The sequence below is a fragment of the Electrophorus electricus genome, chromosome 2 (assembly GCF_041902795.1).
Source record: "Electrophorus electricus isolate QZ-2024a chromosome 2, ASM4190279v1, whole genome shotgun sequence".
NCBI lineage: Eukaryota > Metazoa > Chordata > Actinopteri > Gymnotiformes > Gymnotidae > Electrophorus > Electrophorus electricus.
Genome location: NC_137498.1, coordinates 26,162,651 through 26,306,829, shown reverse-complemented (window position 1 = coordinate 26,306,829; position 144,179 = coordinate 26,162,651). Strand labels below are relative to the sequence as shown.

General features: G+C 39.0%; 5 protein-coding genes and 1 pseudogene across 20 annotated transcripts in view; 1 reads left to right on the top strand and 5 right to left on the bottom strand.

Moving 5' to 3' along the window:
• The window catches only part of eno2 (enolase 2), a 9,821-nt gene extending 429 nt beyond the window's left edge, over positions 1-9,392 (top strand). Inside the window, exons 2-13 of one of the 5 annotated variants that reach the window (XM_081696959.1) lie at positions 1,610-1,698; positions 2,200-2,295; positions 2,432-2,490; positions 3,283-3,352; positions 3,664-3,797; positions 4,207-4,429; positions 4,608-4,805; positions 4,998-5,199; positions 5,595-5,703; positions 6,297-6,355; positions 6,618-6,668; positions 7,847-9,392. In XM_081696959.1, coding sequence (XP_081553085.1) covers positions 1,614-1,698; positions 2,200-2,295; positions 2,432-2,490; positions 3,283-3,352; positions 3,664-3,797; positions 4,207-4,429; positions 4,608-4,805; positions 4,998-5,199; positions 5,595-5,703; positions 6,297-6,355; positions 6,618-6,642 — 1,260 coding nt within the window. In that variant the 5' untranslated portion in view covers positions 1,610-1,613 and the 3' untranslated portion in view covers positions 6,643-6,668; positions 7,847-9,392. Of the gene's footprint in view, positions 1-1,427; positions 1,446-1,609; positions 1,699-2,199; positions 2,296-2,431; positions 2,491-3,282; positions 3,353-3,663; positions 3,798-4,206; positions 4,430-4,607; positions 4,806-4,997; positions 5,200-5,594; positions 5,704-6,296; positions 6,356-6,617; positions 6,669-6,766; positions 6,779-7,846 lie in introns of those variants that run through there. The other 4 variants (XM_081696962.1, XM_081696955.1, XM_027002277.3 and 1 more) reach the window with 4 other exon arrangements.
• Positions 9,393-10,721: 1,329 nt separating this feature from the next.
• On the bottom strand, positions 10,722-14,521 carry LOC113572574 (triosephosphate isomerase A-like; annotated as a pseudogene).
• Positions 14,522-16,800: 2,279 nt separating this feature from the next.
• On the bottom strand, positions 16,801-27,186 carry gnb3b (guanine nucleotide binding protein (G protein), beta polypeptide 3b). 5 transcript variants are annotated; one of them, XM_027002321.3, is made up of 9 exons: positions 25,011-27,186; positions 22,304-22,416; positions 21,933-22,078; positions 20,954-21,017; positions 19,391-19,547; positions 19,068-19,134; positions 18,412-18,613; positions 17,408-17,624; positions 16,801-17,268 (listed from the first exon to the last, which is right to left on the bottom strand). In XM_027002321.3, exons 2-9 carry the CDS (start codon positions 22,358-22,360, stop codon positions 17,162-17,164), a joined length of 1,017 nt encoding a protein of 338 aa, XP_026858122.2. In that variant the 5' UTR covers positions 22,361-22,416; positions 25,011-27,186; the 3' UTR covers positions 16,801-17,161. The 5 variants fall into 5 exon arrangements, with proteins under 5 accessions (XP_026858122.2, XP_081553046.1, XP_081553053.1 ...); XM_081696920.1 differs by lacking the exon at positions 25,011-27,186 and adding an exon at positions 23,632-24,109 and having other exon boundaries at positions 22,304-23,216; XM_081696927.1 differs by lacking the exon at positions 25,011-27,186 and adding an exon at positions 23,632-24,109.
• A 140-nt stretch (positions 27,187-27,326) lies between these two features.
• Positions 27,327-35,524, bottom strand: zgc:174904 (uncharacterized). The gene is made up of 6 exons (XM_027002323.3): positions 35,288-35,524; positions 31,648-31,773; positions 30,729-30,908; positions 29,932-30,095; positions 28,825-28,940; positions 27,327-27,884 (listed from the first exon to the last, which is right to left on the bottom strand). The coding sequence occupies exons 1-6, from the start codon at positions 35,400-35,402 to the stop codon at positions 27,719-27,721; spliced, it is 867 nt and encodes a 288-aa protein (XP_026858124.2). The 5' UTR covers positions 35,403-35,524; the 3' UTR covers positions 27,327-27,718.
• Positions 35,525-53,243: 17,719 nt separating this feature from the next.
• On the bottom strand, positions 53,244-69,153 carry si:ch211-264f5.6 (cell adhesion molecule CEACAM5). 5 transcript variants are annotated; one of them, XR_014117066.1, is made up of 10 exons: positions 68,974-69,153; positions 68,306-68,644; positions 67,014-67,292; positions 65,220-65,486; positions 62,407-62,685; positions 61,701-61,955; positions 61,286-61,406; positions 58,112-58,155; positions 56,048-56,079; positions 53,244-55,954 (listed from the first exon to the last, which is right to left on the bottom strand). XR_014117066.1 is itself a non-coding variant. In XM_027016276.3 (9 exons), exons 1-8 carry the CDS (start codon positions 69,020-69,022, stop codon positions 58,137-58,139), a joined length of 1,608 nt encoding a protein of 535 aa, XP_026872077.2. In that variant the 5' UTR covers positions 69,023-69,153; the 3' UTR covers positions 53,244-56,079; positions 58,112-58,136. The 5 variants fall into 5 exon arrangements, 4 of the variants coding, with proteins under 4 accessions (XP_026872077.2, XP_081553024.1, XP_026872076.2 ...); XM_027016276.3 differs by having other exon boundaries at positions 53,244-56,079; XM_081696898.1 differs by lacking the exon at positions 53,244-55,954 and having other exon boundaries at positions 56,069-57,445.
• A 7,895-nt stretch (positions 69,154-77,048) lies between these two features.
• Positions 77,049-142,567, bottom strand: LOC113581251 (glutamate receptor ionotropic, kainate 5). 4 transcript variants are annotated; one of them, XM_081696881.1, is made up of 22 exons: positions 142,262-142,566; positions 141,753-141,813; positions 136,207-137,979; positions 110,765-110,929; positions 107,305-107,469; positions 106,444-106,541; positions 106,015-106,180; positions 102,373-102,551; positions 101,563-101,616; positions 100,760-100,921; positions 99,629-99,781; positions 96,623-96,727; positions 96,034-96,141; positions 95,220-95,423; positions 92,138-92,251; positions 88,104-88,213; positions 87,271-87,444; positions 86,575-86,740; positions 85,770-85,995; positions 81,584-81,712; positions 78,616-78,782; positions 77,049-78,227 (listed from the first exon to the last, which is right to left on the bottom strand). In XM_081696881.1, the coding sequence occupies exons 4-22, from the start codon at positions 110,877-110,879 to the stop codon at positions 77,625-77,627; spliced, it is 3,198 nt and encodes a 1,065-aa protein (XP_081553007.1). In that variant the 5' UTR covers positions 110,880-110,929; positions 136,207-137,979; positions 141,753-141,813; positions 142,262-142,566; the 3' UTR covers positions 77,049-77,624. The 4 variants fall into 4 exon arrangements, with proteins under 4 accessions (XP_081553007.1, XP_026872062.2, XP_081553011.1 ...); XM_027016261.3 differs by having other exon boundaries at positions 141,753-141,808; XM_081696885.1 differs by lacking the exons at positions 77,049-78,227; positions 78,616-78,782; positions 81,584-81,712; positions 85,770-85,995; positions 86,575-86,740 and adding an exon at positions 86,897-87,020 and having other exon boundaries at positions 141,753-141,808; positions 142,262-142,567.
• Between the last annotated feature and the right edge of the window lie 1,612 nt (positions 142,568-144,179).

Genomic DNA, 144,179 nt, shown 5'->3' with positions numbered 1-144,179 from the left:
GTGTCAGCTATTTTTAATGCAATGCAATGCAATGTAATGTCCGCAGTGTGTGTGCGAGTGTGCGCTGTGAGTGCGTGAATATAGGCAAACGGGTATTTGTGATAGTCAGGGTGGGCTTAAGTTGAAGTAATTTTGCATTTTGCATGGATTCATAAGTATGCGTGTGGTGGTGTGTGAATATTTGTATGCAGGATGCTAGAATGCAACAGAATGTGTACGTATTTGCGTTGTCGGGAAGAGGGGCAGATAGTTCTTGTCCTGCGTGCGTGTGTGCACGCGCATACTGAAAAACAGCCTGTGCGTCTGCCATCATGTGTACAGTTTGTGCTCACTTCCTGTGAAAATTAGTCTTCTTTATTCTTTTTGTGAAAGCTTACGATCATCTTGCTCTGTTCTTCTCCAGCCTACATTCATTCTTCCACTACTTCTGATTCCCTCATTACTTAGTTCAAAGGGAAGCTAAATCGTTTATCTTTCTCTCTCCCCAATTGCTCCACTTTCCGCACTCCCCACCCCACCCGTTATCCAATACACCTCCCCCTCCCCCGCGCTCCGTCAATATTTTTGCTGACAGTGTGGTGCTGCAGTATCGCATAGGTAACCTACAGAGGAAACGTGCATCATTACGATTACGTAACCCACGACTACGCTACGTTCCTAGGCATAGTGTATTTTAAATAAAATTATATGTACGTAACTAGCAGTGTCATTACAACACTCTCACTGTGGAAACGCGACTTTGACTAAATTGAAACAGGGTGGAAACACAACGCCACTTGCTATGATTGAAGCACGTTTCTTGCAATATAAATCAGGATCTCAAGGTCAGACATTTTGGTCGTGACATTAGAACCCTGTATCCTCACATATGTCAGGCTGTTAAATTTTACGAGTATTGGCTTAGTAAGCCGTGAGCTGATTATATTATAGTGCTTCCTTGCCCGGTGGCAGTGCTTTTCCTTTGCTTCCAGAGCAGAAGGAAAGGCATGTTTTTCGCAAACAGCCAACGTCTTAAAAGCCATAGAGATGCCAGAACCTTTGGTGCTGGCATAGGTGTGCAGAATTGTGTACATATCTGTCACGAGTGCATTAGATATTAAATGTCAGGCATTACCATGAAAATATACTCGTGATAAGTCCCTACAGTCACATCAAAGATTCCTCATTTGACTGCTCAGTGACATTCCATACTGATCTGAGACAAATTATTTCATCTTAAATTCTATCGAGGCCTATTGCAAGGGATTTTTAAAATTTCCCTCTAAAGACACTTGGAACCCAAAAGATGAATCTTACATGCAGTGATAGCTACAGGTACTTACAGGTTAAGGTACTTGACTTGTAATCAGAAGGTTGCTGGTTCTGCCCCACCACTGCCAAGCTGTCACTGTTGGGCCCCTAAGCAAGACCCTTAACCCTCCATTGCTCAAGTTGTACTCATAATTGTAAGTTGCTTTGAATGAAAGTGTAAGCTAAATGCCATTACATTTAAATTAGCAAGTCCTGCTATGCATTTATAGCTATATTTTTGGTGGTGTGAATGTTTATTAGCATAGAAACTTGAAAGAGGCACTTTCCATTTGAATGACAATGTTGCATTTCTTCCTAGTAGTATGTCCATTGTGAGCATCATTGCCAGGGAAATCCTGGACTCCCGGGGAAATCCTACAGTGGAAGTCGACCTGAGGACTGAAAAGGGTGACTGAGAGGCAGACACACAGACATACAGCTTTAACACTAAATCAGCTTTTATCTATCTATCTATCTATCTATCTATCTATCTATCTATCTATCTATCTATCTATCTATCTATCTATCTATCTATCTATCTATCTATCTATCTATCTGTCTATCTGTCTGTCTGTCTGTCTGTCTGTCTGTCTGTCTGTCTGTCTGTCTGTCTGTCTGTCTGTCTGTCTGTCTGTCTATCTATCTTTATATATAGATACATATACATATATGTGTGTGTGTGTGTGTCATTAGGATGTACTGAAGGAATAACTGCTTTCAACATGTAGTCACTGCAATGTTGTATGTAATTCTTAACAAAAACATCTAAATGTAAGTTTTACGTATTTCTTTTAACATTAAAACTAGATTTTTATTTAAGTATTATTTTCTAAAACAATGGTGCCAATGAATAGTAATTACTCTCTTCTCGTTGATATCTCTTTCTTTTGCTTATATTGCTCCCTTCAGGACTCTTCAGGGCAGCCGTACCTAGTGGAGCATCCACCGGCATTTATGAAGCTCTGGAACTCCGAGATGGAGACAAGAATCGCTTTAAGGGCAAAGGTGAGAATTTAGACCAGTTACAACGTTACTTTGGAGATCATTATATAGGAAAACATAGCCAACAGAAATTAGGACTGCTTTCCCCCCAGTCTTTTGTCATTTTCTTTATCTTTGTTCTCTGATTTAATTTTTTTAGGTGTACTAAAAGCTGTCAGCCACATCAATGACACTCTTGGACCTGCACTCATTGCATATGTAAGTACATATCCCATATAGACCAAGCAAACAGATGACCTTGAACTAGCATGACCAAGCGCAGTGAAACATATGAAACGTGTAAGACTGTGTGTGCTGCATCCTCATAGAAATACTAAAACTACAGTAGTGTTTACGAGCATTATTCAGTGCATCTGATGCATCAGAATTCCAGCATCATTGAGCATCAGCATATAGTTCAGATAAGAAAATTGCGTAACATAATACAGATGATGGAACAGGTTAAACCCAGTTGAATAACATTCTTATCAGGGATTCTGTTTCAAATCCTTTTCAGTTATGGACTGAATTTTTATTTGTTGCTTGGAAACCAGTGGAGTACATTTTGGGCACAAGATTGTTTTTCTTACTATTTCTTACTATTACTATAAAATCTTGGCACACATCTTTTCCACAATCTGTTGGCATTCTCTATCTAAATAAATTAGCTAATGTGATGAAATGGAATATTTCACAGGTTATTGTGAGTCACATGATGTTGTGCTGTCTTAAAACTGCACAACATAGTTTGTCTCTATTGATCATGTGCTGGAGTGCCTGGAATGTTCATGACATGGACAATGTATTTTACTCACTGTTTGCTTGCTTTTAATTTCATATAATGAACCAGATTACAACATAAAAATGTACAGGCCTTTGGTTTGCATTTATTGCTTTGAATAAATTGATTTCATAGTAACAGGACATTGATTGGTTATACTGTTCACCATGCACAAACCTATGACCTTGCTATGCTAATGCTAATGGAGGATGGTGTTGGTTCATCTGCAGGAGATCAGTGTGGTGGAGCAGGAGAAACTCGACAACATGATGATTGAGATGGATGGTACAGAGAACAAATGTGAGTCAATACAGCTATCACCTAGAGAGCCATCATTTTATTCATTTAATTTGAATTTTAGTGTCTGCCAGTTTATACATTTTCCACAGAAATGTATCAAAATCTATACACTGTTAACCAAGATCAGAACTAATGAATATTATTCCAGTTAGAATAAATTGTTGAAACCACACAAAAATACCAACCATTTTTACATATTTTTTATCACTTTTAAAAAGTAGGGATAATTTTTGGCACAAAATTGCAGTTGCATTAGGTATATTTCTCAGTGTAATGAACAGAATAAGAATTTCAGTTTCCTATCTTTGCAGCCACGTTTGGTGCCAATGCCATTTTGGGAGTTTCCCTGGCCATCTGCAAGGCTGGTGCAGCAGAAAAGGATATCCCTCTGTATCGTCACATTGCTGACTTGGCTGGAAACACAGAATTAGTGTTGCCAGTTCCTGTAAGAAATATAAATTCACTTCATTTATTCGACTCAACCCACATAATTATACTAAATAATAACTTTAGATGAACATTTTCATTAATTCACCTAATTTTGGTTGTTTTAGTGTCAGTATTCATATTTTCCATATTTTTTATTTGCAGCATTTGGCAGGATGTTTTATGAAAAGCTAGACACAGTTTACAACCTAAATCATAACTAATACATACCTATTCCAATTCATTGTGGAAAACATACAAAAAACCTACTTTTTGATATATTTTGTATAACTTTTAAACAGTAGGGATTTCAAGGGACTGTTTGAGGACTAGGACAGTAGGTCACTCATCAGTCATGAGTGAATTAACACCCTTGATTTGTAAGCTCTTTCTCTCATCTCTCTTTATGATCTTTCTTTCTTCACCAGGCCTTTAATGTGATAAATGGTGGATCCCATGCTGGTAACAAGCTGGCCATGCAGGAGTTTATGGTGCTGCCTGTAGGTGCAGAATCATTTCGCGATGCTCTGCGTGTGGGGGCAGAGCTCTATCATACGCTGAGGGGTGTGATCAAGGAGAAATATGGTCAGGATGCCACTAACGTGGGAGATGAGGGAGGATTTGCACCAAACATCGTAGAAAACAGTGAAGGTGTGTTTATTTGTGATTCTGAGACTGTAGATTTGAAGTTATGGTGGGGGCCACAAGCAAACATGTAACATGCATATTATTATTTTTTTTTTTTGCAGAAAAATGGTATAAATACCTATTGACCCCAATGTTAATCTTACTGGAGCTTCTCATGCTTTCCTTTTTACCTATCTCTCAGCCCTTGAGTTGATAAAGACTGCCATAGACCAGGCTGGTTTCACTGATAAGGTTGTGATTGGAATGGACGTGGCCGCCTCCGAGTTCTACCGAGATGGAAAGTATGACCTGGACTTCAAATCACCGTCAGACCCTGACAGACATATCACTAGTGAGGAGCTCTTAGAGATCTACCAGAGTTTTGTCAACAACTATCCAGGTAATAGATAATCAAGCAAAGGAAGCTGTGGTGTCACACTATGTCACATGACTTCTTTCCTACATAATGTCTATGGTTTTCTAAAAGAGTAATGGGAATTAATAGTGCAAGACAGGAAAGACCAGTTAACATCATGAAAATTAAAATTCTATCAACACTTCTTTAATACCAAGAAGCCGGCTTTTTCCACAGTGGTGTCCATTGAGGATCCCTTTGATCAGGATGATTGGGCAGCCTGGACCCACATGACTGCTTCTGTGGGGATCCAGATAGTGGGTGATGACCTTACGGTGACGAATCCAAAGAGGATAGAGAAGGCAGCAGAGGAGCGTGCATGCAACTGCCTACTCCTCAAGGTCAATCAGATCGGCACGGTCACAGAGGCCATCCAAGCGTGAGTAACGGCTGCCAGTCACATAGCCGTCTAGTTTCCTGGTGTAGATATTGACTGTGCTTCACTTTGGAGCTTTCATCATTTGCCCTTTGTAACAGTTGACTAGCTACAAGTTTTATTTATTTTCTTTTGTAATGTTTCCTGTAGTATTATTTTTATAATTCCTCAGTTCATGTTTCATAGACCCTCTTTTTTTCTAATTTTGTAAGCAAATTTTGTCTTAGGGCTATGAGATGCTGTACTTAAGTGCTAAGCATGGTGTAGTGGTAAAGGACTGTGAAAAGCTATTATATTCTAGCAAGATCCAGAACTTGCCACATGACATAGTGCCTCTCAATTTTTATGTGTGTCCCAGCCTTTCTGTCCCTATTTTTGACCACTTGCCTGTCTCTCAGGTGTAAGCTGGCCCAGGCAAATGGCTGGGGTGTGATGGTGAGCCACCGCTCTGGGGAGACAGAGGACACATTTATCGCAGACCTTGTAGTGGGGCTGTGCACTGGCCAGGTAAGACATTGTTCCAGCTTCTTTTAGGAAGTATGCATCAAGACACCTGAAACAGGTACAACCTTTCTGGTAAGCTTGTCTCTGCCAGTTGAGCCATCAATGCGCTTTCTTTAGGGCACTTCCAGCAAAAATGGGATTTGCTACACTTTTATTTGTAAGGCACACCGAGTTGTCTTGTATATGAAAAGTGCTATATAAGAAAACTTACCTCACCTTGCCAGTTAGTGTAGTTATGGTAATAGTTTATTATTCAGCATTACTGAAAGCTATTACGATAGTAATAAAACAACAGACTTGTTCATGCAAATTTAAACTCACAAATATACCCTGTTAAACAGAGATTTAAAGATAGATGCACAGATAAGAAAAAAACAAAGTTATTTAGAGACAGACATACATTATATATATATATATATATATATATATATATATATATATATATATATATATATATATATATATATATATATATAGTCTGTGTATGTATCAGAGACTTTCTCTTCACTTGTAATTCTTATTCTTCAATGTGGTATATGTTGATAGAGTTTTTGGTGTGATACTTTATTTTTTAATTATGATCTTTTTATCTATAGATAAAGACTGGCGCTCCTTGTAGATCTGAGCGCCTGGCCAAATACAACCAACTGATGAGGTAAGAGATTAGTTATATTCCTGCAAGCAATTAGTATATTTACTATAAAAGTACTAATTTAAACCCATGAACATAAAAGGGACCATTACTGTTATGATCAGAATGCCATAATTGTCTTCAAATTCAAATTTGATAGAGCCATTATGAAAGATTTGATTGCTTACAATGGCAAATATGGCTCGGGCAATAAAATCAACAGGCATATTATGAGGGAGAAATCCAAACAATAATCAAAAATCTATATGTTGATTAACAAACAAAGGCAAGGAATGGTGACAGTGGAATAAGGATGTCAAGGCTTCCCAAACAAATGGTTAGTTGGAATTCAGCTGCACCACACACCAAGGGTTAAAGGTTAAAAATATTGATGAACCATACCAGTTTCATCCAGTTGTGACTTTATATGTACAGTCCCTACAGAAGTCTTAGGTAAGCGAAGAGAATTGTGGTTAAAGCTTTTTAAGTGTGCATTTGCTTAAAAAAGGAAAATAGTCCTATGGCAAATTCCTTCCTTCTTCTTTTTAGTTTGGCTGCTTCTTCATACACATATACACATTATCTGCATTATCATATCATCAAATTGGTGTTTGTTATGTATTGTTTTACATACAGTTAAACATCTAAATAGCTTAACTTCTTTGCACACACACACACACACAGGTTTAATTGTAAAAAAAATTATTACTCAGGTGGGATGGTCAGTTTCACCTGAGGGAGGGAAGAGTTGGGGTGTGCGTAAGGAGCAATTAAATAACATTTTGCCCCAATCATAAACTTATTTGAAGAACTTGATTGATCAAGTTCAGGATGACAAACAGGATGTTTCGGACAGAGTTCCTTCATCAGTCATGCAAGTAAAGTGCATAACAAACATACCCCTCCAGTTGTTGGGCATGTTTTGTCCTCACACTTGGGCCTACTAGAGGCCTGGGAGTTCGAGGGTGCAGTGCAGTATTTTTTACTTTTCCTAGGATTGCACTTTTCTGGTCTAAGAGTGACATTCCTGGGATCCTCCTCAAGGGGCTGGCTCACAGCCCCAAGTGTCCATATCACCACTAAGACAAACTGGAGACATTTTCTATTTCTTCTGTCAGTGCATGGTATTTATCCAGCTTTTCATACATCCTTTTGGAAGTTTCCATCATTTGGGACTGCATAGCCATTTTCACTGATGTACATTTTGTCTATTATTATGATGTCTGGTTGACTTGCCACTGTTTATCTGTCTGGACCTGGAGGTCCCAGAGGATCTTGACCATGTTCTCCACCACTCCCTGTGGTTCCTCCAATTTGGACTTGGAGGTGTCCAGCTCAAATGCCTTGCATATGTTCGTGTATGTACAGAAAATTTCTGAAGGAGGACCTCTGTCTACAATGTCCAAAAAACCTCCACCCAGCTTGTTTCCTCAAACTTAAATTTCCACATTTCCTAAATACACTATTGCCTAGATTTTTAATCTAACTCACTGTCTTGCTCCTTCTGCCCCATAGGATTGAGGAAGAGCTTGGTGATCAAGCGCGATTTGCTGGCCATAACTTCCGGAACCCCAGTGCCCTGTAAAAGCACTGCCAGCTGCGCAAAGTCCACACAATACCTGACACAACATGCACCGACCAAGTATGACTGTACTGAAAAACAGTTAAAAAAAGAAAAAAAAAGAAAAAAAAAAGACAATGCACTATAGCAACTGACAATAACTGTTTGCTACACCTACTGATTCAAGAGATGTAATACAAATCAAGACAGATGGAACAGATGATGCCCATGTGCAGGACAGACACACAAAAACAATATGCACTCGACTGGACTGACTACAAAGCAACAGAGCCAATAATTTGCATGGCAGAAATCCAGACAGTGAATTTATGCAAACAGAATGGCTTGAAAAGGCAGGTTAGGTGAGGTTTGGTGACATACACTTGCACACAATGACCTGAGACAATGAGTGAGAAAGTATAACAGAACATGGTAGGGCTACTTCTGATTAAATACAGAACAAAATCTTACTTTATTTGAACAGAATTTAGTGGATGTTGTTTATATTAGAGAAAATCTTAATAAGTTATAAGATAATAAGTTATCTTTAAGGGATGGCGTTCTACAAAAATGCATTTTTAACCTAATTTTCCTCCAACCTCAGGTGTTACAGATAATACATTGCTCCAGCCTATTCAGTGTTACTGATTTACCTATTTTGAAGTGTGATCTACTGCAGAGAGACTCAAATGAAATGGTGGGTGGAGGGTGGGTTGATGGGCCAAACTAACTCAATGTATAAGGAAAAGTTATCAATGCTTCCATTGTGTTTAAATTGTCCAAGAGGAATTGTGCTGATGTTGACTGAACTGCTCATCCCCAGAACAAATGTACTTAAAGCCAAAAACCAATTCTGTCAGGACTTTTACTTTGAGGACTCAAGTGTGTTCGTGAAAATGATTGCAAACCTGATTGTGAACCAGCCTGCAACTCCATGTGCCCTGGTTCATTAGCTGAAGTTGTGTGCAGGCCTACCATAGCAGGAAGAGAGACCTGAGGTCCAGCCATGTCAGAGATGGACAGCCATCGATGGTACATGGTGGGGCAGAAGACAAAAGATTCTGAAGCACAAAGTCAAAGCAACAGAGATGGACACCCACAGACAGGACTTGCCTGCCAGAGAGATGGACAGTCAGGCATGCTTACACTGACAATTGCACCTGTGTACGTGAACGAGTGCGTGCGTGCGCGCACACACACACACACACACACACACACACACACACGTGTGGCAGTCTTTCACCCCTTCACTCTAGCATGAGTGCACTTTTAACCCCTTCTTCCCACCCACCCATCCATCCCACTCCACAACCATGCCCTTTCTGGTCATTATGTTGTCAAGTCTATAATCATGACTGGGGTAGGGATTTATTCCTCCATTCTTGAGTTCCCCCACATATTTGTCTGTGGAGTCACCATGGACAGAAGAGAAAATAAAAAACAAAAACAACTTGCTTGCCATAAATTAATGCCATGAAATAAAATAGTAATTTACTTCCACCATGGGTTGTCTGTTGCTGGAAAATATAAAAGGGGAAGTTTGATGAGTTTGATGTAGGTGTAAGCATGCGCATGTGTCTGCACCAGATGTTTTTAAACAATATGGAGTGAAGGGGTCAGATTGTTTTCTGTTGGACTGTCATTTCACGTTATGTAACTTAAATCATATGTCCATCTAAAAGCCTAATTTTGCTTGAGAATGTGAGAGGTTGAGATCTATGAAGCAACCCTATGGTTACAGCCTGACAGCAGGGCCTGCAACACCGAGAACAGCTTCCCGTGTGATCTTAAGAAGGAATACAACTCTACTAAACCTCAGAACATTCATATAGCAGAGACTCAGAATAAAGAATGCTTACATTTAGCAATAATTTATTTCTCCAATGAGCCATTTAAACATGCATTATTTATTGCTGTTTCAGTGGAAGGCTATTCATATAGAGTTCAGCAGATAGAACAAAATACCAGCATATTTAATAAAAACCCAGAGTGTGATTGAAATGATGTAGGACAAAATGATTAATTGCAAAGACAACAGGGGTGGGAGCAAAGGCTCAATGGGGGGGTGGGGGGGTGGATTAGAATGGTCAAGCATTGCCTGGTTACACACACACAAAAAAAGCATCATGGTTCAGGTCCAATTATCTAAAATGTGAAGTTATTGTCCTTGTAATCACCACATATCCCAACAGACCAAAAAAGGTGAGAAGGCTCCATGCTGCATTCAAGTCATGGCAGGATTACTGTAATTGAGGTTCTTGAGTGGGGAAAACGTGTTCAAGTGTTGGCTGCAATTATCAGTTAAACTCAGGAGGGAAAATGGAACTTAAACTGGGTCTCATCTGTTTGGATTAACAGGACTCAAAATCCAATGTGCTTCTCTGCTCCTGTCACTTCCAGTTCAGAATGGTGATAGAGTTACATGTACCAGAAAAAAGTCCATATGCACTAGAGGGTTAAAAAAAGGCTTTGGAACGGGACTGTGGGAAACTTATGCACACAGCCTAGATCTATTGCCATTACTATTTCACACCTACATATGCACACGATGCTATTTTTGTGCAGGTCTACTCAGCAGATTGGCAGAACACTACAAGTGAACAGGCTAACAGATTTCAGGTGCTGCAGCTAGCAGGGAACTTCATCCAAGGACAACATCAAGCACATTTAGTGGAGGTAGTGGAGGCATTGAAGCCAGTGGTCCAGTACTGAAAACCCAACTGTTTCCCCTAGACATATGCTGCAAAGTGTTAGTGGGTAAACCCTTCAAAGTGTAAAGGCAGTTTATGACTCAACCAGTAAGCTGTATAGTTACCGTTATTCTTACATGAACGCATTTCTCTATGGTCTGCCTCTGAACATGCTGGGTTTGAACCCTGTGATTGTTCCCCAATTGCTCTATGCATTTGCATTGATTATGTCAACAAACTCAGACTTAAGTGAGGCTCCACCTACCAAGAAGCCATCAACATCAACTTTGGCTGCAAGTTCTTTGCAGTTAGCCCCAGTCACAGAACCTGACAGAAAAAGGGAAGACATGTTAGTTTGATTACACAATACGACATTAAGGTGGAACTAATACATTAAAATGGGTCCACACTTTCTTCTGTCATCAATGCCTTCAAATCTTTTCATCCTTTTTGGTTATACTGAAGTCCTGAAATAACTGAATGTAAAATACTGAAGCCTTCTTGGGTGGTCAGTTAATTTACTCTAGCAAAAATATAAGCAACATTTTCCCCTCCTTTCCATTGTTACATCCTTTACAATTTAATGATTTTTTAAAATTGAAAATTAAAAAAAAAACATATTCAGATTTACATTTAGCTCCACTCATTCCAAGTTCACAAATTGCTTTGCTAAGCAGCCATGTGGACAGGTATATGACTGGCTTTGATTCCAAAGCAGTGCTCATACATTGCATTAACATGGTTCCTGGGTGATGGTTTTGCCAATTTCAGATTCTAAGTACAGATGTTAAGTCACTCAACCACTTTCAGAGGTGGTCTGGAACCCATTTCATCTGTAGCACGAATGCATCAGGTTGCATGACCATTCTCAACAGCAATGAAGTACCAGTCATTGCCTTAGCCAGAAAATATGAACCAATTGCAAACACTGATTTGGAAAAAAATCTTTAAAAAAAAAAACAAAACAAAAAACTGCATGTAGTTAAGCAAACTAAGCTAATGGATAAAAGTGATACTCATGGCTGGTGTGCCAGTGAAAAGATGCCCCATTACCATTTGGACTGAGGACTCAGTCTGAAAAATGCAGCAGAAGAGCAATTTAGTAAATGTACGCAGCACTTCCTTCAGCAGATACAAGAAGTCCGATCACAAGTGGTCTCTGCATTAATATGCATCCTGGGTGATCTAATTAAAAAGCAAGTGCTAGGTGTGAACAGAGCTTATAAGAGTGGAATGATACCTTAACACTCCCCCATACTGACCTCCATAGATGATCCTCACAGACTCCGCATTTCCCTCAGAGACATTCTCTCTCAACCAAGCTCTCAGCTTCTCATGTACTTCCTGAGCCTGAGAGACAGAGCAGAGATCTCCAACATGAAACCTTTAGATCTTTTCACTGAGCTGTGTGCCCCAAGTGAATACATAGACAACCAACATCCCAATAGATTATACATGTCAACTGTATGAAAAATTAATAGACTATTTCTGTAATATTGAATTAGGCCTTTGGCAGAATATCAAGTCAGGCACAAAGTCAAGAAGAATACCAATGACTTCCATAGAAAATCCAAGCATGTGTCTGCCTTATGGTGGTGGTAGTAGGTACTTCCCTTTCCTATACAGTTGTGACCTCCATCTTGCCACTTTTTCTCAGTATTCTTGCAAGGTACATTTAGCTGTCAATTATTGATTTACATGTTAGAACACCTTCAATACCCCATGCTTCTGTTGCTTTACAGCCATCCATTCGAATTCAAACCCTTCAAGATGCTTTACAAAAGGTTTGAAGGAAAACAAAAACCCCACAAACACCAACCCAATATTCTCCCATGTTTAACTTGACAATAGATTTTACTTTTAAAATAGATACTTCCCTCTCCATATAAATAAATAAAACAAATGGCAAAATGAACAAGAATATGGAATGAAAGCTTGCCTCAGAAAATGCATGCCTACCTGCTCTGGTGTGGCAGTTTTACCAGTGCCAATTGCCCAGACTGGCTCGTATGCCCACACCACTTTACCCAGTCACTTACATTGTCTGTAAAACAAAACTACACTGAAATTCCCCATAGTTTACAGGATATCTAAAATGTCACATGCAACTGGTACAAGTACTTTCTGAATGACAAGGATAGTCTGAAAACTACTGACCAACTTGAATCTTTATGCCCACGTGTATATGCCAAGTGGCCAGTATACTATTAGTAGGTGAAATGTTCATGCCTTACATAATTGGGAGAAGCAGTTCAGCCAAATTCTAACAGACTACATAAACATGGCTTTAATTATAATGAGTCACTCCATAAAGCACTTAACATCCTTATTGCTATGAAAATTTAAATTACCCCATCTTTTAAAGAAACAAAACCTAAATACAAAACATGAAGCACCATTTTAAATATTCCACGGCCACATACAGAAATATGGCACTTCATGTTTACTGTGTCAGTCAACATGAAAAAGACTAGTTACTGTGAAAAAGCACTTGAATCCCAGGAAAAGGAAAAAAAATGTTCCAAGGTTTATTGCTCTATATGTCATCTGCTAAACTAAATAGTACCACTTTGAACCAATATCCATTTTTAATTCACACCAACTACAGAAAAAAACCTGTTTAAATGAACTGATCCTGTGATCAGCACTGCTATTCATAGACTGCATTTGTACACACTTTACAGACTGTTCTCACTCATTCCCAAAAGAAATAAAAGGGTAATGGAATCAAGGCATTTGATATAGTGACTAAACTCCATTTTGCAGATGGTGAAAAGGCAGCTGCAAGTCTCGTAATTGGCATGTCATCACTTTGTATTTAAGTTCATCCTTTTGTTATAGCACTACTGAACTGAGGCTTTATGTCGATGTTTATACTCCAGTTACCTGCAATGACTTTGGTCTGTGCAAACACCACCTCCTCTGTGATTCCTGCCTCTCTTTCCTCCAGCTTCTCACCAATACACGCAATTACTCCTAAACCACTCTCCAGAGCATGGGCAACTTTCTGACCAATCAGCTGCAAGAGAACCCATATCACAGGAATTTAGAAGAATGATTGCCTTTCAAGAAAGAGGGTGTCTGAGCAGTCATTTTTCTTTAGTAAGATGACAGCCACATAGGGCATGCTTTAAAGAGGCAGGATTTCTAACAGGGACCCGTGTTTGGTAAATGGCTCCAAAGTGCACAAATATTTGGTAGCAACAGCCAGCATGAGCCCACCCAATGCACAATTAGTAAAAGCAAGTACACCTTGTCTGGAATTCAGCAATGTTAAAAGGTATGGAATCCTCTTGTTCTGTTTATTTCACAAATCTGACATGCCTCAGGAAGAACCGATTTAATAGCCATCCAAGAATATATTTAAGAGTGATTAGAATTTGCTGTTACTGTTAAATGCTTAGCTAGCCAGTTTAAAGAGTTTGTTTAAAAGGGCTTATATGAGGAGATCTGTCTAGGTAGTTGTAATTTAGACCAGGGTGCACATCCTCCCCCCAAACTCTGGAATGGAGTCTAGCAGTTTAATGATTTTTTTTTCTCTCCTGCTAACAGACCTACTAGATCATTGCCAACTGTAAAAGCAGGTAGAGAGCAGAGGTGTTAACTCTAGAATCCAAATCCAAATCTAGTTCTGGATTTTATAACTGCTGTTACCCAAATCTTTACTGTACCAGGTTGGATACTCACATGATTCCTAGGTAAAGTGAGGTTGAACCTTGATGCAAATATACACCTTTTGCTAAACAAGGCAGCGACTGGAATAAAACATAATGCAGATACTTACTTGTTTAAGTGTGTTACTTTGCATGTTCAAAAAGTGCACCGGGACAGACACCAGATGTAGCCAATTAATCATCTTACCTGATCACCTTCACCAAAGATGTGCCTCCTTTCAGAATGACCTAGAATCACCCAGTCCACCCCACTGTCTTTGATCATTGCTGGGCTGTACCATAGGGGTGAGAGGAACAAAGGTTGGGCTTTCATTACATATTACAAAGGCGAAGCATGAAGTGTTTACTATATTTCATATTTATGAGCCAACTGTACCTGATCTCACCAGTAAAAGCACCCTTAGCTACCTTATAGCAGTTCTGGGCAGCTACACTAATTTTGGGGTCTAGGTTGGATCTGACATAGTCCAGGTAAATAGATGGCGCTCCACACACCACCTCTAGAGAGGTGAGAGAAACAAGGATGAAAGATTGAGTCTACATCGTTTGCGACTGCATCGATCATTACAATTCTGGTGGCATATCCATTACATTCTGAAACATTCGTCAATCCTCTGGAAGAGCGTAATCCAAACCTAATTCATTTTCCAGTTACCGCCCACGAAAACTTTTCTGGATGACATGACTGTTATAGAAACTGAGCAAATAACACAAATACTAAGGCCTAGACGGACCAAATAGGTCCAAACTGGTATCTTATACTGTGTCCTGTGATTGGTTACGCCTCTCTTAGACTTTAAGCAAATAATAATTGCTTTACATGTGATTCTCATTGTATAGGTGGGCTTAACCAATCCATAAAATATATTGTGCCAGTTTCTGCTGTCTAATGGCCATCATTTTTGGCATATATGAAACAATATAGGCTAACTCATTCATGTTATAATGAGTATAGGACACACTCTTAAAAAGCAATAACCAAGCAGAATTAGGCCACCGTTTTAAAGTAAACAAAAACCATTAGAAGATAAACATAGAAGGTTGAGTAAATATATCTAACTGAAAAATCTTCAGTTAAAGAGCATAGCTAAAATTACAGTGCCCATTACAAAATAGACTAATGCACGTAATGCTATATTATGCTTTAATTGCAACACTATGTTAGAGCGTTAGAAGACTGCTGCCCTATTAACTTTTCAGTTTCAGTGTAGAACAATGTAATTTTATGGTAATGTTTAACTCTGTAGCATTACTATAGATTAATATTGCTTAAATTATTTAAAGATTACTTAAATTAATTTGTATCTTGTCTTTAAATCCATATAACTAGGTAATGATTTTTATAGGGATCCCAAAATAGTCTAAATAACTAATCCTTATACTAACCTAATAAATGGCCAATTGATGCTAATAATTATATTAATTATATTATTTAAAACAAATGGAGTTGTAAAAACCATGTAAAACTGAAACCAAGTCATCTTTTCACTGTTTAGATTATATAAAACAAATGTTTTTGTTAATCACCATTAATTATGAACAGATTATTCACCCTGGCACAGTAACCCTGTAAATCATTTTAACCCAGTGAGAAAACAGCACAAGATATACACAGTCTAAATAAAAATGTGATGCAAAAGAAACAAATATTTTAATTCATGTGGCCTGCACACATGACTATGACTACAGACAAAAAAAGTTGACAGGGAGATGAAAATCAGAATACCTTTTAATCTAGAGTCATAGCATAAGACTGTTATTATAACTAAGGAACAAAGGATGGGTAGTAAACATTGTAATGTATACTCAATATTTTTGAATAATTTTTTAAATAATATTTTTGTCAAAAGTGAGCAGCCCTTAGGCATTTTGGTCTAATCTGACCCACTCTGCAAAACGTTTGGATACCCATGTATTAATTAGGCTAAAATCTCTTTGTTAGAGAGATACAAATAATGTTGTTTAATTCAGAATTTTATAAATGCTTTCAGTGGTCGTTTCATTGCATTATTATTAATTTGTTCATTTTTAGGAGACACGTGTGAAAGTATGACAAAATTGTGTAGTGAATGTATGTGTTACAGAAACAGCAAATATGTGGTATTTAGGGGGTACAGGAATGTATATGAAAAGTCTAAAATGGACTAAATAATCAGGGATCACCTGATGAATAGTGATGATGGCCATTTTAGAATAAAGTCAGATGGCCCAGGCAAGCTGCCGACTCCTCCAATGTTTAAAAATCTTTGAAATGGTAGCCATTATTGCTAAAGACAGACATAAAATCAGTGGGGACTTGGTAAAGGTCAGTGTAAAATAACTGCACCCTCTCAAAGTATCTAAAATATATAAATTTACACTTTTTAGCCTTCAGTGGACAAATTAAACAAAAAGAAGAAATGAAACAAACAAAAAACTTAAAATATCTATATTTGTAAGTCAAATATTGTTTTATTACCTGAGAGATTTAACTTATTTGTTGCATTATTTGACAAATATCTAACAGTATTGTCTTCCCAAGAACAACAACAACAAAAACATTTATTTAATATATTTAGCATTTATTTATTTTTAAATATGACATCTGATATATGCTATTTTTATCATGATATGATTCATTCTGACATTTCAACTCCCATGGTAACATGCTGCATCTTCTGTAGCTTGAGAGGACATTTTTTTTATTTTTATTAAGTTGTGTTCTCCAGACATTATACGAGGAACAAAATGAGAGAAAAAAGCTTTTGTGTGAAAATCACCCCCATGCCACCATTTTTTAAAAACCTGAACCTTGACTGTTTTTTCTTTATGTCTCTCTACTTTTCTACTCCAACTTTAGTTCCAGTCTTTCTTTTTCTCTTGTTCTCTTTTGCTTGTCCTCAACTTTTTCTTCTGCTGGAGCAGCTCAGTTCCAGATCTTCAGAAAGCTATCCCATGAACCGGTGCATACACACACGCCATCCAATGGCACACCGGTGCAGCTCACCCTGTTGTCGTGGCCAGCCAGCACTCCTGAGAAAGAACACACCAATAAGGAGAAGAGATGAAGATTGAGGCCTCACATGTGAACCATTTTCTGCCTTTGCATTAGGTAACTCTCATTTTTGATCCTCCCACCCTCTCTTCCCTCTTGTCCCGCCTTGTCACTCACCGACTTTCTCGCCCTTCAACGAGTCCCATATGTTGCAGTTGAAGTTGTCATAGCCAGCAAGAATGAGGCGGCCAGACACGGACAGGGACACAGAGGTCACGCCGCTGTTCATCTGAATGTCCTCATAACTCAGCACTTCCTGGTCAGAGCGGATGTCAAAGGTCTTGCAGGTGCAGTCATCTGAGCCTGTCACAAAAGCATGTCCACTGGGGAAGTACTAAGAGGAAGATGAGGCAAGCTCAAGGTATAATTCAAAGTAGGCCAGAATCCCACACAAAATGAAATACATTCCAGTTTTTGTCATTATGGGAAAATAAGTGTTTAGGGACACTGCAAGAAGTTTTTTTTATATTGGTCATGAGTTCCAGCCATTGGTAATGCACAGTAAGGGCATATCCACAAAAATGAATTGTATAGGCTTCTCAAAGCACTTCTGAAGTGCACTCTTGCATATTTTTGGTACAAACCTAAGCCACATGTGATTGACACTGCATGACAAGTGCATCCATGAGCAGCTACTTTCTTCTGCATAGTGAGATATCACTGCTTTATGGAATAATTTTTCAGACACAAAATCTAGTGTAGAAGATTTTGTGTTTTAGTGTAGAAGTAGGCTTAATCAGTAATCAGAAAACCACCTCTAAGTGGTGTGTAAATGCAGGCTGTAATCTGCATTGTGGTATTCCTTTTGTTTGCACATGTATTTCTTCTGATGTACATCTAAATCAATTCATATTCATAATCCTTTTTAAGTATTAATGAAGAATATATGCATAAGCTATTTGTATTGCAAAACAGGCAGCAGTAACAGTGAGCTGCTCTGTGTATATTGCAGAAAGTGCCCCATAGGTGTGTGTGTTTCCTTTGATCTCTGCTACCTTCTTGCTTAGTTTGCAATTCCCCATAATGCAGAGCCAGGCCTAATCATTTACTGTCATCGTATGAACAAGACTGGACAGGATGTAATATTCTATCAGATGCAAATGCCTCGCTTGCTCACTCACAGCAATGGCATTGATGTCACTGGTATGGCCCTGAAAAGTCTGCTTGCATTTGCCATCCCTGATGTCCCACAGCTTGGCCGACGAATCACAGGCCCCAGAGATGAACGTGCTCATGTCAGAGGACAGAGCTAGACACATGCAGTCACCTACGTGATTCAGGAATACTGTCTTCTGCTTGCCAGATTCTATGTCCCACAGAATGCTGGGAGGTGATGGAGATTGGGATGGGAAAAATACAGATCATGAGGTTAAAGAGTTATTCAGTATGGTGTACTCAGCCAGGGGTGGCATGTTTTAATTGGATAAAGCAGTAAGTAGGTTTGTGAAAGTTTAGTAATATAAATTGAATTTCCATGTAGGTATATTTACTGTAGACAAATGTAAATACAGAATAATTCTAATGCAGGCTTGCAACTGACTTACTGCTAATCTTTGCAATGCACTTCAATGGGTTAATTGTACCTGAAGTAGAATAATGGGGAGATTTTTTATATATAGGTCCAATACTTTAAAAAAGTATTACAGAAAATATGTAGCCTGTTGTATATTTAGTTGACTGGGTCTATTAGTTCACTTTAAAGTGTAATTATGACATACTTTAAGAGTAAATACAACCATGGTGCATGGTAAATGTAGTACATAGCTCAATAGCTCACCAGGTGGTATCACCAGAGGAAGTAAGGACCTCACTGTCACTAAGGAACCGGACGCAGGACAGGTAACCTGCATAAATCAAAAAGAGTTGCTATCATTTTACACTAACCACTAAGTGATGTCTAGTCCATGGTAACTGTAAAATCTTTGTTAAATAGACCATGGTGATCATTTCTTCCTTTCTGAATCCACATATATCCCATCTGAACACACTATAATGGTAGGAGAGAATAACAAGCCTTTTAAATATATAGAGAGATGGGGAAAAAGGGATGATAAAAGCTATTTTGTCAAGAATAAGAAAAAATATAATTCTCCACCAGACCTGTATGTGCATCCAGTTCTTTCACAGTCTTGATAACGGGTGTCCTCATGTTGTAGATAGTGCAGATGTTGTCAAGACCACCACTGGCGACAAGGTTTCCAGATAGGGAATATCCACAGGTCATTACCCATGAGCATTTGAGGGGAACAGCATTTATCTGGATAAGCAGGACAGATATTAGTCTCACTTTGGTTTGGATTTATGTAGGAAAAGGGAGACAGAGCTTGACAGAATTTTTTATATATTTTTCACATATATATATTTTTCACACACACACACACACACACACACACACACACACACACACACACACACACACACACACACACACACACATATATATATATATATATATATATATATATATATATATATAGTATATGGGCAATTCTTCACCATATGCATAGGAATATCTTTTCACAGCAGTTATTTTCAAGCATTCAAGCACATAATTACACAATGCCACTGATTTCCACTATAATTCATAATTCATAATTTTATTCCTGCACTGAAGGGCTTTTTTCACATTTCCACACATCCTCACGTCAAGGTTCCCTGCCCTATCCACTGCTCTCATACTTAGAGTTACCTGTCCTATACAATGCTTTTATATTCACTTACCTACCCTATTAAACCCTCTCTTATTCTTTAATTCACCTGATTTGTCTACAGGTTTATTCAACAACAGACTTCTTGTAGAGCTTGTTGACTGTCTGGAGGGTTGGGCTAGTTACTTACAAATACATTCCATTATAGAGCAATGATTACTTATTTTAAAATGTATCTGTAACATAATCCAAAGGATTACTATATGAAAGTAACATAATCCAATTACTTTACATTACTTTTTGACTTGTAAATTAACATCTGTTTTGTCACATATTACAAGGCAACAAAAGACCCCCAACACCCCCAGTGTAGGAACACAGCACATGGTACATATTTGGACCCTTTAAAGAAATGCAGGCTACATTGGGAGCTGATGCTTTTGCAGTGTGACAAAAGTTCAACAGAACCATTCACTCCATTAGACCATAAAATAAAGGAAAAAAAGAAGAAAGAAAAATAGAAGTTGTAATGTAACCCTGCTAGTAACCACCATATTTTTAAACTGAACAAGTAATCTAATTACTTTTTTTTCCTGTAACTGTAACTAAATACATTTTTGTATCCTGAATATTTAGCAGGTATTCTTTTAGTACCCAGCCCTAGATGAACCAATGTTGCACATGGTGCTTTGCTCTCTAACATCATAAAAGTCAGTCAGATTTTTATCTTAATACAATCACAGACTAATAAACAGACATAGAATATAAAAGATAATTTATTATATTCAACACAGATAGTGTAATATATTGGAATCTTTGGAATGGAATCATTATTCCACAGATATGCTATGAATGTTTTACAATTAACTATTAGATTTTATGTGGAGGAAGCATCATTTAATGTATCTTTTAGTGACCTGAAAAAGTTCTAACACAGTAACGCAGTGCTCTACAAAACTAACTACAGAATAAATACAGAGCTCTCAGAAACCTGAGGGTATAATCTTGGACTCACCTTGTTTCCAGAGTGGGTATCCCATATAAGGAGTTTGCCATCCTGTGAAGCACTGACCATTAGCCTGACAACAATGGGGGGCGAGGTAGAGGAGGCTAAATAAGTGCACTAACATTGTTCCTTTTTATTGTAGTAGTTTGTGTTGGTGTTTTAATACATGAAGCAAAGTGCATACAGAGCTTTTTAATGAACATTATAGACTATATGGAAATTATTTTATATCATACCAAGTTCACACATTATAGTCCACAGTGCAGTGAGACATAATAACCGTAATTTGGCCCGTGATCAACCAGACTCAAACAATTAAGTCTTCACAACAACAGAGCATTCCTCTTGTTCTCTATGAATTTCTGTCTGTGGCTGTTTCAACCCATTAATCCCAATAATAGATCCAAAAGAACCAAGCAGTAAAGGGGATTCAAGATGGCTGCAGAGTGGTGTAGATTGCTAAAAATGAAAAAAACTGGCTTAGTACATTACAGCTTAGCTGTGGGAGATAGTTACTTGGTACATTACAGGTAGCTAGTTACAGCTCTATATGGTGGACAAGATTTCTATATTTATGTTTGTCTTTACAATAAGTTAAATAACAGCATAATAACATGCATGCATGATACATTAGGGACAAATGTGAGGAGATCCCCATACTTGAAAGATTAAAAACCTTTTTGCCTTTCACAATTTCAACCTTATGTACAATTGTTCTGACATCCCCCAGTAAGATAAGAGCATTTCTTGAAAGCTGAAGTCCATAAGAGGACACATAATTTCTAAAAAGCAACACTGATTGGTCAAGGCATTTCTCATTGTCCAGTCCTTGGTCATTGTTCCAAAAATTTATATGCATTAATTATCCATTATGCACATGATATGCACATTAATTGCCTTAGGACATGTGACACAGATTATCATCATGCTATTAATTACAGCACTATTTGTGACAGAAAATACCTCAATGACTAAATAATACTCTCACCTACTGTCTGTAGCCCAGTGCAGAGCATAGATTTTAGCCAGGTGGCCTTTCAGTGTCCTCCGGGTCTTAGGCTGTATGGTGGGTGTTGGGGACACCCCAGCAGCAGCAGTGGCCAAGTCTGTATCATGGGCTGTTTTGCGAGCCACCTGGAAGATGAGGTATGAATTACAATTGATGCACAAATGGCACTGGAGATGTAATGGTAGCTGAACATAAATATATGTTCTGTCTTCTGCTGGATCTCTTTTCTATGTAACCTCTAGTTTGGAGATTTTACTTCTGTAATTTCCAGATTACACAACACACAAGCAAAGAGGGTGCACATGAAGTAAATGTCTGTAGTAAATGTTTGCATCTTTCATTTGTCTGACTTCAATCTGTGTCTTCAGGGCCTCAGCCTCCTTTTTTATCTTGTCCATTTCAGCCATGGCAGTAGATATGGGTTGTTACCGTTGAAAACAGATGGAGACAAGGAGCAGGTGACCTGGCCATTGGGACAACAACAACAGACAGAAACAAATTTAAAAATATTGAATTATGGCAGAGACCATTAGGAAGGATGCCAAGGTTCTGCGGTTTAAAAGAAAATTTGAAAACAGTAAAACAGTAAAAACAGTAAAAACATGCTGGTCTCTTAGGTGTTTTCTAAACAAAACGATGAAGCATCAGTGAATCACTGTGAAAGCTCTATTTTTAATGCTAATGATTAGTTTTGGATTAGGGATGATGGTTAAGGATGATCAAAATGTTCAACATTCATCTTGAGCCAATTTTGATAAAAACAGCATAATAAATAATATATAAGAACAGTAATCTGATTCTTTTTCTTATATGTGTAACGTGTGCCTGAGTGCCAAAGGGCGTGGAGCAGGACGCACAGACTCTCTCGATCTGTGAGACATTTAATAACACAAAACACCAATCACAACGGGGCACTGACATGTAACAAACACTGTGCACAGTCACGCAGACTATATGAACATCGACGATGGCTAGCATTAACAATTACTGACATTAACATTAACACGAGTTAGACTAACATTTACGAATGCTACGTTTAAATACTACTACACAAACAACACACTGCACACATTGACAAGGATTTATATATATATATAGACAAGACCACGTGCAGGTGTGTGCAGGCGTGGCTACAAACACAGATTCTCCCACTGCACGTGGCGGGCCAAACCCCGTGGCTCGCAGGAGGCGAGCGTTCCGTGACAATATCCTAGAACATTACAGAAGATGTCTCCCCAAAAGAAAGTGGCCATTTTGTAGGATCTGAACAAGAAATGATTTTAAAAGTTTGGTTTTCACAGTTCACAATTCGTTAACAAAGAATTTCTAATTCAATTTGTATGATCTGTTTTTCACAGCTATACAGCATCTCAGTGACTAGAGTCTTGCTCTAAATGTCTTTAATTAATATTCACATATTTATGTGCTGAAACTGTATTCATAATATATACCCTTTTGCAGCAATAGTCAAGCATTCAGAGCATTTTTCTTAGTTTCTTTTTTTTCACAGCCTGAATTACAACAACTTCATTGTTCTTTACTATTATATATTACGTATTCACCAATACATATAATAGACAAAAACAACCTTATACCCAGACCTCCTAAACAAAAAATAAGTATAAAATTGTTACACTTACACCATTTGAAAGACACTTAGCAGCGAACAGACACTTACCTGGGGAACAAATTTAATAGTATACATATGCTCCGTTACCTCATGACATTGATGTTGTTAGTACAGTGCTCTAGCCATTCTAATATGTAAGCTATGGGAACACTATGAAATTCAGTATTTAAAGACATACTCTCTTTATTTTAAGAGCAGGAAGTGGGATGAAAAGAGAAGTGGCCAGGAAGGTGGTCTCAGTCCCAGCAGAAGCTTTCAAATCCAATCTCCTTTCATCCAATTACAGACTGCTCTTTGCTGCTGAATGGAGAGTAGGGGTGTGTGAGGTCACAGGAAAATTTGGAGAAACTGATAGTGAGGTATTGACCAGATGTAGAAGTATGTAGGAAACTCCAAATACTCTTGAAATCTTAGATAAAACCATAAGGATGTTCTTATAATGAGAACACAATGGTGAGCATCATGCTTGGGAGATAGAGATGTAGACAGAGTTGTTCACAGGTAAATTCGATAGTTTTATTATTGAAAGGACAGTCCAAGACCCCCCCCCCCACCCACCCACCACCACCACCTAAAAAAAAGGCAAAGGTTGCTAACAAAATAACAGTTGATCCAGGCAGAAATACCAAATAAAGGGCAAGCAGTAAGGCCAAAACCAGGGAGGCAGGCATAAGTCATAACAGAGCACAAAACAAATAAAAATACAAAGTGAATGGCTCAGAAACATAAGGGTAGGCAAAATGAGACTTTGCAAAGACAAAGAAGTAGGACATTACATATATAGGGAGAGACAAGTGGAATAACAAGACACAGTTGCAACTGAGAATCAAGGTACAGGGAATAAACAGGAGGATTATGGGGAATGTAATTCACAGGAGGCTGGGCTGAGGCTGAAGGTGAGGCAGTAAGGGTTGAGCTTGCAATGGTTACCTCAGGAAGCTCTAAGTATATCAAAGAGGTAAGTTAATTAATAGTTTAAATGAAATGGAGATGTTACATGGATGCCAACCTCATAATAATTCACAAAAGACAAGCCATGAAAATTTATAAAAGGTTATGGGTAAAGGTTGATTCAGTTGTTGTAGCTTTCTGACAACTTTAGTTATATGAAATCCACCAAAACTGATTTGTTATTTTTTGTGAGTTTAGGTTGCTGCAATAAGGTTAAATGAAATCACTAAAACATTCCTTTTCTACTGCAATTCATAGTCACATTGCAAGCCTGCCCCTGCTGAAGCCAGGCTAGCATAAACCAGGCCAATGACATACAATGAAATACCAAATTATGATGGGAGCCTTTTTGCTTAGTTTCTTACTAAACCAACTTCACCAGCTGAAGGTCACCAATGAGACCTTCTACCTACTACCATGATAAACTTTCACTAAATGCCAAAGGAGGATTTTCCAAAAGCTCATAAGTCACTCACCTTAACTATTTTTTGCTTTTCCCCCCACAAGTCCTCTATGCCCCACTTTGCATTTGAAGCTTCTCTTCTCTCCTTTGCTGTCTTCGTCTCATGCGTTCTCACAAGAGACTTGTCACAACATACCAATGAAAAACTCTCCTTCTTTTTCCCTTTCTCCAGAGACAAACAGATGAGGATTGGGAGGGATGAAGGAGATCAAGGATGAACGGATAAGACTAAAGATGGAAACAGAGAGAGAGAGTCACACACACAGTAGGAGAACAAGAGGGAGAGAGAGAGGAGGAGAGTGGAAGAGGGCAGAGAGAGCAGGTAAACTGATTGCTGTAAGAAATCAGTCTATGGGGTCAACTTTAAGGAGTCTAGGACAGCAAAGCAATGGCCCATGAAGCCTCTGGTGAGGAAAGGAGGCATAGACCATCCTGAGGAAAAGATTCCCAGGCAAGAAACTCCTAATGAGAAATTCTTAGTTATTTCAGAAACTCAATGAGGCCACAGTCTTGGCACTGCATGTTTTATATTAGAGTACCACCACTAATGGGTAATGTGGAAATTAGCTTTTAATACCACATTTTAGGCAAAAGTCCATTCATTACTCCTCACTGTAACAAGCAAGCTCATTTTGTGAGACAAGCAATGTGGCAAAACAGAAATGAGATGAGGCGTAGGGATGATAATCAGTGAAACCAGATAAATTATATGATTAGGAGAACTACGTGTGTGGTGTGGTTGGTAATAAGGTAGGATGGTATGGGATGGATTGGAGGGGCATTGTAATTTAACATCAAGGTTGAGGCCTCTGCATTAGTTTGTCAGATCTAATGTGTTGATCTCACTTAAGCAGGATCTATTTGGATTTCCAGAGAATCAGCAATCCCTTTAAGGAATTAAAGCAGGTGAATCTATGTGTGCGTCACTAATGAAAAGGAGTCAAAGAGAGGTTGGAAGGAGAAAACTGTTAACGCAAAGTTGTTGATATGCCTACCACATAACACCACACACACCTCATTTAAATGTTGTTCTTCAAAAGACAACAAAAAACAGGATCATCAAGGGAATTTCTTGATGTGCAAACTCTGGCAGTTATTTGAGACATATATTTTGAGTGATTTTACAGAGCTATAACCCAGGGCAGTGTTAAATACAAAAAGACTAGACCTAGAATGTGCCTTGGTGGCTAGAGACTAATGTTGGCAAAATTACCACTTTAGCACAAATATTTCTTAGTGGTTTCATGGTGATAGTTAGACAGCTGTATTAATTTACATACACAGCATTCAACACACATAATTGCCTACTCCTTAAACAAATCCTGTAGTATGCTTTGAATAACTATCTAAATGAGTCTAGTTTCCCATTTTGACAGTTTTCATTAGGAATAACAAGGCAAAATGAACTATCACTGATAATGTGATTTGACTTTGCAGTTCCAGCTTTTTATAAAGGACTATGATATTTGCATGACAATTTCCATGGTTAAGAAGAATTGTGGATGCAATGTAATGTTTTGATGTTTTCTAACACTTCACATGTTTATTTTGTTAAGGATTATTTCAGTGATTTTTAACTCAAAAACATCTGTCATCTGCAGTTTATTGTCTAGCATAGTCTACCACCTGCAGTGAATGTATATTAAACACAGACAATAAATGTAACTAACTTAGAAAAAACATAAAAAACCTGTTGACTGGAAACATTCTTATAATGAAACTTAAGTATACACTAAGATTACAGTGGAAGAAATGCTGGAGTAAGCAATGAGGCAAAGCCAATGCTTGTAATGCATAAATGCTTTTTCAATCCTCATTACTCTGTCATGTCCTCTTAATAAAGATTCTCTTTGATCTGCAGTGTAAACAAGCCAAGTTTGAGTAATCTTCTCACCAACACTCCTGCCAGGGCACGGCATTATCTAAGAATGTAAAATCCCTACTAACTAATATCTACTAATATAGCTGGGCATACAGTCTCAAAGCTAATGCAGTGAACAAAAGTTTCAGCAGAACTACTAGTATCTCTAAGTAACACCATCAGATATTCAGAAATAACTTCACAATGAGCCATGGTGGTGTAGTACCCTCTTCCTATAATCCAGTCCAACAGTGGCAGGGCAGTGTTCTTACTGGTGACTTCTGCTGTGACATCAGGGAGGTGGGAAATGAGAGCACTCTCATAAGAGGACACAGCTTGCAAAAATCAACTGAATGATTTAGGAAGCTGATTCAGCAACTAATACTGGAATATCCTTTAACCTTGTGTGATAGTATGCAAGTCTCATGCAAGGACATTTTGGAATTGGGCTTCACTGTGTCCTGTGTCTCAGGAGCATGTTAACTGTTGTTTATTAGTAGCCAATGACAAAACATTTTTACAGAAGCATAAACACTACCAAGGACCCAGGTTAGTGAAGTCTATTTAGTGTTGAAGTAAAGTCCTGAAACAGAGTTTTGAGAAATTTTGGCCTTAAGCCTAAAAGATAATGTATCTAAAGTGTTTATACCAATGTACATAAGGAGCACAGCATATCAGGATATGGTAAAATGAAAAATATCTTCAACGCTGCCCTCTACTGACATAAATTTGCATTATAATGCCATATGCTTAGAGGACATAAAACTTGGACTTGCCCCCCAAGAGGGAGTAAGAACTCAACACTACACATTTTCTTTTTAAACTTGGAAAAATAAAAAAGCAGCGTCCTCCACTGCTGGCTATCTGGAAGTTGACTCCGTCTTCTTCTCGCAGATCCATGGCAAGGACATGTAGCATGGTGCGTCGTACCAGCTCTTGGTTGCCACACGGGTCAGAACTTCAGTCTTCACTATGTAACCACAATCTTCATTAATATGGTTGTTTGGTTCCCCCTCCTCCCAGAAACTATAGTAGCAAATGACAAGAAAGCATGTGTTATTAAATGGGAGTTGTGATCTCTTACAAGGCTTAGCCAAGGCTAAGTGTTATGGCAAAGATATTTGCATTAAAGCACAGCAGCAGTTGAGTACTAGACTGCAAAGTTAGTAGGAATGGTAACAGAGGGTTGGACTACACGTTTGTCAGTTACACGCAATCGCTGTTCGAAGAATATTTCAGTGCCAGATTGAATGCTAAATGCCAGATAGTTATTAAATGACTGTTTTGTGAATAAAAGCCTTAAATTACTTGATATTCATTACTGCCAAGAATAAACAGCTGGAAGTGTGCTAAGTCAAAGTGGTGGACTAATGTGGAGAAAAATACTGTAATTTTGGCTCACTCGTTGAGGATGCTGAGGATGATATATTAATGCAATTTTGTACTGATAGAGATTCATGAAAAACACTATAGATGAATACATAGTTACCCCTCTCTACAATACCTACCACAAAAACATTCAACATTTGCCTGCATTTTACAACTGCCAAAATGTGTCATTAGAAAGTCCTGCATAGGAAAGGACACTTTGAGTATAATGTTATAAATCAACAAAACGAAAACAGGAGTGGTGGAACAGCACTGCACAGTTTAGTGTTTCCTGACCTCTAGCACTCCTAATTCAACTCATTGGTTATCAATCCCTTTCAGTGCAGTCCTAAGTGGACATAGCCTGAGTGGACATAGCCTAAGCCTTGATAACCCTTCCCCAACCCCCCTCCAAGACAAGCATTGTCCACCACAGAGTTTTTCTTAAAGTATAACTTTAAATCATAAATGAAATGAAGCAAAATAAAAAGGTGACCAGGATATAAATAGTATTAAATTGTTGGATTGGACACACTGAAGAAATATTTTTGACCTTCAAAGATCCATAAACAGACTGGATTTGTATAGTCTTGCTCACCCTCCAACCAGTTTGGTTCCATCTACCCAGTACCAGTCCCCCTCCAACTTTTCATCACTTATCCCAAACCAATAAGAATTCCAGTGACCGCGTGGTAGCAGGTTCCATAGAAAGGTCTGGGATCAGACATGGGAGAAAAACAAGTAAAACTGCATGTCATTGCAACAGTTAATGAAATATTTAGTGACACACACAAAGCATGTGATAAGCACCGTTGAGCAAAAGCAGAACCTTACTGAAACATTACTGCAGAGGGTCTGTCTTTCAACATCTGCAGATTATGAACTATTTTGAGCACAGCATTTGGTTGAAAACAACATTGTGAAATTGCTTGGTCACTAGACCAGTGCTGACAGCAAATTTGGTCTTGCAGAACAAATATTTATTCTGTTGAAACTGTGCCCTTGTTCCCTTGTATAAGGTTGTAAATACATGAATATTAAAAGTCAGTTCAAGACAAAAGAGGGGAAAAAATGTAATCATATTATAGTATGATGTCACAATTATCAACGTTCCTTAGCTACTCAATGAAAATAATTGTGAAAATAATAAAAATAAAATTTCTTTTTTAGTATATTATATGAAGTGTAGCCTTTAGAGTAGGAGAATACATTGTAAAGGTATCAGGATAAAATGATTGCATTGTGTCCTGAGCTTTATGTATGAATGTCTTTGATGAGTTTTTAATACCCATGCTCACATTATTGCACATTCCCCAAAAAAAAAAAAAGAATGTTACATGTCTCCAAAGGCAAATGCAGCAAAGGAATGTGCTGAGCTGTGTTTGCACCGGAGGCCGTTTTTTTTTTTTTTTTTAAAGGTGTAGCTGAAAACACATGAAAGTCTGATAATTAAGCATAGTGCAAGTTAAACATAATGACTTTTAATTAAGAAAGCTCATGACTAGCAGAGCTTGTCCTGCAGCTGACTGCATGTCTAAACAGGTCACTAGTTCTCTTGCTCTAGTTCTCGTGGCTGGGGTCTTTGAAAAAGGCTGCTGCTGATCAGGTGACAGCTTCTTTCCTTCCCTGCTTTTTCTTCACCTAGTGCTCTCGCTGGTGTTTGAAGCTGTATCTGCCCTTCTGCTATTCTTGTCATTCTTCTCACCTGCTCCTCAGCTGTGTGGATGATGGCGAGGTGGCCTCCTTTATTCTTGCAGTACTTCTGACTCTCTCTCCAGCTCATACTGAAGACGGAGATGAAGTAGCAACTCCCATTGAAATAGAGCCAATTTTCAGCGCACCGCACTGGTTCTGGAGTTAGGGTGGCCTCTGAACAGGGAGAGAGGGGGAAAGATGCAGAGAGGGAGAGAGAAAGAGAATGAAGTTTTACGAAAGGATTTCCTTGATTTCTTAATAATTCTGTGTGTCACTGCATTGTATAATGGTTCTCAAACAAGCTCAGTTGACAAAATTCAAACCACAAGTGACATATTCTGATACTGTAACCATTTGCCATCAGGTGACACTGAGCTATTAGAGTGATGGTAAATGTAATTTATCAGAGTAATAATATCAAAGTAATGATATCTTTATATTATAAATGTAATTCGTCCAATTTCTGAGCCTATTACAAAGCAGGAGTACAATATTTCAAATTATATTTGAACAAATTTTCATATCAGTCTAAAATTGATTAAAGCGCTGCAATAAGTGCAATGAAGGCATTTTATTACTCTTCAGTATTAGAAATTCATTGTATAATTTTGATATCTGAAGATATATCAGTGAAGTGTTTTGGCAATTAGATTGCATAATGGGTTTGTTCACATAATTTGTGAACTAAACTCCACAGTGTTTTTCATACTAATAACTGTAAATGTAACCATCAAATCCAGTACAAACTGACAGAGGATGTACACACATCTACACACACTCAAACACACCCATACACACAGCACTAACCCAGCTGCTGAATCTTGGACTTTAGTTCATCAATTTCTTGTATCAGTTCCTTATTTTCTTTCTTCAGTGTTTTTTTCTCTTCAGTTAGGGCAGTCACATTAGGGCAGGCCTTCTGCATCATTGAGGATAAGGAGGAATTCTGGGAAACTTGGTCTTTACTTTCAGCTCTACTGCTATTCTCTATAAATGACAGGAAAAAAACAACAATGCAACAAAGCATGCAGATCTTAAAAATGACTCATTAGGAAAACACAAAGTTTGCAATATGTTTGCTCAGATAGATTATAACAAGAAGTCATAATAATATCTTAATTATATAACAGCACTGATGCAATCATCTTTGCTATCAAACCCTGACAAAAACAGAAACACATGCAATCCTAAGACACTTCTCTTAATAATAAGCCCTAACTTTTTGCAGTCTCCTGTGCATTATCATCCTTAATGCTAGTGCCTTAACTGTAAATAAAGACATCTGATGAGGAATGCTTGGTGAAGACATTTGAGGCCAAATTTGTCCTCCCATGTGGAGAAAAACAAGTTAATCAGTTCTTTGTAATGAACCCAGACTTCTGAACCCTACTGCTAACCACATAACAATCAGAAAATGGAATCCATGGAGGCACCCAGGTAAGTCCCGATTAATGGCACTATTTCCATTTGCCAAATCTCTAGAGGGAAAAGAACAACAAACCGTCATCTTATGTAACAAGGTAAGTACGCTTAAAGGATAGCACATGCTTATTATGTGCAGACTGTGGGAAGTAATAGCGAGTTGGAAAAGGTCATTTCAGTTTACCATGGGGACACCTTGTGAAATGATAAACAATCTTAACAAGTGCTCACTAGTGCAAATATAACATGCAAACCACCCAAAAAGAAATGTACAGGAGCATGAGAGGAATTCAGTTGCACTCACGGTGTACACTCATCGCTACCAACACCATGAGCAAAATGAGGCAGAAGGCAGTGAGGCACATTGTAGCCACACGATATGGTCCTGGATGAGTCTGCTGCTGAACTGCTGTCAGTGAATTTGCCAACACTGTGGACAAAGAGAGATAAGATAAGAGAGGATGTACAGTGAGCAAAGTCAAAAATACAAACAAGTCTCTGGAATTAGAGATACAAATTCAGATAACTCTATGGTTGAAAAAAAAAAGACTATGGCTGATGTTGGACATCAATATGTAATTAATTCAATGCAAATTAACACAGATCTAAAAGAACAACACAGCAGTTCCAGGTTTGAACCTTTATCTTTTCGGTGAAATCACAGGGCTGATGTGACATGTTTTGCTTGCTGCAGGTATTATGGAAGAAGTTGTTGAAAACAACTCTTAAACAGAATTGCAACACCCTGATGGGAGAAATATTTTGGTGGGACTGCCAAAAAGGCACTAACCAGTTAGTTGCCTTATTGGAAGGAATGATAGAGAGCCAGCAGCATATCAGATGATGACCACCTAGACATTTCAGATGAGAAATCAGGCACACCTACAAGTAAATATTTGCCTTGATATTTCTGTGCTTATAGAGGAGCAATATGTAATTTTTCTAATGATTATTCTTCACGTCATGAAACATCCATTATACTGACACCTGGTGCCCTGGATGTTTCAGAGATTCTGTTTTAAATCTATTTTAAATATGGCTGCTTCCATGTGGGGGACCCAATCTATGAAGATTCATTCATCAAACAGATTCATTCGGTTTGAACTGGCAATTTGATTCTTCCTTTCATGGGAACTGTGCTTTAGAGAAAAAATGTAAAAATAATAATCACTTTCATAAATAGTGTTTGCTAATTTTTGCTTGCTCCTTTAAACTTTATAAATAGGTATTTATGTCCAAGAATTGGGCTATGTCAGTTTTTTTCTACCACTATGCACTTATTTATAACGGTAGTACATGATTTTCTTACTGCTTCTTCCAAATGAGCGTTAAATGTTTCAGACACATTTTATCTTTATAGGCAAACACCCCATGCGCTTTGAAATTAATGACAAAATATTTGAACTGATGCATTAAGATATATTAAAGCACCTGCTAGGTTTTGAAGTTCATGCAGTGAAAGTGTTTTTAAAAAAAACAATTACACAAAGACCAAAATTAAACATTTTGATGTTTAAAATTAAGAATATTTGATGTTATAGCAATTTGCTAACTAACAGCTATTCAAAGTCTTAGCTCATGCTAATCCAATCAATCCAGTAACTGAAATCAATATTTTACCACATTTTTTCTTAGTTTCTCACACTTATCACACTAAAAAATAAATGTTTCACAGAATAAACAGAGAAAAATCAGCACACGAATCACTTATGTTATTAAGCATTATAGTTACAATTAGACATTTAAACTGCATTTTCAGCATATGTCATTCTGTATTGATTATTTTGGCTGGATGTTTCAGAGATTCTGTTTTAAATCTATTTTAAATATGGCTGCCTCCATGTGGGGGACCCAATCTATGAAGATTCATTCATCAAACAGATTCATTCGGTTTGAACTGGCAATTTGATTCTTCCTTTCATGGGAACTGTGCTTTAGAGAAAAAAATGTAAAAATAATAATCACTTTCATAAATAGTGTTTGCTAATTTTTGCTTGCTCCTTTAAACTTTATAAATAGGTATTTATGTCCAAGAATTGGGCTATGTCAGTTTTTTTCTACCACTATGCACTTATTTATAACGGTAGTACATGATTTTCTTACTGCTTCTTCCAAATGAGCGTTAAATGTTTCAGACACATTTTATCTTTATAGGCAAACACCCCATGCGCTTTGAAATTAATGACAAAATATTTGAACTGATGCATTAAGATATATTAAAGCACCTGCTAGGTTTTGAAGTTCATGCAGTGAAAGTGTTTTTAAAAAAAACAATTACACAAAGACCAAAATTAAACATTTTGATGTTTAAAATTAAGAATATTTGATGTTATAGCAATTTGCTAAGTAACAGCTATTCAAAGTCTTAGCTCATGCTAATCCAATCAATCCAGTAACTGAAATCAATATTTTACCACATTTTTTCTTAGTTTCTCACACTTATCACACTAAAAAATAAATGTTTCACAGAATAAACAGAGAAAAATCAGCACACGAATCACTTATGTTATTAAGCATTATAGTTACAATTAGACATTTAAACTGCATTTTCAGCATATGTCATTCTGTATTGATTATTTTGGCTGGATGTTTCAGAGATTCTGTTTTAAATCTATTTTAAATATGGCTGCCTCCATGTGGGGGACCCAATCTATGAAGATTCATTCATCAAACAGATTCATTCGGTTTGAACTGGCAATTTGATTCTTCCTTTCATGGGAACTGTGCTTTAGAGAAAAAAATGTAAAAATAATAATCACTTTCATAAATAGTGTTTGCTAATTTTTGCTTGCTCCTTTAAACTTTATAAATAGTTAAACTTTATAGTTACAATTAGACATTTAAACTGCATTTTCAGCATATGTCATTCTGTATTGATTATTTTGGCTTCAGAAACCTGCAGAAGCAGCCATGAAGTTGAAGGGAGAAAGATATGAAGCAGCGTGTTTCAAATGTCATGGCCAAATTGAGTGAACTATACACCTGTAATTTAGATAAAAAGCATTAAACTAAAGTTAAACCTGCCTTCTAGGAAGTTTAAATTACAACCTCAAATACCCTAGAATCATGTAGAATTACCTGAAAATTAGATCATTTAAATAAAGATTAGACTAAATCAAGGAGTTTTGAGTTATTCATTAAACTTCATCCCCGTCCAAAAAACCTCACATAACAGTAAGAGCAACATACTTATTAGATGCTGAATAATGACCAAATACAAAAGTAGCACATATAATGCACACAACCTTCTCCAGAACACTTAGTGCCCTATTTTTCAGTGTTTACCCCAGGTTTATTTGTTCAGTATGTCATGTTAGAAAAGCCTACAAAATGTTTGTGCAAGTTCAGGGTGTGGAGACCCAACTAGCACTCTGGGGCACAGTTCAGCCTGAGCTATCCTGAGTAGATGTCCAGTTCAAGCTGTGTCCTGCCATATAAATATAATAATATAAATATTTGCCTAGTGCAGTTTACATTTCAAACCTCCTCAAGCAACAGCTGAGGTGCAACTGTAATCACTTTTCTACTAACTGTCATTAGGCTTGGATCACCAAATTAATAACTTTGCTGAGATATTTGTTCTGAATTAAGAGCACAAACATTATTGTTTACTCATTTCCTGATATAAAGCTGTAATATAGAATACAGAAATGTGAAATGTTAACAACTTTAAATTATTTTTAAATAAACCATATTCATGGTACACTCATGCTCTCAGAACTACATCAGTGGTGCCAGAACTTATAAATAAATTAAAAAGCTATAAATATATCTGTCATGAGTGATTTTATTGAAACTTGGGTAACATAAGAAGAAACCAGTTGGAGATTCAATGTTTTCTGACTCACTACTGCAAACTTTCAAACAGACCACATATGCATATTGTACAAACAGAAGTGTTAAAAAACAGACATAAAGCAGTAAAAGAAGTGACATTGTCTTACCAGGTTGTGGATCTCTACTGTGTAGAATATTGCCAGTGTTTTCTTCATCAACACTTCCGTCAATAAGCTTTGTATACATCCCCTCGCATGCTAGGGAACCTGCTTCTGTAGACATGACTGTCAAAGTTATAAAAAAATGAGAGAATCTATTGCCCAGTGGTTGATATCAATGTCCTTGGCTTTAGTTGTAGCACAGCTGAAGACAGTCTACGGCACTGTCAAAGTTCTGTTTAGAAGGGTAAAGAGAAACGTATTTAGAGGATGAACATAGGGGTGGAGTGATTGAGTAGACATGCAGGACAAGAAATCCAATAGCTACTCTAAACATTTTATAGCAACCACCGCTTAATCAAGATAAATGAATTTGTGAAAATAATTTTTGTACAGGGTAGTTGATGGGTGTGCTTCTTTTTATTTCAGTGGTAATGAACCTCAGTATTAAGCTTATTTCAAACATACAACTATTAAACTACATAAACATAAAACTACATAAGGAACTATTTTAAAATCATTCAATTTCAGGGTGATTTACTTCCTCAGTTATATTTGGGCAAAGCAAAATTTCTGAATATTTAAGTCAATTTAAATATGCTTTACAGTTTATTGCTGAGCTTAAACACATTATAGTCAGGCAATCCTCAAAAACTGTGATTGTCTTTATGAAAATTGGAGATTCACATTACTGTATTAAGAATAAACCCTGTATTGGTGTATTAAGAATAATACACCAATAATACACCAATTACATTAATAATAATTAATGTAATGTTATGTAATTAACAATAATAATAATTAACTGCAATTAATTAGTAATTAATTATTATTATTAATTAAGAATTTACCATATAGCAATTAAGAAATTCCATATTGGTATATTAAAAATAGATATAGTTTAGAATAAACTATACAACAAAACAGAAACGATATTTATTTATTAGAATATCGTTTATTAGAAACAATAAGGGACTACATAATACATAAAGTCTTCTGATGACACAGCACATTTAATAAAATAAACAAATATAGATATACCTAAATGTCTGGATATCTTTCTCCAGATACTTTCCTATAAAGTTTCATGTGTGACAGTGTGTTGACTAAACATGTTATACTTTTGAGCTTCATGCCCATGCCTATCCAAATTTCATATTTATGAGGTTGCTTGTGTCTGAAAAACAAGGTATATATAATGAACAAGACTAAAATTTGCTTTATATGCTTACTTATGCATTCTAAATGCTTTATTTGTGCCATGTGCCTGGAAGTATATCTTAATACCACCTTATGTTTATGTTTTTTTACTTGAATACATGTGTGGTTTGTATGAAGTGTTGTTCATGTTCTTAAGACTAATCAGCTCACAGACAGCAGATAAAAATCTGCTGCAATATTCAGCCAACTGGATCACCATTCAACTGAGTGCTTCCACACTCTCTTCACATCTTGACATTATAAAGAAGTGTTACTAAACATACTGTTCTGTCTTCTTGCAGAACAGTTATTACAGTCATTTAAAAAAGTGCTTACCATGTAGATTGAGATGCAACCCTGAGCATGTGGAAATGAGACATCTTCCATTTCAGTACATGATGCACATGTCATGAGGAAAAGTTCCTTATTATTTCCCCTTCTTTTGTTCCTGACTAAGCCTTTTTTTTTTTTTCTTGATTATGCTTAATAAACAAGTGAGTAGGGGTAGTCAATAACCTATGTATACTGATGCTTAATTATTTTAATTATTTTCCTGTAACCTGTGGTGGCCCGAGTGCCGCAGGGCAAGGGGCAGGACACACAGACTCCACCGACTAGGATAAACATTTATTTACATTTAACATTTTTTTTTGGCAGAGGCAAGAAGAGAATAACCAGACTTATCTGAGCTGATAGAAAGGCAACAGTAACTCTAATAACTGCTCATTACAATCAGGAAGAGCAACTCTGAATGCATCTATAAGCATGTTTGAATCAGATGAGCTACAGCAGCAGAAGATCATACCCAGTGCCACTCCTGCCAGCTAAGAACAGACAACTAAGGCTACATTTGGCATGGACTTATCAAAATTGAACAACAGAAAATTGGAAAAACATTACCTGGTCTGATGAGTCTTGATTTCTCTTGCAACATTTCAAGTTTCAAGTTTGGTTTATTCGTCACATACATAGTCAAACACAGTATAACTCGCAGTGAAATGGTTGAGAGTGCTCTGTCCAAACTGAGGAAAAGAAAACAGGGGTGCAAAGAGAAATATAGATATTCTATGTATGTACAAAAATTTTAACAATGTATGTACAATATATGTATATTATGATTATATACACAATGTACAATGTATATGGTTGTGTATATATGTACACAATGTACAGAATGTACAGATCCATTTTGTAGAATAACATATTTACAGTTGTTGTGTTACAAGGTAATTGAATATATATATATATATATATATATATATATATATATATATATATATATATATATATATATATATATATATATATACACACACAGTTATACAGTTATGTTACATGGTGGTGGTGGTCCCCACAGTTTATCAGTTTCCCTGATTCAGGGCCCGAATGGCCTGTGGGAAGAAGCTCCTGTTCAGTCTCTCTGTCTTGGTCTTCAGGGAGCGAAAGCGCCTCCCTGACCTCAACAGACAGAAGAGTCTATTGTTGGGATGGGTGGGGTCCTTCACAATCCTCCTGGCCTTGGTCTGGCACCGCTTGTAGTAGTTGGTCTGCAGGTCAGGAAGTTCCGTGTGAGTGATGCGCTCTGCTGAAGGCACTACCCTTTGGAGTGCTTGTCTGTCCTGCTTGGTGCTATTCCCAAACCAGACTGTGATGTTCCCCAGGAGGATGCTCTCGAGAGTGCAGGTGTAGAAGTTCCGCAGTACCTTGGAGGGCAGTTTGAAGTCTCTTAGGCATCTGAGGTGGTAAAGACGCTGACGAGCCTTTTTTGCCAGGGAGTTGGTATGGTGGGACCAGGACAGGTCCTGAGAGATGTGAACACCAAGGTACCTGAAACTATCTACTCTCTCCACCGTGGTTCCACTGATCCTCACAGGTTGGTAGTGCTGCTCCTGCTTCTTGCTGCAATCCAGCTCCTTTGTCTTACTGAAGTTTAGGAGGCGATTATTTTCCTGGTACCAGTTTTCCAGGTGTTTAATCTCCTCCAGGTAGGCCCTCTCGTCGTTGTCCGAGATCAGACCCATGACAACGGTGTCGTCAGCAAACTTGACAATGATGGTGGAGCTGGAAGTGGCTGGGCAGTCGTGGGTGTACAGTGAGTAGAGCAGGGGGCTTAGCACACAACCCTGAGGAGCTCCAGTGCTGAGGGTGAGGGTGGATGAGGCGCAGTTGCCCACCCGTACTGATTGTGGTCTGTTTGTTAGGAAATTGGAGATCCAGTCACACAGGGATGTATGCAGTCCTAGATCCCCCAACTTAGTAGTGAGTAGGGAGGGGATGATAGTGTTAAATTCTGGACTGTAGTCGACAAACAGCATTTTAACATAATTTCCCCTCCCTTCGTCCAGGTGAGTCAGTGTAGTGTGGAGCAGATGTGCAATTGCATCGTCAGTGGAGCAGTTGTGGTGGTATGCAAACTGCAGTGGGTCCATGGAGGCTGGCAGTGAAGATGTGATGAAGTCTCTGACTAGCTTTTCAAAGCACTTCATCACGACTGATGTGAGGGCAACAGGGCGGTAGTCATTGAGGTCGGAGGGTTGAGGTTTATTCGGGATGGGGATGATGGTGGATCGCTTGAAGCTGGACGGGACGATACCGAGCGTCAGGGAGAGATTGAAGATGTCGGTGAATACCGGGGCTAGCTGATCTGCGCAGGCTTTGAGGACCCTCCCACAGCTACTGTCTGGTCCCATCGCCTTCCTGGTATTCACCCTTTTAAACACTCTCCTCACGTCACTCTCCGTGATGATGAGAGGGCGCTGTTCTATGGTGGGCCCTGCGCATGTGCCATTGGCTACGCCGATAGTACGCATTTGGGTGGTAGGGTCAGGATTTGGTGTAAACAATATGAAAATATGGACCTATTTGTCAAATATGGGATTTGACATGGTGTTCCTTTTGCTGTTGCTATGTTGGTATCTGTAAAGGATGGGTTATTTCCTTCTGCACCAGTGATGGCTGCGCATTTGCCCAACTCCAATATGCTACAGGACTTGGATGGTTATTTATCGCATCTAGAGCCAAAAAAGTGTTCTGATAAGTCTTTAAGTACTTGATATCATTGTTTGTTTTCTGATAGTTCATGATATCAATGTAGGAGATCATCCTCCAGTTAAGCAACATGTGTATCGAGTTATTCCAGTTAGGCGTGCATGTATGCAAGCCGAAGTGCGATACTTGGTAGAGAATGGATTTGCCGTTCTGAGCTCCAGTCTTTGTGAGTTTGTCATGCATCCTTATACCTAAGCCTGATGGTACTTCACATTTTTGCATGGACTACCACAAAGTAAATGCTGTTACTCGATCGGATACTTTCCTTTTGCCATGAGAAGAAGCTTGTATAGACAACATAGGTTCAGCTCGGTATGTGAGTAAATTCGACCTGTTGAAAGGTTATTGGCAGGTTCCTTTGACATCACGTGCTTCTGATATTTCTGCTTTGGTTACGCTGAACTCTCAATACATTGTCATGGCATGAAAAAATGCGCCTGCTATGTTTCAGTGAATAATGAATCGCGTATTGCTTGAGATATCCAAGTGTGAGGCTTATTTGGATGATGCCATTGTACATTCAGCAACCTGGTCTGAACACTTAGTTCACTTTTTTTAGGTATGGTTGGGTACTGTTGAGGTTTTTGTCGCAATTTTGCTTCAGTGGTATTTCCCCTTACAAATTTGTTTAAGAAATCCTCTGAATTGGTTCGGTCTCCAGAATGCCAACATGCGTTTGAGTCTGTAAAGGCCTTGCTTTGTTGCAGTCCTGTGCTTGCTGCTACAAATTTTGAGCACCATTTTAAATTAGAGGTGGATGCTAGTAATATTGGTGCAGGTGCTGTGTTGTTGCAAGATGATGATTCAGGAATGGTCTATCCAGTGTGTTACTTCTTAAGAAAGCTCACTGGGTGCCAGTTAAATTATTCCACGATTGAAAAAGAAACCCTTGCTTCATTGTTGGTGTATGTTGGTTCTAGCTTACAACCACTCAGTGTTTACAGACCATAATCCTTTAGTATTTTTGAACCATATGTACAACACAAATCACCGGCTTATGCAATGGTGAGGTTTTTACAGGAATATGATTTCGATGTATGGCACAAGAGACATTAAATACATAACTGACATTACATCATGGATGACAGTCCATCACTTGAAGCTTAACCCCAGTAAACCCGAGCTTCTGTACATCCCAGGCACTCCCAACCCTTACCATGACCTCACAGTTTCCTTCAAGAACTCCCTGGAATTGCCATCTGAAGCTGCCCATAGCCTGGGCATAACTTGGGACAATCAGTTGTTCTCAACTCATGTTTCAAATATAACTCGGTCTTGTAGATTTCTCCTTTGTAACATACAAAGGATTCGGCCCTTTCTCTCGCAGGAAGCTACCCAGGTGCTTGTGCAGTCTCTTGTGATCTCAGAACAGTCTACTCCAACTTGCTACTTGCTGGTCTTCCTTTGAAGAGCCATCAGACCTCTACAACTTGTCCAGAATGCAGCAGCATGACTGGTCTTCAGTCTTCCAAAGTTCACACATTACTCCACTGCTGTGTGGAGTAATGATGTTCCATCACTGGCTTCCAGTAGCTGCACGCATCAGATTTAAAACCTTGATGCTTGCTTACAAAGCCAAAAATAGACCAGCCCCTCCATACATGAGGTCAATGGACAGAGCCAGATCCGTAACCCCAGTACTTCAAACATCAAGTACAGCTTGGCTTGAAATGCCATGCTTCATGTGTTGTGGAAGATGAGCATTGAGACTATTCTGTCCTGGCTTCTAAATGATGGAATGAACTTCTGCTTGCTGTCTGGACAGCAAAGTCCCTTGCAGACTGAAGACCCATCTATTCGTGGAATATTTAAAGGACCACTGACCCTGCTCCTATATTGACTAACTGAAACTATTACTTATTGTATGGTATTGTATATTACACTGATGTCTAACAAACTCTTGTTGTTTATTACACTTATAGTTGTCTTAGATAGACCTTATGTATTTTGAACCTCTAGGCATTGTTAGCTGTATTTCTACAGTATTCAAGATCATTGGTATATTGGACTCTAACCTACTCTACTGGCTAGGATGTATTCTATGAGTAAATGACAGCACTTTGTAAGTCACTCTGGATAAAAGTGTCTGCTAAATGCCATAAATGTAATTTATGTGGGTGGATGCTATGTTTTTGTTTGTTTGTTTGTTTGTTTTGCCTTTTTGTATTTCTGTTTTTGTGCTAAGAAGTTGAGGTAAGAGTGATTGTTTTATTTTCTTTTGTTTTAGGGAGGTTAATGGTTGAATTTACTTTAAATTTTTGTTTGTGTTGGCATAAAGCCCACCCTGAAGAAACACTCCTGTTTAGATTCGGTTTATGTTGTTTGTATATATATTTTTGTATGTGTCACGCACTGCTCCGCCCCTATAAGTCACGTGGTACGGCCTGCCACATGCAGGGGGATCCACATGTACTGTGTAAGTGATGTAACCATGCCTCCTGGGATTGCACAGGTGCACAGGGTTTAATGCTAATGTCTTGTGTCTATTTAAACCCCTGTCCGTGTGTGCTCCCTTTGGCGGTCATTGTTGCTATGTCTGTGTCAACGCTAATTATTACAGCTGTAATGTTGTTTTTTGTAATTGTATATTAATGTATCGGTGTTCTGTGTTTAACGTTAAGTGTACAGTTATGTTTTCCGTCAGTGTTGTGTGAGTGCCACCCTTATTTATTAAAATAAAAGCAATAATTGAACTTAGGTTTTAGAAGGTGCTTGTATACCTAATAAAAAATGTATTCTCAAACAGTATTTTTAATTTGGTTTTGTTTGAATTCCTGAAGTTTTAGTATACCTCAAACATCTTCATGAATTTCAATGAATTCTGTCTCATGTACCATGACAAAGCATCCACTCTACTGACCTCTTCTGTTGGTTTTATGCCACACAAATGCCCTGCAAAAAGTTTGTAGTTTATATCAAGGATCTTGCACCACACTTAATCACAAATTCTACAGAACATAGTGACAGTTGTTGAATAAAAAAAAAAATGTTTGAAAATAAACATCAACTTACATCCTTGTCAAGGCCCTCTAGTATGGCAGCCATTTCTGCGATCCCTTCTAAACATTTTGATTAGTACAACTAGAGAAGCTTCAGGAGGTGGCTGTCAAGACCCCCAAAAAAGGACTTATGATTCAGTGACACAAGCCTGATGTATTCCATGCTGCTCTACTTGAAAGATGAGATCACAACAAGCAAGGACATTACTTTATCATTTACTATAGCATAGAACTGGATAGTGATATTGTGATAGTGATATTTTTCATCAGCATCATGATATAGTGTCACAATATGTTTTTTTTTTTTGTTTGGTTTTTTTTTTTTTTTTTGAGATTTTGGACTCTCGGTAGCAAAAAGCCTTGATCAAAAAATGCTCAGTAGCCAGGAGTTCAACATCGTCTTTCAGGTCTAATCAAATTTGTCAAGTTGTGTCATTCTCTGATATTTTTTCACCAATCATTAATTGCAGTAATAATAATAAAGTCCAGTTCTCCTTTGGCATTATGCCTTCCAGCACGATGAATAAAATATGGAGGAAATCCACATATTGTGTGGAAATGACAAAGTCTATTAAGAACACCGGCTCTCTTTACACCATACAGTGGAAGCAAATGTGTATTATTGTTCAATTCCAACAGGATTTGCTCATTCTTTTTGCAATAAAATCTGTCTCTGTATGTTTTAAAACCAGTTAACTGTCCAAAAGCTTCTGTAGCTTCTGTTTGCAAGATTTTATCTAGAACACCATCACAATTAAATTTTTTTTCAAAATAGGAACATATTTCCTTTTGGAAGATGCTCCTAAAACATATTCAAGTGGCTCAATCACCTTAAAAATTGTCTTGTAAAAAGCGGTTCTTCTGTATTCTGAACCAAAATGACCATTCTTTGACAATGGCACTAGTGGATTTGTTTTTCTGACAATCTCTGTTCCAGTAGTGATTATTGTATTGCTTATTGTATAGTTGTGCTTAATTAACATGCTTTCAATTATTTTTGGCATGAGCTCTTCAGCAGTTGATCTAATACTCTGAAGTTAATTTACAATTTCTTGAGTTATTGTCTTTGACACATGAACTGTTTGCAGCCAAAGAAACAGGGATGCTAGTTTGTGTCAAAGCAAATGAAGCAGATCTTCATCATATGGCACATCACAGTTGCTGCAGAAAAGTCCACATGATCCATGTGGGGCATGGAACATACCTTATACAATAGACTGAATGCTTCAGTCTCTAAAGGGACATTTCACAGTGTCCTTTTTGATATGGGTGTTTAGGTGTGCAAAATACTGTGCGTAAGATTGCAGGTCTTAGAATAATTGCACAGACCACAGTTCAGTTTTAAAGCTGTAGTGCAGTTCTTAGCAGACTGTCTGTTTATGCTCTCTACTCAAATGTTGCTTCAGTGCAAATTCACATCTAAATGAGCATATACAGCTTTCATAGATGCAGGGTAAGGGATAATTACTTGCAAGATGGCAGTGTTTTAGCTTGTACTGAGTTATGAGTTCACCTGTTTGGTGATGAGAAAGAGCACACTTTGCAAAACCACCTCACTGGTTCAGGGTAAGAGGCCCTCAATGCTCACACTTAAACCAGATGCACTGACATAATTCTGCAATGAAAGAAAAAAAAAATGAAACTAAATACACATACTAAATCAGAGAGCATCCAGAGACAAGGTCATGTAAAATGCTCATGTAAAATTACATGGCTAACTGTGACTCGGACTGTGGGCTGTAGATACACTGCAGTTAGGCACCTCGATTATATATTCCAAATTGTAGTGAAGTACACAAGGTTACCAAAGACATATTATGTTTCAGACAGAAGTACTTCATCAGCTGGCTAGTGGGGCACTGTTTACCCTATGGACACAGAGCAATGGTAGCTCAGTGGTTAACGTAATTTACTTGTAATCATAAGGTTGGTGGTTCAAGGCCTGCCACTGTCGGGTCCCTGAGCAAGACCCTTAACCCTCAAGTTGTACTTGGTCATAACTAAGTTGCTTTGGATAAAAGTGTTAGCTAAATGCTGTAAATGTAATGGACACTGGTCCATTGAATTGGTGAATGAAAATGTGAATTCATAACCCAGTTAAAAAAAAACAACTGCAGTTTATTTGATGCCAACTAGCGGTACTGAATAATTACTACAGATACACAAGAATAGAATGTATTTACACTTCTATCTCATAAACACACACACTAGGAGCATTTAGGTATAGAACCTTTAGCAACGATATTTTTTTTCCATTGTGAAGAATTAGTAGAAAAATAAAAGCCATCTGTGGTCTTCAAAGAAAATGCCTACAATGTATCGGTAACACCAAGTAATGGTGCATTAGTTAATATATACTTTTCTTAAGAACTGTGGAAGTTTTAATGTATACTTCACAGCCACGTGTGGCAGACTGTATTAACCTACTCTTGACCTACTGAGGAACCCTCTGGACCATTGGGAAGTGCAACAATTACATTTCATTTATTGTCTATCATTAGTGACAATTACAGGCTACAAAATAAAGAATAATGTAGGTCTATATGTGTCTCAAACTGTGATTCAGTGTTATTTGTGGTTCACTTTTCAGTGTCATAGGTAGCTATGCAGAACTGAAATTGAAGATCTGACATCAGATCAGTACTCATTTTTTGTCTGATACTCTGAGTTATGGTATTGGAATTCATATCATGGGAGAAACAGTGTGAGTGTTGCATCCCTAATTATTACTCATGTCAAATTCCTTAGAAATTGAACTATTTTCTCACCAAAACATCTGCTTTGCATTAAAATTATTTTATTATAGGACTGTGATTTATCCACAAGAGTGCAGTATTGAACAGTAGATGCCTAAACATCCACAAAAGGAGCTGTACACTGAACCTTGAGCTCAAAACAACTGAACAGCTAAGACACATTAAAATGGCCTTTGACAAATGGATGTTAAGTGTTCTGAGGAGAGGAAAAGCAGGGGTCAGGAACTTTTCCGACAAAAAGAAAAAAAAAATTAATGTATGTTCAGTTTAAAGTTTTACACTTGATCCTAGGCTAAACACATACAACCATGTCCTAAGTAAAGAAATTTGCAAAGGTATTTAAAACAATACACAAACAGACAAATACATCTAAGCCAATTTGCTTCTAAATCTAAAAATTTGTTTAATGGCCACCTATTCCTAATTAAACCCATTATCCTTCAGCGATGTCATATTCCAGACCTGCAACCTACTTGGAGTGCCCAGAAGTACAAGCTGTTCAGGACTGAGATATGACCAAGGTAAGGAAGGCTGAAACCTCGCCACCACTGAACAAGACACATAAGGTAAAATGTCAAGACTGAGCCAAGATGTATCTGAAGACAGATTTTTCAAAGGTTTTGTGGACTGATGGTGAGAATGACTATTGACGGACCAAATGGATGATCTGTGGCTGGATCAGTAAAGGGCACAGAACTCCACTTCGACTCAGATGCCAGAAAGGTGGAGGTGGGGTACTGCTATGAGCTGGTATTATTAAATATGAGCTAGATGGACCTTTTCAGGTTGAAGATGGACTCAAAATCAACTCCCAAACCAACTGCCAGTTTTTAGAAGACACTTTCCTCAAGCAGTGGTATAGGGAAAAAGTCTGCATGTTTTTCAAGAAGACCATGATTTTTATGCAGGACAATGCTCCATCGCCTGCATCGAAGTACTCCACTGTGTGGCTACCCAGTAAAGGACTTAAAGATGAAAGAATAATGACATGACCCCCTTCCTCACCTGACCTAAACACCATTGAGAACTTGTGGGCCCTTCTTAAATGGGAGATTTACGGTGAAGGAAAACAGTACAGTTCTCTGAACAGTATTTGGGAGGCTGTGGTTGCTGCTGTATAAAAAGTTGATCATCAACTGATAGACTCCATGAATGGAAGGCTTATAACTGATATTGAAAAGAAGGTTGGCTATATTGGTCACTGACTTAAAAAAAAGAAAAAAGAAAAAAAGAAAAAAGAAAGAAAGTCAAAAAGTCAGAAATGCTTATTTATGAATTGAGTTGTTTATTCACTGCACTTTAACAGATGAAAATAAACAAGTGAGATGGGAAACATTTGTTTTTCATTTAGTTGCTTAATAATTCTGCACCCTAATAGTTGCCAAATAATTATGCACACACATTCTCTTAAGAAAGCCAAAACCTCACTTTTACTTTCTTAAATATGCAGGTTTGAGGTTTTTTAACATTTTGGATTAAACGAGAGGACTGTAGTTGTAGAACTCTGAGAAACATACATACATTCAGGCAGAAACAAGTTTACAGGTTCGTCAGACATACAGTTAATATATTCCACACAAACCTCACTACAACCAAACAAACACAATGAACAGTAAAAACACATGGCATCAGATAAGGTTTAAATATATGAACTTAACAATATAGAAACGAGGGACAGGTGTGAGCAATCAAACGAGGTGCGGAGAAAACGAAACTACGGCATAGAACTAAAATACACAGGACAGGGAAAACATGGAACATGGAAGCTGGGAGGGACTAACCATGACAGGCAGCAACCACATCCTCTTAAAAACAAGGTTACCAGGCTGCAAATGTGTGCCCTGAGCACCAGACCAAAGAACCAGGTCCCTGGCACAGAAGACCCATCTTAACCTCTACCTTGAGTGTCAGTCAAACTGCTCTCTCCTTCAAAGAGCACACCTCTGCATCTCGCACATCCACACTTCATCTGGGGTCACATACATGACCTTCTCTAGAGCAGGTCTCTAGAGTGCCTTTAACCATGGACATACTCACATACTCATAATGGTCTCACAGTTCCATCCCACTTCTGTCACAATTGCTAGAGAAGGCTGATGTCAGCAACCACACATGGACTTGCAGGTGATAAATGTGTGCTCTGATCACCAGACAGGTCTCTGTCCCACTCCTGAGTGATGGTGTCTGTAAAGCCATTATCTATTATTCTACTTTAGATATAAATCTCAATCTCAAGCTCTCTCTCATATATATATATATATATATATATATATATATATATATATAGGAACTTCCTTTCACATGAGCAGGCTTATTGAACTGCATTTCATAGTGGCTCTTTGAGGGAGCTCCTTACTGCAATAAATGACGTAACTCCCTGTCATAAACATGTCGGTCAGCCTTTTGAAGAATGAGCTTCTAACTTAACTATACTCTCTGCCTTAAATAGTCTACACAGATTCATGCTGACACAGTGTCCTGGTGGTGGGGTGAAACACTGCCAATCCACTGAATGTGTTACTATAAACTGAATAAACGGGACATAAATTCCCAACATGGGGGTTCATATGGCCAGCCATCTTGATCCCATTAATTCTGTCCTTCTAGATCAATACAAGGACTTAAAAAGTTAATTTTATTCCCAGGAAGGACACATGAAACATTTGAAAATTGGGAAACATGAGAGAAAAAAGCAAAGAAAGAAAAGTGTATGTTGTACTTTGCTAACATAACATCATAAATCACATTACAGATAGCAAAGTGACTGCATGCTCTGCTACATGAATTATGACCTAATGTCCATGATAAGAAAATAATGAAAAAAACATCCATATCAACTCTGTGCATATCTTTAAGCAACAAACATTATGAAATTAATGAAAAATAACTGTTTGGCAAATGTTACATAAATCAGCTCTTCATTTATAATGACTGATGTAAAAGCTACTGTGTTATCTTTGACCCTGTGCTGTTAATATTGATATGAGGCCTCCTGCGTGTGTACATGTGGTTGTGCACTAGATGAGGCAACAATAACAATGACAGAAAGATGGCCCTGACGTTTGTAACTATGTAAATAGTTTTTTTTTTATGCCCCAGAAGTGACATAGTGAGAGTGTTAATTAAAAGGGACACATTAGAAGCTTATGTAAGCCTTGTGTAGTTATCAACAAAAACGGCTGAACAAATGTTTTCATTTGGCTGTGAGCAACAGGTGATAGCATGTCCTCATCCACTGATAAGCAGCTGAGATGAAGTCATAATTAAAACCTATTAGTGAAGGACCATATTTCTCATTCCACCCCATCCACCCCCAACCAAGGCCCAAACCTTTGTTCAAGAATTTCTGATTTCTTCTTTCACCAAAAAATGAAGGCCTTCCTTCAACAAACAGATTGTTTAATATACAAAAATGTATCAGTTTTGTATACTTGTACATCAACAAGCTCACATACACATTCGATCAAGCAGAGGCTCGCTGACCCCTGACAGCAATAGGGACACCTGTTGATTCACTTCTGCCTCATTTGTTCCTGCCAGTGATGCTGGATACAGCCACATCATTGCTTCAAGCATCCTGCCCTCAAAGTCCACAAGGTACCTGTCTGAAGTCCAGGGACATAAGACCACTGAACACACAATATAAGAGCACGCCAAACAAGGGTCAAGGTGAAGGGTCCCCTTAAAGCCAAAGGTGTATTAATGTATGGGTGCTTGCAGATGTCACTGGAGCCTCTTCACGTTTGCACCTGAAGGTGAGCAATGACTTCTACTTTTAAGGTAGTTCTGCCATACCCAATGAGTAATCCTGAGATTGAAACACCATTCCTACAATGTACACATGTATTTGTAATACCACAGTTGTGAGAACCACATGTGTTAGTGGGGCCCAACAAAGCTGTCCTTACTAGTGTTTTCACATATTTGGTTTTTCATGTATAAAGTCACATTGCACATAGCAGAAGGTTCTCCATCCTAACTCAGCGTGAGTTAGTATGGCAAAAATTATTAAGTCCCCCTTCATGGAAGTTCCCTGATCTGTACATATACCCTGTAAACAAAATAAAGTGTAGTTGTGCAGATGTCGCTAAACAATGTAAGAATATTTACTGTCATTTGGGCTATTGAGATGCAACATAATGTTTTTTAAAAACCATTTATAACCTATATGAACAAGAGAATGCGACCTGCAAATCCATTCTCATTTCCACAATCAGTGCTCTCACATACTCACAGCACAACTGCACCCTTGTGCACATGCCACATAAGACACAAGAAGTGAAGCTGACAGTCACAAGCATGTGATCCAGAACTCTGGTTGACCAGAGAGCACTGTGCTTTCAGTTCATGCCATGCTGCTACATTTTTATGTTTCTGTTGTGTCTTGAGCTGATTTACTAAGACCTTCTGTTCAGTGGTTCACAGGAGAAAACATTAGCCTGATTTGAAAGTGTGACAAAAAACAGGAGGGTACTGTGGATCAAACCAAGACAAGGCACAGTAACAGTAATACATTTCTCCTTTTTTGTCTTGTTCCCTCAACAATCTGTTGAAATGTTTTGTCACTCTTACTCTTGATATTTCTGACAAGGTACGTGGTGTATATAAATCAATTTTAAGACTAAACACATGTATCTTACCATTATGGGTTTGTCAGCAGCAAGGAAGCTATATTATGCAATGTTCAGGACCAATTGGTGAAGTATTATGCTATGCTATAGTGACATAGTATAATTAATTCTACTCTTTACATGAAATAGTACAGAAACATTTGGCTCTAATCCAGATCACACCATGTTACCAGTCCCTCCTCCCAATACATGGTAATGGGGTGAAAGGATAAAAATATGCTCAGCTGGCACATTAGAACTTTTAAAAGACTAGATGATAACATCTTAGGTGCTTCCTGTTAATAATCTAAAAAGCACAATCTGCAGGTGGAACCATTGTGGAGATCTTCAGCATGCTCTTCCATGGGAATGATTTCAATGTTTGGTCTAACCTTTCTGCACAATCTTCACAGGAATCATTATAATGTACATTTTAGAGAACAATATCTCAAGTGTTTTAGAGAACAATATTTCTTGCTGCAGTCCTGGAGGTCTACTGCCTGTTTCGTTCAAAAACAATGATATCTAATATTCGACTGCTAATGGAAGACTTGACTAACTTGCTTACCTGGACCAAATGTACTTAGTTTTGGAACTAAACGCTGCTGTGTGGTTAATCTCCAAGACTAATTCATCTCCAGGACTAGAGATAGGTGTTCCCTGCCTCTAATCTGAAAGTGGGAATATATTATCTTTACCACATAACACAAGGACAATATCTTCTATCTACTGCCATCATTTTAGAATACAGGAGAAGGTCTGGGGCATTAAGTTGTCCAACACAGGGCTATCTTTGGTGCACTGTGAGGGCAGCTGGACCATTAACATGGCAAAATGGACCTTCCAGTTTTCATAAACATCAGAATGTCACCAGAATGCAATGTGCACATAGGGACCAATGAGAGACTTTGCCATATTTTCAGGATAAGTTAAGGATAATGTCTCAGTGCTTGTTCCATGATTCTTTTTAAGAACATCTATGGTATATTCCTGTTTCTTGGGCTGCATTCAACACATTCCACACTAGCCACACTTAAACCAAGTTCCTCAGGTCAGAAACTGTGCCATGGATGGGTATTGGCTCTGCTGCCAACATTGCTGCATTATCTTTTTAATCTAAAACAATCTTACACATCACTGATTATCATGACTGAAATAAAGTTAGCATGTCTGCCAAGAAGCCCTCGTTTTACCCATTTCAGCCATCCAGATCAACATTTAGTCATTAATATATCACAACCAGATGGGCCTCTGCTAATGAAATTGCTTATTCACTTTTGATTTAATGTGTCATAATGTCTAAGATAATAAACAACTTTGGGTAGCATACACCATTAGCCACAGAGTTTAGATCTTACTCCTAGATGACTAAACTGAACTGCCACATGATTCACAACAAACTTTTCAGCCACATTGCTCCCAGTTGGGACAGGTGCCTATCTCACAAATCAAGCCTCAGTTAATATATTGAGTATATCCACTCATGTATAAGGCTGAATTCCATTGGCTAGCTGTTTCATAGCCTTATCATACTGGGGGCACCAGAGGTTTTTTCTCTTTACCAGGAAATCGTGATGATCCAATGTGGACATGCGGTTATGAAGAAACAGGTCTCAACACCCAGCCATTCATTTTGTTTGCATGCTAGGTGACAATACTCTGACAATACTCCCAATAACTGTTTTCACCTTTACTGAAAATCTCTCCCAAAATGAAAAATGCTACAAAAGGTGAGAAATACTGGTAGAGGGTTCTAAGCTGTTAGGGAGGACTCTGATTTGCAGTTACTTTTTTTCCTAGTTGCTCCTTGCCTAACATTAAATACTTTTGTAGATTAATTGTCAAGAAGATTATGCCAGAACTAAAGTAGCATACACTTTTATCATGTATAATCTTAACACATGCATCACTATTGCATGATAAGAGAAACACTCTGACTCATCGGAAGGCAGGGTGCAATCGGTAGACAGATACTGTGTTAGCAATTGTAGTTGTGAAGTCACAAGCACATGTCCTATGAATCGTTTTCCCTTGTAATAAACTTTGTTCTGTCAAGTTTCTATTTTAGAATGAGGCTACAGCTCATTTTTTACAGGAGTTGTTAACCCATGAGTTAACCAATGAATTATTTTCATCCTAGCTTGTGTATGTTTCATTGGTTGCTAGATATAATGCAGAGATTTAGATTTTACTTTAAAGGAAACATATAGCAGAGAATTGACTAAAAGGAAAGATTCTAGCTCTGGCCAAGAGCTTAACAGGTATCGGTACACTGGCCCACATACGTCATTACATGTTTAGTGTCCCTTATTCAGTGTCGTGACTGATCTGCCTAATGAGATGTCGATGGGGATTAGACCACTATTTGCCAAGCTCCAGGTATTTTCTTTCTTCAAGATCGTTGATGTGTTTCCTAAGACAGTAGCATGACAGGACATGCAGTCAGTAGGATAATTATGGAGGAATTTCAGTTAGATCTCATACTCCCTCTCCTCAACATAGTCGGAAACAAGTTTCTAGTAATGCAAACAGCTACACTGTCAGATTTGTGCATGTGTGTGTGTGTGTGTGTGTGTGTTAGGTCAAGTGGCTAGTAATGCAATGAATATGACATTTTCACACATTTCAAAAGGCAAATGGTGTTTCAAAAGGCAAATGGATAACCACTTTTTCACACCCATTTCAGTAATAGACAAGATGATATGATTGAACAGCCCTACAAAACTTCCATTAGTCATGATTTCCCTCTGTGTGAGGGGAAATGATTAGCCTTTCTTTAGTAGAGGTCATTTTTTAAACGTCAGCCAACTCTTGCACAATGAAGCTTCTGCACCTTATTGAAGCTTTTGCTTCATTGTGACCTCATCTGTTTTACGTGGTTCTTTGCACACAAGGCCATAAACTAACTTGCTCTTACAATCATCTTTCACAAGCATCCCAAACCTGCAAAAAGCTCTGTGGAGTCTTTGATCTCATTGACAGGCACAAGCTACTATGGCAAATACAAACACAACCAGTGTTAGTACCAATAATGCTCCCTTTGACACAGAAACTACAGTGCATTTTGAAAAGATTTTAGAACATTTTACCATTTGTCCTGAAAGACTATTCTGATAAATTGTCCAAATGAACTGGGTTCTGTATAACCATCATGTTCTTAAAAATAGGAAACATTTCTGAAATATGTACACAGTACAGTACTGGTGCTTGGTACTGTCTGGTGCTCCAGTAAAGTACCAGACACTAGGGCTTGAAAGATCCATACTCTGATTCTCTTAGTCAGTTCAAACACACTCAGGAGAAATGTAAATGTGTGGATTCAAAAAAAAAAAAAAAAAAAAAAAAAAAAAAAAAAAAAAGACGTCAGAGAAAACATCCGGACTTGCAGGAGCAAGTTGAGCTATGAAACTCTAAAACACACACACACACACACACCACAGGCTGGCTGCAGCATAATTATAGGTTAAAGAAGTCACATGGTGGAAAACTGGACAAACAAGTTTCATCCAGAGGCAAAGCAGTACGGATGAAGGACAAAAGGCAGACAGTGGAAGTTAACAAAACTGAAATATTACACACCAAAAGAGAGATGGGAGCAGGGGCAGGGGGTAAGCATGACAAGCAAGTTGGTGGTCAGGAGGGTGAGAACCTGAAAGACTGTTTTTCCCCTGAGGCTCACAAGCCAAGCAAACATACACTGTACTCACAAAAATAACTAAAGGCAAGTAATGCACAATAATTGCCATGGACACAACATAGGCAATTTTACACATGCATACACCTGAGAATATTGCTGCATGGATTCCAGCTATGGATGCACAAAGTGCACAGACAGACTAATGATTAGGAGGTCTTCAGCTTTAGAGCTAGCCAACCTGCCCCTTCCATAAGTCATGTGCAGGTTACAAATCACAAACCACAAATTACATAGCCACTACCAGAAGGTAAAACCTCTTCTTTGAACTCCAAACAAAACATCAAGTGTAGACCTCAGAAGCTTTCCTTTCTCACATTTACATTTATTGAATTGTTGTTTACATTCAAGTACAGCACAATTCCTCTATTATTTGCATGCTTGCTCGACCACACCTGGTCTGTCTTATAGGATCTGCACTGTTGACAAATTAACCTGCTAGACTGGCCACTTTTAAATCAGAACCCTGGAATTTCAGAGCAGTACAGAGTAATTTGTCGAGCACCACATAAAAAAAACAAACAAGATTCATATTTATATGAGCCAAGGCATGTTTTCATTTGTCGGTGCATATGTGTAGTGGACCGTTGCATTTCATGGTGCCACTTTGTAAAATAAGGGTAAAAGAGACCTCCTAATCATAAGTGCAACTGTGTATACAAGCTTTGGTTTGCGCGACACTAACGTTGAGCCATGGCAATGGAGCAGAGGGCAACATTCAAGCACATGCTGGAAGGGCTAGTGTTGGATACTGTTCTTGAACAGGAATCAGCTATTGAGCCTGGAGAGGAAAAAGCAGTGTGCTAGTGGGGAAAATCCATAATGGAGATCGGTGTGGTGGGAATAGTTACAGCGGAGGCCATCTTAAGAAAGACTGTCGTTATAGGTGGGACAGTAAAGGTGTATTAGCATTCTGGGCTAGCTTAATGTATAAGCCATGAAATCACCCCAAACACAAAGAAAGGGGCAAACCACCAACTCTGAGAAGGTATTAACAGCTTGTATCTTGTTCTCTGGTTGTGCTAATTCTTCAGGTTTTCAGAACTCTTCAGGAATTCAGGAAATCTTCCTGCTGGCTTTTTTCTCAAGAGTAAAGCAATGTGTTGAAAAAAAGATTCCTATGGATCTTTGTTCACCTGGAGGCGCACTAGACTGCTAACAGTGTTTTTGGGTGTGGAAGGGCCAGAGGGGTGTGTCAGATATATGGAGGGAGGGGAAAAGGCATGTGCCACATCCAACAAGCTGCCTTCACTCCACACCCAGCCAATGGTATTACAGGGCACGACAGAATTCAGAAAGTTAACCAACATGAACATTTTATATACGAAATCATTTAAAAAAGGCAAGGAGCTCCACATAGGGGAGGAGAAAGGTGCTCAGATATTGAGATGGTGATTGCATACAACAAAATTTAAAGAAAAGCATTTGGAAAAATAATAAATATCAATATGAATAACAAAAGCAGTAGATGTACTTTTAGGTTAATTGAATAATATGCCCATTTTGTAAACAACCTGAGAATATTTCCAGCTAAATATAAAAGACAGAAAAGCAATGAATCCCCAAATCAGACAATGCTAGACTACAGTTGTCAAATGTAAGTATAACATAAGACAAATATTGTAATTACTAATGTGTGTATGTGTGTGTGTGTTACATTTCCTTCAAAGCATGACTAAACCTTACATTTGCTGTCCAAATATGGAAAAAAAAACTAATTCAGGTGAACAATTTCAATAAAGATATCCTTTATCAATCTTTATTCTTTATCAAACTTTTTAAACCCTAGAGACACTTGAAAATGTGACACTGAAACAAATTGAAACAATCTCTATAAATAAATGTAGAATTCATTTATTAACCTGATGTTAATGTACAGTACTTTCAATACTCTTTATAAAGATAATTTTCCTTTTTTGACCTTTATGTAATTTAAAGTTTGAACTAAAACAAAATTCTAAAATTCAATTTACCTCCTTTAAAAAGATCCAGGGTTAAATGAATACATGAATTCCCTGAAAAGGCCCTACATAATGTGCTCCTCATGTGTAAAACCACGGTGAGATGCCAGTACTTCAACATGGGCCATTATAGAAGAATCATTTGTCTCAGTTAGCCTAGATTAATGCATGTTTGTTTGTTCCACTGTCTGAAGATATTTGTTTCTTTGAGTCAAAGATAGGAGTATAGGAGTGTGTTTTGTGTGTGTACAATGACATGTATCCTAAATGTAAAAAAAACAAAACAAAAAAAAACAAACACACACACACACACACACACACACACACACACAACTCATCATCAAAATCTGTCTTACCTCTACATTCATTTGAGGCATCAAAAAAGCACAACAGAAAGAACATATATCTCTGGGGAAAAAAATGAATACACATTTAGCATTGCATCACAATCTAAAAATTAAATGTAATAACAGAAAATACTCAGAGGGTTCAGTTTCATACCTGAAAGCTCAGGTGAAGGTGACACTGTAAATCTTTAAAAAAAAAAAAAAAAAAAAAAATTTTTTTTTTTTTTTACAAAACAGACATTTAAAATTGTCACTTTAGCACAACAGATCTTTGCAGGCAAAGCCTGTGAACTGACAAAACAGCTTCCCTCCAAAATTGTGAAATGCCACTGCCCACAGAAATGTCTCATCCTTTTCCCTTTGGTACGCTCCAAACGGGTTCAGGCCTGCCCTCTGAACTGCTAATGTCATTGGCAGCCCACTACAAGGAGGATGGGAAGATAAAAATGGAATCAAGTCTTGAGCTTGACTGGTGACTAACTCAAGGGTGGCAAGGAGGCCTTCATGGGTGCTTCAAGGTGTGTGAAGCCTTTGGACAGCTTTAACACTGGCAACTTCAGGTTGCTTTTGATATCTTTGTGTTGTCAACAGCTTTGGAATCCTTTGATGCTGCAGTGCACAGACTTTGCGTTTGTTGTTGTTGTTTTTGTTTTTACTTTTAAGCTCTGAGAAACTTGCTGAAGTCGATTATGAATGAGTGATGTTCTTTCAGAGTTAGTGGTGCAATGCTACAGTGCAACAGTCCGATGCATTGGGTGGGATTGACGGGATGGGCGATGAGGGGTGGTGGGGTCAGGGGGAGCTTGATGGAGTGACGAATGGGGTCTCAAATATCTTTAGAAATAAAAGACAGTCCTCTTCAGCCTAAGGTAAGTGAAAATGGGGTCAAAACTCCCAGGTGTGTGTATGGGGTGAGGGTGGGGGACGCTTTTGTTTTATCTGCTATCAGCTCTTGACCTGTACCCACATCCCCTCCCCATGTCTTCAGTGAGGTGGTGACTGTGCTGGGGCTTTTTACTCCTGAATATTTGCAGAGAGGAGAGGAATTAGGGCTAGGGAGGTTGGGGGTTGACTCCCCTTTTGGAATGAGGAAAAGTAGGAAAGGTGGAAAGGTTGCATGAGATCGAGGGCCAGCCCTGAAGGTGTGCTCCACTCCTGAGGACAGTTTTTCCAGCTGCCCTGGTAGAACATTTGTTTACATTGAAAGGATGGCTGAAGAGGTCTAGTGGATTCTGAGAACAAGAAACGAAGCCCTTCTAATTAGAAATTGTAGCTGTGTATAAATTAAAGAACACTAGCAGGACAAAAAAACAAAACAAAAAACAAAAATTAAAACATCTAAAAGATGTAGAGTATAGGTTTTGGCATAAAATGGCATTTTGTTCAGAACCACGGACAGAAAATATGTTTTAGTGTACATTCCACGTTACACCCAGTCATAACACCCAATATGGAAAACATGTAGGACATGTAGGACAAATGACAGTGATAGGGTATGCTGTGGCAGCCAATCATTTGAGTCAGTATTGTCAGGCTGGGTTTCACGTCACCTCTGTCACACACACACACACACACACACACACACACACACACACACACACACACACACACACACACACACACACACACACACACACACACACACAACACCATTTCAAGATAGTGCTGTTGATAAGTAAAAAAAACAAGCTGTCCAGACGTGTAACATGCAAATATTCAGCTGAACGTCCTCTGTTCCTGAAGACTAGACTCTTACTTAAACACAGAGCTAACTTGTTTCTTTGCAGCACAGCTCTGTTTCTTAGTTGCACAGCTCTGCCACGCCCAATGCAAGTTTGAGAAAATCTCTTTGGCTTGCCACAGGTAACAATAGTGTACAATATCTCTCTCCTTATTCATTCAGAGAGAAGTTGAGGCAAGTATATGAATTAAGGCTATAAGCCAAGTTACCAGCTAACCCAGATGGTTGGGTGCCTACACCCTTGACTAAAGTCAGCAAGTAGATCATAGTGGCATAGTCCTTTCCAGGGAAGCACTGTTGAAGTAAAACTGAGTAAACAATATCTTACACTCAATAAAATATATCCATGAAAGAAGTGAGATGGCTAGCTGTCCTTTTGGTTCAGTTACAACAAAAGGTAGTGTTACTTGCTGCTATGACCTAAGGCAGAAACACTAATAACTTGTTTTAGTTGTATGTCAACAAAGGAAGACTCACCGGATCATTCTCCCATGGTTTCTCTTTAATATGGTGAGGGAATGCTGGAAAAAACAAGTAGCCAATTAAACATTATTCAAAGCAGATTTAAGCAAAAGAATCCTACTGTCAAGGGGGTTTGCTAACTTTCTAACTGTGTGTGTGGGTTTTTTTTTTTTTTTTTTTGGTTCATTAACTGTGTAAACTAATTTCTTTATATGTTGTCCGCTCTTCTCATGGGAACAAAAGCCTGAAGCAGACTATTGTTTCAGGTGGAACAGACTTAAGCCCTGATTGTGGCTATTAGACAGACACAACAGAGAACTCTAGCAAACAGAGATAAGATAGTCAAGAGATTGAATTAAAGCTTCACATTTGAATTAGAGAGAGAGGGCAGAGAAAAAGAGTGAAACAGAGAGAAACAAAGAGAGAGAGAGAGAGAGTGAGTTTGCAGACTTGTGTGGACATGACTAACATTCCAACCGTATTCTGACACCATTCCATCCCCCACTCTCATCCCTTCAAATTCCCTCCTTTTATTTTTGCTGTTTTTGGTAAATGGTGATGAGAGAGAGATCTTTTGGCTTTTTGCGCCCTAGTAATTGCCTCCCACTACCACCCCAGAGACCATGTAAGAGCATACGGCAATCTTCTTGTATAGAAACAGCTCTATAAAATCAACCAACTTCTTTTAAGTCATTCAATATATAGTCAATCATTTATGGGCCCTTAATGCTGCTCTTGACTAACTGCATTGGCCTATAGGAGCCCCATCCTGAGACTCCGATGGCAGCGTGGGATGTAAGAAAGAGAACCTGGTCCACATGAGAGACAGATACAGGCACAGGGAGCAGGAGAAGTGCTCAGGAGGGAGAACCAAAGGATGAGAGGAAGCCAAGGAAAGGGCTGGGAGCAGCAGAATGGCAGGATGAGGCCACAGAACTGAAATGCTCTGCTCTGCAGTTAGTGGCTGGTGAAACCAACAGAATGCACCGAGGAAGACACTCCTTCAGACACACTTAGTCCGCAAAGTTTGAGACAGACAGACAGACAGACACACAGAGAGAAAGACACACACACACACAGATGTCTATAAGGCCACCATAACCATCACATTTCACCTACTTTTTCATTCAGCATATATCACATTCTATTTCATAATTCTATGACACAGCATGGACCAACTTAATATTCTTAATTACTGTCACTATCTGGATGAAAACAATAATGAGTGTGTCTGTGCTGAGAGTTCAAAGAAAGTGTATGTTATGCTGGTTTGCTATCAAGTAAACACATCTAAAGAATCTGTTCAACAGACCAGTTGGTATGAATATTCGCATATTAGCAAAGTTGGGTCCTGACCAATTCTTTTCCTGCTTCAAGCCTTAATTACCGTCAAAAAACATTCATCAGAGAGATAAGCATGACACTTGATGCACCAAGAGAGCTATTCAACTTGAAAAATACTGCAAGTCAATTGCAATATCATTATCAATATCTAGCAATATCTACTGCAGTATTAATGACATCAACTGAAGGTAAAAACAAGATTTAAATACTTAAAGACTTACTAACAGTTAATAAACCAAGTTCAATAGTAAATAATACATCTCCTAAATTTGCGCATAAATAACAAACAGCAGATGTTAATTATTGACCTGTAAGTACACCTTGGCTAAGGTAGGAGGTAAACAGTCAACTCCCAGACCACACACATGCATCTTTCCCTTCCTGTACAGCATGACACAATGGCTGCTGCTTTCAGCTCTGCTGCCTGCTTAGGCAGGTGGCACAGCTGAGCAGGGCTTTGTGCTCAGAGGGCCACAGGTGAAGATGGTTCCAGGGAACGGTGATGGCAGGGCACATGGCTTGGGAGAGTGCTCACAGGTGCACACGAATAACTGCATAGCACTGCGCTGCACTATGACAATATTCTTGCATGCGGATGGTTCAATTCAAGGAGAAGACAGGGTAGGGGTGAAGGGAAGGGGAGAAGAGTGGAAAGAGAGACCAAGGATCCAAACACAAGCCTCTCGCACTCAAGGGAATCAAATTACGAAAGATAAGGAAATAAAGTGAAATTAGCCTTGCGGGAAAGAAAAGCAATGTCTGTCAACCTCTTCTGCTAAAGTTATTTACATTAGTTTCTGAATAATATGCCTTAAGATTATTAACTTAAATGAGCCTGGAGTTTAACGGGTTGATAAGTTTAACATTAAAAATACAGTGATTTTGTTTTCCAGTCATGGCATGTTGCTAGATTGGGAAGTAATCATCGCCTCACCACCACAAAGAATGCAGATTTCCAGCTTTGTTCTTAGTATGGTGTGAAGTGCAGAAGTGTATAGGTTTCTATTCAAACAACAGCCATTCTATCTTAACCCAGAGTGAGTAATGAAAATGCGCTTTGCTAGTGTCCAGATAGTGACTGCTACAATGAAACTGCAACCTGACCAAATTTGTTTCTACTCAGTTCCCTCGTACTTAACTGCTAAGTCACATGAGAGAAATTTATGGACTAGGGCTTTAAAAAAACAACACCACAACAAAACACTGACAAACTAATTTCACAGACAGGGAAGACAAACTAACCTTACAGAACAAATTCGCCTCAGTACCACACAAAAAAAGATCAGCAGATCTAACGTGCACTGGGGTAGAGAGTTGTGTTTTTCACACTTATATTGGAAAATAAGGGTGCAAATATAAATTTGCTTGTTACAACAAGGCATCCCCAGGATGTGTAGAAGTACATCACATTCTCTGTGGCAGTTGTTTTATTTCATGCACATGGAAGAGACTTGCTGCAGGCTGCTTACTATATCATATACTCATCAGGAATGAGAACATACCAGTAAAGTATTTCCCATTCCCAGGGATTAGGAAGGTTCATCTACAAACCCAGTGAGCACAATGTATCTGTCAGTGCATGAGAAGACATTCAAAGCCAGAGTAGTGGAAGGAATGTACATGTACATTGCATTAGGCTTGACTCCCTATTGACACAGTTAATGTGCTCTAGGATGGCAGGAAACAGCAGGAAAAACAGGGTGGAGGTTTGGAGGACAGAGAAACCCTGTAAACCCACTCCCATGCTGAGGTGTGAAGAAGGAGAGGAGATGGCTAAGGATAGCCCAGCAGCCATGCTGGGAGCAGAGAGGAAGAGGGGGCCTGGAAGGCAACTGGGAAACTCACTCTGTAACCTTCCGCTTTTTGTGGATGATGAAGGCGATGATGACAGCCAAAATGATGAGAACGGTTATGACAATTGCAGCTATGGCACCATCTGACAGCTGGTCATGCAGTTCCCCCTCTCCTGCCAAGCATGACAAAGATTTAGCATTGACATTTATGTGCACACCAACCTGCACATATACACAGAAATAAGACATATGATGTCTCACAGACACAGACACAGACCCAACCTTTAAACTTAATGCATATTTATCTATTTATTTTATGGTGTACTATGTTTATACAGTATGTAAACCGTATAAACATGGCCTACAAAGCATTAGCAACGACGAAGAGGCCACTAAAGTATTATGCTTCTTACCAAGATTAGGGCGATAATCTTGTGTGCTGCATTGATCTTGTTAATTAGTCTTACCCTTAACTAGGAGACTGTGGGTGGCAATATTGGTGAGTCCAGTGATAGGGTTGTAAGCCTCGCAAGTGTATATGCCACTGTTCCTGTAGTCAGGTTTGTTGATCTTGTACTCAGCTGTGGTGGTATCCAGGACTGTGCCGTTGAACTTCCAGACGTAGGTGGGTGCCGGCACTGAGGCAGCCAAGCATGTCATCACCACAGTATCGACAACCTCCACCTGCTTGACCCCTGTGATTTTCACATTCTCTGGCCCATCTGACGTCACATGCGATAGCAGAATTTGCATTAAAGACCGATGCAACAGACAGATATCAGAAGAGGCCATAATGTAAAGAAACATGTATCTTGGCAACAGGAAGAATGCCACAGAACCAAACAGAAAGAGCAACCCAATATTTATATTCACTGCGTTGCACCACAAATAATTGTGGTGCAAAAATAATTCAACATTCTGGACAGAGAGCATGTGTGGACACAAGATACACCTGTATCCACAGCTAGGAAACCTGTGGTGTGTTTCATAAAGCAGCATTTCACAGTAAATGAATACTTTCAACACAAAGTGAGGACTGATCAGTAGAAAGGTCTGCTTTCCATCCTCTACCATTGGCATTTGGCTTCAGATCTGGATAAATCCTGGAATCCTCAAAAATCTGAAATCCTGCTTTGTGAAATGTCCCTCCCCCGCATAGACAAAAACACTCACAGTTGATCACCATCACATAGTTGTCGATGTCGGTGTTCACGCTGTTTATCAGATGGCAGCTGTACTTGCCGGCATCCTCCTTCTGCACCTCGAGGATGCTGACCGTGCTCTTGTCGCCGTTGAGGATCACACGGGGGGTGGTCTCCAGTGACTTGCCGTCCTTGAACCACACTACGCGGTCCGCTTTCCCTGCCAGAGCTTTGCACGTCAGATTGGCCGTGCTGTTGCCGGCGATGAGTAGGGAAGCAGGGCCATTGATGTTTGTGCCAGAGATGGCCTCTATTCACGGGCAAGGGAAATCAGAGCACTCTGTCAGGCAGGTCTGGGACATAATTCCACTGAACTCAAGTTAAACTGGGATCAGTGGCTCAAATTAATGAAAATGACTGTAACATTAACATAACTAGTAGAGACAGAAGGTAAGATAACCCTCGAGCTTTTAGTGGTAATCTTTGAGGCATGCTGAATTGTATGTCCAACCATGTATGTAAATGGAGCAGAGAAAGTGATTTCTCGAGTCTGAACACAATCTGACACAGTGCCCACACAGCACGGTTTCATCAAGAGCCAAACATGCCAGTCTCCACACAGGACTACCGCTTTCTTTCACCATGTGTACTTTGAACCTTCACTTATTGCCATGGCGCAGATTCAGTCAGCACCATAGGTTCAGTTCCGGCCACCCTGATTTACGGTGACTCATCCCACTATAATGATCATTCAGGGATGGGGGAAGGAGTCAGCTATGTGGCCTATTTCGCAACATTCCTTGAATGCCTGTGCAGGTGGAGTCACTCCTCCACTACACCTGCTATATTGTACCTGCTATTGTACCTACTAGATTTCACTGCTGTAAATGTACAGGAATTTGAAACTCAGAATAAGTAACATACGGTCTGTGGGAGGGCATTCAACATCAGGACTTCAGCTTCTCTGACAGGAAAGAAGTCGAAATTTCATTTACACATTTCCTACAAATTCTTCATGACATCAGCTTGTATGCTCTTCTGTGTTACTCTCCCTCAAGGCACAGGTTGTTTTCACACACTAAAATACCTTTGGGGAGACAGTACCTTACAAAGATAGAAATTTGCAAAGAGTAAACAGTCAAGCTGAGATGTTGACATAGCAACCAGACTACAGACTAGAGGAACAGGTTTCTGTCATCTACTTGTAAGGAATGATTCAAACTTTTACCTTCTTTTTAACAAGATCTTAGTACCACATTGCATTGTATGGTTTTATTGAAATTATTTATAAAACTCAGTTTTAACTGACTCAAAGATACTAAGCAAACCATTTTAGACTTTCTTTTCCAACACCTGACAGCACACTGAAGCAAAAACACCTCACCACTAACGTCAGTCAGCTTGAACAAACACTTCTCAATACTGAGTACTGACTGACACACTGATATGGCTCCTCGCAACAGCTCAGACATTGCTCAATTTTGCCCTTTACCACACACCTCTACGGCTGCTCCTTGTCAGTGGTGGCTCAGTGGTTAAGGTATTCAACTAATAAGTAGAAGGTTGCTGTTTCAAGCCCCATTGCTGCCAAATTGCCACTGTTGGATCCCTGAGCAAGGCCCTTAACCCTCAAGTTGTATTCAGACATAATTATAAGTTACTTTGGATAAAAGTGTCAGCTAAATGCCATCAATGTAAATGGTTAAATGTATTCAATTCACCAAATACTGTCTCACTTTATATAACACCCCTTTCTCATTAGACTTTACCCTGCTAGGGTACACTTATGTCTAGGGTGGATTTTGTACAGAAGCAAGAACAGGGCTCACTCATCCCCCATGATATACTGCAAACCAACAAACAAACAAAAAAAACCCCTGAAGTACAGAATAAAAGTTTAACACTGGCCAACTCGGTACTGGAGGAGTGCAGGCTTCTATTATCTCACCACTAGAACCAACACTCTGTGGTGGAAAGTGGCAAGGAGACTTTTTTAACTTCAGAAGAAACGTTAAACACCTGCACTTTGGTATTTCTCTTTGGTATTTGCTCCTCCTGTCCACTAACTCAGCAGGGTGACAGGGTGTGTGCTCTGTGGGAATTAACCCATGACTCAGGATCACTTTGCTCTGCTTGCTCTACCATTTGAGCTACATTAGTAAAATATCAATATCATAAACAACACAACTGCGAAATATAATCAGATACAAATAATTACATGATAATTGGATCATATCAAGACATGGATTGCCAGCTGTGCGATTTGCAATTTTGAAACCAACTTTCCTGCTTTTGTTAGAATGTTGAAAACAAGCTTCATGTCTTACTAACAAAATAACATAGCTTCATTAACAGACTCTTGATAAGCAGACTCGTGTTGATAAATAAGTCAATAAAGACCGAATATGAATATCAAATATATCTATTTAATATAAAATATTACAATTTATAGTGTTTATCCTTACCAAAGGAACTCAGATTTTAGAGCTGAAATTTTAACAGAGTATAAGCCTTTCAGTCTTTTATCAGAGTATAAGCCTTTCAGTCCAGCAAATAAGAAATGAGTAGAGAACTTGGCACATAACACTATGTCTGTACTCTCAGAAAACATGTCCAAGTATCTGGGTCACCTCAGTGCATCCACATTGTCCTGTATAGCACATCAGCACTGCAACTGATTTTTAGCTTTGACAAAATCACTAATTGCTATTAAACAGTATAAAAGAAGTTAACTTAAAATTGGCCATACAGTAAACAAACAAACAAAAAACAAGCACCCCCCCCCAAAAAAAACACCAAACAAAAACAAAACAAAAAAAAACACTTTGGACAGATAGGACTCACCTATGATGGATACTGTGGTGACCTGGGAAACAGTGTAGCGCCTGGTGATGTTGTTGTAGGCCATGCAGGTGTAGTTGCCGCTCTGTTCTTCTGTGAGGCCAGACAGGTAGAGTGTGCTACCCTTCATGGGCAGCAGGACTCCATTCAGAAGCCAAAGGAGGTCAGCCACAGGACTGGACTGAGCGGTGCATGAGAGTGTCATGTTGGAACCCTTCTTCAGGACCTCATCAGTCGGCACTCTTGTCATAGCAACTTTCTCTGGGCCATCTGGTCAATCAGGGCAATAAAGGTTGTGGGATTAGGTTTTTAACAAAGTCAGGGTGGTATTAAAATATAACATATACTCAGGGAGGTTTTTAATAACGTCAAAGCATTTATACAATGGTGTCTCCTCTGATGCCATGTGTGTGACACTGGTAACGCCCTGCTTTCACAACCGCAAGACCTCATTGGTCAGAGATGACACGTATCTTTACTATTGCCAGTCAGATTTGGGTTGGACAGTTTACTGTACACACATGAAGCCTTCAGGATCAGGTCTGCCACGCCCAAACCATGAAGCCTCCTCACAGCATGGCTAAAAGCATAGATTTTTATAAAGTGCTGTCTACACTGTGGTGCTGTAACCCAGAAGTTAAATATTTCATGTTTTAAACAATTCTTGCTGCTGAAAATCATGTATAAAATAAATCTTTAATGCCACTTCCTTTAGAAAAGGACTGTTTCTGTCTTGTCATAACAACTATGAAAGCAGCAACTGTTATATGAACAAAACAATAAAGCACTACTAACAAGCACTGTGCTATCTTAATTTATACGATCTGTGTCCACTTAAATGCACAACTGCACAAGTGGGTGGTGCACTCAGTAAGCCCTATGCAGAGTTTCAGGTTTGAACTACAGCTGTGTTATGTGCTTGTGCTGTCTATGCTCAAATTTATACTTGTCCATTATTTTTATTTATTCCATAAAAAACCCACAGACACATAGAGATGAATGCACATGCACTAGACACACCCAACCAACTGAACTACACACTGTCCTCTGCTGAATATGGCCAGTGTAGTCTTATCTAAGAACATTTCCATTTACCTGCACTAAAGTCGGTCTGTCCAAACAAGGTTTTGTTCCATTCATATAATGTTTGCATTGTAGGACGCACGGCCTGTGTGGCCTGAGACTACAGTTGGTTTATGTGCACAAACGCAAGTGAAAATCCTATTACTACATGTTGACAGTACAGCTTCACTGAGGCCAGTTTAGTGGTTAAAAAAAAGCTTTGTGGTCTAAAAGCTGTGCTCACATGTGCGTGTCCCTAAACAATCCGGTAAATACTGTCTTTTGCACAATAGCTAAATAGAAAAGGAAGGTACCACTGACATCCATTCAGGTTAGGCCGCATGCCATAGGATGTAGTTTCCTGATAGTGATAAGGGTTCATTTCAGTGATGAAGCTCCTTCTGAGAAAAGATTTCAGAATGTGGGCAGGAAGGTTGCTTATAATATGATCAGTAAACAGAATAAATCTATGGGCATAATGGTATTACATTGCGGTGCACATTAAGTTATTTAAGTGCTGTGAGGAGCTACCAAAGTGCACTTTATTGTTTACTTTAAACCTAGTTTTTTTGTGGGTTCTGACAGTAGCCTAATACACCTAATTCCCAAATTACAAGCTTTCTGTAAAGCACCAATCCTACCCTGTTCACATGCACATTCAGTAATGCTGCAGTGCTATGGAGCCTGTGTGGGTGTGCCTGGGTGTACAACCTGTGCCTAACTCCAGGTACTCACAGCTGACGGTAAGGTTGAATACAGGGCTCCTGGCCGACTCCAGCTTGTTCTGGGCGATGCAATAGATGGGTCCAAGCAGGTCACCGCGGAACACACTGCTAATGATCAGCTGACTCCTGTTGAGTGTGACATGCTGCCCGTCCGCCACCACAGGGGCCGAGCCATTCATCCAGTTGTAGGAGAGCGAGGAGCCTTGGGCCACGCAGGTCAGGACCACAGTGCTGTTGATCTCCACAGGTTCACGGGGGCTGTAGATGACCTTCACATCTGCCACGGCCTCTGCAAAAGAAGCAGCATCGATGAGGTTCATTTGCAGGGGAGAAGAGAGTAGTAGAAAGACATAGAGGAGCAGAGGTCAAACAGGGGCATACCTGTCTGCCATAGCGCTTCTAGGTGCAACTTCACTCTAGAAAACAAGATTTGCTGCACAGCTGCTTCTCAGCTTGCAATGTTTCTAGTTAGGAATATTACATTTTGTCTTAGTTGCAGTTTTCGTAGGACCTGCCTTAGGTAAATCTGGACTGGGCCTGACCTACATAGATTCTCCTTACCACTTGTGTTCTTGGAAACCTTTTTCCACACTTCTAATTCAAAAGATAAATGTGTATGAGTCAAAGAGAGAGAGAGAGAGAGAAAGAGAGAGAACCACCCAAATTGGAGAGCAATCATCTCAGTGATCACTTAAGTATTTCAAGAAACAATACCACACAGGGCTAAACAGGCATTTTAGTGTAAACCTCACAGTGGCACCAACTGCAGTCACTTCACACAATGACAAATGACAAAGCAGGTAAAGCTAAACATGAGTTGTGTCTGCCCATTTCCTCACTCCCTGTAAAACAGCCACGCCCTTAAATGTTCTGCTCAGAGCTTTAGAGTGCTAATTAGAAATTTTTAAGGACATTTGTTTTATTTATTTTTATTTTATTTATAACTGAAGGCTACCACATAGTGGTACACTTTTTAATTTTTTTTTTAAATTTTATTAATATTATTATTTTTTTTTTTTACAGGTTCCAAAATTGTCTGGAGAGTTAAAAGCAGTAACATAGTACATAGGCCTATCTATTGGTTCGAGGAAGACAGGTGACACAAAGTGCTTCTACTTAAGTAACATTCGTTTAGTCAGTGCCACACACTTTAATTACTATACTTATGAGAACCTTGACCGTTTCATTGTTCACTTAACCAGTTCCCGACCGCAAGCCAACATGGTGCTCTCAATTATAGAAAACCAGGTAAACTATTTACTCATAAGGATTGTATTTAAAAAATCAGTTATGTTTACATACCTAGCACCTCGAGTATAGTCTCGGCCGTCAATGTAACCATATCGAGAGTTATTACGCTAAGGGAATAGGTTCCTCCGTCCATCGACGTCAGGGGTCCGAGTTGTAGAGCAAAGGTTGTCTTGTTGCAGAGGATACGGCCGACGTAACCACTGGCGACTTTTTCATTGTCATTAAGTCTCGTGTACACGGGAGAGGGCTGAGGTTGGGTTGGAGATTTGAAAGTCCACGATAACGAGGCGACTCCCGATATCGACGCAGGAAGCGCAGTCGGGAAAGTGACATTTCTGCCGATTACGCCACTGATATTCGGTGGGAGAAGTGAGTCTCCAGAGCGGCATCCTACAGAATATGGAGCAGATTTAAACTAAGACACACGTGCGCAAATCACAGTGTTCATCATTTGGTCCTAGCCTATCTAAGAAATATGCTTTATTTCCTTAAAAGGAAATAAAAGGAAAACACGGATCATTTAATTCTGATAAAACTGTCAAACCAAAATGTAGACCTCTAAATTAATCCCAGTTTTGCTTTTTTACGCGACTAAAACGTTCATTAAGGCTACGTTTTATAGATACGTATGTTAAGTTGAATAAATGCTACTGTTTCATAAACGTTTTAACTATTTACATTTACTCTTTAGGAAGCGGAATTTATGAATAGGTACTTACCAATTGCTGTCAGAATTAGCAAAAGCAACCTAAAGTTGTAAAAATCCATTACGATCTGTGTGAGCGTCTCGAGCAACAGACAAAGTGTGGCCTACTAATGTTCATTCGCTCGGACAATTTAGATGAGCTTTGTAAGACACACCCAGACACCGCGTCGAGCCCGCCTGTTCACACTATCTGGAGTGTTTAGTGTCACATGAAAGAGTCATTCATGCACCTCTGACAGTGGGGTGGAGTACACCACCACCAAAGAGAGTCAGCTCTGTTTGTTGCGTGGATAGTCCGTCCTCCACAAGAAACAGAGTCACGGTCAAAGAACTACTAACCTGACGTTAAGACTCAGTTTGTGACAGCGTGATAACTTTTGTGTCGGATGGATGTGAGACGAGCTAGGAAAGGTCCAGTATGACACCAAGTGGCAAAAGCCGGCTTTGGCTCGAACACACAATCGAAGCATGTCATATTTAAAGTATACGTTTATGTCTACATACGATAAATTAGCTTATTTAGACTAAAACTACTCCAATAAATAATTAATAACGCGTATTGTCCATGAAATATTGCCTTAAATACAGTCCATACTGGTAGAGTTGAGGCTTTTCGCCAATTTTATACCTAGAAACATTTGGAAAACTATTCCCGTTTAAGAAGAAAGATACGTTTAAGAAGCTACATAGTGCTTTATTTTTTTTTTCTGTCAGACGTTTTAAAGGACCAATGTGAAATTAAAGTCAAAATGCAATAACCCTGCCTCTATTTAGTCAATGGGAGCAAAAAAGTAGGGTTTGACAGTACTGTACAATTGTACCCTGTACAAGTTTACTGAACACCTGTATAGGAGGAAGGTTTGACTGTATAGGATGTGCTATATTAACTGGCCAGCAATGGTTCTTTGTCCAAAATTGAGGCAGCTGTTGGGAGAAAAAAAAGCTTAGAGCTATGCCACCATCTGGTGGACAAACATGTTAATTTGCCTTTTAACTGAACCTTTGTGGCTTTTAACTGGGCCCTAGAATAAACAAATTTTATTAATTTATCTATAAACATTTTTTAAAGAGACAAATTAAAACAAACAAGCAAAAAAGAATAATATGAGGTATGCATTAAATACATCTATTAATAATGTATCCATTGCTTAATACATATATTAAACAATGAATACATACTGTTTTTGAGAGAAGCAGGCGTGTTACTACTGTATTATTGGGAGATAGACCACTCTCAAGAGAACAGTAACACTGTCACATGTGAAAAGCCCAAAAACACTGACAAGCACCCAAAACCAAAACCATGCTCCTATCCAGTCAGTGTAAATGCTTTAACATCCATTCAGCTGTGGCCTTTGTATCAGAAACTGATCAATGGTGATGGATTAGACATTGCCTAACAAGCAGCTCTGTACTCTGTAACTGCACACTTGCAAATGTATCTATACAAATAGATGCACCTATCAAGGGGTCAGTGAGAACTAGTTACTCTTTAAGCAGCTAAGCATTCATTTTTGGAAGAAGCTGTCCCTGTAATATCTATGAATGTGAACACAGTGAGAAGTTAATCATAGAATGGTCAGAGGGAAGAGGAAGGAGAAAAAATACTGTGGAAGGTGAGGTTTTATGCATGCCAGACCTTAGGCATACAAGAGGCAGTGTTACCAAATGCACATTTCAGTGCCCACATTTTTTAACAGTTTCACTGGGTCTGTTTTTTTTTCTCCTCAAGGACAGGTAAAAAAAAACAAAAAAAAAAACAAGCCTGATTATATATCAGCAGGTGTTTCCCCTTAATGTAGTTTCTTAAAAACTTTACACAAAATTCAAATATTAAAGCATTCAGAAAAATAGGTTAAAATGAGACATATGCTAAAAAATGCTGGAATTACAAGATACTGATATTATAATGAAGTATTCTAATTTACACTATGTACACTGCCCCTTCCTATGACCTTCTGTAGTTCTTTTGTCTAATCCGGAGAACTGTCCACATAGAAACATTGAATTAACCAGAAAGTTGGTAACTGACTGACCAAATATTAAACTAAATACAAATTATTCACCTTAAACAGATTGTTTATGTTTTAAAAACAGTTCAACTGTAGATAAATTGAATGATGAAATATATTTTTGTCAGTATTATATGTACCTTTATCACCCAGTGATAGGGGCATATGTGGCTGTGACCCCTAAGCTGGAGGAGTGGGTCCAACAGATCCCAGGAATGACATCATTCATTCAAAAGAGCACAATGCTAGGAACAGCAAAATAAAATACTGCACTGCACCCTCAAACTCCGAGACCTCTGAAACAACGCCTGAGTGTAAGGTAAAACAGATCATATATATATATGGAATGGGGATGCACTTGGGTATCTGCTGGGGTATCTGTATATTAGATATACTGTGATGTTTAAAGTATACTAAAATAAAAAAATTCAAAATATATGTAGTTTACCTCACACATGAGTAATATAAGGAGTTTTATTTTGATTTTTCTCTGTAATGAGTGAGAAAAAATGTAACATGAGAAATGTAAATGTAAAATGAGGAAAAATGTAACATAAAAACTGTAAATATGTCATTTACAAGGTGGAACTGTACATTCGGTACATTGTGTACATACATATATACATAACCATATACATTGTACATTGTGTATATAAACATAATATACATATATTGTACATACATTGTTAATATATTTTTGTACATATATAGAATCTATTTTTCTCTATGCACCCCTGTTTTCTTTTTCCTCAGTTTGGACAGAGCACTCTCAACCATTTCACTGCGAGTTATACTGTGTATGACTATGTATGTGACAAATAAACCAAACTTGAAACTTGAAAAGCATGTGAACTTGGCACATTTTGTTAAAACCAGCAAAAAAAGTGTTCAGCTATGATATTCGATCCCAAGGAACAGCTGATAGCTCAGTATGGACTGACACTGAATTAACAATATTGGAAATGTATTCTAATGGAGCAAGCTTTAACAAATGTCTGAACATTTTGAAGTAATGAAGACCTCTAGTATTAACGTAAGAGTACTCGACCTTTACAGTTTACCCTGGGGGACCTTTAGATGATGATGTGTGTGCCCACCCATGTGAGGAGTAATCTCTGTGAGAGGCAGGAATGTTTTATACCCTGTGGGAGAATGATCTGGTATGATGCCTGGTTGTCTAGCTTGCCTTATTTCTACTGAATGTTCCATTGTGCTGGAGCTACGTTTCAAGAAGAGGTATTATTGTTACTCTCTGTGGTTCAACACAATCTCTATCATATAACATCTACACAAAGTAATCTGCTTTACCATTTTACAATCCTGGTCTACACAAGATTTGAAAATTGAATCAGAAACACAAAAGGCTGACCAACAAGTGACACTATTCTTCAAGGACAAGACTGATGATCAGGAGTTCATGGTTTCCAACATCATAATTATGCTCCAGTTGATGATGTTCTTTAAAAAAGAGCAGGGAATATTTTAATGGCTTAGCACTGATGTTGGGATGATATGGCTCCATCACTAACCCTCTGAAGCATCAACCAGCACAAATGGCTTTGTGGAATTGGAGTCTGAGAAGTATGGTGAAAATAAACCACTTCTTCATCAGTTTGTCCATTCTGTTTGTTTTGTTCCTCCTTTGAGGACTGAGTAGAGGAGTAGCTGCACCACTGAAGTTCTTAATGACTCTTCTGTTAAAATGTGTAAAACCCTAAAATGTTGAAAAATATTAATTGGTGTGTGGCCAATTCTGTAGTGCCTCAACTTTCAGAGGGTGCATTTTCACTCTGTACTTATAAACCATGAAGCCTAAGAACTTTATAGTATTGGGAGAAAATACTATTATCACTGCCTTACCAAGTCTGGTGTCTATACAATAACCTGACAGGCAGGTTACACACATTTCTGGTATGTGGCTCATTGATCACCATAGCGAGAAACAGGGGAACATGTGATGTGTCTCTTTCATGGCACATGCCAAATCGCACATTGCTAGCTCAGTTTCTTTCCTGTGGATGCAAGCATGGGTGGCTGCCCTGATAGCTAGCTTTAGAAGACAGCTCAGTGATGAGACAAAAACTGAACTATCCTGCGGGGATGATTCACTCTCACTTGAGGTCAGATCTTTTTTTGTAAATCACCAGTCAAACCCAACTCTAAACTAGGTTTAAATCAAATAAGGTAAAAATAAACAGAGCTATTTAAAATAGAATTACATTAGAACAGAGGTCTAAAAGGAATATTTAATATAAACACATTTACAATGTCTAGAGAGACAAATTATCCTATCCTTGTTGTGCTGGCTTTGAGTCTTCTACCTGAAGAGAGGGGTTGGAAGAGATGGTTTCCAGGGTGAGGGGGTCGGCGGTGATTTTGCCAGCACATAATAAATTATTCTGATGTTGCCTATGTCCTGAAGTGTTTGCAGATTACACCCAATGCTCCTCTCTGCAGTACCTACTGTATGATGGAGTTTATCTCATTTCTATGAGGTGGAGGATTCAAACCAATTGGTTATGGATCAGGTCAGGATGTGCTCAATGCCTGCAGTGTAGAACTGGCTCATTAAGGCCTGCAGCAGGCTGAGTTTCTTCCTCTGCTGTGCACATATGGCTCTCTCGCCCCTCCCTTCTCAGGTCCATGGACACAGTGAACTTGGGTGACTCCATATGCAAAACCACACAGATGCTGTTGTTGATGAGTTAGTGGGGAATATGCACTGTGTCTCAGGTCCACAATCATCTCTACAGTTTTTAGTGTTGAACATCTGGGGGTTGGAAATGTAGGCAGGTTCATCACTGCTGATTGAGGCTGATCATGGTAGGGTGACCTGCAAATGTTAGAATTTTCACAAACAGAAGACTGAGAATCGGAGTCTGAGTCAGGCAACTGGGTGAATCTGACCCACAGAACTTCAGGGACAGTGGTGTTAAAAGCAAAGCTGGGACCTATGAAGAGAACTCTTTCACAGATACCTGAGCTACCAAGATGCTTTACCATGAAAAAGTTAATGAAAAAGTAGACTGTATAATTAACAGACCTGTTGGTGCTGTATGCAAATTACAGTGGGTCTGTGACACACTCGGAAGGCTCGGATGAAGCATTAAAAGACCTTCATGACTGAATACAAGGTGTTTAAATAATGGTTTAATTCTTCTCAAATATTTTCTCTCATCTTCAAACTTAGATTACTGTAGTTGAATTGCATAATTGAAAACAATTAAATCTCATCATTAAATCCTTAAAAATGTAGCTTCTTAGAAAATAACACTCAAGAATTTAACAAAAAATAACCCTGACATGACTGTATCAATAGATAGTCTCTATACTGTTTCTAAAAACATTAAATCACCTTAGACTTAGTTCAGTTTCTAATCAGGCTAACAGAAACTTTATTTAGCTGCCAGTTTATTAGGAACACTTACTCTATAGCTTTTCCTATGGAACTAACCAATTTCAGTCAATTCTATATATTCAAGTAATTGACTGATGGTAACTTGACAATTGTGCTATATTGTGTATATTAAAAGCATCTAGCTAAGACATACCCAACACTAGCTTGTTCATGACAGAGGCCAATAAAGTGGAACACAGCAAACACACAATACAGGATTCATGTACAGGAAGTCCGCTGACTTCAGAGTACAGTAGTAGTGCTGGCAATGGTGAAATACATCTTATAATTGTAAAATGTATGGCAACTTATTAGGTAAAGCTATAGAGTAGGTGTACCTAAATGCTCACTCATTGTAGAGTGCCTATAAATGCTCTGGATTATTTATTAGAAACAGAAGTGGTATGATCAATGATTCCCCAACACATTCATACACAGTAAGTAGTTTAAAGCAGCTGCACCATTCTCATTTTGGAAGTAATTATTAAGCAAACAAACAGACCACATAATGCATGTATATATATATATATATATATATATATATATATATATATATATATATATATATATATATATATATATATATATATATATATATATATATATATATATATATATATATATATATACACATATATGTTATTTAAATGTTTTATATGAAATAATTAAGTGGTAGAATCTGCTTTGGCAGTAGTGAGAGCAGAAAAGATTTTGAGTTATATCCCCAACCTGATGTATATTCTTGGCAATTTGACCATTCATTTTCTTTGGAAAAGAAGCCAAGCTACAGTTATCTTAGAACACCTTAAGTTACGTTTTGGTTTATTTTCAGTGGTGTCTGGACCAAGTTCTAAATAGGCCATTCCTGAAGAGTTTTTTTTTAATCTAGCCATAGTTTTGCTTACATCAGTCATTTACATTTACATTTACATTTATGGCATTTAGCAGACGCTCTTATCCAGAGCGACTTACAAAAGTGGTTTGTCATTTACTCATAGAATACATCCTAGCCAGTACAGTAGGTTAGAATCCAATATACCAATGAACTACAATGCTGTTGAAATACAGGGATCAAAAGGTTTTTTACTGATAAGCTGTGATTTACACTTTCTTTACTTTACTTTGTTTTTTATATATGATGGAGGTGTTTTATATAAGCACATGTAGTCAGTAGTAAATTTGGGAATTTACCTACTTTGTCTATATAAAGTAACAAAAGCGTTAGTGCCTAATATTAAGGAAAAACCCTAAAATATGCTACACACTATACTTTTGCCAAATCTTGCTTGGCGATTAGGTCAAGGGATTTATCAGCATTTAATAGGTTTAAGTGAGATTAAGTGGGAAAATCTTAAGCAATGACTACCACTTTACTATTTAGTTCAGATTTGCCGAACACTATATTAATACTTTATTGTATTAATTCTTTGCCTTTAATATAGAAATATTTCACTTTCACTGCTAAATTTACTCTGAGCTCTCACCAACAGAAGCATACCAATTTTACAATAATGTATTTTTTAGTAATATATTGTGAGGTAGAAAACACAGGAGTTAGAAGATTCATATTTATCAAGCTATTTGAGGAAAAAAATTCTAAAGTTGAATAGGATTAATAAAATAGCTTTAGGTCACTGCAAGAACACCCTTTTGTTTCAATAGTAAATAAATCAGGCATCTATGGCATTTCCCACAGGAAATGGATAAATGAAAAAGAAAGAAAATGATCTGAGGAAATGAACATATATGAGCTCACACAAACATACTGATGAAGAGTCAAATCTTGCTGACATATTGAATATATATATATATATATATATATATATATATATATATATATATATATAATTCCAAATTATTTATGTCTCTATATATTTAACATTATAGTGTGTTGCCCACCTACATAACCCAACATTTTATAGCAATAATAACAATATAATCTGAATAATTTTAATTTTTCTCAATTAATATTGGAAACAAATATGATAAGCAAATAAGAGGGGAAAAAAACAAACAAACAAAAAAACGTCAAGCAATCTGTTTAAATCAGACACAATGTTATTTTCATCTCTCATTCACATATCCACATACAAGCACACACGCACATACAGACACACATTTTGATAATTAGTCCTGACTATTTTGACAGATTCCTAGTTTTGATATTTGATAAATATACTCACATTCAATGTGTTGTTCACTCACACATCTTCACTATTTTCTGTCATTCTTGAAATTCCTGTGTCATAAGTGATAATCTGTCACTTGTCCATCAGATCACATCAATGCATAGAACATAGACCTCTCATGCTATGCTTGAACTTTGGAATGTGTGTTTGTAGGAACAGGTGTTTGCATCCAAGCATTAGTTTTTCACGCTTTGGACGTTAACTTTTTAACAGTAGCTACAGGCACAAACTGAGGGACAAAAACCAGATAACCAAATCTCTGATAATTTCCTCAAAGATGTTCACAAACCCAGCTAAAAAATTTAAAAACCCTAAAAATGATTTACCACAGCAAAACATAACCAAGAGATAAACTGCCAGACAAAAATAAGAAAAGAAACAAAAAAAAGAAAGAAAGCCAGTAATAACTAGGAAGAAAACAGAAGTCTACAGCACTTTCTTCCTCTTTTAAAACTCTCAAGTTACAAAAAGAGTCAAAAGCATATTATCGAGGGTGAGTAAACAATTTTCAGTCTATGAAAGTCATATTAGTTCTGTGCGCACATGTAAATGCAGACTGTATGGTCCCATCAGGTGTTAATGGGATCACTTGAGTCATCCAGCACAGAGTTCTAGAAGAGAAGAGAAGGAACACAAACCCCAATAATCTGCACAGCTCTCCTTTGTCCAAAGGTCAGAAGTCATAATCTTCTATAATTGCTAGAACATCATTGGTCAATTCAAGGGATTTTGCCCTCTGACATGTTGCATAGTACATCACAGAGACAAAGGTTAAATGACTAGACTGGTTGTCCCATATTCTTGCATGGCAAGAGTGGGATGGTGATGAAGAATGTGGGTCCAAAGATCCAGTTCCTCTTCTTCAGTCTCCACTTCTGAAACATTCAATTTCTTTGATGTCCCTGAAACTGTGCTGGTTCTCTTCTAAAAATATCTTTACAGCTCTCCTAAAAAAATGTCTCAGTTTTGATGTGGTCCAGACATCTGTTTGGTCTGCCTGGGGGTGTTGGCGAACTACACGTTCTGCATTTTTCCTCTTTTCTGTGTGTCTTTTGCACCCATAGACTCAGTCCTGCTTGCAGAGCATATCAGTGGAAGGGGTTTTTAAAGGGGGAACAGGCCTTGGAGGGGGTGTGGGCTTAGGCTTGGACCTGTGCAGGCTGGCCACACCACCTCCTTCGCTGTCAGTGTTTGGGTTGGAAGAAGACATGGGAGGGGGTGGGGGCAGGCGTGGGAGTGACGAGGTAGCGGAGGATAGTGCTGGTATCCGGGAGCAGGAAGTGGCAGAGCGGAGGTTCTGAATGCGCCGGCACTCCTGACACACTCGTATGTGTGTGCAGCCTCGTGCTGACGTGGGTGGGATCATGGGGGCCAGTGGGGCAGGGGGAGGATTGCTAGACACCTTGGCCCCAAGAGGGTCCTCCAGCAGATGCTGTGGACCAGGGCCCAGGTCTGAGGGGCCCCCACCTGCCGCCGCACTGTACAGTTTGCCATTGCTGAGGCGCAACTCGCGCACAAGCTGCATAGGTCGCGAGGCACCCAGGGTAAGGTGGGCGGAGTGACGCAGGACCCCGTGGGATGAAAGGGGTCTGTGCCGCCGCAAGCGATAACTCTTCTTACATGAGATGGCATTCCTGAATTCGGTCATCATCTCCTGACATACTGAAACCTGAGTGACACAGGAGGGGTGGACAAGAGGAGGAGAAAAACAGATGAAAAAGGATGGAGTAAAAGAGGGAGGGATGGAATAAGTATGATAAAGGGAGTATTGGGGAAGGCAAGAACAAAGAGACAGAAAGAACCAGAAGAGAATGAAGAGAAAAATAAAAAGAGTTTGATGCCAACATACACAGTAAAGTGAAAAGTAAGCACATGCTTAAATGAGCTAACAAATTAGTACATTCACACATTACAAAACACCTCAGCCCACATAGTGTATCAAGATTGCATGCACTGTAGTAAAAGCACACTAGAACACAATAGGAAAGTACACTTAACTCACACATGCTGCAGAATCACACGCATGAAATATAGAGTCGATGAGTGTGGCAACCTACTGGTGCATGTCTGTCATTTCGGCCAGGGCAGGAGTGGGGGCGCACCTCATCAGTCTCTACCGAACGGCGGGTTGACCACACAAATTCCATGACAGCCACAAACACAGCAATTATGAGGCCAGAGATCAGCACCACAAAGATGCCACCAATATTTTCCATACCCAGACCTGAGTGATGCAAAGAAGTGTCAGTAACACATACACATACACACACACACACACACACACACACACCTACATGGTTGGATCCAAGACATGGTTGTATTGTAAAAAGTAAAGCAATACAGATTTACAATACTACATTTAAGAAAGTGTTCATGTTCTGTGTTCAGCCAAAATACTTCCACCCTGTATTTTACCTAGCCCTCTGCTACTGCATATTCTTACAGCAAGACCTGAAAGAATACATGAATAAAACCTTAATATGTTACAAGATTAAACCCAGCATTTAGTGACATTTCAAAATTCTGCTAGTATATACAAAGCGAATCAGAATGTGCACTGAACTGTTCACTGACACACACACACACACACACACACACACACACACACACACACACACACCCTACACACGTCACTCACACACACACACACACACACACACACACACACACACACACACACACACACACACACACACACACGTACCATAGCAGACACAGTGTGTCTTCTAATACCATTTTTTAATCTATCTTATTTATATTTTCTTATTTAAATCTTCCAAGGCTGTTCTTGTCACTCACATTAATGTATGTTTTTCTATCCTGACACACATACACACATGCATGCGCACACCACTTCCCCCATGGCTATCCCATTAACAATTTATTGTACACCACAGAAAACACAATATCTAATATGTGTTCTTGTCTAAATATTCTGCGCTTACATCTGTCGCTTTCAATAGTATACACATGCACACACAGCTGCTTGCACAGGCACACATGATATCTTGTGTATCACCAAAAAACCAAAGAACCACAAATACTAGCATGTCTGAATGCTGCACATTCCCCTTTAATTCTGACAATTTGAATAGTTGTACTAATGTGGGAAAAACCAAAAGTATATACTATACATTCAGTTGGTTTTCTCATCACGGAATTCTTTTTTACATCAATATCCTTGCCTTAGGTCTGATGTATTTTTGCCAACTAAATATTCCAAAGAGAAGAGAATTTATAAATATTCTTGTTTCTGCCCTCAAGGATAAACACTGATACCTACAGGGGCATAAAAAAATACATACACTACACTAAAGCCAGACTTTACAAGGAGACCATCAAAGACATTGCTTGACTCAGTGACCCCTAAAACACCCTATGAAATGGCTATTACATCTCTATTACATCAGTTTCAGTATAGAGGGAGAGTTTGTAAGTTGCCCTATTTTGTAACTCTAGAAGATTTGGAATGACTCAGAAATTCAATTAATGTACATTTGATGCAGCATATCATTTATTTAATAATACTGAATTCTGGATTTAAATGTGGAATATTGTGATGTTGTCATAGCAGCACAATAATACTTAAAGATTAAAACCATAAGTATAAAATTACAAATTCAAGCACCATAACATCTAGAGTAGATACTATTTCATGGGCACTTTCTGGTTGCTGTTTGATGTGCTAAAAGGATGACTGGATTTCATTTGAAACAATATTTTATCATCCCAAACACCACTGCAATATCACCATCTATCCAACTGATACAGTGACCTGGCTATCTGAACTATCATATGAATGTGTCTGATTTCACACACAGTTTAGATCTACACGCAGTTCTGAAAGCCATTTTCTGGCCCTTGAATCCAAACCTTGTCCTCACACCTGTGCCTCCCCTTTATTACACAAACAGTATACAGACTTTTTTGTGTGGTAAATAAGATGAGTTTCTTGATCCACTAGAACCATTAGACAGTGCACATGGTTGCTGTATCCCACTTCCCAGCACACCTAAACCAGGCATTTAAGCATTTAAGGCTCTTCTAAAAACTGATGCCTCTTTGCATCAACTCATGACCTTTAACTCAGGACCTGGAAATCGATCAAACTTAATCATTATTTAGGATGCATCACTTCTTTAAATGCACCCTGAACCACTGAGGAGTAGTATTTCTAGGGGATGCACAGCTGCTTCATATCTTTTTTATGATATAAGACCACAGTATAAGTTCTGCAGATTAAAAAAAATATATTAAAAATCACAAATACTAACAAATACTCTTGAAAACCCTGAATTATGTATGAATCTTAGAATGTTAGAAGGCCAGAACATCAACATTTAAGCATGTGATGAAGATATGCAATAGCATTTTAATTTATTTTAATTCAGTTTGTAGACTGAATTAATATACATTTTCTTATATGATGATGTTAAGCCCAGTAACAGCTGTACAACAAGTCGTCAGTAAAATACTTTGCTTTAAAATGTATTAGTGAGCAGGAATGCCTCATTTTACATATATGCTTGTGTTGGCTCATCTGTTATCAAATCTCGTCCTCACACCCACAGGGAACAGATGGAATGAATGAAAGAAGAATAACTCAGTATTTCATTAGTAATATGCTAAAGCAGGGTGGGAGCTGGGATAAAGCAAAAATTAGCATTGTCTGTGGACTCTGTGGACTGGGTTGGGGAGCACTGTTTTAAATGAATTCTAGAGCAATGTAAAACACAGAAAGCAAAATATTATAATCATATATTATTAAGATATTAACATGCAAATGTTCTTCCTTCTACAGTAAATATTTTAACAACAGACCGACATAACTTTTCATATACTAATGATGTAGGTTATGGTCATGTAAACTGTTTGCTTACCTTACAGTTTAATCACTTGTCACTATGGTACAGCCATGTTATGATATCTAGTTTTAATCTACCCATGCCGAATTACCATGGTAAAGTAAGAGCGTGTCCATTAAAAACTCATTCTGTGCATGTAATGAAGGCAACAAAGTTTCACCCTTAGCCCGATGGTCCTCCTCTTTGGCGCACTCTCCTCCCTCCCACCAGCGGCGCTTCAGAATCTCCAGCCTGTTGGTCTCCTGTAGCTGCAGAACTCCGAGAGTTATCTCATCTCTGAACGGAGAGCCTGAGATAAAGCAGAGACATGAGAACTAAGAATAGCAGTCATCCAAAAGAGTCTTACATGTCGATGAGACACCACAAAATTAGCTTAGAAACTGACCACTGATGAAAATGTCTTTCTAAATGATGATGTCAGAAAATCACAAAATCAATATTAACAATATTAACTCTTGCTCTTCTAAAGTAGTGAATAAATATTACTTCTTTGCTCTTAATAAGTCGCTTTTTTGTCATCTGTTCAGATGTTCAAAAATTATTCATTGTTACTCCTTGGAATGGTGGGTACTGAAAGATTGTCAAGGGCATAGTAAATTACTTTACCTCTTTAACACCAGGAGATATTCAGTGAAAAGACTAAGGCCACAAACCAAATCTAAAGTTTATTAAATCTAAAATCTGCTTTGTTTCCAAGAGTAAATTATGTGTTTATTGCCTTGAGCATTAACATATTTGTAGGACAGAATGTTTGATGCTTGCCAGGGACTATATTACACTTATTTAGCCAACTCAAAGCAAGGTGTTCTAGAATGCTTGTTGTGTGAATGTTGTAGTGACAATGCCATCTGTGCTCCAGGTTGTCAAGGCAAATGCTGGGGGTGACCATGGCAACTGTCCCTTTGATGAATTAGTGGGGGAAAGGATATTATCGCTAGGCACCACTACATTAGGTGGCAGTAGGGGTGGGGTTGAGGTGGGGATTGACTGGAAGGAAGTCGGAGGGAAAATCTTTTTGCACTGTGTAAAGTGAGAACAGAGTTTGAAGACTGAGGATCCAGAGATTATGCTCACTCATTTCACGAACAGTAAGAGGATGATGTGATTAAGAGTGCTCTGGGTTGTTCGGGGGCAGTGTACAAAAGCTTGGTGGAGAACTATGTTTTGGGGGTTACAAAAGACCTGGAATGGGTTGAGTGTTTTGGACAGTTTGGCAAACTGTAAGGAGATTAAAAGCATATCATCAATCATATTGTTCTCTGTCAGTACATATAATTTTGAGATAAATTATTTTAAAGGTGATGATGGAGCAAAAAAAAAAAGTCTTTTCCACTAACAGTAATTTTATTTCCACTTACAACTAATTTTATAGGTATGATCATTTTTTGAGGTATATGTTAATTTGAGCTTCTAACAAGCTCTTTTCATATTAAAGCTAGCTACTCTGTTCATACTGTGGATACATCTCTTCCATCTAAAAATGGCAAAATATGTGGAAAGCATATTGACATAATTGGTTGACAGTAATTGGTTAAGACATGCCCAACAAGAGCTGTTAAATGGCTGAAACAACAGCTACTTAAAGTCTTAAATCACTTCAGCCACTTTTCCTTCAAGGTTCTGTGCACTCGTTTAATCAACCAGTGCTGTACTTGAACAGAATTATGCTCTAAAGAGCAGGTTTCCCAAATTAGTTTCTTTCTTTTTTTAAATGTCAAAAATGTGATTATATGGAAGAGCAGGCCATAATTCACCTAAAGTGAATTACACTAGTTGCCTGCTTTTCAATGCATAATTCTTCTAGCAAATTATTCTAAGCAAATAAAAATGTGTTTAAATAATTTGCTTATTTCTAAGCAAATTATTTAAACGCATTTTTGAAGATATGACAATGTAAAATGTGTGTGTTGCTTGTTACATAAGACATTTATGTAACAGAACACATTGCAAATGGTTCACAAAACATTTACAAGTGTATGTCCATGTATATCTATGTCCACTGTATATGTATGCCCCAGTTCAGATGCCATTTCTACATACATCCACCACCTCAGATCTTTTAACCACACTCACTACTAGTCATCATTGAAACCAGTTTCTAGATTTGACCTTCAGCTGGAGCTCTGCTATCACCAACTTCACCCTAATGCTACAACATGTATGTAATCACTTATGTGTCTTTTCCTTCTTCTTTGACCCAAACTTCTCTGACCCAAATATCTGGTTTTCTACCATTACAGCTTGCTTCAGATAATTTCTTTAAAGTCTCTCTCCTTCCACAGTCTCTCTGAGAGCTCTTATCTCCACAACCAGATTTTCAGAGCCACTTGCCAATAATACAGCCATCATGATTATCTTGAGTGTCTTGGTATCTCTAGGTTCACTCTGCCATCACGCGCTAAAACTTTGCCAACCTTCATCTTTCAATTCTTCCTTGGCATTTATTCTTTAAGTTCATAGACCAATATTACACAGAGCTGAGAAAAATGCAAGAAATCTAACTGAACCAACCTGTTCAAGCATTAGATAGTCCTTACCCCCATTAAATAAATTATTAACACATGCTATTAAAAAAAACCCCAAAATCATTTATTCTCTGCCTTCTAATTAACCCAGGCAAATAATTCTCTCTTTAATATCCTTCCTCTCACTCTCACTGCAGATGGGTTCATGACAATTTTTTAAACAGAAGGTCACTGATGTCTACTAGTCCTTCAATTATTCTGTTAAGATGAATGCACCATACACATAAATCAACCTCTAATAACTTTTAGATGATTCAATGATAACAAAGTTATGGATGTTGTGATCTCCAGCCATCCTATGGCATGCTCCCTTCCCCCAGTCCCATTTGTGTTCCTTTAAGACAACTCTAACCACCGCACAACCAGGGTGACTCCAGCAATCTATACTTCAATGACAAATGGTCATGTTTTATCCATATACAATTCAGCTTGAGTTACTGTTCTACCTAAGAAGCCTACCCTCAAGCCCCAAAATAATGGAAGCTACCTGTCTCTCTACTACTACTTCTGTTTAAACCTCTGGGATAGGAAGACATGGAACACTTATCATCTAAACAATAGAAGAAAGTCTTTACCCCTGACCCCAACAGCAAGTCTACCCCCAAGCCCAGCTATGTTGAAAACTACCTGTCTCTCTGCTGTTTTCTCCATCCTGAACTCTGGAAAAGGCATTCTCTTTCATCACATCTGCAGAGGAAAACCACCTAAGGCTTGGCATACCACTGGAAGAGTACTCCTGGCAGGTACTGAAGCACTCCAAACTGCCCAAGAGAACTGTCATTTGTGTTTATCCTGTTTCCTTCACCCTTCATCCCGACAGTGTGAATCATCAGATTCTTTCACCACTTGCTTTCACACTTTGTTGGGAACCAGGAACTCTGTCTTGTCTTTGTTCCCATTACATTTCCAAGGTCCATTGCATTTGGCAGCCTAGGGTGCATCACTTTGAATACCTTATAATCAGTGCTTGCCAGGAGTAAGTATGGCTTTTCTTATCAGTACTACATGATAATACTCTCTTTTTGTCAAACCTTCCTACAGGTTCTTTCTTAAGATCTGCAACAAGGTTGGAAAATCTCACTGCATGGTAGAATTAACTCTTCCAACCTGATCTCTTCCAACCTATCTATATATTTTTGTCTATCTATAGATAGACAAATCTATATATTTTTGTAAATGTAGTGTAAATCTATTTAAAGAACATTTATTAAATGTTAAATGTGAAACATTTATTCATCTGATCACTTGATAGAAAATTGCTCCTTGCTAAATGTTGCTACTCTGTTGCTACTCTGGAAATCCTGCACTCTAACATGTCATTTGTCACCCCTCTGTCACTTGTACCTGATTAAGCTAGAGGAAGAATTTTGTTTAGTTTATAAATTCTTTTAAAACTTTTTTGGCATCAGATTCTCTGTACATGTCTTATCTGTTTGTACATTTATCAAAGTTACTCTGTATTTAAAGTGTCTGTCAAATAACCATAATCATCATCCTCTGTCTTTTTGTAGTAATCAGTCAGTGTAATGAAGGCCCACTGTGGCAAATGTATTAATTTAACCTCTTTCCTTATTCTCTCCTTGCTAACATCCCCTTTTCCACAGCGCATGCTCCCTGTGTCAAAGCAAAGTTGACAGAAATGCAATGTCTGCTTCTACCCCTCAATGCCAAAAAACACACCAAAGTTCCAGACCGGTGCAATTTGAGGTGGAGGGTTCAGATATCTTTTTTCTCTCCCTCTCAGACAAACACACACATTCACTCTCTCTCTCTCTCTCTCTCTCTCTCTCTCTCTCTCTCTCTCTCTCTCACTTAACTTACCAAGGGGCATGCCGATGCCATAGCCTTTGGTGTCCAGCAGACCCCCAATCTGCGTGAGGTTGCAGTTGAGACGTCGGTGGTACTCGTTCATCGTACTCTCCAGCAGGAAAGCATACTTAGAGTTGAGTACGCGGGCAACACCCTCCTCTGTGCTCTTCACGAACACACTAGGCTGCTTGGAATACATGTAGTTCCACATGCGCTGGTACGTCTGGTACCGGGAGTTCTGTGTGTATGTGTGGGTGTGGGTGTTTATGGTTGGATTAATGGAAGCCAGAGGATAAAAGGAGGACATCAAGTGGAAGAGGCAGATGGAGAGGGAAAGGGAAAGGGAGAGACAGAGAGTGAGGGATAAGGAGAGGGAGAGGGAGGGAAAGGGAGAGACAGAGAGTGAGGGATAAGAAGAGGGAGAGGGAGAAGGAGAGACAGTGAGAGTGAGGCAGGGAGAGACAGATAGAGAAAGAGAGGGGGGAGTGACAGATGGAGAGAGTGAGAGACAGACAGAAAGAGAGTAAGACATGGAGAGAGACAGATAGAGAGGGGGAAGAGAGAGAGAGACAAATAGAGAAATAATTACTTAATGAAAAATGACTCAGGAAATTAGGAGGAAATTTGTATTGGTTTAGATCTCCACAGATTTCTACCCAAGTAAAACTGGATTAGTGGCTTACTACTGAACACTCTCTTTCACTCTCACTCTCTCTCGCACACACACACTCACACAAAACATTGAGAAAAGATTTTTAAGACAGATGCAAGGCTCAATTAATCATACTGGATAAGGTTAAAAGGTGAGAAGTCTGACCATGAAGAAGGTCATGGTGCTGCCTCCATGGATGGTGCCATACTGAATGTTGGTCTGGTCTGCTAGGTCATCTGCAGACTCAATAGGCACCTCCATCCTTTGAACTGTCAAAAACGCAGCCAGGTTGGCCGTGTATGAGGAAATGATGATCAACGTGAATGCCCACCTGAGGGACCAAACACACACACACACACACACACACACACACACACACACACACACACACACACACACACATACATACATACATATTCACACTCAATTAAGTTACCCCGTAAAGTATCTGGTAAAATCTGTGAGATATTTACTAAACATACATACATACACAAACAATATGGTTAGAACAGACATATTTATTTGAGAAGATGACTGGAGAAACAGTTCTGGAGTGGAAGGATGGAGATGGTGGTGTGATGAATGAAAGAATCATTTGATATATCATTTATCTGAGAAAGGGAGAAGAAAAAGAGAAAATAAAACCTTATTGTAGACTCTAAACAAATATATAAATTGGGTAAAATGTCTTGATCTTGACCTCATAGGCACTCAAACACCAGAGTTCATCATTCTCTCTCTCTCTCTCATTCTCTCACACACACTGACACACACACACACACACACACACACACACACACACAAAAGAAAACAAACAAAAAAACAAAAAACAAACACACATCTCCTTTAACACCTACTCACCAGACACCGCTAACACACCTCGTTGAAAGGGCCCGAGGCATGATTTCTGAACCCTGCTGCATGAAACCTCCTACCGGAAACCACAGGCTGTTTCCCAGTGTGTACTGATTCTCCAGCAGGTCCCTGCGTTCTCGTAGACATGGATGGGGGTTATACCACTCATAGGGGCTCAGCCTGGAAGGGAGAGAGACAGCAGGTAAGACCCACAGCTATCTCATAATCAAAAGATTATAGGTAATATTGGATGAATATTACAGAGAAACAAAATGAAAATGGAAGACAGAAGAAACAGGGTGGAGGGATTATTATGAGCTTTTATTTTAATCATATTGTAATTGAATCACATACATCACATACTTATTCTATTATTAAATGATTAACTACTTTTGTTAAACAATTATTGTATTAATATAATTTCAGTGAAAGAGAGAGAGATAAATCTGTAAGGGTGGATGTGAATTTTTGAAAGAATTCTCTCCACACACATTCACACACAAAAGGAATGAGAATCTTCATCTGTGAAGGCTGTAATATGCAAACACATTAAACCAAGATGTAAAGGAGCATGTTAATGACTCATAAAGATTGGGGAATTGGAGAGGCGGAGACACTAGAACAAGGATTAATGAAAATGTCCAGTTAGGTGTGCTGTTCCCAGGACCACCAAGCACTTTTACGAACCCTCATCCTCTATTAGACCTTCTCACCTTAATTTGCTATGTGAACCAATGCATTTTTCATCAGTGTATGTATGTGTGCGCGAAGAGTTAAATAATGTGGGTAAAGCTGGGATGGAAGTGGCAAAGCTGCGGCACTGACAGCAAGGAAGGTACCTGGCAGCCAAGAAGAGAATGCAGCTAACGGCTAGGTAGGCTAAGAGCATGAACAGCCAGACAGCAGGAGAGAACGGGTCCAGGAAGGAGAAGTAGCCTGGCTTCCTGCCCTGCAGGAAGAACAAAATAAGGTGTGTTCAACTCAATAAACAGAGTTCTTGGTATTGGAGGAACCTCCAGGTTGTATTTGAATATAAATGTATTTGTCTATTACTTTGCAGACAGAGTAATAAATTCCACAAAATTAAAAGATATCTTCATTGCCCTCACAGACATCAGGGACATCTGAGCAAGTTAATCTTTTATTTGAGAGTCTGATTTCAGGAGTAGTTGGATTACCCCTTTATTGTTTGGTTAGTATGTGAATACTTATAATTAATAACATTTAATATTCTCTCAGTAAATAAAGGTGCACTGTTTGGCAGTGGTGGCCCTGTTATCACCTAATTTACATGGCACAGTAAGACCAGTAAACCTTCCTCTATGATGTCTGTATATTCAAACAATTCAGAAAGCTCCATAGCAATTGGCCAAATAAGTAAGTCGCACATCTTAGGGATAAAACCAATTTTATTTTATATTTTAATATATATTTTCTATTAACTTATTGTAGTTTGTGTTTTTGGAATTTCATCATTTCTTTCACTTTCTGTACTGTGTACTGTAGTTTTTCAGTTGTTTTAGTCTGTTGCGGTGTTAAGTAGCAGAAGGTTAAGTTTGGTTTTGTTCCTTACTGTATCATCTATTAAATGTGCAACTTAATTAAAAAAGCAGTCTTCAGCTTTTAAAAACTAACTGCCCTAACTTATAAACCCAATTACATGCATGACTAGAATTTTCACTTTATTAAATAGTTATTTATTAAACAGGCTGATTTTTTCTCACCCTTCCAAGTATAGGTTTAACACCGTTAAATTTTGTACCACAAAAATTCCACCCAAGATGCTTTTGGGCTGTTCTGAGTGGCTGTTAGGACCCTGCTGTCTAAGCAGAGCAAGCACTTATGTCTCCTCACAAGATTGACTGTACTGCTACAATCTCTCCTGCATCTTGGCTCTGAATCAACCAACAAATGTTTTGGATTTCTGAAAATAACCCAGAATACTTTCCAGATATCAGCAAATCTCTTTTGCCAACTCTCAATCAGATTCAGTGGCTCATGAGTCCAGCAGGAAGAAAGAGAAGGCTGACACTCTGCTGACTAATAAGGACTTCAAACCAAACTGAGTTAGCCAAAAGGTACAGGGACAAACCCCTGGAGTCCTGGGTCACTCTACAATAGAATTAATAATTAAACATGAAAGCAGACTGGTGTAGGCTTTGTTATGCTTTGCAATATACTGAACACAATAACATCATTCCAGTCAATTATGGTTATTTCAAAAGGTTTCACTGCAGAAATCGCTGATGGCCATTGCGGAAGTAAACATCCATTCTGCCCAGCATAGGCATGGCTTAATGAAGGTGAGATTGTAAGGTTACGTGATCATGGCTTTGAGGCTGTATTACAGACAGGTCACTCAGCAGAGCACACATGCAAAATAGGTAATGAATGCTTCTGGAGTGCCCTAATCAAAATTCAAATTTAAATGCCCTAGAGCTCATCTGGCCAAGATCTGAAATAAAGACATCATTGTTATAAAAATGCTGCCAGGTAAGACTGTGCTACATGTGTGCCTTCACTTTGTTGTGAAAGGCAGCAAGTTTTTACACCAAGCAAATGGAAGCAACTATGTTTTTACATCCACTTACTGGAACCTGATTATTAAAAACAAAGTAATAATTTGGCCAGCCATTACATGGTTACTGGTAACCATATTTGTGTGATGTGTTTTTGATTATCCTACATGCTGCCATGCATTGAGATGAGGTGGGACAGGGCAGGACAAAGCATGGCTGAGATGAATGATGTGAGGGTGGGCCAAAGCTAGCTGTGGGTGGGTGAGGCTGGGCATGGGTGCCCCCACATATAAAACTGACTGAGCACCTGGACCAGGACCAGGACCATAGCAGCACATAGATGCAGTCCAGAGTTCATAGCGCATATAGTGTTGTGGGAGGACTGGAGCCTGGTTCCTTTGCAGATCTTTAAGCCACTGCACAGGGACTGGGAGCAGCCTGTATATAATGCCAGGTATGGGTACCGCTATACCATTGCCCCAGGAAGCTTCCTGCCCTGTTACTGCCAAGTGTGCCAACTGTTTGCAAGAATTCCTTTAAATATGTGGTTTTAAACAATTTGTGGTAATTGATGATTTTACATGGCCATAATAAAAACTAGTTAAGCCTTATTTTGTGGCTTAACTAGTTTTTATTATGACCATGTATATTCATCTGTTGGCTTCAACATTTTCAAGTGATGACCACAAGTGATGACTAAATTTAACAGGAGGGCTAGGCTGGCAAAAATAACTGTATACATAGTCAGATAGTTGTTGGAAGCATATGCAAAAGAAAGCCATAAAGCAATGTATAGTACTATGAAACTAAAACTAGAAATGGACATGGACAAACACTGCAGTTTACATCTAAAATATACTTAGCTCTGACAATACTACAACCACAAACTGATAGTAAAAACATTTTCAGGGTGATTGTGGACAAAAGTCCCTGTTATCTTCTGTTTTAGTTTGCCTTTCTTAATAATTAGTGTATAAGATAAATCAATTATCTTCTCCACACTTGTCATTTTGTGAAGAACAATTCTATTTAAGTTAATTTTAGTTTTGTTGGGAGAACCCAACACCCTCACTGCTAGGTAGCATCATGGCTCAGAAGCTAGTCAACAACATTTCTACATATTCTTTTTGATTATACCTTGTAATTGTAACTGGCTCATTGTATTTAAAACTCCAATGAGACTTTTAAGACACTTCCAGATGCTTCATGCCTTATCATGTATATTGGACTGTATGAGACTCCACTGTATGCCCTCTCTTGTAGAGTATGGACAGCTATGATTAGCTGATTCACATCACTAAAAATATTGGAAGAAAGGTTCGATTCTTCAGTCTCTAGAGTGGCTATGAAAGAACTGGCACAGAGAGCGAGAGCGAGAAAGAGAGAGAGAGAGAGAGAGAGAGAGAGAGAGAGAGAGAAAGAGAGAGAGAGAGAGAAAGAGAGAGAGAGAGAGAGAGAGTGAAAGAGTTATAGAGTTGGGGGAGGGTGGTTGTAGAGGGGTTATGAGTTTAAAGAGTGTCTGGCTGCACATGGTGCCAACTAGCTGTGTAGGCAATTTGCTTATATTCCATAGGCACCCTAAATTTCCAAAATGATGGCACTGGCAAATTAATTCTGTCTCACCAGCCTGTGTATGGGTTTGTATGGGTTTGTCGGTGGCAGTCCATGTTCAGAAATGTGACTCCAATGGACATGCTGCTGAGAGTTCACAGTATATTTGCATCCACTCTAAGGGGACTGTAGTGTGAGAATGGACCATGAAAGTCCTGCCAGCACCCTAGAACCACACACAGCTTTCCTTTATCTTGAGGCTGCATACACCTCTCAGATCAAAAATGTAATGCTTTGCCACTCTCACCTCGAGAACAGGAGGGAAAGTTTTAGTTTTTTATATCCCTGCCACTAAACCTGGTAATCTGGAATCAATAGGTTATTTTGACACTAAAGGGTGTGTCACAATGTAGAAACAACTGATTTCATGTCAGAGATTCTTTCCAAAAATAGAGCATTGTAGCAATAGGAATTTATATTCTTAAATACAATATTTTAAACCATATGTACTTCCCAAATATATACTTAAAATGAAATAAAAATACTCTAATCTTGATTAGAATATCCTAAATGTGGCATGAGGAAAGAGCTATTTAGTCCTTTGAACTTTCATTGGGGTTTTTTGTTTTGTTTTTTATTCTCAATTAGTACAACTATAGTGTCCTTTGTATTCACAACATAGGAAAATACTGCTTTACAAATTCATGACATAAACCTTGTCTGAGTTAACACATCATACCCAGAAACTCCCAGACGTGTGTGGGATGCAACATGAAGGCACTGTTGGCGTGTGGGCCTCTTACTATGTGGACGCGGTAAAGAATGCTGATGCCGAGAGTCATAAAGGGCTTGGAGAAGTCTATGACCTTCTCCCTCTCGGAGGTGATAGTGAAACCTGCTACAGCCAGGTCTGCTTTCTGTGAGAGAAGGAAAAAGCGAAAAGAGAAGATGAGCAACAAGAGGAGAAGAGACGGTGACAGAACGGCATGGAGAGAGAGGTGGAGGGAATGAGAGAGAGGGGGGAGCAAGATGGAAAGAGATCAAAAAGTGATAAAATAATGACAGTCACTGTTCTTTAACCTGCTCATGCTAGAGAACCGAACAGTAATAAATTAGAAAAATAAGCAGACACAAAGTCAGAACAGGAATCCCATTTCCAAAATGTTTTAAAACTCAGAAACACACACTGTCTGTAACTACAGAGATTCTCCTTATTGCATTTCCCCCTTTGCCTCTGATGTAACTCTCTTTCATTATGACCTGTAATCTATTTGGCAGGTTTGGCTTCACTCCAGAGCTACACATTTCCTTGCTACTATTCTATTTGACATATCCGTGTTACAGAACATAGGGGTACTATGAAAGAATGAATGAGTATGTTATCTTTTGCTCATAGTTTTCTTTTTTTTAATACAGGGTTTGCTTTCATGATTAGCTGTAGTTAATATGAGCTAAATCTTTCACAAATCAATATGTAAAATCAGTTATCCATTAAGTACATGGCCTTTTTGTTGCAGTTATATTAAATACAGACAAATATTGTGAGAGTTTTACACCTAGATCACTGCAGAGTTTAGTTCCAACACTAATCTATCACACCAGGCTCTAATATGCTACTGAAGCACTTTACCTGGATCAGGTGTGTTACATTAGGTTTGGAAGTAAACTCAGTAGGACAATAGTTCACCAGGACTGAACTTGGGCATCCCTGAGCTTGTGAGTTTAACAGCTAGTGAAACTAACTCACCTTTTTAAAACAATACTTATTTTTCTTAGGACCACACAATGATCACTAGATGGCAGAGTGAATAATGTCTAATGTAGATGCTCTCTCCACCTCTTACTGATCTTATATATATTAGATTAGGTTGAAAAATGGCCCTGGCAGTACAATTCAACATTGAGACATGACTCAAAGCAAGAAATGTAAATAAATCTGCTCTCAAATATATTCGGACCAATGACCTTTGACAGTCAACCTCTGACACCAACAGTCATTTGTCTCAAAGTTAACTTCTGCTGACTGGTCAGTATATAGGAAGTGCTTAGTGTCTAGGGAAAAAGTAAAAGGGCATACTTCCCCTGAAGGTGTATAGAGCATATACTATTACATGCTGTTTAAGCTACATTCTCCAGACTGACATTAATCCATCTACCTTGGTTTTGAAAGTCAGTTAAGGTCAGAGTTAGTCATTTGGGGGTGTGTCATCTTTAGATGGAAGAGGAGGGACAGGAAAAGAATAAAGTCAAAGAAAAGGGACAGAGAGATACTTTATAACAGCATATACAATTGGTCGCATGCACGTCTGGAATGATATTAGAAGGGCAAAAGGAAATTGTTTATGTATTTAGGGCTCAGGAGAAGAAATGGCTCAGAGACAGAAAAAAACACCATCAAATAATGATAAAAGGAACGACAGAGGTATGAGGTGGAATGTGGTATGAGAGTCTTGAGGGCAACAAAGAAAAGGGATATTTGTTGTGGAGTGGGGGTGGGGTCTTCCAGAAGAATGAAGGAACACAGCCCTAGGAGAGTGGAACAAATGATGAATATAAGACAGAATATGTCTTGTAGGAGTACATGAGCCAAGGCAACATAGTTTTTAGTGGGCAAGAGTTGTGCATTGTGGATTTAAGAGCAAAAAGAAATGAGATAGAGGTGGTCAGGGACTGTTGAGACCAAGGAAGCAGAAGATGAGCATTCAAATAGGGGTGAGGGAGACATGTTGCTATGAAAATGTAGAGAGGAGGAGAGAGGAATGCAGTCTGTGGGCTCATGAGGAATGAAGGAGTGTGAGAGGGTGAGGAAATGACATTGAGGAAGGTGAGAGGTGGTGGTGGAGAGGTTGATGGAGTACAGGGAGAACAGAGTGATTATTAGAGTTCTTAAAAATTTCTAAAAGAAATGCACCCCAGACACCTTCAGGTTACTTAATTACTTCTTAATTGATTAACAAGGGTAGCCTCATTAAAGACTTCATGATAGTTTCATCAAGTACCACTGTCATGAGAGAAGGGATCGTGGCATGTGTTTTCTGTGTGTGTGTTTTCTGGTGTGTGTGTGTGTGTGTGTGTGTGTGTGTGTGTGTGTGTGCATGTGTCACCACAAGTTTTCATGCAGAGCACATTAATGTGTGCCAACCTCACACTTTCTCTAGCAGTTGTAATTGAAACACACCATGATATAATTGGCAATAGAGACACATGATTACAGTGAATGAGTGAGTGTGTGTTTGTGTGTGTGTGTGTGTGTGTGTGTGTGTGTGTGTGTGTGTGTTCATTCCTATGCTGGCATGAATTGGCTAAGACCTACTCACACCATGGGCAATACAAGGTCATTACCATCATCATTACCAATATCATTATGTTTAGAATTAGCAGTAATAGTGGAGCTGCTGAAAAAATATCTGTAATCTCAGCTCTAATGGAAGAATTGGTTTAGCAGCAGCCTGAGCAGTACTGGGGCTGGTTTCAATAGGCAAGGAGAGTGGAATGCACTTGTGAGGCACATAGATGAAATATTCAGCTGAGAGAGAGAAAGATTCAAAATTGTAGTGAAGTACACAAGGCTTCCTGAGAAACAGGATGTTTTGGACAGAGGTCCTTCATGAGCTGTACAACCTTTTTTGCAGCACTTTGCTTACACAGCTGATGGACCTCTGTCTGAAAAGATCCTGTTTCTTGTCTCTCTCTCTCTCTCTCTCTTTCTACTATCTATACATCTCTTACTACATTACACTGCAGTTACTGATCTGGAATATTTTTTGGAGATATATATGTGTGTGTGTGTGTGTGTTTCTGTGCATATATATATATATGTGTGTGTGTGTGTGTGTGTGTGTGTGTATGTGTGTGTGTGTGTGTTTCTGTGCATAATACTCTTACCCTGTTAATGAGCTCCCCCACCATGCCTGTCCAGGACCCATTTGGCTCTGGCGCTCCATACAACCCATCATCGACCAGCTTAATTTTAAATGAGAACTTTAAAATGTCCGCCAGCTCCCGCAACATATCCACACAGAACCCTTCATACTGGTCATTCCCCTCAAAGTCCTGGTAGTTTTCTTTCCGCATCACATATGGGTTCTCCTGCAAAGTAATGGAACACTCATTTCATCTCTGTAATGTAGTGCTGTACATATGTGTATGTGTCATAAACTTAAATCGAAACCACTGTTTGGCTCACTGGTAGGCAATAAAAAGACATTAAAGTTGCTGCTGAACAGTGATTGCTTCATTTTAACACAAGCTGCTTTTAGGCTAAAATGTCACTGCATAGTATGTCTAGAGGGACTTAGAGGGTAATGGGAGGCAACTGGAGAATAGCCACTTTATAACTCTTCTGTCGGTTCAGTAAAGAGATGCTATGCAGATCCATTAAATCCATTAAGTTCAGTAAGGAATTCATCTTCTCCATTACATAATACTTAGGTATTACAAATGATTAGGAGATTATAAGGCTTTTGGCATTGTGCACATGTAGCCCTGAGATGTCTATGCCCTTAATACAGAACGTCTTAATTCTGTAAAAACCTATTAACAGTAATGGACTGTCAACTTTGAGTTAAACCTATAAAAAAAGTTAAAAGTTAAGCCTTTACTGTTGTGGTAATGAACCAACAAGGAACTCAATATGTCACATTTGTGTCACTATAATGAAGCCTTTGTCAGTTTGGTGGCAGATCTGAAGTTCTCTTACCAATATGGTGGTCACAGTAAGTGTCTTGTTGGCCAAAGTCTGTGATGTGTTGATGTCTAAAGAGGTGGAGTTCATTGCCAGTGTGTTGTTGGAGTACCAGATACCAATCTGCAACCAAAGCAGTGGAGAGGGTGCATGGAATAAAGTCATGGAGAAACACAGAGGTGGAGAAAGAGTGGAGACATGGACATGGAGCATTTAGAAAAGGAAAGAAGGAAAGACAGAAGAAAAAAGTTCTGTGCTGTTCCTATGGTCCTACAACAAGCAAGCCAGAAGCCAGCTTCTCTATGACATGCTACTGCAAAAAATATGTGTGCAAACAATTGCAAATACAGTAGATATTATGATTTAGACCAAATGAAACAAATCTCATGAATAATTCATTTCTCCTTTAAAATGTGTTTAACCTAATGTGTGAAAGAAGGAAACTGAGCCAGTGAGTACCATAAATGTTTGGATGACACAGAAGTATTTATTCCAGCTACCATATTTTGCCACCCTCCTAACCTCTTCATAACATATGACCTTGTTATGGTCTTTCAATGATCTCCTTTACTTTTATAAGATGATGTGCACATGTGTGTGTTACCTCTTTGTGCCCTCCTCGAAACTTCTCTAGAATGTGTATGGTGTAGTTTGTTCTCTGGCCTTTACTGTTAAACTCCACTCTCCCTGTCAAGCCATCATACTCCACCTTAAAAAATGAACATAAATAATGAACTGAGACAGTAGGAGAGAAAACAGATAGCAAAGAAAAGGCATTAGAGAAACCTGAATGATGGGTTTTGCCTGTGTGTGAAGTAACTGTCTTTGTCTGTTTTCTAATCAAACAGGTTGACAAAAAGATTTAAGGTGGAATTAAGCATGACTAACAGGCATACGGTATTTGTATGCATGTGGGTTTTCTTGCTGTGGAATAATAGCAATTCAAACCTCTTCTTTGGGAAATTACTGAAGAAATAAGTGTATATGTATAGGGAGTAATAAAGTAATGAAGTAATGAGTGTGTATGTATATACATAAAATGAATGTGTATGTATATATATAAAATAAAGTAATAAGTGTATATGGAGTTATGAAGTATATAGAAAGAAAGTATGGAAAGAAACAGCAACATCTAGGTAGGTCAAAGCTGTGCACAAGGAAGGAATCATTACCAGAGCTATGAAGAAAGTTCCTTTTAAACAACTGAAACCCCAAACAACTTCTGAAGTACAGGGGGTACTGTCAGCAAATCGCAACAATTTTAACATCAAAAAACAAAAGAGCCACACAAGATGGAGGCCTTACCTAAGCATCAGCACTTAGGAAAAACCATATTAACATATGGTAAATGCACTAGGACTGGCCAGCACAGGACTGGGACAAAACGTTTCAAATATTTAAACCACAATGGGAAAGAGAAAGTGTGGAGGAAAAACACAGCACACAAAGTATTGCAAGACTTTCCGCATAAGCTAAATTTTCTAGCCATGCATGGTAACCTCAAAGTCATTTCTGAAACTGGCTTACTAATCTTTATTAGCGATATGATTAAGTTGAAACTACAAACAATGAAATGATCAGATGTATTCTAGAACATCTCATTTGTCTGTTGATAAGAGAAGATGAATCGGACAGGGCTTTACACTGGCAATGGAAGAGTTCTTAAGGGGTAAGGTTGTGTACAATCAGTTCATGGTCTAATATGCACTTAATCTATTCAGAACCTTCTCCACATTATCAAGATGATAAGGGCTCAGCGGTAAGGGCTCAGATGTAAGTGCCAATGTTTGCAGGTTTGAGTGGATAAAGATGGTAGTGACCAACTAGCATACACTACTCTAGCTGCTGTGACACATATGGCCAGAAAAGATGCCATTATTCTATTTAGCCTCATTCTCATCCTGTCAAAATCCTGCTGAAGTGTCCAGGTACTTTTGCAAAGCACCAAATCAAGTGAAAAGGGCTCTGTAACAGGTGATCAGGTAATATCACAGTTGTGTTAACTTGGTGTTTATTTTTTGGACATGATATTCTTTTCCCAGTTTATTGGTGTTGTTCTCCAGAAAGACAGCCTGCCTAAGTTGTTGTAAGACTTTTTTAATGACTGCCGTGGGATAACATTCATTACAAAACCTTGCTTAGAGTTTAATTTGTGCTAAAACGACAAGATGAAGAAGCAAATGAAACAAATGGATAACAAATAATCTGTTTGCTTTTGATAAGATGAAAAAGAAGTAAAAATGTTCCTGGATCACTTGGGAATTTTGCAGCACTCTACTGGAATTAGCCCAGCCAATCAGGGAAGAGGGAACATGTCTTAACTGCAAATCAGTCACTTTCCTCCACTGCATGGGTTCTGTGTGTCAGTCTTGCATTCACACTGAGAAAATCAAACTCATTCCACAATGTTCCACAGTGAAATGACAATCAAACCAAATATCCTTGTAGAATGTAAACTGCCACATTTGCTACAGACTCATTTTAAAAAACAAATACCTTGATATTGTGATTGGAACATATTTTTCTTTTTAAATTTTTAAACATAGGCCCAAAACATGATCACCCCACATGTATTGATTTTAAGGATGTGGGTGTCCTAAATTTCACAATCAGGTCTGGTCTAAATCGCCAGTCTAATTACATTCCTAAAACAAAATAATACTGAATATCCTTATATTTCCTATTAATATTCCTGCTTGCATACAAGTAAAGTATGCTTAAAAGTGCTTAAATATTAGATAAATACTATGAACCTTATGAACATGTGCTTTACTAGTGAGAGAAAGAAATGGGGAGAGGGGTGTATAAAATGTGAGAGGGTGAAGAATGAAAGAGGAGCAATATGCATTTTGTTTTTGATAGGTCATTGTAGCATGCCAAATGAAGCTCTGGGTTTCAGACACATTAGGGTGAAGGAAGAAGAGAGAAGAAAAGAAAAGGCATGATGATGAAAACGCAAGCGAACGGAGGTGAAATGATGAGACAGGTGACAGTGACAAACCGAGAACAGCAGAGGAGAGATGCTGCCAAAAGGGGTGTTGGAGTGATGGAGTGATGTGCAAAGACAGAAAGGAACAAACTGCAAAACAGATGGGAAGGGACAGAGAGTGGCAGACTTGGATATAAAAGTAGAAATGACCGGTGAAAGAACCAAGCAAGTCTAGCACTGTCTAGCAGCCAGAAAACAGAATATTTACTAGTGTATAGCACAACCCATACCAATGCTCTTCTATAGGTAGAGTATAAATTAAGACACATTTTTACAATTTAATGTCATTTGAACAAAAATCACCATAACAAAATAATTCTAATAAAAAATAGTTATAACACAACCACATATATGCAAACCCCCCTCCCCCCCAAAATACAAATTAAAAAAACACACCACAAAAAAACAAAGAAATACACCACAAAACATTTAGCTGCTGCACATGCTGACAACACAAGATTAGCATAAATAGAGAAAAACAGACATGCTAGTCAGCCATCTACACCACCAGCACCAGACACAAAAGACACTACCAGGGAAGGAAAACAGTCCCCCCCCCCACCCCCCACCCAGAAAATGCCAGAAAATGGCTGGCGCTGGCATAGCCATGGTGACACACACCATGCGCAGGTAGTTCATGAGGCTGGTGCCATGTTGCCAGATGAGCGCGGAGGTGCAGCTGAGTGGTTTCACCCCGATCTCCTGACTCCGATTTAGCTCACGCACTGCCCCGACCACCACGTGCACTGCGTCAAACATCAGAGCAGACGACAGCTAGGAGGAGACACAAGAAAGAAAAAGAGGCCCCTGAGTGAAGGGAAGCCCTGAGGGAGCTGAGTAAGCATAGTAACAGGTACCGCTGTGGAAAGTCAAAGACAATGTTCAGTGTTCCATGGACATTCCAGCTCTGATGACTTGATGTAATCAAGCTCAGTTATAACAAAATATTGTGGATCTAGCTGGCATGACAGGAAACTTGCTAAAAGTGCAAGGAATACTTTTACCAAGAGTTCATTGTACTGACACAGTTGTATAGTAGTTGCTAGAGGAGCTCTGTCACTATGGAAATATCTCAGTACAGTTCTATAAACAAACATTCTGGTATCAGCAATTAACTCATAATATTCTATGTAATTTTTATTTACCAGGCTTAACTGCCAAAACACAATGGTTAAGTATACTGTGCTCACCCTAATTCTGCAGGCTCAAATGGCCAAAAGGAAGCATACACAGAGACCCAGATAGAAATAAAAATTGATTGAGAGGAGAGGACATTAACTAGGGTTGAGAATCAGAGAGAGGGGGAGTGAGAGAAAAGGCTTTAGTGACTGAATATAATTTTTCATGCCTATAAGGGTCTGAAGGTGACATTCTTCTAGACTGCCTTATAGAACAATTCATGTATATCAACCCAGCTGACATTAAAAAATGGTTCCTTTGGTTTCTAAGTATCAAGACATTCCTGGATAGAGTATCTCCTATGCAAGATAACTAATCATCAAGCTAGCAAAACAGATGATCACAGTAGAAATGATTCATGTACCTTAGTTTGAGAATATGGCACCTCATGCTTAACATGGAATATGGGGCAAAATAAGATCCCTGAAATTCTACTGTGGTGCATGTGGGCACAAAACACTCATGTTAGTGCAGGTCTGTCTCAGCACCAGTGTGCGTGTCTGTGTGTGTGTTTATGTGTGTGTGTCTGTACATGCATGTGTGTGTGTGTGTGTATACATGCATGAGGCTCACAGCTGGACCCGGGTAAGGGCTCAGGTCGCATCCTTCCCTCCAAGACAGGTTGAGACTCCTGATGAACTCCAGGTAGAAGGGATGACTACTGTTCAGCATGGAGAAGCCCACAACATTGGACTGGTCATTTACCACATCATCCAACCTCAGCAGAGGGAAGTCCTTCCAGATCCCAGGAGGTCCAGAGACAGGTGCAGAGAGGAACAGCAGGAACAGGATTTACTTTTTTTTTTTCAGAAGACAAAGATTGTATTTCATTCACATAACCTTTCCACTAATGCCAAGCTTCGGCGTGGAAAGGCATGGGATGAAACTTGCACTCGCACTCTTCATCATTCTGTTTCTTCATCAACCTTGTCAGTTTGGTAGAGGTGAACCCTAAGCACTGATCTTGGGCCAGCTGCCAGAACCCAGGCCCAAAATGTCACTCATCACATAGAAATAACAAAACCCTGGGCATAAATCAGCAAAACACGACTTGCTCTGCTCACGGAAATCCGTGAGGCCTCCAAGGGCCTTACAATCATCACCCAATTCGCCTCACTGCAGCTATTGTAAAATCACTCAGCTCCCCACTGAACAATATATGACCTCAAAATTTCTGCTATGAATTTAAGCAGCGGGAAGTCACCTCAAACAAGGGCATATCCCGCTATGGCCATGATGATGATGAACAGCACAGAGGCATCATGCATTTCTGATGAGCAGACTGGACAAAGCCCAACTCCAGCTCCCACAGGAACCATGGAAAATATGGTTGGTGTGTCATTGGTTGAAGGAGGAAAGTGGGCAGGGTGTCTTACCATTGTGGTGAGGATATACTTGTAGAAGGCTGACATCATACCTAGCTCTGATGCCTAGAAAGAAAGAGAGAGAGAGAGAGAGAGAGAGAGAGAGAGAGAGAGAGAGAGAGAGAGAGTGCAAGAAAGTCACAAACAGACCTCAGTAATACCTACAGCATTTATGTGTTGTCAACAGACACTGACATTATACAATTTGAATTATTATCTGGATCACAAAACTGGCCTAGAGCTGATTATTTCTACTCCTTTTCCTCAGGCATTTAGCTTGTTTATTAGCTCTTGACCTAGAGCTGGGAGTTTTTTTGCTTAGCTGACTGCAGTACCTCATGCTCACACTTTACATGTCTTGGGTAATTGTTTCAGGAAAAGGTTTATGTCACCATAGTTTTGTGTCAACAAGCTCTGAAACACATTATGACAGGTCTTGTGTTGGCCATTTCTTTTCTAATATCACAGAATTGGCGTTCCAGCCAATTCTCGTCATTTGATATTTGCATGATAAAGATGACGTGATAAGGGCAAATGACTAAGCAGATTCTCTAGGATACTGTTCCGCAAAATCAATAATGTTGAAAGCTAAAATACTGATTAATTGAATCACTAAAGAGACAGAATTCAATTGGCTGGATGAATATCAGCTTTTCTGAAAAGCAGCAACAGAAATAAATTAATGCATGCATCAGGTATGTCTACACATAATAACATACGTGCAGGTGGGTGTATGTGCATGCGTGTGTATTCAGCAGCTTAATAAACGCAAAGTGATGGATGCCGCCATGTAGCTGATGCATCAGTGTACTTGTGACGTACCTTCTTGAGTATAAGTATAGATACTGATGCATTGGCATCGATGATAATTGTTGCTACTTTATCATCGCGGATTTCCTTTAGCAAGGGGGTGGGGTCCAAGCTGTCATCAAGCATTCTCACTGACAGCGTGTCCCGGGAAATAAGGAAATGGCGCACCAACTCCTCCAGTCGAAGCAGGCCTGTGGGAGGAGAAAGCCAGGATCACTGCAATAATAAATTGTAACTGTGGTGCCATTTTAGGCTATGTTCAATAATGTAGGCACATTTCTCTTAGTTTTTATGTTCAGCATATGTCCCTGTAACCTTCAGTGAAATCGCTTTATTCAGTGATGGACCTCTTGGGCATTCAAATCCCATTACTGATATTAATCTGAAGTCATATAGTGGATTCATAAAGTATTCAGATGCCTTTAGTATGTGACCGTTATTTAAAACTGTGCTTTGAGATCTTTGAGGTACATGCCCATTCTGTGATCTTTGAGGTATATGCCCATTCCATGATTTTTGAGATACAAGCCCATTTCATGATCTTTTCAGCCTCCTTGGAGAGCTCCCTGATCACACTATCCGAAATTGCATGAAAGCTTTTGGTAGTTCTCAACAACCAGCTATCATTCGCGCAGGTTGCAAACCTGACACAGGCATGCAGATTACTCCCCTGCTACAGCGGAAGGATTCAGCCAGTTCTCTCCATGAGACCACGAATGGCCATTTTCAGAACCTTAAGGCTCGCAGCTGTGTGCTTGGCATTCAACAAGCTGAAGCGCTCCACTCTCACTTCCACTGATGTCTTCCCTACACTCAATTATTGCTTGCATACTGAAGCCCACAGGTCTGTCTGCAAAGCACTAATGGACCAGTGGCCATATAGCTTAGTTGTCCCTTCACTTCTCTATTCTGCAATTATGCATATGTGCTTACCAGTTTCTCTAACAGGACTTTAGCTGGATTATGTCCTATTCCTAGGCTGTGTGTAAGGTTATCTGGATACAAGTGACTGCTACATGCCAGAAATGTAAATGTAATTGTAAAATCTCTGACCATATTATTACTAAAAGAAGACTATGTGATACAACTGGAGATGAAGTGGATACAAGGACAGATAATACCATGTACTTCAAAGAACAAAATGATTATTTATACATACATACATACTACTACTACTACTACTACTAATAATAATAATAATAATAAAATAATAATAATAATAAAAAAAGAAAGAAAGAAAGAAGCAATATAAATTGTAAATTTTCAATAGTTTTTAAACAAAGTGAATCTTTTTAATAACATAATAATTTTGAATGATTGGCAGGTATTTTTTTGTTAAAAAGTTATTATTTAAAACATTTTTAAAACTCTTTAAAGTTTTTTTATATCATTGTTCTTGGAGTGTAAGGATAATGACAAAAAACGGTTTCTAAACTGTGGGCAAAAAGCTTTAAATCTGAGACTGTGGTTAAGAACATATTTAAAGTTATTCTCGTTCTACAATTTAAGGATGATCACTGTGCTAGTGACCTCTCAGGAAACAATCCAGTTCTGTCTTATAGTTCTCTGAGTTCAATGTGAAGAACCAGTTATAACCAAATTTATGTTTAAATTATTTTCAGTGATGAGAAAGGGGTGCTAAACATCTAAATGCAGATTTTTGTTGCTATTTTAAATGATATTTAATCATGCTGAACCATTAGAAATCTTCATATGTGGTGAATTACTACAAGTCAGAATTTGCTCTCAACCATACTCCTGTAAATTAAAGCCAGTGACTATTGAATGAAGCGACTTTGAGTGCCGATAAAGGTAAGTCTGTATGTGCAAAATTTGTGGGCTAAGCCCCTACAGAATCCATATGGTTACTCTGCAGTCAACAAAGCAGCACCTTAAATGCACAACTACTACGGTAGGCATCCACGAAGAAATGCCCCATTTCCAGCATATTCAGTCATTTGAGAAACCACACACACGCACACACGCACACACACACACACACACACACAAACATACACACACACAAAGCAGAGGCACACTCCTGTACACAGAAGCATATGCACTGGGAAAAGCTCTTTTACATAAAGTAACAGATAAGCATAAAACCACATAGATGCCTACACAAACAGTTCCAGATAGTGACATACATAGATACACACACACACACACACACACACACACACACACACACACACACACACACGCACGCACGCACGCACGCACGCACGCACGCACACACACACACACACACACACACACACACACACAAAGCAGAGATAAGCATAGAAGCATATGCACAGGTACATCCACACAACATTAATAAAACATGAGCAAGCTCTTTTACATAGAGTAACATAAACCTACAGTTACATAGTGGCATAAGTGCACACACACAATGATACACACATAGACACACACACACTGGCACAGACCTGACTAATTGAGTGGAAAGCAGTGAAATCAATAGAAAGATGTCTATGGAGCAGTAGACAATAATGCTCAGAATATTATCATCACAAGCACCTAATCTTGGGGTAGTCCTGATTGCAATGAAGAGTAATCTCATCACTAAGCAGTAAAAGAGCACTCACAGCAGTACAGACAGGAACTTCGTGCCTAATTTTACTGAGACACACTACTTTAATGTATTATCCACTGTTGTGTTCACTAATGTTTTACATAAAGGAAGATTGATAACATTAACTCCAACCTAAAATATTCCATTGGTTTGGTCGAAGATTTGGCTTTCACCAAAGAAAATAACTAACCATTACTTTTTAGGCACTGAACCATCTTACTTTGTTGAGTTAGTTACTCACATACTACTTTATGCACATTAAGCATATAAAGCTTCAGAATAATGTCAAAATAAATAAAAAGGTGCCACTATCCTCCAGGATCTAATTCTTGTATTTTTTAAAATATATTTTTGACAGCTTCATTATTACTTTATATTGCTTGCCTGAACAGACATGCTCCCAGATCCAGTTAAAAAGCAGGAAGAATAGTATGTGACCTCATACTAAGCAACTGGTAAAACTGATGATTCAGTTTTAATTGCTACATTTGACATAGTACACCACTTCTTCAATATACTTTTTAACTGACTGACATCAAGAGCTTTTACTTTGCCTTTAACTGATCTAGCATATATTTAATTGTATAACAAAACCTAGATGCCAACTTTTCTAAAACATATGACAATTATATGGTGTGGTTCAAGGAACTATTATTGGTCCACTTTTATTCTCATTAAGTGAAGTAGTCATTAAGTGAAAGTTTATTATTTAATGAGTCAGTAGCAAGAAAAATGTGGATGCAGCCTTTTACTATTAAATCATAACATTTTTACAAACCTTTAACAAGATTATCCACTTAGATTATTACATTAAAATTTCTTTACATCAACCAAGACACATTTATCTTAGAATTTATATTACATTTTTAGAATTATAATTGCCTGTATTTTCTACTACATGTCCATGTTCTGTTTTATATCACTTCAGCTTTTTTAAGGTTGCTTTTACCACAACTTTCTTCAAAGGTGCAAAAGTTGACTGTAATGCCCAAACCGTAAACTTTGTAATATTTGTTGGATGGAAGGACAAAAAAGAAGGGAATGGCAGCAATAGAGAAAGTGGCCAGCAAACTCACACTCAGCTTTGGCACAGATCAGACTGGATATGGGGTAGCTGAAGGAACGCAGGATGGCACCAATGGCCAAACTCAGGTCCTCGTTGCTGGGATACAGTGTCACTGAGGCAAAACGCAGATACGGCAACCGGGGTGTCTCCTCTGGGCCAATCTTAATATGAGGGATCTACAGAGAAACAGGGCCAGGTGAGAAAGCAGAAAGCAAGAGCAGGTAGAATGATTTCCAACTACAGAAGGTGAGAAAAGAAGGTTAAAGAAGGCAGAAAGGCCAAGAAGTGTTGTGGAGTAGGATAGATAGAGGGATAGGGGGAAGAGATGCAGAGTGAGGAGTGGTGGAGAGAGAACTGATATTTGTAAGTCGTAAACTGCAGGTACAAGTGTTGTTGTATTATTTGTATTTTCTTGTATATGTACATTCTTTTTCCTCACCTCCTTTTCTCCGCAAATATGACTGACAATGGATCCAGAAGTTGGGCTAGAGGCGGGGCCTATCACAGAAACCACACCCTTCGGCAAGATCTGACACACTGAAAAAATGAAAGTTAGACAGAAATTTAGATTAAATAGATGAATAGGAGAAAATAGACAGAAAGACAGAGAAAGAGACAGAGAAAGTGAGAGTGAGAGAGACAGAAAGAGAAAGACAGAGAGATGTAGTGGGCAGAGAGAAAAAAGTCTACGTCTTGGAGGAAGTCCAGTTCTGTCTGTCTTACTAGATGATATATCAAATAAGGAGTCAATGCAAGGCTTTTTTGATTAATTATATCAATAAGCACTCTGAAGATTTATGTTCAGCCTAGTGGAGATTGCCGCTGTCACTTTGGTAGAAAAAGTGTGTACTTGTGTGTATGTGTGTGTGTATGTGTGTGTGTGTGTTACTTTCCCCTCACAAATGTATACCATTCAGATGCGACAGTGCATGAAGCCCTTAACAGCATGCATTGGCATCTGCTTTTCCCTGGTGCAGTGCAATCAAAAGCACATGGTACAACTTCCCCAAATCTCCAGCTTCCTACTTCTCTGCCTAAGTAAGCATATTTAGGTGCCAAATAAGTCAGCAGTGTTACTAGAGTTAACCAAGATATCCACACACACAACCCACCTCTTGCACATGTTTCCATGTCATTGCTCAGTGCTCAATAAATAGTGCGACAGTTTGCTCTGGTTCTGCAAGCACTTGGGTGGACTTGGGTGGTATATATGTCTGAGTGAATGTGTATGTTTGTGAGTGTGTGTGTGTGTGTTTGTGAGTGTGTGTGCACACATGTGTGCAGATGTGTGTGCACTCACTTGTATCCGTTGTCTCATACTGTGAGTCACTCTGCAGCTCAAAGATGTCCACTTCCACCCGGGCACAAGCCAGTCCATCCATCATACTGTTGATGTTCTCTCGCGCGAGCGCCAAGGCTAAACGTTCCCCACGCCCACATGCTGACTGGTCATCTAGAATGGCGGCTGAACAAGGACACACCGGATAAACCCAATCACAGATCCAAGACCACATTTCTGCTATTCTTTGTAGTGCAAGACGTGTCCTATCACCTCTTATCTATTGGAGCGCACAGATCATGGTTTTTAAGCTTTGTTCACGGCCAAACAAGTCTAGGAAAATTCTAAATGGGTTAGACCAAAGATACATATGTTGTGGTTCAAACTTGATTTGGAGGTGGAACTGAACATATTATTATCCTACAACATTGTTATCTCGACATTCTAGTAACTGCAGTTTGAAAGTGACAATACAGCTGGAACTCCTCAGAGGCCCGGCCATATACACTACCATTCAAAGATTTGGAATCAATGCTTTCAGTTATATAAAATAAGATAAAAATATATGCATCTACAGAATTATATTGTGTTTGTATAGATTACTTCAAAATGAGCTGTATAATATTGAGAATGATTAATTAATATAAATAAATTCTGGAATACTTCACATTGGAAAGTGGTGATCAAATCTCAAGGTATATACTCTAAAAGTAAAAGTAAAAATCATACTACACACAAATTCAGAGAATTATTCAGCATTTAATACCCTATATTACATAAAGCTAAATCTAAAAATACCTTTGGTATTTGGTAAATGGTATTTACATTTACATATTACATATTATTTAGATCTACATATTATTTAGAACTAGATTATTTAGTGAAAAAAATAATGATAAAATTGAAATACATTGAATAAAATATGTCAGGTGATTCCAAAATTTGAATAAAATGTACAATATAATTTATGCGGTCTACTGCAAGGGCAGGAACTGGTGGGGATTCTGATGAAATAATAAAAGCAATAAACCCACACATCTGCCACTTTCCATGTTCAGAGCTGGGGTGTTGAGTTATCCCCTAGGATACACAGTGTTCTTTGTGTAGAATATCCTGTCACACATAGGAAGCAGGCTATTTCTTCAAAAATCACACACTTAGGATGCAATTTTTTCTTGCTGTAATTATCTACATTTACAAGAAAGTGTTCGTGAATCCTTTGGAATTACCCAGATTTCTGCACTAATTACTCATAAAAGTAAGTCTATCCTTAATTAAGTCACATCAATGGACCAACACAATTTGGTACAACTAATCACATCCAAACAGCTGTAGCTTTAGTCAATACCAACCATCATTAAACATTCCCAGACCAGGCTGAAAAAAAGATATGTGAGCTGTGAAACAGCTATACCCCATCATACTATTTCCACCAAGCCTTATCATTAGGATGATGTTTTGTGAGGCGATTTTTCCCTCCAAAGACAGCATTGTGCCTTTCTGCCCAATAATTCAACTTTTCTCATTTGGCCACAAAGCTCAGGCTAAAACAAAACTGTAAACCATCTTTTGCCCTCTGAAAACATGCCATAGTGTTTGTGGGGTTTGAAAAGCAGAAGGGTTTGTCTATGGTGTGCATTTGTGAACACCTTTTTGTTTACGATAAGTTAAAGGGAATTCTACTACTTCTTTGCAGTTCACCTAGGGTTCCCTTTACCTCTCTGAGTATTGCATGAGTATCTTATGAGTATTGCAAGAGTATGGCATCTTGTCATGGTCTGCACCCACTCATTAGGAGATCAGAGACAGCAGTGTATTCAGCCTTGTTTCTACACTTTGTCTTATTGGGGACTGATGAACACTCTGGCCTTTACAAATGCTTTGGTGGCCTTTTCCAGCTTTATGCATTTCTGTAGTTCTTTCTCTCAAACCTCATGATTTTACTTTTCAGGGCAAGGTTTACATTTCTGCAGGTCTTTTTCTCAGACCTGTTGATATTACTTTTCAGGCCTTAGTTTACATCTTAGTTTACCTCTTTCTTGATAATAGCAGACTTTGCCAATAGCCCAACTTTGCAACTTTGTCTTTTTTTCTTGAACTCAGACCTCCAGTCTCATTTCATTGATTGGAATACCTGACACAAATTAGATCTAAGAGACGTAATTAGCCTAGCCAAAGTGAATGTTTAAACAATGTGGTCAGTATTGTCAAAGTAAAACTGTTATCATCGGCTAAATGAATGAACACAGTACAGCCCCAAGACACCAAACAGACCAAACAGAGGACATAATGTCGCAAGATGCAACCCTAAACGCCGCATGAGAAAACAGAGTAGCGAAAATGAGCAGAGGTCAAACATGGAGGTAAAATATCTCATGAACATTTGGTTCAATGATCTGTACTATACTGAAAAATTGCACACAAATAAGCATTCAAACTGCACTTGTGAAATGCAATTCAAAATGTAGCAGAAGAATTCTTTGTACCGGTTTGCCTCCTTGGTAAAAATACCACACCATTAATGCATTTTAGTTAGGGTAGAGCCCTGTTCGAGTTCACTTGGCATTATCATTGATGTTCCTATTGACATCAATCTTTGGTTTGATCTTAGCATGAGCACCAAGCAAACCAGGACTAAAATGCAAGAATTGATCATTTTCTGGTTTAGTCTGAACCAAAGGAACCAAATTACAAATATAAATGCAACCTTAAACTGAACTGAATTGATAAGCTTCCATATATTTTCTACTGTGATGGGAGTGATAGGAAAAAGGTTACAGACCTTATGAAATCTGGTTTCTCATATCAGGCAATTTTGCTCACCTTTGTTATCTAGCAAAGCCATTTAAATCACAGAGATCTAATTTCACATCAACTGATGGAAAAGACAGGAAAGGCCATTTAAGACATTGAAAAATTATGATACATTTTATATAAAACAAAACTAAATTAAACTAAAATAGATTTCTACACCACAACCCCTGTTGAGCTGGACTGATGACAAGAACGCACAAGAAAGTAAAACATTACAATAAGCATTATTTATTCACTGGAAAAGTAATATCTTCAGGAAATAAAGTTTCTCTGAGAAACCCATTTCTTTGTATGTGACAGTCCTTAGAAATCTCCCGGAAGAGTCAACAGTTAGTCTAAGGGCAAAATCTCTCCCTAGAAATACTTATCACTATAGTCAGGTTTAAAGAGAAAGTTGAAGAGGTAATGGCAGGTATTCTTGTACTGGAGATCTGACCTCCCTATTTAAAAGGAACAGAAGTTCATTCTTATTCAGCATACCTTTTTTGTAATATTCAAACAGAAGTTGATTTCAGACCTTCTTTGTTTTCCATGTAGCAGACTTGGCCACAAACTGACTGGGAGTTCATATAAGTCTCCTGGATGTTGAATAGTGGATTGGCTTCTTTATTCTTTGCCTCAGGGTCACTTAAAGCTTGGCTTCTCTATGATTGAGAGGATTTCTCACCCATCCTAATGGCAGTGAGGGCAGGTGCCTGGCTAAGGGAGGACACAGCCATGCTCAGCAGCAGGAGGAGGAAGAGGAGGTGAATCGGCAGCAGCAGAGCTGGCAGAGCCGGCATCTTCCACTGCTCCTCATGGAGAATGATCGTCTGGCTGCCTGCACCGCCACCTGTGGTAGACAGGAGGAAAGAGTGGCAACAGATTCATCAGGAAAAGGCCTCAGAAATTTAGGAATATTTCTATTAAAAAAGAGAGACGTCAACTATTAATTTGTTTTATTGTTTTCATTTTTTAAATTGCTTTACTATTTTTTTTCCACAGTTTTGGCTGTAAAAAAAAAAACTTGAGAGGGTGATGGATAATACATGGTTTCCTCACATCTCACACAGCCTAATCACTGAATCTTTTAAAACTGCCACTAACACTATATTGTAGGATACCTGAAAGCGGGTACTTGCCTAATTCTGTATATATTATTTATCAGCTAATACCAGCCCCACCCAGTGAAAGCATTGAAATGAAATGTCATTCTGAATGGAATCTAAATGAAGTGAGAGAGGGAGTTGAATGGGAAAGAAGAGAAGGAAACAAACAGATAGAGGGATGATTTACATTTCATTTTTATTTCCAGCACTGGGTAGATGCACTCATACAGAGAAGAGGAGAGAAAACAGCAGTGAAATGAAAGATGAAAAGTGAACTATATATGCCAAGACAAATAGTGAGCAGAAAGGGGTTGCGGGGGTGGTAAAGAAAAAGAGTACCCACACAGAAACACACAGCAGTAAACGAGGACATCGTACAGTTGCTGAGTGGGCATAAAATACAAGTTAAACTGTTTCAACCACTTAACTGCCTGCAACCCACATGCATCAAGCCTCTAACAGCAAATGTAATTGGTTACTAAAAGTCCCATTAAAATAGCATTGGATGGACAAACAGATATATACACTAATATACTGTACATTTTACAAGACTCATAGAAAACATCCATTATATATCAGAATAGGTGTCTTTCTCATGAGGCCTGATTTAATTATCTCTTGTCTTGATATGGTAAAAGCCAGTAGACAGTGCAAAAACAGTCACTTGTACTGAGAGCACTCAGTGTATTTGATTTTCATTCAAACATAAGCAACTTAATGTCTCACTAGCTGTCATCCTGTAAATCATTAAATCTAATGAACAAAAATGGACTTTGCAACTTTTGTGAAGATGTGATTGCTGATCAAGGGAAACTAAATTTCATTACCACCTTAATTATTATTATTATTATTTTTTTTAAGAATTTTCCTCATAATGTCATAATGTTTGTTTTAAATTTGTCACAACAAATCATTTAAACCAGTTTTACTTGGGAACTGTCACTCATGACCATCAGGCCCAGATTCTTTTCCATGGGCTATACAAGAGCTTTCTTTGCATTCCTGTCCCCTGTCACCTCGACAATAACAGGCTATAATGCCTCCCTGTGTGCTGGAGACATTACCAAGGCTCATACCATGAAAAAAGCTGATATATTTGCCTTACAGACAGCAGCAATGATGCCACTTTGCTATTTTGCGGCCTCAGACACCATAACGGCAGGATAATCCTCTCATTTAACTGCAGACAGACAGCATATTTCTCCCTCTTTCTCACCAAATGATGATGAGAAATGTGTGGGAGTGTGTGCGTGTGTGTGTGTGTGTGTGTGTGTGTGTTTTTGGATTTGTATTTTAGTTTATTAAACTGCTGCAGAATAAACATAAAAACAAACTGGCAAGCTATGATGGCAAAATGGGCAAGAGAGGTTTTGGAATAAAATGAAAGAGAGAGCGAGTGCCCCATGGGGGTAATAACTATGCATTCAGTAAAACAAGTTTCTATGACATTTCCTTCTTTTGTTGTGTCTGTGTACAAACAGTATTAGTGCACAAGGACAGAAAAAAGAGAGCAAAATAATACAGCCTGAGATCAAAAGGGGGGCAGAAGACATGAGGAAGGTAAGCTTCTCTGAGGGAAACAATGAAAGCAATGGATCGCATGCCAATGAAAAGAGAAGAGAGAGCCATAAATGAGTCAGTGACCTCAACAGATGGGAAGATTGTTTGAAAAGTGTAAGGTAGCATCAGTTATTAAAAGAAGCAGACACATCAGCTGCTAGCAGCCGTCAAGTTCGGCAAAGCGACATGAGCTCGACCCTCATGTATGGTGGAGCCCTTCCTTCGGCGTTGGAATGAGACAGCATCACCCTGAAACACCTCCAGCCCTGAATGAGACAGTCCTTCATCTGGTAGCAAAATGATAGTCATTGCAGCAGCTTCTGTGCTGTAGTGGTTTCCACTGCTCAGTGGCGATCTGTACTACAGTGGCCCACCCACTCCCTGCCCCCAACTTACACCCTGCTTGTCAAAGACAGGTGAGATGAAACCTTTGGAGATGACTTGAGGCCTTACAAGCCACTCAGATTTCCTCTGGTAAACCCACCAACCCAGATGCTTCATTATAATTGGATTTTAACACGAGAGTAGCTAAAGCGAAAAGGCCCTCCAGCAATCAGACCTTGTCTCTTGGTCCCTGAGGGCATCATCCTTGTCATAAACAGTTATTTGCTATATTGTTTTTTGTGGTGAAAAGACTGTGGACAGAGAGTAAGTCTAACTATGATGATACTATGCTAAATCTGTGAGCAGGCATTTTGTAGGCTTGTTAAGGGTTCCAGTGCTTAGCCTACAGATGTCAAACCCTTAAATTCTGAGCTTGTGCAACAAGACTACTGAATGCTATATTGCCCTTGCACAGGGGTGTTATCTATGTTTAAAAGTTTTAATGTTATATGTACTGTTCATGCATTATAAGGAGCACATCCAAGACATAATTCACTATGCACTGTAATAAGATTACAGTACATAGTTTCAGTCCACTTGCATGTATGATGATTATGAATGAATTCATTTATCACTTATGGACATTATAACCCAAGATTGCACAGCTGACAGCAAAGTCACCAAATCACACTTTGAAGAGGGATGTAATGCCGAACAAGACTACATCAGTTGGCCCAGTGCTTCCCGGCTGGGTCTTTGGGGAGCACTGATGGCCCACATTTTTGCTCTCTCACAGCTCCCAGCACACCTGAGCCAAGCAATTAAGAACACTGAATACCTAGTACATCTGCACTGGGGTACAGCAGAAATATGCTTGTCTACTTGAGGTATGGGGGAAAAAGGAAAACAGAATATAAAAACAAATAGAACAGGGGTGAGGACGAAACCTAGATACCCAGGGACTCAAGGAAGATGGAAAGCCATGGACAAAGCAACACTTGGGGCAACACTTCTGCATTCATTGCCACTGAGTTGTCAACCCTCTGTAATAATAAAGATTTAGATTGTAAACTTTACCAAGAGTACGTTTCCCCACTTCTGTTACTTAGGCTTGCTTCACTGACTTTGATCATTTACTACCCTGGAAAACTCCCACTTCTTTTATTTGAGTAAACCTAACATAGTATAATAAATAGAATATGCAGTAGAACTCCAATCAAAGGGGCCTGTGAATTCTGCCTCCTGCCCAGACATAATGTCCTTCTTTGCTTTTTGTCCAGATCCAATTAACTGAAAATGACCAAATATTGTGAAAAACCATCTGCAATGAATTTCACCACTGTAATTATGGCCTGGCACATGCAGAATCACCAGTAAATGCTGTTCTATCCATTTCCTAACTGGCAATTGATGCACCAGTATATCTAAGGCTTTCTATAGACGTGTAGATGCTTGGTCCTTCTGCTGCCTAATGACATTACTTTTACAGCATTTGGTAGAAGCTTTTGTCCAGAGAAACTTCATTATATATTTCTCAGTTTGAAAGTGTTTGTGCTCTATGAATTGAACACACCACTTTGGTATTGCTAGTGCTATGTTCTACTGGCCTGCTCTTCCAGGTGAGCTACAGGAACACTGACATTCATACCACGCAAGAAAGATGAGGTAAGTAGAATGTAAGTAAAGTGTGTCAAAAAGCATAAAAGATGAGAAACATTGGGAGACAAGACATTTCTGCCTGTTTGGATTAGCAATTTAGAGATAATTTATCCTCCATACAACATTTGATACTGTCTGTTACAAAGATATGGCACAGTAGTAGCCATCACTGACCATTGTATTGTTAGGTTATCTAATTATTGATTATACTCCTATACTGAGATTACAATTAGCATTCAATAGTCATCAAGGTTATAATTGTGTTATGATTTGTAAACATTTAGCTGATACTTTCATCCAAAGCAACTTACAGTTATGATTGAGTACAACTTAAGCAATTGAGGATTAAGGGTCTTGCTCAGGGACTCCACAGTGGCAACTTGGCAGTAGTGGGGTTTGAACCAGCAACCTTCTAATTACAAGTCAAGTACCTTAAACACTAAGCTCTCACTGTCCCACTGCAAGTATTTTCTTGCACATCAAACATGACTCAACTCAAAGGAACCCCATAAAAGCTGATAGCTATGATAGGGGGTTTTGCTATGGATAAATTAACTCTCCGGTCTGAAGACAGCCGGATTACATGAGTGGGCAGAGATTACAAACCGCACTGCAGATGTGTGAATGTGGATTACATGCGTATCTGCTGTTTCCAGGCATCAAAGCCTGATTCCAGACACAAAAAACAGATTTCAGACATAAAACATACTGAGTGATTAAAAAAATATTACTTAAAAAAAAAAGGGATTATTGTGATGGGTCTCTGGGAATTTGGTCACATCTCTGACCATTTGGGAGCAGTTGTCGCCTCTTGCAGTGATTTTGCAGCTGTTTGGTTGCCTTCTTTAATTTTCACCATCCTCCCAGTCTTGTGGGAGAGGAGAATAAGCAGTATTATATCTGCTACTGAAGGTGAAGAACCCAGCCAAGTTTTGCTATGCTTTAGTACACTGCAGCATAGCTGTTGATGTTGCTATGGTGTTGTCACCTTGATCATTCTGTATAATAGTGTTACTTTGTATACACAAACAAAGAGAGAAAGAAAGTGTGAGAGAGAGTGTTCTCTTTCATAGTCCTGTTCAAAATTACACACAGATTTCTACCCTAGTCTCCTAGGGGCTTTTAGTGGGATCTCGGAAGGGCAGCAGTTCAGCTAGTGTGCATGCCTCTCTTTGTTATCAAGCCTGAAGAACAGATGGCATTTTTTAAACATGTTGCTGGAAATGCATTTTTTATATTGGATGTTACAAATTATTTGGTGGATTTCTGTATGTGTATATGTGTGAGTGAGAATGTGTGACCTTTTGTGTGTGGATTAGCAGGTATTCAATGAACTAAATTAAAGCATTTATGCAGTTTGAATTGACTGCAAGCAAGTGTTGATCGGAGGAAAAAAATATTTCTTTCCAATTTTGAGTGAGAATCACTTTAGTACAGGAAAAAGGTTCTCCATCTGTCTTCACCCTGTTGAATCCTTTCTGTTGTTTTCTATTTTCCAATACCATAGTACCATAATATGTTCCCTGTAAGCTGCTTTCTTTTCTCTTGCTTATTGCTGAGAGCTTCTGCACATTTCCACCTGCCCGCTTGCTCCAACACGCTCCCTGCACTCATCCACTCACCCCTGCCACACCCAATTTTCCCTCTGACTCCCCCCCCCCCCACTGTGAGAAAATGGATTGGGGCATCAACGGGTACAGGGGGCTGTGAGCAGGGGCGATGTGCTCCAGCAGCTGCAATGCCAAGCGCCTGTTGCCCGGAGGATGTTGGGTGCAGCTGGAGATGGGTCAAGGCACTGTCTGCTGAAAGCTGTGCCTGCCACCCACCAAGCCTGACACCTCTTAACACCACTACATGCTCTCCGGCTCCAGTCATTATAGCTCACCAGCTAGAACTGCCACCATTCTGATGCTACACTGCCTATCCCACAGTAAGGCAGGGAAACTGGGAAACACACAGAAGCACACACTACCAATGCTTTATATCATTTATAAATATAGCAATGTAACAGTAGTTTATTCTAATCATATTTTACTGGGACCCAGATGTTTATTGTAGATGATTATTTGCTGGTATTTGTATTATATATAAAAAACATAGTAAACTGCATAAAGCATGTAAAGATCCCATCATAAGATGTCCCATGCAACAAGATTACTTCAACCTAAATCTCAGCAATGAAAATAAGAGATGTAAGAACCTGTGATCTTTCTCTTACAGCTACTTGCATTTACCTTCACACTCTGCCCTACCCATTGCTGGAAATCCTGTGCGAAGGAACCCATCAACAGTGCTAATGAGATGGAACTGCTCTGCCTGATAGCCTGAATAGGTCATTCAGCAGTGAGATAGGATATGGAGCGGTGGAATCAGAATTATCATCACAAATTATCATAGTAAAAAAAGTAAAATAGTAAGATGAGCTTCAACATATTACAGAACTGGGGAACAGATTTTTAAAAATCTTTATTCTTCGGGTCTTCTTACCTTTTGTGTTGACTGTTGCACATGCTGTTCCATTTTACATGTGGTAAATGTGGAAGCAGATGTGGTAGAATGTCCTTATCAGCTGGTTCTGGCCTGCCTTCTGAGAAACAGCATCACAAATGTCCTAAAAAGGACTGCAGATGTGCAAAAGTCTGACTTCTACACCTTTATATTTTTCTGCTTCAGTGCCAGCTATGCTGTTTCCAAGCATTCTCTATTTGTTACCAATAGCAACCTTAATGGTGCTGCGCCTTTTGGAGCCCACAGGCTTCATGACGACTAAATGATCATTACATTTGACCATTAAGAGTGAAACAGCAGGACAGAGAGGCAGAAGAAAGAAATATTGAGCATTTGTTCACCCAGGATTCTCTTAAACAGGTTAAATAAGTTTAACATAATGATCATGGTGCCAGTCCCAAAGGGTCTTGTACAAAATGTCAGACTCTGCTATAGAAGTACAGTGAGGCATGCCAAGAGACTAAAGGAAAATTGACACATTTTTTCAGCCAGTCTCAGATATTGTGTTTATTCATGCTGAATGATGTTGCAGCACAGAGTGAATGAATTGTGAAGTCTTGGCTTGCCACATAGACACAATGTTCTGAGTATCACTCTGAAGATGAACCAGAGAGACTATGTAACATGTATAATGTAAAGGGTAATCATCCCGTTTACAATTGTAAACTAATATATTAAAAAATGGCTCTAGCTTGAGTGCTTCTGCAATGCATAGTTGATCTCCAGTCTGAGCTTAATAGACCATATGCACAGTCACATTTCCAGCTGTTAAAAGATGAAAGCCTAGGGCCTCCCAGGATCTCTACAGACCACCCAAAACAAATGTCTGCAGAATAACCACACTTCACACTCCGCAAAACAGCAGAACAAAAGCAACAACACATCACAGATTAGCCATGGTCTGCTGTGGTTGGAGCCAAACCCAGGCAAGCTGCTTCAGTGTGCTATGTCAACAGCAGGCTGGGGAGAAAACTGGCACAATGGTGGTTTTAAATATGAATGCAGACAAAATAGATGAATCTAATCAGATGAACAGCAGTGCAGACAAAACAGACAAATGTAAACAGGTGAAACCTGATCTCCAGCTGGGTATACACATGCAATGGTGCAAAGACAGTTCAAACAAAGAGCCAGTTTACTCTTAAATGCAGATTTTTAGTTCCCCATTAGTGATTATCTTGTTGTTGTTTCCAGTCCATTTAGGAACAGAGTAAGGAACAAAACATAGAAAACAGAGGACATTTTGTTAACAGAGAGTTGCTAAAATACCGTGTCTCTTAGCTCTAGCTTCAAAAAGTGGCTTTTCAGAAGATCCTCTTTGATGGAGCATAGCAGTCCAGATATCATGCCCTATCAGGGCAACATGTCCTATTCATTCCAACTTGTTATGCCAATATTTGATCTGACTAAATAACTATCATCTTGAGCCAGGGTGTGCAGAGATCAATTAATGCAATGAATGAGTGTAATGTTTGGCTGAAACCAAGAAGTCAAGCTTGAGGCTCTTGGTTGAGACCCCTGCTGCAAATTATCCTTTACTTCTCTTATTTGAATTCTGTATGCATGACTACACATTTTTACAGGATAAGATGACTGCAGTATTCATTTAGAACAAAGGCCATGGCTTTTTTATATGCTCTCTCCTCCCTCTTTCACTCATATATCTCAGATCACCTTTTTTCTTTGAGATGCCATGTAAATAATGGTTCTTATTGTTACTGAGAAATTAGTCAAATTTTTATACCTGCTCCGAAATGAGAGAATTCCATGCAATACAAACTCATGTTTGTTTGTTTTTTTCATTTTTTTTATTTTAGTTTTTATATGTTGTTAACAACACAAGATAACAAGTGCTTTGAAGTGCAAAATACAAGCGGTACAAAGTAAAAGAATTTGAATACAGTAAAATTAGACAATGCTCCATCAATGACCTTTCATTATTGCTATTTGCATTTCAACTCATTAATGCATAATCAATCCAGAATCATAAGAGCTTTCAATGGTAATATTAATAGCATTTACATTAAGGCAGTTATGCTGAGGTGCGCAAATTAGTGAACAGTTCAGTCATGAAATAACACTCATCTTTTGAAAAACAGGTCTTCTTCCAGTACAAATGCTTTATTGTCCTAGATCCAAAAGTAATGTTTTAGATACAGATCACCTCACATGAATGATTCTGCAAATGATTAGCATACTCCATATAACTAGGCTATATTCCTATGTTGCTCCACTACCACATTCTCAAAATTAAAATCTAAATATTTTTGTAACAACATAATCATGAAAATCACATTGGACACAAAGGGATCAAGTTTTTGTTGTAATTCTTGGGATGGTGAGAGATAGACAGTGAGTGAACTAGATAGAGAGAGAGAGACAGAGAGAGAGAGAGAGGAAGAGAGGGAGAGCACATGAAGGATGAGTGAGGGAAAGAATGAAAGTAGTCTTTGAAGATTTTTCAGGATTTTTCCAGTCAGCCATATGAAAGAAATTATTTTGGACTAAATTTCTCCACTATCTTTTCTGCTCATCTCACTGCTATCTTTGAATTATCCACAATTGCTTTCCCATCACAAATCACCCCTTCTAAAATTCTCCACGACTCATTGGTGGAAAGCCGATTTCAAACCATTTTACAGCCTTGGTGGTGCTGAAGGAATACCTTACAGTCCAGTACTGAAGGAATACCCTACAGTCCAGTTCTGCTCTTGGATGACTGCACCACTCAAGAACTTTTTTATTCTATTTATATTTTTTTCATAATATAGAATACAGACTATGGCCTATGTGTTACACAAAAATTAAAATACCTCCTGAATATGACATGAAGCCAGGCCTTAAGTCAAGGCAAAGGAAGCAACCATCAGGTTTGCCATTTTGACCTTCAGGACACCGATCATGTGATAATATTCCTGTGCACAATTCAAAATATATACACAAGGTTTAAGATATTTCACAAGAAATGGCACCAACATGTTGTTCATGAAACAGCACCAATCCAAGAGATACTACACCGGATATTCGAAAAAGGCATGCCCTGGGAGACCTGTCTGGAGGTCTAGAAACTTGACAAAAAAGTATTTTAGCAGCTCAAACCTCAAGACTGTGACACAACAAACATATAATAATTTTGCTACATTGATGTCAATCATCATGTAAAAATCATGTAGCAAATTCCAGACAAGAATAAATTTACACCCAGAAATACAGTTCATACAAATCGCAAGTCAAATTCCTGACTGGAATAAATTTTATCCCTGATCTAGTACAAGTTATCTGGTGCAGAAAACTGGAAGCTATTTTTTAGACCACTGGAACAACATCTTGACTGACATTTGGAGAATTTGGTTCTCAAAGGTAAAAGGCAAATATTTTAGAGAAAACCTTTTTTACAACTCATTCACTTTGTAAGGTATATACAGCAGTGTTAAATGAATGGGTCAAATTTATTTACAAGAACATTTTTTAACCACACTCTAGTAACCACACTCTAGTCTATAAGAATAGTATTAATGAGATGAATTCACTCCAACTATAGCCAACAGAGGATTAGCCTCGGAGAGTTAGGCCATGTTATAGACATTGGATGTTAAGTCATTTTAGATTTTTTTGCATGGCTGAATTTCAAAAGTCCACTCACAAACTCCTGGCAGCTTGGTAGCATGTAATTTGAAACCATATGTGATCAACACACCAGCTGTGTATTTTAATGTAATGTACTAATACTAGTGACATATATTTGAGTCAATGTGGAATGTTCCTAAGAAAATGGTCAGAAAAATTGAGGACTTGTTAACATTTGTTGACTTATTAAAACCTAGGCACCCTTCCTTGTAGAGGGTTACAAATGCATCTGGTGAAAAAAAAAAACTTTCACTCTGAATTTTATTGTTGGCATTCACTGTTAATGCTGAAAAAAAGGCCTGACAAGCAGGTGCAAATTCCACATCAGCACACTACGATAACAATTAGATTTGCTATACTAAAAAATAAAACCTCTGAAACATGGGAAAACTGATTCATTAGTGCATTACCTACAGTCAATACTGTTGCATAGAAATCATAGCTTTCAATCCTGTCACCACGGAATCTTTCGTTTTTCTGTTGACGGCTTAATTGGGGTCTCTCTGCTATCATGCCTCTGTCCAGCTGTCTGTCCACCTCCGTATATCACCATCTCCCTACCTTGCTTTCATGTGAACATATGGTTGCAGCAAAGAGCAACCCAAGCCCACCCTGCTGAGAAGCAAAGATGGCAGTGAGTGGGGCTGGGAGGTGAATAGGGCCTTGGGAGATGTCCCCAGAGACCGTCTCTGTCAGGAGACAGGAGGCACATGTGTTTGGGGGATGGGGAGGAGGGGGAGGGGGCAAAATTCTAAATCACAGACACACAGCAATGGAGGTGGAAGACCCACTCATTGAGATTCTACGTGCCACATTGACTCACTTACAAGGATAGACATGGCTATACAAATATGCACATATCCCATGTGGCACCTATTGTCAAAGCAGGCAAAAATAGGACAGTTCTGTGATACAGGCCCACACTGGCCAGCAAAGAGCAGAATTTATCTCTCTCACACACACACATCTACCCACACAGATGCAGACCCGCACAAAGCAGGACAGTGCCATTCAATAAATAAACGTGGGTATCCTGACTAAAATTAAACGTACTCAAAAACAAAAAACCATGCACATACATCCACAAACATTCCCCACCCCTACATGCATGCAGTCACACACACACACACACAACACAACACACACACACACACACACACACACACACACACACACTCACACACACACACACACACACACACACTCACACACACACACACACACACACACACACACACACAAACACACACGCAACCCTCTCTTATTATTAGCTACTGAATGCAGTACAGGTGACTAGCTTAATGAAAGACCCTTTCTTTCCCTTGGGAAATATGTGCAGGGGGCACAGAGTTGCTAGAATGGGTTTATACATAGTCCACACTATCTTTCTCTCTCTCTCTTTGTCACACACACACACACACACACACACACACACACACACACACACACACACACACACACACACACACACACACACACACACAAACACATACAATGGGTGTGTTCCAGTGATGAGGACTATTAAAGCACCGAATAGTGCAGCATCTCTGATTTGACTGTACAAACAATAAAACACACATGCTCACACACATGAATACATGCGAACATGCACATTCATGCAGACACATGCAAACTCACCCACAGCAATCTTCTGGAACTTCAATCCCTCATCCCCAAATATACTTTAGTGAGCACATTTGCATGTTCACATTTAAAGGGAATTTTATACATGCAAACAGACCTTTGCTCACACATGCTCGCATGAAAGATCAGTTTTGACTTTATATATCAGAGATTGTGTAATACTATTATTTATGATGCAGTGTAATTTACAAGCCAAATGTTGTTCCTTTGTACACAGGAATGATGAGGATGCCTGACATTTACAGCACTGTTCATTAAATAGAGGGCACGCTGGGACTGATGCTCCACATATACATATGCATACATGCACATATGCCAAAATGTGTGTGTATGTATGTATGTGTATGTGTGTGTGTGTGTGCAAAATGTGCATGGAATGCCTAATGTACCAAGTTTAACAAGCATGCACTTAGCTGCAGATATGTGAATGTGTCTCATTGCTGTTAGATCTCAATGTGGATGTCAACAAAGGCCATGACTGGCAGGGAATTGAGAGTTTTCATGCAAATTTGTTCTGCTGAGCTGATTCCACTAGAATGAATGGAGGCAGTTACTATTTACTTGGTTGTTTGCTAGGTTTAAGTCCATACACACACACACACACACACACACACACACACACACACACACACACACACACACATTTACAGCTGCTGAGCTGCGACCAAATCTAATCTTGCTTTCTAGCTTCTGGTCTACTGTTGCCAAGGTAGCAGTCAGAAAAAAAGAGGGAGAAATAGAGGTGCATAGCAAAAATAAAAAATAAAATAACATAATGCACTGAAGAGGTAAAACATGAGTAAATGAGTTACTGAAGATACAGTGATTTGAATGAATACTGACTAATGGAGTGAGTGAATTATGACACAGATGAGAGAAATTCATTGAACAAATAACTGTATGAGAGTGTGTGAAAATGAAAGAAAATCTTAATGAATGAGTGAACAAATATGTATTCAGGTGAGGAAGAATGTGTGCATCAACATAGAGTATGTGTTACAGAGTGATGTGCCCAGTGCACAACCACTACAAGCACCTCAGCATGAAAATGTATACAACCCATATGTATTTTCATGAATGACTGAATTCAGATATGCACACATGCTTGGCAGAACTGGCTGTAATCATATTTCAAAATAGTTTCTCTTAAAGCCATTGATTGGTGATCAGGCTTGAAGGCAAAGTGACACTGTTGTCAAAATCGATTGATGTGTGTTACACTGTACCATCGTTTGCACAGTTATTCAGGTTCTTATTCTTGTAATACCTCAATATTGATGCAAGCAAACCAGGCCAACAAAGCTATTAGCTCTCAGTACATGCCCAAATTTAGCACTCACTACAGTGAGATGCAGCTAATGCACATCTCTGTGGATTTGTGGGTGTTTTCCTTATTTACCTAGCTGCTTTAAGACAGCTGTAAGTCCATGTTCATCCTATCCTTCTGTCAAAAAAACATTTTTGTGAACGGTAGCTATCCAAGTCGTCACAAGTTAGTGCAATATAAAATCAAGTGTTGTCGTAAGTGTATTGGCATTGCTCATACTCTGAACACACTCAAAATGTCTGAACTACTATGGCCATTATTAAAATGACTTGTGCCTATGGTGGATGTGATGTTATTACCAGTAACATTCTTACTCACCTAATTCTTCATCTAAGAACTTTAGAAGGAACAGCCACAGTTGATCTCTTTACTTTAGTAGAAAAATCTAATTTATTGAGCTGGAATCAGGCTACATCAGCTACTGAAACAGTATGTAATCTTTGCTTATGGTATTTTCCTGCTGAGGGCAATATTGCTTCAAAAATCCTGTAACATTTTTGTAACACTCCTGTAACACTCCAATGCACTGATGTCTTATATAACCTTGAGAGTTGCATGAGCATACATATTCAATATTTTTCTGTTATTGCTCTTGAACATATTGTGGTGACTACCACTGGACTTTTGGAATGGGGCCAGTGCACTTTTGGATTGGAGACACCATGGTTTCTCATGGGTTAAGCTGCCAGTGCTGGAGGAGCAGTACACACAGTGCCTGTGCTGGTTGGATCCCCAAGGGCTGTGAGCAGCTCAGATAAGCAGCACCCTCATCAGCATCAATGACAGAGAAAGCAAAAAGCAGGGAGAGCTGCAGCGGCAAGTAAAGAGGAGGTATGCCTGACACTGGAGGGGGAGTGTGAACAGTGGAGCAGGTCAGGCTTAACAGAGAAGCAAAAACAGCAGTTGTAGGAGCTTCTTTATAGCAACATCTTCATGGCTACAGAGAGAGACTATAAACAGACTGATTTAGTGCAGCACAGCATCAACACCAGCGATGCTGCACTGATTCGGCTCTGTCCCCACTGGCTCCCATTGGCTAAAAAAGAAGCTACAGAGCAAAAAGCAAAAGAGATGGCAGCTTTGGGCAGCACCAGAGGTCCTGATGAAGAAAGGATATCAGATGTCTCTTCTGTGAGGACTATCAGCTTCTCAGTGTCTTTACTAAACCCAACGTGTAGCCAGTCCCATGCACAGACAATGTCTGGGATTGACTTGTCAGCTTTACATGGTTCAGCTCGCTGGATCACACTGGAGAATTGTTGGCTGCCATAGCAAGACTACAACATTTCCACCCTTACCTGGCCTTACCTCTATTTATGTTAATGCTGCATGGTGTATGGATGTTGAGCTACATGTGCACAGCTGTGACCAGTTACATGACCCACAACAATCTTCCTGCTCCAGTGCATCTATGGAAAGAGTCAATGTGGATGTCATGGGCCCCTTTCCCACCACTGACATTGGGAATCACTATGTCCTCAAGGCAATGGATTACTTCACAAAGAGGCCTGAGGCCTATATGGTCCCAGATCAGACCACAGTCACAACTGCGGAAGAGATATTGGCGGATTTCTTCTGCCACTTTGAAATGCATAAGGAGCTCAACAGTGAACAGGATTGCAACTTTGAGTTGGCGGTCATGGCTGAGGTCTACAATTGGATGTACATCCAGAAATTTCAGACCACTCTACTGCATCCACAGAATGATGGCCCCATGGAGAGCTTCAACTGGATGCTCACCTCCCAGCTCCCTATCATCACAGCCCAACACCAGAATGAATGGGACTTCCACCTACCTCTGGTCCTATTGGCATGATACTCCACCATTCAGAAGGTTCACTCCAGCTGTCCTGATGTTTGTGTCCACCACAAAAGTGTGCCCAGATCAAGGTGCTCTGGAAACAAACCTTTGACCATCAGGGCCCACAACTATAGGCAGGGATGTGAATGTAGCTGGACAACCCACACCAAAGGTAGCTCCAAACATCATGGGAGGGTGCCTGCCTAGACAGAGCACCTAGGTGAAGTGGTGTATCAGGTTGTGGCAGGGTGTTGGACTGTTGTAGTTCATCGGGACCAGCTAGCTCTTTACTGGCCCCATGAAAGAGAGACATCGTCAGCCGGGAAGCAATGTTGTGCCAGGAAATTTATCTAGGGTCCAACTTTGTGTGGTGTTTTCTTTTTATTTACTCTCTGCCCATTTTCCTGTTAGGCAGTTCCTTTCCCATTGTTGTTATGCTTTTTAAATAAAAGTTTTGATTTGAAGAAATGTTATTTTCTGGACCGTCTTCACTGCAACACTACAATATATACTGTGATCTGTAAACTTTAACAATAATCCTTGTAATTATTGTAATACAAAATTGTAATACAAAAATCTGTACCTTCTCCTTGAATTTTGTTTTCTACAGTGAGAACTGGCTACTTTTCAGGAAACAAATGGCCCCCATGATGCATTGCAATATAAAGCTCCACATGGGTGTATGATTCCATTGATGTAATTACACCTGGGTTCTCACCAGTGCCAACATGGAAAGAGGGTGGATCCTTGCAAAATGGTTCAAATTAAGTATTTAGGAAGTGTATATCATGCTGAAAGAGTCCATACTGCCAATAATATGACAAATAGTATGAGTTCTCACCAAGTGTCTGGATTTATGCCTCTGTTTTTATTTATCTGTCCTTATTTACCTCACTCAGTCAATAATTAAGAAAACAGATTAAGCTCATCACTTACAATAGATGCCTCCACAACAAACGATATGCCAAGTTCCAGCTGAGAGCCAGCACATGTTGGAAATGCAGACACAAAATTGCACAATTTGACTTTCACTTTGACTTTATATTCTGAGTTACATATGATTTTTAGTGTTAATCTGTCAGTGAGTCTCTAAAAAAAAGATCACTGCAGTCACACCTGTCAGTCACAGGATCCGACAGCTACCTGTAACTGGCTCCACACTACTTCACTGGCTCAGACATAGTTTTTCCCATTGGTCAAAGAGCAGGTCTTGGCTCCCGGGTCCCTCACTTTAGTATGCAGTTTGATTTAAAATAGATAAAGAAATAAATGCATCTTGTATCTCACACTCCATGTTAACCAGTGATCAAAGGGAATGACGGAACACACACCTAACACACACGTATAACAACACAAAGATATACACTGTTGCAGTGAACTAGCACATGCCAGTTTTTTTTTTTTTTCTTTTAAGGCAGCATGAGAAGGAGAAGAGTGGGTGGGAGGATGGAAATTCGAATAACCGAGTGCATAGAATTCCCAATAACAGATGACTCACAGGCTGAACAGGAGACACCTTACTTACTTTTCCTGCTTCCTTTATCCAAGCTGCACTATCATCCCAGCATCGTCATATGAAAGCTCCAATTCAAAGTGGACTCAGGTCTATGTTAACTTTATCAGAAAAGTGAATTTCAGTCTTCAAACACATTCCTCATCAGATCAGAAATGATCAGTATTAGGTGCTCGCTCGCATGTATCTAGTAGATTACAAAGAAGAGAAGAGCGGAAATTGCGGCTATAGACTGTACCTTGGGAGAATCTGTTCCTGTTCTCAGGGTGTCCTAACATGATTTATCATCTTAAGGGCCTTGCAAAGTATCTAATCCACAAGCGATCTTCTTTGCTTTGCTTTATTTACATGGAATTATGAAACAAATAGAGATCTATACTCGACTGTTTTATAATGTCTAGACCAATGCAAAGTGTCTTTTGCCTTCACAAAAAAAGTTGATAACACTGGACTATGGCAGCCTTGATTTCCAGTAAATATTTTTTCCTCCTTTAACTGAAATTAAATATACTCTGATGATTTAGAGAAATGATGGCGCACATGCAATGTAAGTCAGTTGTTCTTTTGTAGATAATTAGACAAAAAAGCATAAAAATAAAAGACTGCTGTCAGTTAAACCAATTTCCTGTTTTCATGGTAATTTCCACTCTGGAAGTACTCAACATTCAGTTCCACAATCATCTTATGCTCCCCTCAGACATACTTGAAGAACTTAAAGTTTACTTGAGATAAGCATTGCACACAAGTTGATAACATATTAACCTATATTAATTATATTTCTATATATAACACTTTACACTATTAAAATTTAAAAAGTGAAAAAAAGAAATGTCTACTTTGTCAATCATTAGCTTTACCAATTAACACATCCGTTTAACCCTCTTGATTAAATGCAAATCTGAAGATCTTTAGCATTAAAGTGAGTTGGATTGACAGCTACTGACAGTGCAGTGCTTGTGTTTAAATTAGGTCATCCACTAATAGCCTCATTCAAACCTGGGGTGAAGATTTGATGTAAATGAAAAATGCCATGTCTTTGACAACAAACTGTTGTCACTCATCATCTTGTAATACAAGTTCAAATGCATATTTTACATAATCAGTTTAGAGTTTTTGCTGCACATGCACAACAATAGTTGTGATAAGAAAGATGTGTTTACATGTTTCTTAAAGAGCACACCCCTCTGTCACATGGTGTACATTTTTTTCCCATTTTAGAGGGTTAGAAAACTGTCCCCTCAAATATCGGATTCCTATCCGATTGCAGTTTTGTAAATTATCTGTTTTTAGGTATGAGTTGGGTTAATCCAACAGCATTAGAAGCACAGAAATCTGACTTTCAGGCACTTGGAATAGTACTCCACCAGTCATAAATAGCCAGGTTAATGATTTTTCCCACTAAGTGATTGATTTACTTGATTTCAACGAACAGATTTCATTACATCCAGCTATGTTGTGAAGCACAACTGTTAAAATATTGATTTCTCTGTCCAACCTGCAGGATAGGCTTGCCCTTTTTAGAGACCCTCTATCCACTGGATTTGTTATAGATTTGTTCTGCCATCCCTCTGTCATCATCTTAACAGTCCATCCATGCATGTAGTCAGCATAGCTCTGGGATTATTAGAAGGAAGATTCTCTACTGAAAGTTTTTGTCTTGGCCCAGGATTATCTTTAGTGTGGGGCTCGGAAACCAGGCAAAGATCCCAAAGCAGGGTGTGCTCTATCCAATCAACTGCTTGAAAAAAAGTATCTTGCAGCACTCAGCTCCACTGTTGCATGTGTAGTGAACCACATGACTCACCCCATCCCATTTTGTGAAGACTACTAAAAGCCTCCCTGCCAGAGAGAATCCACACAAAGCAGCCACCTTGCACATTCATCAATCTGAACAGCATATGGATAAGATAATCGCCAAAAAACTGGTATTTTTCACCATCATGCTCTCATATGAGCAGCTCCAGGTTTAACTGTTGCCAACATTAGTGGCTCAGCAGACGTCTTTTATGTTGAGGGATATGTTGAGATGTAAATGTTCTTGTCCATTGATTCTTTCAATAGTGTGACAATCAAATTCAAAGCAGTAGGACAATATTGGGATGTTACTTGATTCTGCTCTTTCATCAACACACACACAACACATGCAAAAAACACACACCCCAATGCAATTAATGGTCTACAACATTCCAGAGAATTTCACATCTCCATTTGTGTTGCTGGTTTGAACTACAAATTAAGTCCAAGGTAAATATTCACATTTACAAATGATATGCCAGTACAAAAGACTTCAAAGGATGGTCCAGCCCTGCAAATAATCCTAAATATTATTGTAGTGCCTGTGACTTTACAGTAAAAAAGGTAATGCCTGTTAGGCCTGGCCATGACTGATACCCTATAGATCATTTCCTTGCATGCCTCAATATAACAAAGTAAAGCCAAGCATGCACTGTACGAACATACTTCACACTGAGAACTCTTTCTATATTTTGCACTTCATTACAAGCACACACCTTGTAAGTATACAGTTAAAGCCCTTCTGCTGCATCTAGTCAATCAGTGATCACTTTCTGAGCACAGGACTGCTATGGAATGCGTATTTTTGAATAGTAGACCACTTGGGTCCTAGCAGTAACATTGACATGAATATAAGCCCTCAGAAATGCAGCTGTGCCTGTTACACTTGTATCAGATCAACTTTTCTTAACTTTTATATGTATATATGTCTGTGTATGTGTTAAAAAAAAAAAATCCTGGCACTAATCATATTCATGCTGACCATTACTTCTAAACTAACTAAAATATCAGCATGATATATCAACTACAATCCTTGTTTCACACCAAATTAGACAAAACCTTGCAGGCTGAACTCTAGCGCCCAGCAAAAGTCTGGCTCCACATGCCTACAGTTCTTCATCAATAGCTCCATGAAATCATCTTCCCTGATGGTGACTGACCCCTCAAAGCATCAGTTATGGTACAAAACCATCCAGATGGGAAAGTAACATAATTTTTCAGTTGTTGCACATGCCCATGTCTTTTGGGACTAGGATGCAGGGCACCACCTGTCCTTTTCAGCAGCTGAAAACAAGATGGCCAAACACCAAATGTCAATTAGGGTTAGAGCTTGAGGATGAGTAGTAAGAAACAGATCCAAGCCAAATAGATGTCAAGCCCTTTTCTATCTCAGAGGACAAGTTTAACTGAACACTTGCCAAACTTTGCTGAGCATTTATTTGTACTGAAGTCAAATGGGCTCCATACATGAAAGAACTGACTTCCATGGCCTTTCCTACTCAGAGCTGTTGAAGATCATGTCAGAATTTAGGGGGTGGGGAGAAACTATGAATCATCTCTTTTTTGTCAACATCTGATTGCACGACAACTAAATCTTTACAACCATGTTGTTACCAGTGCTGATAGCCCATATCCTTTGAGTGAGAGTAGGCTGTAATTCATGGCACATACATTGAGCGCTGACTCCAGGTGCTGATTCGGGATCAGCCCTCAATCATACTTTTACTGAATATATATGCCATGGGCCAAGCTCTGCCAGGAACAGCAATTCCAGCCATTCTTCAGATAGGCTTCGTTCTGACAGCAGATCAATGAGTTCTGATTGGACTCCATCACGGCTCTGTCAAGAACGGGCTTAGAGAGGGGCTGAGGCCATGGGGAAATCTAACTAGAACTGAACATCCTTGGAAATTGTATGGGGTAAAGGATTGATCTTTTTAAAAAAATGCAGTTATATTGGTGTCATATGATGAACACTAAGGCTGTTGTGATTTTATACAGGTTAACTTAATGCTAAAATGTTAATGCTAAACTATCCAGGGAGGTGATTTACTTACATGTTACTATGACAAATTCAACCCAGCCCACTAGTTTTACCACACCCAGGTCTAGAGCACCTTCTCCTGAGTACTAATGGGCAACACCTGTATATCTGCATCTGTTTCCTTTTAAAGACTCCTGTTTTCCCAGACCACTTTGCAAAGTATTTCTATCCTAGCATGCATACCAAGTGTCCTCGTCCCCTTGTTGATTTTCCTGGCTAACAACCTCTGTTTCCTTCCTAGACTACACCTCGCTTCTAGCCCTTCAGATCACTTTGGACTCTTTGGGCCTACGGGTTCTGACACTTTGGGCCTACGGGTTCTGAACCTGGATTTGACTGACTACTCTCTGTACCGTGATCTCACGGATACTGATGCTGATCCAACCAACTCCTCACACAGCCCCTACCTGTTTTGAGATCCTATTAAAGTCTTCTGCATTTGGATCCAAGCCTGCTTGTGTCCTAGTGTTCTTGACAGTTAGTGATGCACCAATGTATATCTACCATAAATTATTCAAATTTATCATAAAGATGAATGTTTGGGTTCAAAGTGATGAATCTTAAAAAAAATCTAGAGTATGATTACATTGCCCATGCAGAATGCCATGATACTTTCATTTAAAAAAAAACGATAAATTAATTTTGAGATATTCCTATCTGTCATGGACCGCTCCTCCCCCTTAAGTCATATGGTACGGCCGGCCGCGTGTTTGTGTTGTAGTCACGCCCCCCTGCCCCAGGATTGCACATGTTAATGTCTCACATCTATTTGAAACATCTATTGTGCTCCCATCGTTGGTCATTGTCGCTACGTGTGTGTTTAATTAGATCTGTGTAGTGGTAACGTTGGTGTCTGTAGTTTCTGTTAAATGTACATATGTCTTCGTTGAATGTTAAATGTATGGTTATGTTTATTGTGAATGCTGTATGTGAGTGCCACCTCTGTTTCATGTGTCTAATGTCAATAAATGTTTTGCATTATTAGAAACAATATCTTGACATCAGATGTATGTTTATGGTAGACAAATTATAATTGTGATAGCTGAATAATAGAAATAGTTCCACATTTTTAATACAAAGTAATTATGAATGAAAGTATGTATGATGTATGAATGTATGAATGAAAGTACTTATGAATGTCCATCAAATTGATGGTCACTAAACGTGCAAAAAAATATAGCTCTGCTTATTTCAAAGCTGTCTCCACTCAAATTGATCACCTGAATGACCCCCCCCCCCCCCCCCAAACATTCTTAGTTATACCCACCATCCTGATGCAGGAAGCTGGGTTTATTTAAATTCACTACAGCTCTTGTTCAGAAACTCTGACTGACAAGTAACTTGCGTGAGCACCTCATTGCTGCCGCCAGTCATCAGCCTCAGCCCTGTATCCCACGAACAAAAGCTTCCTGATGAAACTTCTAATTGGTGTGTCCAGCTGCACTCATCTACACGCTCTCCAACTGTCTTTCCTCCGAGCCTGTTTGGGCATGGGCAGCGTTCGTTTCTGTGGCTGCTTTGATCTTTGACACCTAAAGCATTGCAGGTGAGCAGGGCATTCTGATCATGCATAAATTAGATGGCAGATATTGATTTTTAGCTTGCTGCTCTTCTGTGCAACCCCCACCCCTGTCCTGTTGTTTCTGCACATAGAGATGAATGACACTCCAAGGCCAGATTAGATGAACCTGTGATTGGCTATCATAGCCTTGGGAACTGGGGGGTGTAATTAATGGCAACCCACATCTCAACCATACACCCTGCGAGATGTCTACTGCTGTCTCGCAGCAAAACACAGAAATCATTCTAACCAGAAAACCAAACTTACCAGTGATGAATTTCCCACTAGGTGATTAAAGATTTGTGGATGAATTAAGACTTGGCTAGACTGGACAGAAATGTTTCTTCAAATCAATAGTTATTATTTAACCCAAAAGCTTTTGGGAATGACTATGTTGAGTGAATACTGTCTTTCAACTTAATAATGTCTGCGTTCAAAAAGAGGGATTGAAAGGGAACTGAACCATTTTTATTTTATTTTAATGAGCAGTGACTGGAAGGATGACAGCACTTCAAAATAGGATTATTGCTCATGCACTAAAATATATTAAAGATAAATTCTTGGATGAAAACATTGGGAAAACATGGTTTCTGTTCTTCATTTGACATCAAAAATTACTGTATTGACTATGAGCAATACACTCTGAAAGCAAGATGGAGCTGCTGACATTGTCTTTAAAACCCCCACAAATATCTAAATAAGAACCAAATAAAGGAAACAGATGGGCCTAGCACAAGAGCATCATGAGCTGTCAACATTTGCAGTTGTAGTTATCTATAAATAAAACACTATTCGATATTTGTCAAGGAAATATTAACCATTTCTCTTTAGCAACAAGACACCTCTGCCTCAGAACATAGCTTTTACACTGGAGCTATGATAAGCAAAATTAAATTTGAGGTGAACATCTAATTACTGCTTCATTATTCATGGATGATTCTCAGTTCAAAATATTGATAGTGTTCAGCAACCTACATCTATAAGGATACAGCTTTTTAATTAAATGTACTCCTTGACTATCTACTCCAGAAAGTATATCTAGCAGTAGTGATACTCTGAAGTATAGTTACTTGTATTGTTGTATAGTTAAACAGTATAGGTATTATATTGATATCACTTGTTTTCAGCAATATGGGGCTGATATGAAATGTGTGTGCAAGATACACTGTTCATTCCAACAATTTAATATTGTAACTAATATTGAAAAGCATACTTTCCCTGCTCACCCTTGCTTATAGTAGCTCTCCCTCTTACACTCTTTCGCTCTCTCTTTCCCCCTCAAATTACACAGAGGGAGCCAGCAGTGACAGTGGTGATGGATAAGCTCTCATCTTCTTCTCCTCTCTTTGTTTTTCTTTCTTGTTTTCTTTCTTATTTCTCAGAATGTGAAAAACAGCAGGACATGACTACTGGTAACCCCTAAATACTGCAAAGCCATGGGCAATGAAGTATGTATATTTATATGTGAAACAGAGAGAGAGAGAGAGAGAGAGAGAGAGAGAGAGAGAGAGAGAGAGAGAGAGAGAGAGAGAGAGAGGAGAAACACAGAAAAAGCAAGAGAGACAAACAAAGCACTACAATAATTTATAGAAACCAGCATTGGAGAATGGAAGAGAAAGATAATGGGGGGGGGGGGGGGGGTGATGCATATTGCAGTAAAAATGTGTCTCATGAACAGCATTGACTAAGTTGACAAAGCATTGTAATTCAAGCTGCCTCAGAGCACCTCAGCTCAGTTCCCATTAGTCCAAGAGTAATCCAAAACAGACATAATCCCTTAGGGCACCCTTGATAGCTAACTGAACTGAGGTTACACATAATGGTATCAAAGGTATCAAAGACCACCCTTCAAAGACGTCTGCTATAGACTCTTAATACACATCATGCAAAAGCACAGAATGAAGTCATCATAGCATTACCATTCAGGCCTTGTGGCATTTTCCAAAAAGAACAATGCAGCAAGTAGAGCAAGCACAATATTTGCAAATTAATCATTTAATAATCCAAATGTTATTTTATCTGAATCGGTAGGAAAAAAATGCCCTACAGTGTATCAGTGGCCTTGGCTCCAATGAATGAAGCCTCCCGGACATCTATTGTTAGCCTATTATTATTCATTTTTAAAGAAGCACTCTGTTCAGGTTCTTTATTACTCTAGTGTTAATGTTCAGCACTGATGAGTTATTATGTGTGAAGACGTAACTTGTCTTTGGGTAAATGTTTATATGAGAAAAATGCAGGAAAGTCTGAATTAGATGTTTTCATAAGTATAATATGTTATAAGTATAATATATGTTTTCACTGAAAACAGCTAAACCACAAAAATATTCATAAATCTTCTTATATAAAGTATTTCTTTGCAGAGTTGTTATGAAAAGCACATAAATGTGAAGAGTAATAAAATCAACATCTTGACACTTTATGTGCACCATACATAATATTTAAAAAAATCCCTTGTATTTCTGAGATCCCCATCTTTCAACCTCAGTTTCTTAGATCACAAGTTTGTATTTCACCCTAAAACTTGTCAACAAACACCTTTATTAGCGTAAGCAGTGAGGGATTAGCGTAAGCAGTGAGGGTGTTAATGGTAAGGCAGTATTCCACAAGCCCTGCAATCTAACTGCCATCAGGCTATGAGCCTCTCCAGCCAAAAGGCCATGCTCAAACTTCCTCAGCTTCATCCAGCCTACCCAGCCATAAAACCTAATGAACAGGAAGTGCATTGCAGGTTGCTTGAACACTTACTACATTGTTTTTCCGTCTAAGATAAGCATGTTTTCCATTGGTCAAGGAAAGGGGGGCATTGCTCCCTCAAAATGACTGATAGCAAATAACTGGGATTTTTCTGACTGTCTCTTAGAGCAGAAGGTCAATATGGCTTTTTAATTATCATCCAGTCCCAAGCCAGACACCAATTGGGGGGAGGGAGAAAGAGAAATTCACAGCAGCTGAAGGTATGTGTAGGGGAATTAATCGTATTTCTCACAATATTACTGAAAGATTTGTATCAGCAATTGTTATTTCCCCATAGTAGTTGATGGCAATTGTCATCACCATTTCAAAGAACGTATACTGTAAAATGCAAACTGTATGAAGGTCAGGCTTGTTGATTTCACAGCCTTCAAAACTGTGAAAATCTAGACTAAATCTCAAAGCATTTGAAGTTACCTCATAAAAAGAAAAAAAAATGTTTTCTGGTGAGTGTCTTCACCCATGTACATACACTAGTGAACTACTGCTACTAATGGAAAACTGCTTTAGTAACTAAACAATCTTTAGTTACTGAAAATCACCCTACTGCCACTACATGCACAGAAGAACAGGACATTAATGACCTGGGGTTTGAAACACATACACAAACACACGGGCACACAGCTGCGATATGATAAGGCTCCTCTTACACATATGTATAGGAAAGCAGAAGTCATTAAAGAGACTTCAGGGAAATTGCATAAATATGTGCATGCACATATCTCTACACACACAGACACACACACACACACACACACACACACACACATACATATAGTACAGCAGTCATGTATTAACATCACTGTCCTACAGATTTGGCACCATATGGAGAGCGTATCATGTACACCCACATGCATGCACACGCCCACACACACACACATACCCAGCGAGACGCTTCTACTCACAGAATGAAGCAGACGGCACCAGCAGATAATAGGAGAGGACTGGCTCGGATGCAAGCAGGCTGTATCCCTTCGGGAGCACTGACAGATTCCAGGGAAGAGGGGAATGAGAGACAAATATCCAAGGATCCCACAGGGTGGGGGGAGGGGGGGCTGCTGTAGGAGGCAGGGGAAAATGAGTGGGATCAGATCATTTGGGTTTTTTTAAATTTGAGCACCGGCTTTAAAGAATTTTCTTTCTTTCCCCCACTCTGCCTATTTTTCCCAATGGTAAGGTAGCACTTTACATTAATGGACTCAGATTCCTTGCTTTGACCTCTGCTACAACAATGATCCCTCTGGGTGTGAGAGAAAAATAAATCTGGGGAAAAAAACATCCAGCAGTGGTAAAATAACTCTTGCCCCCCTGACTTGCCCACCTGTCCCCTGTCCACTGTCTCTCACACTTTTTTAGGAACAGAGGGACGGAGACGGGGATGAATGAGAGGAGAGAGAGTAGACGAATAGAACAGCAAAAAAGGGAAGAAAAAAAAACCTAGACAGGAGAGAACATTTGGTCTAAGCTGAATGAGGAAAAGGCCTCCACTCTGCTACAACAGTCCTCTGCTCCTCTCTTGTTCACGCTCCCTCACTCAGTAGCTCTTTCGCTGCAATATATGGTGGTCTCCCTCACAGTCTGTCAAGAGAGGGGAGTGGTAAACAAAAACTGAAAAGAAAGGAGCAAGAACAATAGCTTGAACTTCAATGGCATAAAAGTGTATATCTATGGCACCTGTTTACTCTTTTCTCTGTCCTTTCTTGGTGTCACTTGTTTTGTCTTGCCTTTCTCTTGATCTCTCTCTCTCTGTCTCTCTCTCACACACACACACTACATCCACTGAAGAACTTATGCTATCTAAACAAACTTAAATTCTCTCATGGTAGCTCTTTTAAGCTTTGTCTATGTCATCTATTCTTTCTCTCTGCTTTGGCAGGGATAAGAAACTATTAATGGCAAAATGACACATTTGCTTCCATCACTTTTCAAAATTCATTCCATCTCTGTCCTCTCTCATTCATTGTTTGTTTACAGGGGAGCCCCCCTGCCGCTCACAACGCAAAGGGAGCTGCCTGAGTCAATGTTTTTTCTCTTTAATGTATCCTTTCTTTAAATGCAAATTCAAAAAAATTAAATGAAAAAAGTAAAATGAAAATCAAATTAAAAATGAACCAGAAGCCACCCAAACAATGTTAAAATCCCTCAGATTTGTGCACACTGAAAAGTGGCAAGAAACTGTATGTCACAGTGTGCTTGTGACAAAAATGTCATTGACTTCTGCATTTCCGTTTTCAATTGCCTTCCAGACAGGAAGTTCAATTATATCTTGTTGAAACGATATGACTCAGATTCCTCTGAGCAGGTCATGAAATTGAAAGGTTTCTGTATAATCACAGTGTTTGTGTTCTTGTCTTCCTGGCCTCCCAATCAAACTCAAATTTGTTGAAGGTTGATCAGAGTCACAAGAAAAGCATTTAATCCCTTATCGAGGCCCTGTTCTGTTCTTTATCCCAAGATATCCCGCATGTTAAACAGGACTTTTTTCACCATAACAAATCCAAAATCCTCTCTTGAGTCATCGAGCTCCTGGGACCAAGTTTAGGGGTGAGCAGGACTGCTGGCAGAAAACCAGGTTCACTCTGGGAGCATCAGGATAGAGGCAAAGGCTTCAGGGAGATTTAGTGGCTGGTGGCTAGCGACCAGAGGAGGCAAGGTGATTCGATGGTGAAGGAATGGGCCTAAATGTTGGAGAGAGAGAGAGAGAGAGAGAGAGAGAGAGAGAGAGAGAGAGAGAGAGAGAGAGAGACAGAGAGAGAGAGAGAGAGAGAGAGAGAGAGAGAGAGAGAGATTAAGAAAGGAAGCAAGAACAACTTACCAAGTTCCAGAGACAATGAGAGAGAAAGCATGGTAATTAAATATGAAACTAACATAAAGAAAGAGAGGCGGACAAAAAAGCAAGCTAAAAGCAAGGCTTTTTATGAGAACATGGTTACTCTGCCCCTTTTTCTCGTTTGTTCATGTCCTTCCCTTTCTTACTATTTTTACACATCCCCACAGCCTTCTACAATGTACTTATGCCATCACTCACTGTCCACTCTGTCTGGCTCTGTACTCTTGTACTCATTCTTTCTCTTTCACTCCTTCCCACTGCTGTCAGTTGTCAGTTTAGCTGTGAAAGGGCATTATGCTGTCAGGTTGACACAAATGCCTGGGTCTTAAATTTATCTGGGAATCCAAAACCCCACCTCCACTGCAACAGTTGTAAAAACTAGGCACACAGTGACCCCTGCTCTGAAGTTGTTCATTTTGATAATTTCTTAGCTAGTACTGGCTTGCTGTGGTCACAAGGCTGGTCCCAGCAACAGCTGATTATGTTTTGTGTGACATCTGTTGAAGTGGAAATACTTTTTTCATTCTGCTTCCCAGTGTAAAATATAATTTACATTAATTTACATTAGGGAAATGTCTTGTAAAGTCCCTTTATAATGTTAATTTGAGACCACACGTGATGTTCACACCAGAATCCTAGCTTGGCCTCTTTAAAAAAAATGGAAATTCTGCAACAGGAAAATCATAAATGGATAAAGATGGAAAAATTATTGTCTGTTTGGCAGGGCTGAGTGGCATTGACAGTGTATGTGTCTGGAAAGTTCTGTGACAAATGTTGCCTCAACGTTGTCTCTAGCACATTAGAACATTACATAAGCCTATTAGCCTCAACTGGTGCATAGAGGCCCACTGGCAAGGCTTGCAAAAGAGAGAGTGTGTGAGAGAGAGAGTGAGAGAGCGAGAGAGAGCGAGAGACAGAGAGAGAGAGAGAGATAAGGCCAGTCAAGTGGCTGCCATGTTTCTAAATGTATCAGTCCATGCACACACACACACACACACACACACACACACACACACACACACACACACACACACACACACACACGCACACACACACATACACACACACACCAGTGCTTAATGCTTTTGACATTAAAATGAGACATTAAAATGAGTCTTTTGTTAATAGTTATAAAAGCAAGTTTTGGAAAGTGCTTTTTAAAAGCACCAACTTTTCAGTTGCTGCACAGTTGGCTATGTCATGGCAAATAAAACTTCATAAACCCTGCAGGCACAGTGATAGCACTGAGTGACACTTTGGTTCTAGAATTCAAAATAACTTTGGAAACAAGCAAACCTCACTTCTTCTGTGTTGCTTTAAAACACAGATGGATGCAAGTGTCACTCTATTCTAACTCCATAGTCATATAAATCCACTTACAAATAAATGAAATGTAATTATGAGATAATTGTTGGAATTTGTGTGACTTTGTGATAGTATAACAAAGTCTACCAATTTAACAGGACTATGCGTTGTGTTGACAGACAATAATACTGTATTTTGAGTGTGTGTGGGAGTACTGCTTTTGTAACTTTATTTGGTCCAAATATGGCACTCTTGATGCTAAAGTGAGCACTCTGTAGTTAATGGTTAATTTGTGTGTGTGTGTGTGTGTGTGTGTGTGTGTGTGTGTGTGTGTGTGTGTGTGTGTGTGTGTGTGTGTGTGTGTGTGTGTGTGTGTGTGTGTGTATCTTTGTATGTATGTCCTAGAATAAAGGCTAGCTCGACTAGTGTTGTAGACTAGTGTTGGAGTGGGTGTAGGTGGATGTGTGTGTTCTCAGAACTGGTGAGTAGTTCTAATGTTGGCATAACTTATTTCCAAGAATAATTCTTTAGACAGAATAATCCACGTGTCTACCACTCGTAGGCTGCACAGGAGTTCATAAACCAAGCTTAGTGTCTGAGCTGGAAATAGCCTACTTCAGATAAGACTGTTTCTTAATTGAGAAGACGTTTGTAAAGGCCATTGGTGGGAATAATCCTACATGCTTTAGGCAACTGCATGTACATGGTCCAGTTCTTACACAAAAACTGCATAATGAACACTGCTGATCAATAAGAGACAATAAAATCCTACAGAGTTATAAGGGGTCTAGTTTAACAGTGTAGTAAATTAAATCTAAACCTGCATTTATCAAATTAAATTGTGATTTATTTTTCTTTTTTTCATAAGGAAAAAAAACAATGCCTGATAACACTGCATTCCAATTTAAGCTTCAATACTTCTTAAGTACTTTTTTAAACAACATCTGTTGGAAGCACAGGACCTCAGCCTATTAAACCCTATTCTATAGCTATTAAGGCATACAAAATTGTTCCCAAAGTTACACCATCTTTGTTATAGCTCACTTTGTTCATTCTGCTTTGCTTCAGTGAAAAACATAGAGACTGAGTTGTATCCTTTTAACAGTGCTCAAAGATCCAGCAAGGTTGAAAACATGAGCGCAGCTTCACTCTTCTCTCACTGCCTGTGCTGAAGACTATTCATCTTAACACAGATATGTCTATTTGACATCTTCCCTCCTTTTCTCTTTCTTCCTTCATTTAAGATCACTTGGACCCAGAAAACAGTGAAGAGTCTTTTTCTTCTGATGTCTTACAACTTTGCTTATAGTACACCTTTTTTTGATAAAAAGTTTTTTGGTAAGACATCTGGCCAGTGATTTTGCTTGAGCTTGTGTTGTCTTGGAGTTTGGAAGGGGTTCTGAAAAGACCTGCTTCTGAGATGTGAAAGGACTTATTGTTATAGCATACCAGCAATTAAAGGCTGTACCAGAGTGTGTCAATATGTATGTTTAGGCCCTACATTACAGCAGACACATACAGATTATATGCTTTGCCCCACCACCCACCCCCTACCCCCTTCATTTTCCACTGCATGCAATCTAGCAGTAAAGTTAATAACCTTCACACAGTCTCTCTCTCTTTCACATAAACAAGACAGTAAAAGCTGCTGCAGCATCCTGGCTATAGGCATCAATGCTGACGGCAATCGATACTTGTCAGAATTTCAGACTATGCCCAACTCTTATCTAGACCCCTGCCTTTAACATAAAAACAACTAGGGTTCACATATGTGGGCATATATTGTGCAGTGACAATTTTAGCACATTGTCTGTATGTGTGTGTGTGTGTGTGTGTGTGTGTGTGATTTGGGGGGGGGGGGGGGAGAAAGCAAGGGATATGGGAATGATATGTTCAACCTGGGTGCCTTGGTTTAGGTTGAACAGTCCTATGACACACATGGTGGTTTATGACTGCTAAAGGTGGGTGGAAGGGGCAAACGAGAGAGTAGAAGAGGGGGACATGACTGATGAGGGGAGAGAGTGGGAGTGAAAGAAAGGGCCGGGGGGAGAGGAGAAGGGGGTGGAGGGTTGGATAAAATGGCTGATGGACAAGAGAAATGGAGGGGATTTGGAAAAGCCAGCAGTGCAGAGAGAGAGAGAGAGAGAGTGTGTGTGTGTGTGTCTGTGTGTCTGTGTGTGTGTGTTTGGTGGGGGGAGAAGAAATGGATTACGCTAATTCAGGGAACAGTTACTAAAATGTGTCATTCTGACAAAGAAGGGAGAAATAGTAGAAATAAAGGCAAGACAGATTAGAGAAAAAGAGAGATACACTCACCCGTGTCTGTCCCCTCTCTACCACAGTCAGGACTGATCTGTGCTGCGCTGTGCACACTGCGCTGGTGGAGACACAGAGAGAGAGAGAGAGAGAGAGAGAGAGAGAGAGAGAGAGAGAGAGAGAGAGAGAGAGAGAGAGAGAGAGAGAGAGAGAGAGAGAGAGAGAGAGAGAGAGAGAGAAAAGCTCAGCCAATGCCTGCTATTAACATGCACCACAGAATTGACTGGGAGAGATATTAGACCAAAATAGATATAAAACAATAAAGAACAGAGTAGAAGAAGACAGCAGAAAAACACTGCTGAGGAATTATCCCCTAATCACAGTCCATCTCTCCTGGGTACAAGAGAAAAAGCCAAGTAACCTTCAAATCCTGTGCTTTGATAATTATTCATGACAAATGAGAGTCATCGAGTGCACACACACACACACACACACACACACACACACACTCACACACACACAAACAAGCAGCACGAGTGCAGGGAGTAGGCTCCACAGGCGGTTGATACCTCGGAGGCTGCTGACTGCCTGTTCTCCTTCTCGTCTCTTTTTCTCTGTAGTCTCTGATGCAGCTCTCAGTTCACCAGTGTTCCTTCCCTGAGACGAAGGCTCTGCAATTGGTGTCTCTCTTCACCCTCATGTTCTGTTTTATCAACACTCCGTTCTGCCTTGTCCTGTTGCGCTGCTCGCTTCTGGAAGGATTGAGCTTGCTGCGAATCCTGGCAGATGAGGAAGAACACCAACTGCATACATGCCTCTCTCTCTCTCTCTCTCTCTCTCTCACACACACACACACACACTCTCTCTCTCTCTCTCTCTCTCTCTCTCTCACTCTCTCTCACACACACACTCTCTCTCTCTCGCTCTCTCTCTCTCTCTCACACACACACACACACACACACTCTCACTCTCTTTCTATTGTATCATGCTGTGTAACTCTTCACCTCTGTGACCAGCTCAGAGTGTGACACAAGTCCCTATTCTCTTTTACACTTCTGTTCAGTGTCTCCTCTATGTGGTGGTCTTTACAAAAACAAATGTTCACAGTCTGTTTTTCTAAAAAAAAACTAAAAACTAATGCTGCAAGCTATGAAACTTACTTATTTACCAACTCCTTTGGGTTAAATCTGACATTTCTCGCTGAAGCTTCTTCTCACTCTTCTGTCAAGAGCTGCTCAAGTCACCACAAAATGACCATTCTTTGTACCTTTGTTTACACCTTCCACACATAATCTCTACAAACTTCAGACTAGAAATTAACAGGCCTTTTCTTCTGAGTGTTTACTTGTGGATGGTATAGACCACTATATTTGATGAATAGTAAGGATATCACAAACTATTACATTTCTTCAGTAGTCCAATATTTACAGTGGAGGGTAGAAGGGAGATTGAGAGGGCATTTATAACTGAGGGGTTTCATTGTGTCTCACAGAAGAAAAAAAAGTCATTTTCTGGTCATTTTATAAATCACATAATACAAGGGGAAAGAGCACTTTGGCCAGGTTTGTCCTTTGAAAACATAATTTTCTAACCAGGCTAAAGTTCTTGGAAGAGTAGTTGGAATAGTATTATAAGGAGCCATTGGTGAAAACAAAACAAGCAGGTAAGCAAAACAAATAAACAATCTTGAATATCCTACTAAATGCCAAACCAATCAAACCCAATTAAGATAACTTGAATCCCACCATCCAGGTACACAGGTGGTTCTATGCCTTTTCCTGCTGTAGCAGACCAAGAAAACTGTTGACTACACAACTAAATGCAACACAATGCAGTCTGAAAGACAGAAACATGCACAATTAGTAAACTGGTGAATTAACTGGTGTGGACACAGCTGTTTGCTAGAGTAGAGCTTGCTGTGTACAGGGCTGTTGGCCAGGCTTAATCCCTTTCTTGATGTGATCTATGGTAACTGTGTTTTGCTTTACTTTTCCCTTGGCAGGATGTTTCTGTAGTTCAGTTCCAAAGTACAGACCCTGCCATGTGGCCATTACATTTATTGTTTTGGCTGTCAGTCTGTTTATCTGGGGGTAATGTCCTTGGAATAACTTGCATTGGTCCACCATCACCTATCAGAAAGTAGATGTTAAGGACCTTGGTTAGTAAGCATGACTCACTCAGCTGGAGTGAGATAAAGGGAGGACTCTGACCAAACCCCAACTTTCCATGAATGTGCATGAAGGTTCAATCTGAGTAAATAACAGCTGTTACTTCTCTACACAATGGGGTTGTAAGTAATAGAAGTATAAGTTAATCTTGATTATAAAGTACAGTGCAATATGAAACCTTTCATCCTGAGTCACTCAGCTATGGGTTTTGAACACAGGATACCTCACTGATGCCACACCCACAGGGTGTCCCACCCAGACAGAATTGACAATATTGGTAGGGGAAATTATGGGTGTGGCACAATGCCACAAAACTAAC

Coding starts and splice junctions, on each gene's coding strand:
- LOC113581251 (XM_081696881.1), bottom strand. CDS start 110,879: ATGCCGGCTCTGCCAGCTCTGCTGCTGCCGATTCACCTCCTCTTCCTC. Junction 102,552..106,014: donor GATCTGTGCCAAAGCTGAGT/GTGAGTTTGCTG, acceptor CTCCTCCCACAG/GCCTGCTTCGACTGGAGGAG. Junction 85,996..86,574: donor GCACCATGACCTTCTTCATG/GTCAGACTTCTC, acceptor ACATACACACAG/AACTCCCGGTACCAGACGTA.
- gnb3b (XM_027002321.3), bottom strand. CDS start 22,360: ATGGCTGAAATGGACAAGATAAAAAAGGAGGCTGAGGCCCTGAAGACA. Junction 22,079..22,303: donor CCCTGAAGACACAGATTGAA/GTCAGACAAATG, acceptor CTCATCTTCCAG/GTGGCTCGCAAAACAGCCCA. Junction 19,548..20,953: donor ATACCCACTCTGGAAACAAG/GTGAGTCCAAGA, acceptor CTGCTTATCCAG/ATAAATGCTGTTCCCCTCAA.
- zgc:174904 (XM_027002323.3), bottom strand. CDS start 35,402: ATGTCTACAGAAGCAGGTTCCCTAGCATGCGAGGGGATGTATACAAAG. Junction 31,774..35,287: donor CAGTAGAGATCCACAACCTG/GTAAGACAATGT, acceptor CTTTGTCCACAG/TGTTGGCAAATTCACTGACA. Junction 28,941..29,931: donor TCCACACAGCTGAGGAGCAG/GTGAGAAGAATG, acceptor GTCTGATCCCAG/ACCTTTCTATGGAACCTGCT.
- si:ch211-264f5.6 (XM_027016276.3), bottom strand. CDS start 69,022: ATGGATTTTTACAACTTTAGGTTGCTTTTGCTAATTCTGACAGCAATT. Junction 68,645..68,973: donor GCTAATTCTGACAGCAATTG/GTAAGTACCTAT, acceptor CATATTCTGTAG/GATGCCGCTCTGGAGACTCA. Junction 67,293..68,305: donor GACTATACTCGAGGTGCTAG/GTATGTAAACAT, acceptor CTTCTTTTGCAG/AGGCCGTGGCAGATGTGAAG.